General features: G+C 56.4%; 13 protein-coding genes across 23 annotated transcripts; 7 read left to right on the plus strand and 6 right to left on the minus strand.

Annotated features, from left to right (window-relative positions):
* The first annotated feature begins 3431 nt into the window (after positions 1-3431).
* On the plus strand, positions 3432-9830 carry BST2 (bone marrow stromal cell antigen 2). Its single transcript, XM_045778823.2, has 5 exons — positions 3432-3785; positions 4560-4635; positions 4933-4993; positions 5422-5550; positions 9589-9830. Exons 1-4 carry the CDS (start codon positions 3483-3485, stop codon positions 5540-5542), a joined length of 561 nt encoding a protein of 186 aa, XP_045634779.2. The 5' UTR covers positions 3432-3482; the 3' UTR covers positions 5543-5550; positions 9589-9830.
* A 4908-nt stretch (positions 9831-14738) lies between these two features.
* On the plus strand, positions 14739-19800 carry CCDC194 (coiled-coil domain containing 194). The gene is made up of 4 exons (XM_045778683.2): positions 14739-15068; positions 16178-16274; positions 16675-16807; positions 17391-19800. The coding sequence occupies exons 1-4, from the start codon at positions 14745-14747 to the stop codon at positions 17539-17541; spliced, it is 705 nt and encodes a 234-aa protein (XP_045634639.2). The 5' UTR covers positions 14739-14744; the 3' UTR covers positions 17542-19800.
* A 6884-nt stretch (positions 19801-26684) lies between these two features.
* Positions 26685-39752, plus strand: PLVAP (plasmalemma vesicle associated protein). Of its 2 annotated transcripts, XM_087867170.1 has the most exons (7): positions 26685-27178; positions 31646-31742; positions 31842-32554; positions 34367-34424; positions 34576-34657; positions 34994-35071; positions 38969-39752. In XM_087867170.1, exons 1-7 carry the CDS (start codon positions 26810-26812, stop codon positions 38973-38975), a joined length of 1404 nt encoding a protein of 467 aa, XP_087723296.1. In that variant the 5' UTR covers positions 26685-26809; the 3' UTR covers positions 38976-39752. The 2 variants fall into 2 exon arrangements, with proteins under 2 accessions (XP_087723296.1, XP_045634618.2); XM_045778662.2 differs by lacking the exon at positions 34994-35071 and having other exon boundaries at positions 26687-27178.
* Positions 39753-43437: 3685 nt separating this feature from the next.
* Positions 43438-49061, minus strand: GTPBP3 (GTP binding protein 3, mitochondrial). 2 transcript variants are annotated; one of them, XM_045778783.2, is made up of 9 exons: positions 48231-49061; positions 47540-47793; positions 47341-47427; positions 47049-47137; positions 46801-46873; positions 46569-46712; positions 46204-46369; positions 45636-45914; positions 43438-45428 (listed from the first exon to the last, which is right to left on the minus strand). In XM_045778783.2, exons 1-9 carry the CDS (start codon positions 48281-48283, stop codon positions 45206-45208), a joined length of 1368 nt encoding a protein of 455 aa, XP_045634739.1. In that variant the 5' UTR covers positions 48284-49061; the 3' UTR covers positions 43438-45205. The 2 variants fall into 2 exon arrangements, with proteins under 2 accessions (XP_045634739.1, XP_045634738.1); XM_045778782.2 differs by having other exon boundaries at positions 47049-47251.
* Positions 49062-50025: 964 nt separating this feature from the next.
* Positions 50026-62532, plus strand: ANO8 (anoctamin 8). 2 transcript variants are annotated; one of them, XM_087867171.1, is made up of 19 exons: positions 50026-50353; positions 51125-51235; positions 51355-51487; positions 51668-51806; positions 51892-51988; positions 52885-53001; positions 53081-53208; positions 53302-53463; positions 53784-53936; positions 54050-54176; positions 54296-54351; positions 54457-54531; positions 54727-54858; positions 55345-56148; positions 56398-56589; positions 56727-56858; positions 56941-57051; positions 57943-58609; positions 59443-62532. In XM_087867171.1, the coding sequence occupies exons 1-19, from the start codon at positions 50248-50250 to the stop codon at positions 59811-59813; spliced, it is 3813 nt and encodes a 1270-aa protein (XP_087723297.1). In that variant the 5' UTR covers positions 50026-50247; the 3' UTR covers positions 59814-62532. The 2 variants fall into 2 exon arrangements, with proteins under 2 accessions (XP_087723297.1, XP_045634563.1); XM_045778607.2 differs by lacking the exon at positions 54727-54858 and having other exon boundaries at positions 50027-50353; positions 59443-60114.
* DDA1 (DET1 and DDB1 associated 1) lies at positions 62110-69900 on the minus strand. The gene is given in 6 exon segments (XM_045778608.2): positions 62110-62801; positions 64105-64166; positions 65010-65061; positions 65298-65378; positions 69707-69873; positions 69876-69900. Coding segments are annotated over 6 exon segments (498 nt in total). The 3' UTR covers positions 62110-62690.
* A 950-nt stretch (positions 69901-70850) lies between these two features.
* MRPL34 (mitochondrial ribosomal protein L34) lies at positions 70851-71907 on the minus strand. Its single transcript, XM_045778591.2, has 2 exons — positions 71768-71907; positions 70851-71530 (listed from the first exon to the last, which is right to left on the minus strand). Exons 1-2 carry the CDS (start codon positions 71812-71814, stop codon positions 71317-71319), a joined length of 261 nt encoding a protein of 86 aa, XP_045634547.1. The 5' UTR covers positions 71815-71907; the 3' UTR covers positions 70851-71316.
* Positions 71908-73785: 1878 nt separating this feature from the next.
* Positions 73786-79989, plus strand: ABHD8 (abhydrolase domain containing 8). Its single transcript, XM_045778737.2, has 5 exons — positions 73786-73989; positions 75202-75949; positions 77733-77903; positions 78048-78264; positions 79308-79989. The coding sequence occupies exons 2-5, from the start codon at positions 75210-75212 to the stop codon at positions 79476-79478; spliced, it is 1299 nt and encodes a 432-aa protein (XP_045634693.1). The 5' UTR covers positions 73786-73989; positions 75202-75209; the 3' UTR covers positions 79479-79989.
* A 1800-nt stretch (positions 79990-81789) lies between these two features.
* ANKLE1 (ankyrin repeat and LEM domain containing 1) lies at positions 81790-86453 on the minus strand. Of its 2 annotated transcripts, none has more exons than XM_045778797.2 (9): positions 86200-86453; positions 85766-85918; positions 85228-85333; positions 84972-85116; positions 83964-84737; positions 83632-83803; positions 83176-83335; positions 82940-83069; positions 81790-82702 (listed from the first exon to the last, which is right to left on the minus strand). In XM_045778797.2, the coding sequence occupies exons 1-9, from the start codon at positions 86220-86222 to the stop codon at positions 82530-82532; spliced, it is 1836 nt and encodes a 611-aa protein (XP_045634753.2). In that variant the 5' UTR covers positions 86223-86453; the 3' UTR covers positions 81790-82529. The 2 variants fall into 2 exon arrangements, with proteins under 2 accessions (XP_045634753.2, XP_045634752.2); XM_045778796.2 differs by lacking the exon at positions 86200-86453 and adding an exon at positions 85991-86120.
* Positions 86454-87275: 822 nt separating this feature from the next.
* On the minus strand, positions 87276-95099 carry BABAM1 (BRISC and BRCA1 A complex member 1). Of its 6 annotated transcripts, none has more exons than XM_045778704.2 (10): positions 94970-95099; positions 93818-93873; positions 93066-93384; positions 92008-92066; positions 91177-91297; positions 91016-91097; positions 90188-90212; positions 88631-88760; positions 88363-88449; positions 87276-87710 (listed from the first exon to the last, which is right to left on the minus strand). In XM_045778704.2, the coding sequence occupies exons 3-10, from the start codon at positions 93369-93371 to the stop codon at positions 87507-87509; spliced, it is 1014 nt and encodes a 337-aa protein (XP_045634660.1). In that variant the 5' UTR covers positions 93372-93384; positions 93818-93873; positions 94970-95099; the 3' UTR covers positions 87276-87506. The 6 variants fall into 6 exon arrangements, with proteins under 6 accessions (XP_045634660.1, XP_045634662.1, XP_045634658.1 ...); XM_045778706.2 differs by having other exon boundaries at positions 91016-91094; positions 93066-93422; XM_045778702.1 differs by having other exon boundaries at positions 93066-93422.
* A 1718-nt stretch (positions 95100-96817) lies between these two features.
* Positions 96818-104962, plus strand: USHBP1 (USH1 protein network component harmonin binding protein 1). 2 transcript variants are annotated; one of them, XM_087867175.1, is made up of 12 exons: positions 96818-97359; positions 97451-97599; positions 97815-98253; positions 100413-100538; positions 100710-100846; positions 100981-101125; positions 101353-101570; positions 102261-102510; positions 103068-103286; positions 104015-104121; positions 104328-104450; positions 104697-104962. In XM_087867175.1, exons 1-12 carry the CDS (start codon positions 97306-97308, stop codon positions 104884-104886), a joined length of 2157 nt encoding a protein of 718 aa, XP_087723301.1. In that variant the 5' UTR covers positions 96818-97305; the 3' UTR covers positions 104887-104962. The 2 variants fall into 2 exon arrangements, with proteins under 2 accessions (XP_087723301.1, XP_045634646.2); XM_045778690.2 differs by having other exon boundaries at positions 100981-101121; positions 101397-101570.
* A 3335-nt stretch (positions 104963-108297) lies between these two features.
* Positions 108298-118909, plus strand: NR2F6 (nuclear receptor subfamily 2 group F member 6). Its single transcript, XM_045778605.2, has 4 exons — positions 108298-109296; positions 112922-113016; positions 116238-116822; positions 118173-118909. The coding sequence occupies exons 1-4, from the start codon at positions 109010-109012 to the stop codon at positions 118445-118447; spliced, it is 1242 nt and encodes a 413-aa protein (XP_045634561.1). The 5' UTR covers positions 108298-109009; the 3' UTR covers positions 118448-118909.
* Positions 118910-121446: 2537 nt separating this feature from the next.
* OCEL1 (occludin/ELL domain containing 1) lies at positions 121447-123702 on the minus strand. The gene is made up of 6 exons (XM_045778755.1): positions 123566-123702; positions 123032-123208; positions 122703-122902; positions 122320-122485; positions 122029-122082; positions 121447-121846 (listed from the first exon to the last, which is right to left on the minus strand). The coding sequence occupies exons 1-6, from the start codon at positions 123632-123634 to the stop codon at positions 121724-121726; spliced, it is 789 nt and encodes a 262-aa protein (XP_045634711.1). The 5' UTR covers positions 123635-123702; the 3' UTR covers positions 121447-121723.
* Positions 123703-125465: the final 1763 nt, after the last annotated feature.

Below are 125465 nucleotides of genomic sequence, written 5' to 3' on the forward strand. Positions count from 1 at the left end.
CTAAGCACAGAGTCTACTTGAGATTCTCTCTCCCTCTGCCCCTCCTGTTCATGCTCTCTCTCTCTCTCTCAAATAAATAAATAAATCTTTAAAAAGAAGGGAAGGGGAGGGGAGGGGCGGAGAGGGGAGAGAAAGGGAAAGGGAAAGGGAAAGGGAGCTGTCTCCAGATATCCCCTGGGGACAGAATCGCCCCTGAGTAAGAACCCCTGGGCCAGCGCCTTCCTACAAACCTAGAGATGACCTTTGTCACCCACCCAGGACCATGCACAAGTGAAAACATCTCAAGAGTAAGGCATGACACAACAAGGTAAGGCGTTTGGTCGACACAATGACATATGTGTGTAGTTTAACGGACAGAAAGAGATAGAAGAGCTGAGTGAAAGGAGCAGGATTGTGGATGACCTTTTTGTCCTTTAAGAAGTTTGTTTTTTTGATGTCTCTACATTATCCTCTCAAGACGAACCACAAAAAAAAAAAAAAAAAAAAAAAGCCCTGCGCCTGTGCTCTTCCGTCCTGCCCCAGATGTGGGCTTAGGTGTGGGCTGCGCTTGGTAACTTCCTTCCGCAGGGCACAGCACCGACCGGGGGAGGAGAGTAACTTCACAGCAGAGACACCCGACAGAGGCCACCTCAGACAGCCGATCCAGGTCACCATCACCATGAAAAGTCAGGCTGGTGGCATGTGCCCTGGACATGGTGTGACGAGCAGGGCACTTCACCTCTGTGGTCCTCCCCCAAAACCTGTCACCCCCAGGCCAACCTCGAAAAAACACCAGACAAATCACAACTGGGTGACTTCCCACAACACACCTGACCGGTTCTTCTCAACACTGCCCGGTCATCAAATGCAAGAAAGTCCGAGAAACTGTCTCAGCCCAGGAGGGCCTAAGGAGATGTGACAACTAAGTGTAATGCAGGGTCCTGGGTCATAAAAAGGACATGAAGAAAAACTGACGGGGTCGTCTGGGTGGCTCTGTCGGTTAAGCGTCCACTCAGGTTGTTGGCTCTGGTCACGACCTCAGGGTTGTGAGATTGAGCTGCACGTCGGGCTCCACACTCAGTGTGGAATCTGCTTGAGAATCTTCCTCCCGCTCCCTCTGCCCCTCCCCCATGCACTCGCTTGCTCTCACTCTCGCTCTCTCAAAAAATAAAAGAAAGAAAAAAAAAAAAAACGGAATGAATCAGAGTAGTGTATGGCCTTTAGTTACTAGTAAGGTTTCAGTATTGGTTTGTTAATTAAAACAGAGGCACCATACCAATGTAAGATGTAAGAAGCAGAGAAACTAGGGGCACCTGGGTGGCTCAGTCGGTTAAGCGTCTGCCTTTGGTTCAGGTCATGATCCCAAGGTCCTGGGATCGAGCCCCACATGGGGCTCCCTGCTCAGCAGGAAGCCTGCTTCTCCCTCTCCCTCTGCTCCCTCCCTGCTCGTGCTCCCTCTCACTCTCTCTCAAATAAATAAATAAAATCTTTAAATAAATAAATAAATAAATAAAAGAAGTCAGAGAAACTGGAAGTGGGGGCCTATGGAACATTTTTGTACCTCTTCACTATTTTTCCACAAATCCAAAACTATCCTAAGACAAAACGATCCTTAACAAAAAGTAACAAAGCTAAAATCAGAAAAATGGCAGCCTGTTTCCATTGGAATTTTAGAGGGAAAAACTCTTTGCGTGCAGGGCTGGAACTAGAGTGAGGTGAGTCAAGCACTCTCCTCAGTTGCAAAATTTAGGGGCGCTCCGAAAGGTTTCATTTTTATCATCCCCATTTTACAGCTACAGAAACCGAGGCTGAGAGGAAATTGCTTGTCCAGGTCCTACAAGAGGCGGGGCTATTCACACGCAGCCTTGGCCTCTGACCTGCAGGTGTGGTCCCAAACCGACCCCAAGGTTTGAAGGCCGGGACAGTGCGAAGTCAGCTTTGCCCACGGTCTTATGTTTGCCCCTGGGGTCCTGGCAAGGGAGGGGGGCTCTTCTCAAGGGACACACAAGCTCCCGTGGGCCTCTTCAGCAACACCATCCCTTAGCCCTTGTTATTTGGCTGCTGAGTGGCTTTCATGGGGACTTCCAGGCAGAGCACGTCCCACTGGGGGCCTAGAGATGCTTCTCCAGGCCTTCTGGGAGGCCTGGGTCCCTCCCTGTGGCCTTGCCCACCCTCTCGCCCAGCTCACCACAAACCCGAGAAATGGCCGACCCAACAGAACCTGGGTTGGAGTCTGGGCTGTGGGCAGGCTGTAGCTGAAGGAGCCACAGGAAAAGCACACGACGACCTTCCAGCTGCCACAGGCAACAGGTGGGAGCCTCCCATCAGGCTGATGTCCAGCAGGAAGCTCTGGTTCCCTTCGCCACATGGAGAGGAGGCCAGGGCGGTCTGAGTCCTCTCAGGCCTCCCTCCAGGGTCCAGCCCCCTTCCAAGGCCTCTCCCTGGACAGTCCCCAGGCACTTTGGGGCCAGCGTATCCCAAATGGACTGGATTGTCTTTCCTCAAAATGTGCTCCTCGCTCCATGGCCATATTTCCGTGTTTTTCACCTTTCCTCCTGCCCTGGCCCACACATCCATTGAGCGCCTACTGGATGCCAAAGCACTTTACTAGAAACTCCTCACTGCTCTCCCCCCGGATGCTCCTGTTATTGCCCCACTTTACAGATGGGAAAACTGAGGTTGAGAGGGTTGATGTGGTGTCCTGGGATGGCAGAGGCAGATTCTAGAAGTAGGAGCCTATTCCCTGAGGGAGCCAGGACCAGCTCTGGGAGACCTTATTTGTGGGCTGGGGCGGCCCTAGTGGCCAAACGGGGAACTGCAGCCTGCGTCCTGGGAGCACATCGAGAGCTTCTCTCCGCATAGGCTTCCACTTCCCCAGCTTTCAGTCCCTCCTCAGACACTCTCCATGGTTCCCTGTGGTCCCCCCGGTGGGCGCAGGGACGCTAAGTGAACCCCTGATGGGTCACCACCGTGGAGAACCCTAAACACAAAACCTGGCCTCTGGGGTCAGAGCCAGGCCCCGCCCCTAGTCTACTACACACCTCTCAGCCTCAGTTTTCCCAGCTTGGAGCTGAGCCAATGACAGCTGCCATCTCTTCGGGTCCTGAGACACATGAACACGAGGCTGACATGCATGAGACGCTCAGTAAAAGCAGTTGTCACCCTCGGTTCCATGCGGGAGAGGGGCAGGAACTCGAGATGGGGTGTCCCAGGCAGCCACAGATCCCCTCCCACCGCCCCCCCCCACCAAACCCTAAAAGCTCAAGGTTTCAATTCAGCACAAACAACCCACCTTTTCCGTGGGAAATCGAAACTGAAAGCCTAACCCTTTCCTGAGTGCACTGCCAATACCCCATTCAAAAGCCTCCAGGTCAGAGGATTCCGCCAGACGTTGTCATTGGTCAGGACGGCTCCTATGCTAATAAGGGGGTAGCCCCAGCCAGTGGAAGGTTCCAGCGTCCTGACTCCCCGCCCAAACTCACTACATCCAGGGGCAGAGCTAGATGGCACCTACTTTTTACCATTATTGGCCTGTGCCCGTGACTGATAAATCAGAGTCAATGCTGGAAAGTCAGAGGCTGGGGAGGCTGGGGTGGCTGTGTATCTTGCTGATCCTAATGGTGGTGGCTCTGTTAGTGGCCGTGATCACCCTTGGGATCAGAGTCAACAGCAAAGCCTGCAAGGATGGCCTTCTGACAGAGCAGGAGTGTTGCAATGCCACCCGCCTCCTGGAGCTCCGGCTGACCCAAACCCAGCAAGACTTACTGGAGACCATGGACCAGGCTGCCACCTGTAACCAGACTGCGGTAAGCGACTGCAACTCCCCAAGAGGGCCCTGTGCTTGCATGGCCGCCACAGGTCTAGACAGAGATGGTGGTAGACCCTGAAACTGTCCCTGGACCCCCACATCGGGAGTTGAATTTCTCTGCTAGGCTTTGGGGGACCTCTAAACTTTCTCAGTGGTGCTGGTGTGGGGCAGGGCCTTAAAATGCCCCCAGGTCCCCACTAGGATGTGGGAAGTATCTCCAGCCTGGTATGGGAGAGCTAGAAGCTCCTCTCTCTGTGCCAGTCTTGGGCAGCAGAAAACCCATCTAGGGCTTGGGCTGCGGGCTTCACCACATCTAAAGAAGGGTGGGGCTCTTGATACAGCCACTGCATCCCTGAGACACTATGAAACTTTCACGTGAGTCCTGAGATGGGGGACCTTGAAACTCCCACCAACATCTAACTTGGGCTTGGAAATCCCCGTGTTCCGGGTTTGGGGGGGAACCTCTAAATCTTGGGCAATAGCCCACGAGGTCTAAGAGTTTGGGCATGGGGAGCCTCCAAATTCCCATGTGGGGAGCCTCAAATCCCCTGTTTCGAGGATCGCATCCTTAGGTGGCCTGGGAGAGTGGGAGGTTGTGGCCATTCTTGGAGGTGGGAGAGTGGGGTGCAAGGAGGGTTGGAGGGAAACCTGAAAGGGGTTTGGACCCGGGCCTCTGACCATAGGGCCTGGGGAAGAGGTGCGGGACTCAGGGCAGCAGCTACCCTCCTCTGCAGGCCAGAACGCCAGTCTCTGACCCTCCCCTCTGTCCCAGATGAACCTGTCTGCTTCCCTGGAAAAGGAGAATGCCCGGGGTCAGAAGCAGCTCATTCGAGAAAAGGAGCTTCAGGGTGAGAAAGCACAAAGCCAGGGTTCCTTGAAGGGGGATCGGGAGGGGTGGGTCAAGCACTGAAGCCGGGGTGGTGGGGGAGTGTCCCAGGGTCGGGGTCACCAGGGAGTGGTCAGAATCCAGCGGAGGGTGGGAAAGGAGTACTCCAGGTTTCCAAGGTGGGGTGGCATGAGGGCAGGGCTGAAGGCGGTGTCAGGTCCTGGGTAGAGCCAGGCGAAGGATGGGGCCGCTTGTCACTCTGTGTCCGGGCCACCGTGCCACTGTGCTGACACGGCCCCCTGATTCTCTCCCACCTTAGGAGAGATCGAGAGATTGAAGCAGGAGCTGCAGGACGCTTTGGAGAAGGTGGAGCGACTAAGGTCCGAGCCATAGCCCCTGACCACGCCCCTTTCACCGCACCCCCCCCAGCCCCCCCCACCCCTGTCCTACCCCAAGATCCAAGACTCCCTTTGCTTGGAAAATTCCCATTGCTCAAGGAGCAAAGTTTTGTTTTGTTTCGTTTTGTTTCTTTTGTTTCGTTTTGTTTCGTGGTGGGCAGGTTTATTGACCAATAGCAAAGTGTTAGTACAAAGCTCCCACGGAGGGAAGGGACCCAAGAGTGTTGCCTGGGGCGCCAAGTTTGAATCCCACCCTTGTCGCTCTGGTCACCCAAGCCTTGAGTGGCCGCTGCCCACTCTCCTCCCCACTGACTTGGCGGGGGAGGAGGGGAGATTCTGAGGGGTGACAAGGCCAGACCTGGTGGAACCAGGCCCGGCAACTGCCTCAGTGGTCCCCACATCTTCCCCAGAAAAGAGAAAGAGGTCTCGAGCAAAGAAGGGGAAACCAGCTTTGGCAGCTCCTTGCAAGCCTTCAGCCCCCTGACGGTCCCGGTGTACCTGCTCCTGGGCCTCCTTGCTCTGCTGGCCTGACACCTCCGGTAAGAGGGGAGTGGCCTGGGGTAGAAGAAAACGGGGGGGGGGGGGATGGGAGAGAGTCCAGGATAGGCCAGGGCCTGGGGAGGTGGCCCGTCTACAGGGTAGTGGGCAGGGCACAGAGAAAGGTCTTATGGAGGGATAGAGGGCTCCCTGAGTGGGGAGCTGGCCTGGGGCGGGGCAGGACCGCCTTCCACTCCCCACCAGGCCACCCTGAGTCCCTCTTATGATATCTCCTTAGCCCACAGCCTGGACTTTTCCCTTCAAGGCTTCCCTGACCAGACCAGTTCTGAGGGAGCCACATGGCTGCACAGTTGGGGGCGGGGGGTGAGATAGCAGTGGGGTGGGGACAAGGAGCAGCCTCGGGATAGACCAGTAGGGGGGTTGGCCCAGGGCTGCCTGCCCCCCCTCCCGCCCACGGACTCTGCCTCCCCCCAGAGCTGGGCAGGGCATGGGGTGGGGAGTACCTATTTCTTGGTTTTGTGGTTTCTGGAAGCTCACCGACTTCTGAAGTCTTTAAACTCCAAAAAGTAGATGCCCCTTTTGGAGGGGAAAGACCTTACTCTGAAGTTCCTGGAGCGAGTGTCATTATGTCGCCCCCAGGCATCTGGGGCCTGTCCTGCAGCTAAGGGTGGACCCCCATTGACATCCACGCCCAAGCTTCCCTGCTCCAGAATGTTCCCAGGAACCCTCAGGGTTTGGGCAGGTACCATCCCACCGCTTCCCTGGCCCTCTTCCCTGGGCTCATCGTATAGGACTCTGTACCCTCATCAGCGCTCACCGTGTGCCGAGCATTCTACCCATCTACTCCCACCTACCGCATCTTCTCCTGGTGCCTGGCCCAATGGGGGGAACCCAGGCTGTGGCAGGAGACATCCTGTCCAAGTTCCCGATCCCATCCCACAGACAGTTCGGGGCTGGGATTCAGACCTGGATCTGCAGACACACACAGGCCAGGCCCTTGTCACAATGCTTCTCCCCGCCATCCTGGCCCAAACTCTTACTCCTCCTGCGGTACCCAGCTCTGGGAACCCCTCCTCCAGAGAGTCTCTCTGCTGCTTCCAAATTCAGAGCTTCTGTCTCCATAGACTCTTGGTCAGCTTTCACGGATCCCCCCAGGCTCTGTCAACCCTTCCCCACCTGTTATCTCCCTTTCTCCACGGAGAAAGTCTCTCTCTTTCTGGAATCTCCCAACTGTTGTCCTTGCCACTTCCTGCCCTGTGCACTGGAGCCCCTCCCATTGTGACAATAAAAAATGCCTTCAGACATGACCAAGTCTCTCATGGCAGCGGGCGGGGAGGGGGGTGTCGGGGTTCAGCGGGCGGGGAGGGGGGTGTCGGGGTTCACTTCCTGTGAGAACTTCTGCTCTAGAGGCAGAGGTTCTGGTTTTCCTCGCTCCTGTGTCCCCCGCTTGCAGGAGGGCTCAGGAGTTCATGGGGGTGCTCTAGGATGACTGAGTCATTTCACCCCCGGGAACAGTGTTGTGTTGTCGTTGCCCCCCCCACCCCGGGGCTCAAATGGGGAAACTGAAATCCGGAAAATTTCCTGGACCTCCTCAGGACTTCTGAGCTGCTCAGGGAATTGGAACTTCTGATTCCCAGAAGCAAACCCTTCTCACGTGACCTCCCTTGGGCCTCCCCCAACCTGGAAAGGCAGATACTCTAGAGATGGGTTCCAGCTGGAAAGGAATATGAGCTTGATTCAGGAGGCTGGCCAGCTGGGGAGAAGGCGGACGATCTCTCCAGGAGCCAACTCCAGGGGTTTCTGCCTGGCCCAGAGATTTTTCAAGGGATTTAGGGCAGTTAATCAGTTAAGGGAGTGCGATGGCCTGTGCTAATTCTTAATGATGTGCAGTCTTCCAGGTGCCAGCTACAGATATTGTGGTGCTCACTGTTGGGCAAGGGATTCTGGGTCCTTGGCTCCCAGGGTGGTGCAGAAGTGCTTTGTTCCTTCTAGGAAAGAATGCATGATCTATAAATACACAAAGAAAGGTTTAGTTAATCAATCACTCGGGCTAAGGGCGCTTGCTAAAGCTTAGTGACTACTAGACTGGTCGGAGGGGCTGAGCTGGCTTCACCTCCACCATCATCCTCAACTCCCACTCCCAGCTTGGGCTCCCATGATGTCCCACACAGTGCTGCCCCTCCCCCCCAGGGGGAGCCTGGGCTGTGTTTCCATGGTGACTGGGGACAGGTTGGCCCAATATGATGGATTCAACCTGTTCAGTTTCTCCTCCCAAGCCCCTATGCAGGGCTGAGTAGAAACTTCTCTCCTTCTTAAAAATGCCCCTGTTCGGGGCCAAGGGCAGACCGCCCCAAGATGGGCTGCTTTGGCATGAAGACTATATTGAGTGAAAAAGCAATCAGGCGGCATCTGGCTGTCTCAGTCTGTAGAGCATGTGACTCTTGATCTCAGGGTCGTGAGTTCGAGCCCCATGTTAGGCGTAGAGCCTACTTAAAAAAAATCAAATATTCTGATTTAAAAAATGAAATAAGGGGTGTCTGGGTGGGTCAGTCTGTTAAAGGTCCACCTTCGGCTCAGATCATGATCCTGGGGTCCTGGGATCCAGCCCTGCATCGGGCTCCCTGCTCAGCAGGGAGTCTGCTTCTCCCTCTCCTTCTGCCCCTCCGCACCACTCACGTGCCCTCTCTCTCAAATAAATAAATAAAATCTTAAAAATTAATTAATTAATTAATTAAGCAATCAAAACCCAGCAGATTCAGGAAAAGCTCTTCCTCCCCCACAACTGCCTAAAAATATTTCTTTAAACATTTTTTTTAATTTATTTGATGAGAGAGAGACAGCAAAAGAGGGAACACAAGCAGGGGGAGTGGGAGAGGGAGAAGCAGGCTCCCTACTGAGAGGACCCTGGGATCATGACCTGAGCCGAAGGCAGACCAGAGGGTTAACCACTGAGCCACGCAGGCGCCCCACCTAAAAAGAATTTGAACAGAGGACCTGCCCCAGGAAGAGAGCTCTCACCAATAGATTACTACGTCATATCGTGAACTTGCTATGGTAGACAGGGAGAAACCTAGGAAGGCCTCCTATTTTATCCTCTGTGTCCCATTCTTTCTGAGCAGCTGAGCATGTAATTGTTTACTAAACATTTACTCCTTTTCTTCTTCCTATGAATTGTATTTCTTCCCTTAGAAGTCCCAGGCCCCTACCCCCCTCCCGTCTTTAGTTTAGAATGACATATATACCTGATTTTGCCTGTCTTTGGAAGTTCCACGTCTATGTGGATTCCCCACATGTATGAAACTAAACTTGATTTTCTCCTGTTAATCTGTCTCATGTCAATTTGATTCTTAGTCTGCCCAGAAGGATCTAGAAGGGGATAGGAAATTCTTACTCCCTAACGCCCCTTTTCCCTCACCATCTGTGACCCCGTGGAGGGTTGAGAAGTCAGGTCAGAGGGGCCCTGCAGGTCTGTGGGGTTCCCGCTCTAGCAGGAATCCAGTAGTGACCAGAGGCTGCTGGGTGACCCTGCGCTGTGACTTGGTCTCTCTGGGCTCTGGTTTCTTCCTGTGGAATGGGGGCACAGGGAAGGGGAGGACACCACTCACATTTACTGCACAACTACTGCGTCCATGCGGTGGCAGTGGGAAAGTGGCAGATGCGGGCTTTTTAGGAGCTCCCCTAGTCTGATGGTGGAGGCAACCGGGACTCAAACACATAAAAGGTAAAATTACAGAAGAGCTCAGAGTTAGTCAGAAGGGGCCTGAGTCAGTGGGGGAGGGTAAGCGTTCTGGAGGAGGAGATACTCGAGTCAGGGGTAGGGGTGGGAGGAGCTTGTAAGGAACAGTTCGCTGGACAAAGAGAGAGGAAAGGGTGGTCAGGTAGGGCAAAAAGCCAACGCAGAAGCCCCGGGATGCCAATGTGCTTGCTGGAAGAGGAGGTCAGAAGGGGTCAACGAGGAGAAAATCAAGACATAGGGGATTCGCAAGGTGAAGGGGTTCTATTCGAAGCCCCCTCCCCAGCCAAGCTTGCAGACAAAACTCACAGGTGTCTGACTTGGCCCCGACTCTCTCTTTTTCCAGGTCATGGTGCCCCTCATTCTCAGTTAATAGACCACCACGGGATGCCTGGGTGGCTCAGTCGGTGAAGCGTCTGCCTTCGGCTCAGGTCATGGTCTCCAGGTCCTGGAATGGAGTCCCGCATCAGGCTCCTTGTTCAGCGGGGAACCTGCTTCTCCCTCTCCCTCCAACTGCCGCTCCCCCTTCTTGTGCTCTCTCTCTGATAAATAAATAAATAAAATATTTTAAAAAGAAAAAAGAAAAAATAGACCACCACAACAAAGCATATTCTTTCCTAGCGAGACTGCAACCCACATCTCAGATGAGCCCCAGAAATTTGTCACCTCCTGCTCTATGGGACCTGGCAAGTGTTGACCCCCTTCTCACACACCCTCCCCCAGGGGCACAGCTGCAACCCTCCCACATGCTTTAAAGCCCCTAAAAGGCCCAGCCTAACAGAAACAAGCCCGACCTCTCTCTCAAAGTCTCAGTGTTGGGCCCCTCTCCTCCCTTGGAGACTGAGCAAACTTTGTCCTGCTTATGGCTCTAATCTTCGTGTGATTCTTTGCCGCCCAGCTCACCAGCCACCCTAACATCATTTCAAAGCTTTCTTTGAACTTGTTCATTATCCTGAGCTTCCCACTGTTTGCCCCATACTCCTTCTATCTCCCCAAAGACCCCGCTCCCTCTCCCCAGTTCTCCCCACTCAGACTTCAACTCTGCTGGACCGATCTCCGCCTTTCCACCCACCCGCAGCGCAGGTGACCCTTGGCACCTCCACAGACCCCCCTCCTTCCCCTCTTGCCCCTCAAGACCTTTCGTCTTCATCACCCCCTCCCACCCCCCCACCCCCCGGCCTTCAGGCCTTGCCTCCACGTCCAGATCCTTCTCCAGCCCACACTGGTTCTGGCCACCCTTACCAACCCCCCCGATGCTCCCGCCACCCAATTCCCTCTTGGCAAAGTGGCTGAAACAGAGGGCATGGCTCAGGTCCACATTCCCTTCTTCCCGCCAGATCTTTCTCTTATCAGATCTAAGCTTGGCTCTTTTTCAACCAATCCCTCCAGGTTCACTAAGGTATCTGAGTATCTCACCCTTTCCTCTGATTTATCGTGGGGGGGACCTATATGTTATTCTCTCCACCGTACCATCCCAGAGGAAAAAAACAGAATTTGGCTCAAGGCTACTGAATATGCTGATGATCTGAGCCACAGACAGCCTGCACCACGTGCTTCCAGCAATGCAGCCGTCCACGTGGCCAAGCCCAGTTGGAATTATCACCCCTCCTCTGGAGACGAGGTCAAACTTGACCACATGGTCCCCACCTTCTAGAAGGCGTGAAATGGGCAGCTTCTAAACAGGTCAATTAGATAGATAAAAACCCTGCCCTTTTCCTCACTCACCTCACTGAGACTCCAAAAACTCACCGACCTTGATCCTAACTTTCACACAGGAAAATCGACCCTGGCTATTCATTTCATCTCCCAGTCGGCCCCAGACATTAGAAACAAACAAAACTTCAAAAACTGGATAAAGCCCACAAACCCCTCAATCCGAAGTACTAGACCCGGGCTTCAAGGTTTTTAACAGCAGAGAGGAGGAAATCAAAGAGGAAAAGAGAAAGAGATCAAGAAAGGATCTCAGGCTTATCAGCTCCTGGCCACTGCCCTTACTGGAGCTATTCTAGAAGTCTTCCGGTGCCGGCTTGACCCAAACTTTCAACAAACCCCCTCCAGGAGCTTGTTACACTTGCGGTAAGCCTGGCCACTCGTCCAAAACCGTGTCCCAGTAAAAAAACAAAAATAAAAAAGGGCCACCCAAAACCTCTTGCCCCACCTGTAACCAAGCTGACCACTCTGGAAGAGTGACTACCCCATTCTCAAAGTAGGGGGAGGGCACCTCCTAAAACCTGCCTTCAGGGCCCAAACATGGGGGGAGATCAGCCATATCCCTGGTGGCAGATCTCTTGGGACTTCTTCAGGATACGGACTGACACACCCCAGGATTTCCCTGAATTTCCAGGACCCTGTTTTCCCTCCCCCATCTCTGTTGTTGGGGGTGATGGCGTTCTTCCTCACCCTTCAGCTACCCGACTCTTGTCATGTGCCCTGGGGGATCACATGTTTGGCCATCTCTTTCTTGTTCTGACACGCTGTCCTCTCCCCCTCCGAGGATGAGACATCGGGACCAAACCGGGTCATGGTGCTTTCATCTGCACCCCGTACACCCCCAATCCCAGTTCCTGGGACTCCTTACTGAATCCCCCACTTCCACTTCACTCTCTCCAGTTATGACTCCAGTTCCCTCGTCCGTGCGGGACACCTCCAAACCAGTTAAGGCTACTCACCTCACCCCCAACACCATATACCTCAAGCATCCTTTTCCCCCTTCCAAACCCCAATAGCCTTTCAAACCTGAGGGCTTGATAGGCTTGCAGCCCCTCATTTCCAAATTCCTTTCCTCAAATGTATTAAATCCTACTAACTCTCCTTACAATACTCCAATATTGCCTTCCGGGCCAAAAACCAGACGGTTCGTATAGACTAGTTCAGGATCTCAGAATTATCAGTGAGGCAGTCCTCCCCAAGCCAGACACCCCTCTCTCCACCATTCCACCCACCACCATGTACTTCACTGTCTTAGATCTTAAAGACACGTTTTTCAATATTTCCATCTCCCCAGAATCCCAAGACCTTTTCGCCTTAACCCGACACAGTTCACTTGGACACTTCGGCCCCAGGGTCTTAGGGATAGCCCCTACCTCTCTGGACCAGCTCTGGTATCAGATCTCTCCAACCCCTCCCTTCCAAATAGTACCCCTCTCCAACCCGTGGATGACCGCCTCTGCAGCCTTGCTGGGCCTACTTCTGCTTCTCACACCATCACCGTCCTCACCTTCCAAAACAACAAAGATTATAGTCTCCCTCTCCAAAGCCCATCTCCATCAACAATCTGTCCCATACCTAGGATTTTTGCTTACACCGGGCAACTCACCATGTCGCCCTGCATGGAGCCCAGCTCTCAAACCTACTTCCTCTGTGGCTTACCCCCCACTTGGAAGGGGCACTGCGCCCTCATGTACCTGTTTCCTGACCAACACTTTCCCAACTCACCAGCCCTCGCACCCTTAACATAGGCTGTAACAGGCCCTCAGGTAGAAATCCAAATCTTTTTGTATCCCGCCCTCGTAGAACTGAGCCAATGTCCACCCTCATCCTCTTTGCCATCCTTATGGGAACTGGGTTAGGCACGGGAGGAAGAGCTCATCCCATCTAAACATTGGAACCCTCTCTTTCCTTGAGTCAAAAGTAGCGGATTCGGCTTCCACACTCCAAGCAACGCAGAGACAGACCGATTCCCTGGGAGGAGGAGTTCTTCTAAATCATCTGGCTTTAGACCTACTGACTGCTAACCAGGGGGGTACTCCTGCCTTACTGTGGAGGAATGCTGCTTCTATGTAAATGAGTCAGGTCAGGACTTAGACGGCCCTGAGAAAATGATCAACTCAGCTAGGGACGATGAGGAACAATATATAAACTGGGGGATGGCAGATTGGTTCCCCTGGGAACTAGATATCTGGTCTTGGTTCTCATGGCTCATTCCACTCCTGGGACCTTTGGCGGTTATTGGACTAGCCCTTACTTTGAAACTATGTATTTTAAAATATCGAATCTCCTTCATCCTTTCGGCCAAGGGCCGAATCTCAGCCCTTGGTAAGTCTCTAAGGTCTCTCAGCAAGCTCACACTCAGGCCCCCTTGCTCTGAGAGCAAGAAGCCACCAACATCTCCCTCACCCTTGTCCCTCTGGCCGCTGGGTAAGGACAGCTCTGTGCCCCTGCTCAGCAGGAAGTAGTTGCAGAAGAATGACCTCCCATTTTCCCGAATCAAGAATAATTTCAAATAAAGACAGGAGGGAATGAAAGGGTTCTATTCAAAGCCCCCTCCCCAGCCAAGCTTACAGACAAAACCATGGGTGTCTGTACTTGGCCCTGACTCTTTGTTTTTCCAGGTCACTGTGCCCCTTATTCCCAGGAAATAGACCTCCACTACAAAACATATTCTTCTCTGGCGAGAGGAGAACGCAACCCATATGCCAGACAAGCCCGGACAGAGCCCTCTCCACCCCGCCACCCCCCAAAAAAACTTGTCACCTCCTGCTTTACAGGGCCAAGTGTCGACCCCCTCCCCCACGGGCGCAGCTGCAACCCTCTCACATCCTTAAAACCCCTTAAAAGGCCCAGCCTAACAGAAACTCGCTCCATGCCTGCCCCTCTCCCCCCTTGGAGAGTGAATAAACTCTATCCTGTTTGTGGCTCTACTCTGTGCAATTCTTTGCGGGCAGCCCTAACACGAGGGAAAGAGGAAGAGGCGGGAGACGGATGGCGGAGAGGGAGACAGGGGGAAGGAGAAGAAAAGGGGAGAAGTAGGGAGAAGGAAGAGGTGGAGGAAGGGGAGAAGGAAATGGAGGAGGGCCTGGAGGAGATGAAAAGAGGAGGAGGAGGAAGGGAACGGGGAGAAGGAGGGAGAGGAAAGGGAGAACCAGGGGAGGAAGAAGAGGGGAAGGAGGAGGGGGAGAGGAGGAAGGGGAGCTTCGCTTCTGAGAGGAACGTAAACCGCGAGTCGGAGACTAACCTGTATCTGATTTGCGATGTAAGTTCGCCCCCTGGCGGCCTAGTGGAGAACGGGCAGGGAGAGGGGACCGATCCCCTCTGGCGTCGGCCCCCTGACCCTCACAGCCAGTCACAGAAAGCTCGGCAGCCTGAGCCAGGCCAACCTCGGTCGGTCGGGTAGCCTCCCATCTTTTAGCCTCACTTTTTCCTTGAACAGAATGGGGAGATTTGCTGAGTACCCCCAATGCAGACGGGTGCTTTGCAAGGATGTGCTCACATGGTTCCCCCTCGCCCTGTGGGACAGGAGCTAAGGCCATCCTCACTTCTGAGTGGGGGAGACTCTGAGGCTCAGAGGACAGCACATGGGGTGCAGAGGCGGGACTAGAACCCAGGACCCCCAATCCTGTCCTGGGCTCCGGTAGCCTAGGCTGGCCCTTGGCGGGGGTCCAGCCCCTCCCAAAGGACTCGGGAAGCCATGGCCGGGCGGGGCGGAACCGTGGGTGTCCCTGGCGCCCCAAGGTGCCAATTAAATGCTCGTGGCTGTCTGGGTCCAGAGCTGTGGACGGCGGCATGGCCGAGCTGGGGCCAGAGCCGGGACGCGCGTGGCGGGTGCTAGCCCTGTGCGGGGCTGCGGTGTTCCTGGCGGCCGCAGCAGCCGGGGCGGCCCTGCTGGCCTGGAATCTGGCCTCTTCGACCTCCCGGGGACCTCGCTGCCCAGAGCCAGGGGCCAACGCCACGGCGCCCCCCAGGGACCTGGCACCTGAGGTCGAGGAACTGCGGAGAAAGCTGGCAGAGGCTACCCAGCACGAGGAGGCTCTGGCCAGACAGCTGGACCAAGCCAACCGAGTCCGTCTGGAGCTGGAGGAGGCACTAAGGGCCTGTCAGGGCCGCCAGGTAGGTGGGCAAGGTGGTGGGCTAGGGAATCCAGAATTGGGAGAGGCCGTGCACACACATCCCCACAGCTGCCCCCCTGGGCACTGGTTTCCCTAATTCTTCAACTGAGGGGGGCAAATGAGAATAGCACCGTAGTCCCTTCCAAATCCTACAGTACCAGGTCCCCCTGAGGTCTACCTACTGACCAAGAAGGCCCCCACGATTCTCTGCTATCAGCCTACTAGCTGGTGATGGCTAGGGAAGCCCCAGACCCCTGGGCCCACCTGGGGAGACCCTGTGCTAACCCTCCCCTTGGGTGCCCACTCAACGTCCTCCAGCTAGTGTCCAGCAGCCCTATTTCGAGAGAGGGATATTCATGTCACCTGTAATTAGGAGGCTAAAGTTGGCCTCTTGGGGGAGGTACTGGCCAGGTCCTCCCTTTTCCTCTGGCCACCCCTTCAAACTCTTTCTTAACCCTTCCCAGCCCTGGGCCTTGCAAAAGAAACATCCTTAAGGTCCCAATCTTTCATTTACTAACTACTCTATATCTCTGTGTACCGGGCCCAGCAGGGGTTGAGAGCTGTGTGAATTTTAGAAATCAAAACAGACCACTACCCTTTACCTGCCTGCCCAAGAGAAGGGCCTGAGGCCACTGAGGGTAAGAGCAGCCGGCTCTGGGTTCAAATTCTGCCCCCGCCCCTCAGTGGGAGATGTTCTGAGGCCAGGCCAGTTGTTTTGAAGAATGTCTCCCATAGCTGAGGGAGCATACTCCAGAAACCCAATCATTGTCAACCACCAAACTGGCCTGTATTGGTTTGAAACCCCAGTCAGTGAGTCTAGAAGTAGCTGGAATTGGAACCGGAGTCTGACCGCAGAGCTAAACCGTTTCCACATCCGGTGGCTTGGGGTGGGGGGAGGTGGACCTGGACAGAGCAGCTGTCACCGCTCCTACCGCAGGCCACTTCTGTGTTTTACCACCACAGGACTCCCAAAGGACATTCCAAATAAAGCTCAGGGAACTCGGTGACCAGCGTCAGTTCAGTCTCCCCCAGAAAGAGGGGAGACTTCACTTCTTCTCTCCCCGCCCCCACCCGCCCCTCTAACCTTCTCACTTCCCCTCCACTCCTCAGAGCCGGCTTCAGACTCAACTGATGACGCTGAAGACTGAGATTGAAGAGGCCAAGGCACAGGGGACCCAGATGGGGGCTGAGAACGGGGCGCTCACAGGTGTGTTGGGGCGCAAGGCGCGTGGCCACGGCTAGGGGTGGGAAGAGCCTAAAAGTTTCCTGGTTACGCAAATGACACACACAGGTGCAAATGTACTGTAAACGACACGCAAATAAACGCGAAAAGTTATGAAGGAAATGCACATAACACTCAAAGGCCACGCAAATGGCACAAAACAACGCAAATACAACAAAATAAGCAAAGGCCGTGTCCACGACTCCCAAAAGCAATACAAACCCACGAAAAACTCTGCAAATGACACGTAAGGTAATGCAAACAGCACACAGATTTAATCCAAATATGGCACGGCTGCAAATAGTATGCAGACTGTAAACTCGAACGCCGCGTTAGCGGGGCGGGAGCTAGGTACCCGAGCTGACCCCGCTCCCTGCGCCCGCAGAAGCCCTGGCGCGCTGGGAGGCGGCGGCCATGGAGTCTGCGCGGAGGTTGGACGAGGCACAGCAGCGCGCACGCGCGGCCGAGGCCGAAGCCGAAGCTTGCGCAGCCCGGGAGGCGGCGCTGCGCGAACGCGCGTGAGTGAAGGGCGGGGCCCGGGGTGGTGGACGAGAGCGGTGCGTGGCCAATAGCGCGCAAGACTTCGTTCTTTCGGCCACTCATCACAGGCAGGGGGGAAGAAGAGGAAGGGTCCCTGGGGATGGAGAAGGGGTGTGGTCATGTGGGCGGGGCCTTAGGGAGTTGAGTGTTGGGCGAATCAAAGAGGGGACCCTGGAGTTGGAACCTAGGGGTGGTGAAGGATGTAGGCTCTCTGGGGGCGAGAATCTCCACGTTGGGACCGGCACTCTGGAGGCATTTGTCCCTGGAGTAGGGCTTACACGGAGGGCCCTAGGGAGGGGCGAGGAGCGGAAGAGAAGGATGTAAGGAAAAGGAAGTACTGAGACAGAGGACCCGGGGATCTGCAGGTGGAGCTCCAGGAAAAGGAGCTGGGAGTCCCTGAGGAGAGGTCCCAGGAATGGCTACGGGTGGTAAAGGATAGGGGATCCTGGGGAGTAGGGTTCTCAGGAGTGGGGTTCTCAGGAAAGATGGAAGAGTACTGAGGGGAGGGGGGAGGAGGACCGGGGTCCAGGTGCTGATGGGCTTCTCCCCACTTCCTGTCAGTAAAGCCCTGGAAGCCGAGATGCGCCCCCAGCGCAGAGTGCCGCAACCCCGGTCCCGCTCCGTGTCCCGACCCCGACCCAGCCCCCGTTCGCGCTCTCGCCCAGGACCCTCTGGGGGCTGCCGGAGGCCGGCACGGCGCGCACGAGGGTGAGTCAGCTCCCAGCAGGATGAGGGCTCTGAGGGCAGGATGGCACACACTGTGGCTGGAACAAGTATAGAGGTGCCCACGCTGGATGAGATGCCCCGTCAACACCCATCAACGCTCAGCTTTAGATCCAGGAGCCACTCTGAACGGAAACTACAGAAAGGAGACTCGATGTCTAGTGCTTATTTTACAGACGGGGAAACTGAGGCCCATTTTAACACAATGAGATAGTGTTTTGGGACTTAAGTGCCTTCTAACGACAATGTTGCTTCATCCCACAGACTGAAGACTTAGGGTCCAGCCCTGGCTCAAGAGTGACCTGGAGGGGTCACTTCTCTCTGGGCCTCGGTTTACCTTGTCTGTAAATTGAGTGTTTGGAAACATGTTTAGCAAGCCACCCTATCCTTGACAATTGACCGAGATGGCAGAATGGGAAAACTACAGACCCCTCTTCCTATGAGGAGGATATGAAACTCCCAAATGGAATGTTAACAAAAAAAAATTAAGCAACACATTTTGAAAATACATCACAACAAAGGGGACTTATGCCTGAGACGCAGAGATGGCTCAATATTCACAAGTCTGCTAATAAAATTCACCGTACTAATGGATCAAATGAGAAAAGTTCTGAAAAGGCCATCAAAATGAGGGCCAAGGTGAGGATGACTACTGTCAAGTATTTAATATTGTTCTAGAGGTACTAGCCCATGCACTTAGACAAGGAAAAGAAAGGGGAGGTATGAATATTAGAAAAGCAGTAGGGAATTTATAGTTTGGATCGTATGTAAGCACTGTTTATATAGGTAAAAAATAATAGCAATACCAACATTTCAGATGGCTCGATTTCACATGAATTTTGTCTTTCACCTTATTTTTGACATAACTTCAGACTTACAGAAAAGTTGGAAGATTAGTACAAAGAATTCCTGGATTCTTCCCCCAGATTCCACAAATGTTATCACCTTTGTTTTATTCTTCTTTCTTTCTCTTTCTCTCTCTCTCTCTTTGAGCCTTTTATGAAAAACTTGCAGAGATGATGTCTTGTTACCCATAACACTTGAGGATGCACTTCCTAAAAACAAGGACATTGTCCCACATAATCACAGTATGGTTATGGACATCAGAAAGTGGACATTGATAAAACACTATTATCTAATCTAGACTTTAATCAGACTTTGCCAACCGTTCTCATAATGTCTTTTATAACAAAAGAATATCCTGGCTCACACGTTGTACTTGTCAAGTCTTTCATCTCTTCTAATCTGGAACATTTCTCAGTCTCTTTGCCTTTCATAACATTGGCATTTTTTAGAGGCCTGGGGCAGTCATTTTTTGGAGTCTGAGTCTGGGTTTGTGTATTATTTCTGTAAGATTAGTTTCAGGTTGGCATTTTGGGCAGGAAAACCTCAGAAGCAATTCAACCTAATATTATTATCTCTTGGCAGTATGATTTTATATATAGAAAACCCAAGAGAATTAACCAAAACTTTCCTAGATCTATTTCATATAGTTATTTATACCCAGGAATAAATTAATTTCCTTATTATGTAAAGAGCTCTTATAAATTAATTTTTCAAAAAAACAGCTCAGTAGAAGAAATGGGCAAAGAATATAGACAGTCAATTCATAGAAATATAAGGGAAAAAAAGTGCCCAACCTCACTCCTTGAAAAGGAATGCAAATTAAAAACAATGTGGTACCACTTTGTACCCATGAGTCTGGCAAAGATAAAAACAAAAACAAATTACAAAGTACTCTGTGCTGGCACTGCTGTGGAGAAACAAGGAATTCCACAGGGTGCTGGTGAGACTGCTCATTGGTACAACCACTTGGAAGGGCAATTTTCTAGAACCTCTCAAAATTAAAAGTGCACATATCCTTTGATCCATCAATTCCCCTTCTAGAAATTTTTCTACAACCATATTTACATGTGTACAAAATGATGGACCAGGGGCACCTGGCTGGCTCAGTCCATAGAGCCCGCAACTCTTGATCTCAAGGTTGCAAGTTCAAGACCCACATAGGGGGTGGAGCCTACTGAAAACTAAATAAATAAGGGCGTGTGGGTAGCTCAGCCAGTTAAGGGTCCAACTCTTGGTTTCAACTCAGGTCATGATCTCAGAGTCCTGAGATCCAGCCCCACATGGAACTCTGTGCCCAGTGCAGAGTCTGCTTGTCCCTCTCCCTCTTCTCCTCCCCCTGCTCTCTCTCTAAAATAAATAAATACTATTGTAAAAAAAAAAGAGAGAGAGAGAGAGAGAGAGAGGCGCCTGGGTGGCTCAGTTGGTGAAACATCTACCTTCGGCTCAGGTCATGATCCCAGGGTCCTGGGATCAAGCCCCACATCAGACTCCCTGCTCAGTGGGGAGCCTGCTTCTCCCTCTGCCTCTGCCCCTCCCCCAGCTCGTGCTCTCTCTCTCTCTCTCTCTCTCTCTCTCAAATAAATAAAAATCTTTAAACATTTAAAAAATTTAAAAAAGAAACCAACAAAACAAAATAATGGACCAAATGCAATGCAGCCCTGTTGGATCCTGGAACAGAAAAACACGTAGTGAGAAGATCACATGAAGTCCAGAGTGTAATTAATTTAATGTACTACAGTTCGTTTCTTAGTTTTGACGAGTGAGCCACGGTGTAAAAGAGCTTAACCACGGAAAAAGTTGGATGAGGGCTATTCAGGGACTCTACTATCTCTGCAACTTTTCTGTAAATCTACAATTATTCCAAAATAAAAAGTTTACTCCTAAAAAAGAGGCAAAGGGTAAGGGGAGGGGAGAGAATGAGGAAATCTATCATCACATCTTCATAGTTACAAAAAATTGGAAACCACCTCCGTGTCCCGCGCTTGGGAACTGTTTCACTGAGTGTCCACCTGTCCACACAGTGGAAATTCCATACGACTGTTAAAGGAGCCAAGGCAAATCTCCTCTGAGAATATTAATGTAAAAAGCAGGAAATTGATAATTTGTGTGCATTTTCCAAAATTCAGGGACGGAAAGACTTTTACCCAAATGTGTCTGAAGGAAACAGTCGTCACAGCTGTGGCCTCCGGAGCAGGAACTAGGGAGCTGGGGGGAGGGGTGCATTCTCATGTTCGTATACCTTTTTGTAAAGTTTTCATTTAAAATCATGCACGTGTATTACCTTTAAAATAAAATTTGTTTCTAAAAATTCCTAAGAAGCTGGTATTTGAGGGAGGTCGAAGCCCTTGGAACTCTTTCCCCCACCTCACCCAGTCCTGTTCAACATCCCCACTACCACCCCCAGGGCTTGGAGGTACCACATCCGGGCCTTTACCTGGGAGGGGCCCACCTGGAGGGGGAACTAGCAGGCCAACTCCCAAGGAGGAAGTGAGGCTGAGGGGAGGAAGGTCTAACCGCTTAGTTCTGCTGACAGCCACCAGGGGTCGCCCCAACTTGCCCACCCGGTTGCCACCGGTTAAGGGCTCTGAGCTGGAGAGGTTAAGGGTGCGTCTGAAACCTCCCCCTACCCCCACCCCCAACTCCGACGTCAATCCAGAAGTGAGCAGGAAGTGGCTTCTCCTTCTGCGGTCAACCAGAGCTGGAGACCAGGAGACTGACCTTGCTTTGTCTGACTTAAGACCCCTTCACTGTGCTGCTGTGAGATCCAAGGGTACAAGGGCTGGGCTCCGGGTTGTAAATGGGACCTAAAACATTATCATTATTATCCATTGTCTCTGGTGGCTTCATCTTAGCCAAATCACCCGACCCCTGAAAATCAGTTTCCGGGCTGGAGGGAAATAGGGAGCCAAGGCAGGTGTGTAAGCAGAAAGGGCACAGTTAGATCTGGTGTCAGAAAGAGTTGGGAAGAAAGAGAGGGTGCAGACAGAGGGCTTTGATCCCCCAGGAAGGCCATAGGACAGGGAGTAGGTGAGGATTGACAGAGAACAAGCCCAGGTGCCCCACCCCCTTCACCTCCCCACCCTCCCACCCCATGTGCTCTGAGGCTCCCTCAGCTGCTCAGGGAAGTAAATAGCACTGCTTGGTGGCACCTGCCTTCTGGACCCCACCTGCTCCCACCTCACAGGGCCAGCCTTTGGCCTGTCCTTTCTCTGTTCTGCCTCCCACTCTTCAATTATTACTCAAAGTCTCTGTCTCTCTCTCTCCAAGTCTCTCTGTGTCTCTATCTGTCTCCACCCCTATCCCCAGCACACCCTCCTAGGTCCCTGCCCTGGTTTCCCCTATCCTTGTCACCCTGGAGTCCCCTTCCCATGGCTGCAATGACAGTAAGGGGACAGAAATGGGAAGTGTGGGCAGCTGTAGGCAGAGAGCACCTGGGACAGAGGCAGCCTGACCCTGCTAGCGCCCCCAATCCCAAGTAAGAAAGTGGGTTGCCTTTTATCAGCCAGTAATACGGAGGCCCAGGGAGGACAGACTGTTCCTCTCGGGTGGGTTCTCTTTGCTTCCTCTGTCACCTCCCAAAACGCAAAACGTGATTTCATTTGAATTTAACCAAAGTGGAGGGTTTTTTGGACTTCACTGAAATTTTTTTTCACCACAAATATCACTTCCTTAAGGACATTCCTAAAGTTCTGTGAGAGTTTTTATTTTTTGTTTGTTTGTTTTCTTTTTAAGATTTTATTTATCTGGGGTGCCTGGGTGGCTCAGTGGGTTAAGCGTCTGCCTTCGGCTAAGGTGGTGATTCCAAGCTTCTCTCTGGGCTCCCTGCTCAGCAGGGAGTCTGCTTCTCCCTCTCCTTCTCCCTCTGCCCCTCCCTCCCTGCCCTGCTTGTGCTCTCTCTTTCTCTTTCTCACTCAAATGGATAAATAAAATCTTTAAAAATTAAAAAAAAATGTTTAGGGGTGCCTGGGTGGCTCAGTCGTTAAGCGTCTGCCTTTGGCTCAGGGCGTGATCCCGGAGTTCTGGGATCGAGCCCCACATCAGGCTCCTCTGCTGGGAGCCTGCTTCTTCCTCTCCCACTCCCCCTGCTGTGTTCCCTCTCTCGCTGGCTGTCTCTCTCTCTGTCAAATAAATAAATAAAAATCTTTTTTAAAAAATAAAATAAAATAATTTTTAAAAAGTTTAAAGATTTTATTTATTTATTTTAGATAGAGAGCACAAGGGGGGGGGCAGGCAGAGAGAGAAGGAGGCTCCCTGTTGAGCAGGGAACCCAATGCAGGGCTGGATTCCAGGACCCTGAGATCATGACCTGAGCCAAAGGCAGCCGCTTAACCAGACTGAGCCACCCAGGCGCCCCTCTGTGAAAGTTTTTTAAAATCTTGTGTCTCCTTGAGAATTTCAATATCAGTTTTAGGGAGTGACACAAAGTTGACTTCCTCATAACACTTTTCCCTTCTCGGCACAAACACACAAAACCAAATTGATCGTGTTTAATTTAGAAAACAAACAAACAAAGAAAAGTTTAAAATCAAAGCCTGATTTTGTGATGACCCTCCAAGGGAATCCAGAAGGGTTCAAGTGCAAAATTTCCTGTGACCATGACAAATTGTTTTCAGGAAAAAACCAAATGCTCACATCAGGACCAATGCATTTGACCCCATGCGAATCCAAAGACCTGTCATTCGCTTCCTCCCTCGGGGATTTTCTAGCCAGAGACACAGGCAAAATGTGTTCAGAAAGTCTGTTTTTAGAGATTTTGGACACTGCTGGCAGGGGTATCAATGGAAACCACCTCTGGAGGACAGATTGGTGACTAGCTGTCAAAATATAAGATGGGACTGCTTTGGGACCCAGCAGGGATTTGTGGGGATTTGATATCTTATTTTGTTCACTGAAACAAAAAATTTAGAATCAGTCTAAATGCCCATTGATAATTATTATGGTAATGTATGTGGTGAAAACCTAAGCACCAGGCAAAAGAAATCAACAAATTTAAAGATATAATGTTGGGGTGCCTGGGTGGCTCAGTTGGTGAAGCGTCTGTCTGCCCTCAGCTCGGGTCATGGTCCCGGGGTCCCGGAATTAAGCCGCATGTCAGGCTGCCTGCTCAGCGGGGAGTCTGCTTCTCCCTCTCCCTCTGCCCCTCTCCCCTGCTCATGCTCTCTCTCAAGTAAATAAATAAAATCTTTTAAAGTTAAAAAAATAATTTAAAAAACTATTTAAAAAAATAAAATAAAGACATAATATTGAGCAAAAAGACTAAGTTTCATCGTTACTTTTTCCATTTAAAAATATCTAGCTAATAAAACAAACTATTTGAAAAAAGAAACATTTCAAATCAAAGATGTGAGATCAGATTACCAAAAAGAGATAGAATGTTGCTTTTGAGCTTGATACAAACGACATTAGTGTGTATCTTTAAAACTCTGCTTCTAGGACACATGGATGGCTCAGTCGTTTAAGTGTCCCACTCGATTACAGCTCAGGGCATGATCTCAGGGTCATGAGATTGAGCCCCACATGTGGAGTCTGCTCAAGATTCTCTCTCTCCTTCTTCCTCTGCCCCTCCACCCCACAAGCCCCACTCACGCAAATGAGCTCTCTCTCTCTAATTAATTAATTAAAAAATAAGGGGCACCTGGGTGGCTCAGTTGGTTAAGCTTCTGCCTTCCACTCAGGTCATGATCCCAGGGTCCTGGGATCGAGTCCCACGTTGGGCTCCCTTCTCAGCGGGAAGTCTGCTTATCCTTCTGCCCCTTCCCCCGCTCCTTGTCTCTTTCTCAAATAAATAAATAAATAAAATCTTTTAAAAATTAATTAAAAAATAAAAAACTAGGGGCACCCAGGTGGCTCAATCAGTTGAGCGTCTGCCTTTCAGCTCAGGCCATGATCTCAGCAGGGAGTCTGCTTCTCCCTCTCCCTCTCCCTCTCCCTCTCCCTCTCCCTCTCCCTCTCCCTCTGTGTGCTGGCTCTCTCTCTCTCTCTCTCTCTCAAATAAAGAAATCTTTTAAAAATAAATAAATAATTAAAAAAAAAAAAAACTGTAGGGGAGCCTGGGTGGCTCAGTCGTTAAGTGTCTGCCTTCGGCTCAGGGCGTGATCCTGGTGTTCTGGGATCGAGCCCCGCATCAGGCTCCTCTGCTGGGAGCCTGCTTCTTCTTTTCTCAATCCCCCTGCTTGTGTTCCCTCTCTCGCTGGCTGTCTCTCTCTGTCAAATAAATAAATAAAATCTTTAAAAAAAAAAAACCTGTTTTTCACACTGTGACAATTACTCAAAATTGTACTATTGGATCTATGGTGGCTTTTTAATTTTCTGGGAATTTATGGTTGCCTTTCTTTTTCCTTGACAACAGATGTCATGTTCATATACACATATATACAACACCTTCAAGATATCATGAAGAGTAGACAGGATCTTAAGTGCATACCAAGACTGTCACACCTACTGGTGTTGGCCCAGTCACTGCCCCCATGTCTGTTCATCTCTGCTGGACCCATCTTACCTAGGCTGTACCCCCATCATGCTCTTTTCCACCCAGTGCTCCCACAGTACCCAAGCACACTACTTGGAGGCAGTGTCCCTCCCCTGTATATCAATTTCTCAGCCTAGCGTCAGAGGCTGCACATGATCCAGCCTCTCTTGCCTTAAAAAAAGTACCCTTATTTATTAAGGCTGGGTGTGTGCCAGACAGTGTGACAAGTGTTTCACTACTGGCTATGTTGCTGCCACTTTAGACAGAAGAAAACCGAGGCTTAAGGAAGGAAAATCACTTGTCTGAGGTCACACAGTGGTAGGTGGCACAGCCAGAACTTAACTCCAGAGCGTAAATTGAAACCATGTATTCTCTTCGCCTGCATGGCCCCCATTAACAAAGATGGAAGATATCCTCCTCCCACCCTGCTCAGGGGACTCTGGGTGGGCGTGGCCAACCTAGAGAAATAGCTGGTTGGGCACCACTTGCAGCCCCCAACCCTCCTCCCCCCAACAAGCCTCTGGGAAGGGTCCGGAATCAGGAATCACCGGGTAGCTGCAAAGGCCAAAGGTCAGACAGGGGTTTCCTGCCTACCCCTGGGAACTTCCTCCTTCCCAACCCAACTCCTACCCCTGTGATGAGCACCACCCTGAAGGACCCCCTCCCCGCTGTCAACTACCCCCATCCCCATTAACCTCGTTGTTGGGGGGATGGATCCCCATGCAGCAGCCTTCATGCTGCTGTGCCCCCCTCCCCAAGCAGTGTACAATAATGGTGTTCTTGTCCAGCAGCCTTTCCATCCGCTGGTCCCTTTCCCCTCAGCCCCCATCCCTCCCTCCTACCAGCCTTGACCCCATGGAGGTAGGGGCTGTGTCCCACTCTGTCTCCCCAAGACGAAGGGTCCCTTATGGCCGGGTCTGAGGCTGACACCTCATCCAGAATGGAGGGTTTTCCTAGAGCTCCTCGTTTTGGGGGGATGGGCAAGAGGGCACACCCAGAGTCCTTGGCTCCTTGGTCCCCAAATCCCCTTCATGCCCACCCAGGGGTGACCCACAGTGAAGTTCAACCCCCACCTACCTGGCACTTTCCATTCACCATCGCACAGCGAGCGCCCCAAATAACACTTCCAGCAGGAAATGATAGTAATCACAAAACAGCAAACCCTCCCTTACAGCCCCCGTCCCTGGCCCTGTCACTGAAACACCACAGGGATACCCAGCTCACAGAAGGGCAAACTGAGAACAGACAGGAGAAGCCCCTCCCTTGAGTCGAGCCTGCTCGACCAGCTCCCAGCTCACTTGCGCACTTACACAGCACCTCTGTGAGCAGGGCATCGGGTGGCCTGACAGCTGGGGGAGCCTGGGCCACTGCCATCCATGTGTCAGCCCTCTGTAAAGCCCTGATGAGCACCTACTGTGTGCCTGGCTCTGGGCCAAGCACTCTGCCCAACTTAGCCCACGAGGTGGACACACATCCGTAGCCAGTCCAGCAGGAGGGAATTCCAGCTCTAAGAACTCACAGCGTGAGACCCAGGACAGTCCCTTGGCCTCCCTGTGCCTCAGTTTCTTCCTCCGCACGACAGGGGCGATGACAGGAGATAGTATGCAGCCAGTGCTGAGAACAGCGCTGGGCACGGAGCAAGGGCAGGTGGGGAAACTGAGGCTCCGAGGGGCCGAGGAAGCCTCCCCCCCCACCAGCTGGTGCCCCACCCAATGACTATCAGAAGCCCAGCAGCGCCGCGGCCCCTCCCTTCACAGCCAGGGTGGGAGTGTTGTGATAACCCACAGCCCCCATTTCCTCCCGGTCAGGAAGGAGCCAGGCAGAGGAAGTATTAAGAGGAGTAATATAAACACTCCCCCCGGCCCGTGGCAGGGTGCAGAAGGGGCAGCCGCCGTCCCCCGAGCAGGCCAACCAGCCTAGCAGCGCCGCGGGCCGGGCAGAGATGGGCCTGGCCATGGAGCACGGAGGAGCATACTCGCGGGCGGGGGGCAGCCCGAGGGGCTGCTGGTACTACCTGCGCTACTTTTTCCTCTTCGTGTCTCTCATCCAGTTCCTCATCATCCTGGGCCTCGTCCTCTTCATGGTCTACGGCAACGTGCATGTGAGCACGGAATCCAACCTGCAGGCCACCGAGCGCCGGGCCGAGGGCCTGTACAGCCAAGTCGTGGGGCTCACGGCCTCCCAGGCCAACCTGTCCAAGGAGCTCAACCTCACCTCCCGCGCCAAGGACACCATCATGCAGTTGCTGCTGAACGCCCGCCGCGACCTGGACCGGATCAATGCCAGCTTCCGCCAGTGCCAAGCTGACCGGGTAAGGCCTCAGGCCAGACGCTCACCCTGGGCACTCTGAGCAGCGCCCCTCACCAATCTGAGCTCTGGTTCCCTTGTCTGTGAGCCAGAGGCAGTCGTAGAGTCTCTATTTCATGCGAGGAGCCCATGGGGATAAGCAATGCAGAGTTGGTTAGTACAAGTATATCCCATGCGATACTGGGGATACACTTATCCTAAAACAATGTATTCATTATCTATCTGGAACTTCAGTGTAACTGGGCATCCTGGCTGTGGATCGGCAGCACCCCTGGGCCCATGACTTAATAGGCGTAAAGCCCACAGAATGTGCCAGCACATACCAGCTACGAATAAGAACTAGCTAAAAACTCAGAGCCTTTGGTTCTTACTCAGTAAGAAGTATGAACAGTTCCCATTTGCCTCATGCTGGGTGCCTGCTTTAGAAATATCTCATTGCTGAATCCCTTGGGGTCAGGAGAAGCTCCAAACCCTTTTGCGCATGGGGAAATGAAAGCCTGAGGTGGGGGGAGGTGGTTTTCTCCGGGGTGGGGGTGGGGCAGAGACAGGCAGCCCCAGGGAAGGGTCCTGGCGCACACATGGGCGTCTAGTGGAGACTGCCACCCGTTTGCACCCCCAGCTCATGTCATAGACACTCAACAAGACAATCGCCCGCATTCTCACAGGTGCGCTTCCTCTGGGGGAGGCCTTGCTGCTGGGACCTCATTCCTCGGGCCTCAGCAGAATCGGGGTGAGAGAAGGGAGGACCAGAGGAGGGAAGGCTGGATGGGGGCAGCCTCAGTTTCCCCCACAGCCTGGCTGAGGTGGAGGGTAGGGGGTAGTGGAAAAAAAGGCCTCTGCTGGGGCCTCAGACCACCCAGCCCTCCCTACCCAACAGGAAAGATGTGCTCGGGCCCCCTCACACCTACCCAGGGAAGGTCTATGTCTCCATGTCTCAGATCCCAGGGCAAGGTGGGTCCCGCCTCAGATTTCCCAGTTCCCGGGGAACAGCCATCGGGTCCAGGAGCTACCAGGAATTCCAGGATCATAAAGTTTTAGACGCTCACACGCATCCCGGAACCCTGAACTTCCCCCGTTGCAGAATATTAGAAACCTAAGATTCTGTGTTTTTACAACTATAACATTTGAAGATCACAGGTTTTTTTTGGGGGGGGGGGTTGGGTTTTTTTTTTTTTTTTTTTTTTTTCTCCTTCGTGTTGACAAATTTCTCTGGGCTGGAACCTCTTAGGATTTTCTCCAAGGCCCCTGGGGTTTCTCTAGTTTCAGGCCGCATGCACCCCACCCTGGAGGGGGGCCCCTGATGCTGGGGAGTATCCTCTGCCCCTGCCCACACCATGGAAGCCCCAAGTGTCTGATTGTAGCAGGTGAATCTTGGTCTTCCCCGGTCCTGGCCATGCTAAGAAACGTGATTTTTCTTAAATTCTCTGTGGGGGCAACTGCACTTTTGGCCCCAAGGTCCTGGAAGTGAAAAGAGGATTTAATTCAGTGATATTTTTAGGGTCCCCTCCACCCTGCCTGGGTCAGGGTGCTGGGACCCTCATTGGCACTTGGGGTCCGGAAGCAGCACTCTGAAACCTCCTCTTTTCACTTCCTCCAACTGGAAGAAAGCCTCTTTCTCATTTCATGTTTGGATCCAACTCATTTGGTTGCCATCTCCAGATCTTCCTCTTCTGTGGCTTTTTGAAAAGCCAGTAGAACGTCCAGAACCGTTTTCTGTCTCTCCCTAACCCCAGGGCATCAGCACAGGGCCGGCTTCCAAAGGAATAAGGACAAGGAGTGACAGAAAGACAAACCCTCCACATTCTTCATTGCTTTACCTGTTGTATTTCTGCAGAGGGTTCTGTTCCAAAGTTTGGAAAGCACCTGGTTGAATTGTAAGAACTTCCTTAAAAAACAATTTATTGAGGGGCACCTGGGTGTCTGAGTCGGTGAAGCAGCGGCCTTCGGCTCAGGTCATGATCCCAGGGTCCTGGGATCGAGCTCCACATCGGTTTTCCTGCTCATCGGAGAGCCTGCTTCTCCCTCTCCCTCTTCTGCTCCCCGTTTGTGCTCTCTCGCTCTCTGCCTCTGTCTGGCTCTCTCGCTCTCTCTCTCTGTTTAAAAGAAAAACAGCTTTATGGAGATATAATTCATATGCTCTACAGCGCTTCCAATTAAAAGTGTATAATTCAATACTTTTTAACACCTTCACAGAGTTGTGCAATCATCACAGTTGATTTTAGAATATTTCATCGCTCCAGAAAAGAAACCCTGTCCCCACGAGCCATCACTCCCTATCCTCCCCCTCCCCCAGCCCCTGGCAATCACTGCTTTCTGTCTCTATGAATTTGTCTGTTCTGGACGTTTTGTATAAATGGGATCCTACAACAGGTGTCCTTTTGTGTCTTGGCTTCTATCATTTACCATGACTTTTTGAAGATTCACCCCTGTGTGTCAGGGTTTTGTTCCTTTTTTTTTTAAATAAAGATTTTTATTTATTTATTTGACAGAGACAGACAGTGAGAGAGGGAACACAAGCAGGAGGAGTGGGAGAGGAAGAAACAGGCTTCCCACTGAGCAGGGAGCCAGATGCAGGACCCTGGGATCTCGACCCAAGCTGAAGGCCAATTTATCTGTTTTTCTCTTTGTGCTTTTGGTGTCACATCTAAGAAACCATTGCCAGGGGGCACCTGCTCAGTGGGGAGTCTCCTTCCCCCTCTCCCTCTGCCCCTTCCCACTGCTCTATGCTCTCTCTTTCTCTCACTCCCAAGGAAATGAATAAAGTCTTGAAAGAGAAAGAAAGAAAGAAAGAAAGAAAGAAAGAAAGAAAGAAAGAAAGAAAGAAAGAAAGAAAGAAAGAAAGAGAAAAGGGAAGAAAGAAAGAAAGAAAGAAAGAAAGAAAGAAAGAAAGAAGAAAGAAAGAAAGAAAAAGAAAAGAAAGGGAGAGAAAGAAAGAAACCATTGCCAAGGCCATGGTCATGCAGAGTTAACACCTAGGCTTTCTTCTAAAGAGTTTTATAGTTTTAGTTCTTACATTTGGGTCATTGAGCCATTCTGAGTTAATTTTTGTATATGGCTTGAGGTAGGGGTGCAAATTCATTCCTTAACATGTGGCGATACAGCTGTGCCAGCACTGTTTGTTGAAAAGACTCTTTCTCCCCCCCATGGAATGATTTTGCCACCTCTATTAATTTTCCAGGGCTGCTTTATTAACAAAATACCACAAATTGGGTGGCTTAAAGAATAGAAATTTAGGGGCGCCTTGGGGGCTCAGTCGTGAAGTGTCTGCCTTTGGCTCAGGTTGTGGTCCCAGGGTCCTGGGATTGAGTCCGCATCAGGCTCCCTGCTTAGCAGGAGCCTGCTTCTCTCTCTCCTTCTGCCTGCTGCTCCCCCTACTTGTGCTCATTCTCTGTCTGTCAAATAAACAAATAAATTATTTAAAAAACCAAAAGAATAGAAATTTATTTTTGTACATACAGGAGGTCAAGATGCGAGTTCCTTTGGAGAGTTAGGAGGGAAGAATCTGTTCTAGGCGTCTCTCCTTGGCTTGTAGATGACCACCCTCCTCTGTGTCTTCACATCGTCTTCCCTCTGTGCATTTCTGGGTGTCCGAATTTCCTTTTACAAGGACACCAGTCATTTGGATTAGGGCCCACCCTCATGACCTCATGTTAACTTAATCACATCTTTAAAGACACTATCTCCAAATACAGTCACATTCTGAGGTACTGGGGTTAGGATTTCCATATATGATGGGGTGGGGGACAATTCAGTTCTTAACAGCATCCTTGTCAAAAAGTAGTTGGCCAGAGGCACCTGGGTGGCTCGGTCGGTTAAGCGTCTGCCTTCAGCTCAGGTCATAATCCCAGGGTCTTGGGATCGAACCCCGCATTGGACTCCCTGCTCAGCGGAGAGCCTGCTTCTCCCTTTCCCTCTGCCAGCTGCTCCCCCGCTTGTGCTCTCTCTCTCTCTTTCAAATAAATAAATAAAATCTTAAAAAAATAAAAAAGTAGGGGCGCCTGGGTGGCACAGCGGTTAAGCGTCTGCCTTCGGCTCAGGGCGTGATCCCGCCGTTGTGGGATCGAGCCCCACATCAGGCTCCTCCGCTATGAGCCTGCTTCTTCCTCTCCCACTCCCCCTGCTTGTGTTCCCTCTCTCGCTGGCTGTCTCTATCTCTGTCGAATAAATAAATAAAATCTTTAATAAATAAATAAATAAATAAATAAATAAATAAATAAATAAATTAGTTGGCCATAAATGTGAATTAATGTTTTCAAGCCTCATGCAAGTTGTAGCTTGTATCCATGCTTTATCCCTTTTTATTGCCAAGTAGCGTTAACTGTAACAACTTTCAAAGATCTAACCAGCATCCCCTATATAGGAGCCATGCCCTTGTGAACTGGGCCAACCCAGGCCACCCAGGTGTGGGATCTGGAGCAAGAGGACCCACGGGGGTTGGACTGTGAGCTCTGTCCTGTGTCCCATCTGTTAGGTGAGCTACATGAACAACCAGCGGTACATGGCGGCCATCATCTTGAGCGAGAAGCAATGTCAAGAACAACTCAAGGAGACTAACAAGAGCTGCAATGGTGAGTGGTCTGGATAGTAGGGAGCCAGGGGGGTAGACTCCCTGCCCAGCCTCTTGGCAACCCCCAACCTTCCCGAGATGTATTATCATGTCCCTGTAGCCTTGCTCCTCATGCTGAACCAGAAGGCCAAGACACTGGAGGTGGAGGTGGCAAAGGAGAAGGAAGTGTGCACCAAAGACAAGGAGGGGCTGGGGCTGAACAAGCGAGTGGTGGAGGAACAGCTGACCGAGTGTGGCAAGGCCCGGGAGCAGCAGCGGCAGGAGCGACAGCTGGCCGAGGATCGCCTGCAGAAGGTGCAGGCCCTCTGCCTCCCGCTGGACAGGGACAAGTTTGAGACTCAACTGCGTAACCTCTGGAGGGACTCCATTATCCCACGCACGCTGGACACCATGGGCTATAATCTGTACCATCCTCTCAGCTCCGAAATCACCTCCATCCGGAGAAGCTGCGACCACATGCCCACCCTCATGGCCACCAAGGTGGAGGAGCTGTCCCGGAGCCTGCGGGCCGACATAGAGCGCGTGGCCCGCGAGAACTCGGACATCCAGCGCCAGAAGCTGGAGGTCGAGCAGGGCTTGCGGGCCAGTCAGGAGGCCAAGGAGAAGGTGGAGAAGGAGGCCCAGGCCCGGGAGGCCAAACTCCAGTCCGAATGCACCCGGCAGACACAGCTGGCGCTGGAGGAGAAGGCGGCCCTGCGGAAGGAGCGAGACAGCCTGGCAAAGGAGCTGGAGGAGAAGAAGCGGGAGGCAGAGCAGCTCAAAATGCAGCTGGCCGTCAGCAACTCCGCCCTGGACACCTGCATCAAGGCCAAGGTGGGCTAGAGGGCCCTGGATTCAGGTTGCATTGGGGTCAGGTCTGGGGGCCATGTTGGTGGTGATGTCTACCATGTTTGAGGTGAGCTTCTCAGTCTAGGTCCGGTTAGTTAACTCACTTGAGAGTGTCACTGACATAAGATTGGGGTGGAGTTTGGAAGGACATGGAGAAAGGACTAAGGATTGGGATTGAGTTTAGAGTGGCTGGTGGGCCTCCAAATTGGTTCAGGGTGAGAATGGGGGATTCACGGAGGGTTGGTGTCAGGGTTGGGATGTGTCTGAGTTGAAGGATCAGGGGCCATGGGTGGGGTTGGCAGTTAGACTGAAGTTTAAGGCTGGGCTATAGGAAGGCTTGATTGGGGGCAAAGTTCGGGTTTGGGTTAAGGGGAGTTCTTAGTGACTGCTGTGTTTGAGTCGGTTTGAGTTGAAGTTAGGGTTCCATTGAAGATTACATTAGTCTTACAATTGGGGTTGTGCTGAGTTTGGATTGTGGGGAAAGGTTGAAAGTTAGGTCAGGGGTCACATGCAGGGTGGCCGGTGAGTCTAGCATTGGGTGTAGGATGTCAGTGGCTTGGGTTGGGTTGAGTGGAGACACCAAAGCTGGAGTCGAAGCTCAGGTGGTGTAGGTGGCTGGTGGGTCTAGAGATGATTAGAGGTTTGGGGCCAAGGGTGGATTTAGGATTTCATGGGCATTAGGATTGGGATTGGTGTTGACCATGGGTTAGGAGTTGAAGTTGGTTTGGATTTAGGGTGGCTGACTGAGGGTTGAATTGGGCTGGCGTCAGGATATATTTGAAATGAAGGATTGGTTGACCCTGAGTTAGGGTAGGGAGAGCAGGGGAGGGGTGAGGGTCAGGGCTGGGTGTAGAGTAGAAACTAGACAGGTGCTAATCTTGGGGTGGGGCTGGGTTGAGGTTCCATCTGAGGTAGAGGCGAGGGTCTAAGGTTGAGTTGGGGTGAGTGTGGTATTGGGAAGCTGTTTATGGGTGGCCGTGGTGGAGCCCGGGGCTGGGCTGGGGGAAGGGGGTTGGGGGTGGATTTTTGTTTGTAATATTTTATTTATTTATTTGAGAGAGAGAGACAGAGAGAGAGAATGAGCAGGGGAAGGAGCAGAGGCAGAGGGAGAAGCAGACTCCCCGCTGAGCAGGGAGCCCGATGCCAGACTCCAGGATCATGACCAGAGCCAAAGACAGATGCCCAACCGACTGAGCCACCCAGGTGCCCCGGGGGGGGGGCGGATTTTTCATAGCAGCAAGGTCGCAGCAATGTGCTGGGGTCAGAATTAGATAAAAAGTTATGGTCAGATGAGGTTTGTCATTAGGATTGGGTTTAGGTCAGGGTTTGATTCTAAGGAAAGTGCTGTTTTCATGTCGGATTGGATTTTAGGTGATTATGTTTAGAGCTGGCTTTGGATTTCAGGCTCAGGGTTGTTGCAGGGAAGGCAGTGGGTTTAAGGAGTGGGTCGGCTTCAGCCCAGAGTGGGGCTGGGCTGGGTGGATGGACTCAGCTGGCGTCATGCATTGGGATCAGGTTGGAACTGGGACTGTGGGGGAGACCGAGGCAGGCCACAGCAGGGTCTCTGGGGGGCTTCCCAGGAAAGCCAGTCCCTGGAGTCCCCAGTCCTTTGAGGGCAAGTGGGTATAGGGGATTATCCATCAACTAATGTGGGTGTCTTTCTCCGGTATCTGTTTCCCCACCCTGGAAGGAACTCAGCCCCAGGTATCCAAGAGCATGGAGGAGCGGGAGCCTCTCTGGGACCCTGGTTCAGGGGCCCTGGCTTCTGCCAACCTCCTTCCATCTTTCTTCCCACAGTCGCAGCCGATGTCTATACCAAGACCTGTGGGCCCTGCCCCAATCCCTCAGCCCATCGGTGAGTGACAGAAAGCAGGGCCAGGAAGGGGTTCAGGGATGGTCCTTTCTACTTTTTATCCCATCTCAGCCCTGCTATTGGGGCTGCCAGCCCACCCCTAACCCAGGGTTGGGGCAGTTGGTTGGAGCTGACCCTTCTTCTCTCACCATAGACCCAGCTGGCCTGGAGGAGTTCAAGAAAAGAATCCTGGAGTCCCAGAGGCCCCCTGCAGGCATTGTTGTAGCCCCATCTAGGTAAGGCACTGGGCCGACTGAGATGGTTCAGTCTCAGGGCTTCAGAGGAGGCTGGGAACAGGACTCAGGGTGGAGGGAGGCTCATCTCACACACTGCTTCCTTAATTGAGTGCCTGCTGTATACCAGGCCCTATGCTGGGTCATGGGGACGCAGCAGTGACCAAGACCCACACAGGTCCATTCATGAAACTGCCTGAGTGGGGGGTGAGAGAAACAATGAAGGAGCCATGAAAAGAGAGACCAAGAGCCCGCAGTTATTAGGAGCTTGCTCTGAGTTCAGCACAGCTGAAAGCGCTTTGCAAGATTAGCTCACTGACTCTTCACAACCCTAATCAGCGGGCGAGCCGCCGTCATCACCCACCACTTTCCAGACGAGGAAAATGAGGCACAGAGAAGGTGTGCATCGTGCCCCAGGTAACACAGCCAGGGAGTGGCAGAGCTGGGGACACGAACCCAGGCTCTTGGACTCCAGGCAGGCGAAAGAGGGCCGCGGTGAGGAGGAGGCCTTTGAGCTGGAGGGTGGGGCTGAGCTGTCTGGGAAAGGGCAGAAGGTACAGAGCTCCGGGTGACAAGGAGAGCCAGGGTAAAGGCTCAGAGGCCAGACTGGGGGGTAAGGGGTGGCTGGAGCTGAGGAAGGGAGGAGGGAGAGCAGCAGCGGAGACCCCGGGCCTCTCACCCCAGCCCTCTGAGCCTCTCTTTCTAACCTCTACAAAAACGGAGGTCTCCGAAATCAAGGGCATGGAAACTCTTTGCTAACTGTTAAGTGCTGTCCACAGGTGCCTAAAGCGAGGGGCTGGGGGTTGCGGCAGGGCGCATCAAGGCACCGCGGCGCACACTCGGCTCAGGGCTCCGAGTCGGCACCCCGACCCCTCGCCAGCTCCCAGAGTGCAGCCTGTGTATCCCAGGGAAGGTGACTCAGGCCACCGCCCCGAGAACATCCTGTTCTCCCTCCCAGGTGGTGGCCACGCTCCCCATGTTCAGGATCACATCACTGACCGAGGAGTCTGGGCTGGGCAGTGCCATTCACAGTTTAGGACCCGGGGCTCCGGGACACACCTGGAATTTTAAACCAGATTCCTCTGACCCCAAGCCTGTGCCCCCGTGGCTCTGCCAGCAAGGCTGTGGTCAGCCTGGTCTATTTCAGCCTGGGGACAAATAGGCTTCCAGACAATTGTCTTCAAATCCTGGGCGGAGGAGGGGGGGTCCTCCACATCCAGCTCCATTTCCTCTATGGCTCCTCTTACATAGTGCCTCTAACGGGGAGCTCACCTTCTCGCAGAACTTGTCCCTTCCGCTCTGGATGGCTGTGTCTGGGAGAAATCCCTTAGCCTCAGGAAGCCCGCCGAGAGGGAAGCAGGAGGGTGGAGAGGAGACCCTGCTCCAAACAAACAGTGCTCCTCTCTCCATCTTGGCCCAAAGCCATCATGGCAAGGAAGGAGGTTCTATTATTATCCCCACTTTTCAGAGGAGGAAACTGAGGCCCCAGGGAAGTGACCAGCCTGGGGTCATGCGTCAGTGAGTCAGGGCCAGAGCCAGACTCCCAGCCCAGACCGTCCCAGCTGAGAAAGGGGAAGCTCTTGACGTTGTTTACCCCCAGAGAGGGCCCTCCACAGAGAAAACAATGAGTACTTAAAGCAGGGCCCCTCCCGCTTCTCTCTGCCAGGTCTCAGGAAGGGGCCTTGCTCTCTGGGCTCCAGCCTTGATTCAGCTTCCCCTGAGAAAGGGGCCTTCAGCTCTGGCTTGGAGTGCCAGCGAGGCCAGCCCGTCGGTGGGCTAGCCTAGGCTATCCACAGGTTGTGAAATCACCACATAGGAACTTTAGATGCCTCCGATCGGGGGCCAGGGCTGAGGTCCAGCATCAAATCACCCAGCCCCTGGTCGGGAGTCACTTTTTCTCAACTCTTATTCCTTCTGGGCCTTGACAAAGTCTCCGAGGCGGTGAAACGCTCCCACTTGCAGCTCTCCCTGCGATCCCAAAGCCAGGGCCAACCTACAGCCCAGCATCGGCTGGACGCGAACACTTTCCATGGACCTTTTTAGGTCATTTTCTCTTGATGGCAAGTGCACTAGTTTTCCTTCTTCCCTGGTAAGACTGTGTCCTTTGGGCATCCGTTTATTTACGTTAAACACACACACACATACACACACACACACACACACACACACACACACACACACACAATTGATGTAAAGACAAAAAAGTAAATATTGGTTTTGGGGCCAGGTGGCTGGATAAGGCATAAGTTGGGACGCAGTTGTGGAATATAGGTGAGGTTCGGTGGGGTGAGGTCCGGAGCCGAGGGCCGAGAAAGAATTCTTGAGATGTCTCTAGGGCAAAGCGGTGGTTTTATTAAAACAAAGGGACAGGATCCCCGAGCAGAAAGAGCTGCTGCCCTGGGGTGGTGAGGGGTGGCTGATTATACACTTGGGAGTTGGGGGGGGTCAGGAAAAGGGACGTTTCAAAAGGATTTTCATCTGCTAAAGAGGACCCTCAGGATCCTGCAGGCCTGGAAGGGCATTCCAGCTATGATCAAGCTAAGGCTGCTTTTCCCTCTGGCGAAGCACTAACATTAAGACACTTGGGAGCTTCCTGGAAGAGGGTCACACGGATCCCATCCCAGAGCTGGGGCGCGGGGGGAGCTTGCAGGGTGTCTGCTGCGGCTTCGTCCTCAGCTAGCCTTCTGCTCCCTCAGCTGTTGCAACGCGGAAGGTTGAAGATGGGGAGTCCGGCCCAGGCTCTGAACGCGGCGCACGACGAGTGTTGCTCAGGTTCATTGCCGGCACCGTTGTGATCCGGTTCGTTCATTGAACCCGTGTGTCTTGAGCAGCGGCTGGGTGCTAAGGACACCAGGAGGAATAGGCAGAGAAGCCGCCACCCTTTGGGGCTCCCAGTCTAGTGGGGCTGTTGTTATAGGGCCCCTTGGGGGGCGAAGCAGAGAAGGGATGAGGCAGTGTGAGGAGGTTAGAATTTTCCACAGGAGGCCAGGCGGGCTCCTCTGCCCTGCATGAGGCTGACGTTGGGGCAGAGAACCAGAGGAGCTGAGGGAGGAGCCATGGGGATGGGGTGTCCCTGGAAGGGTGTACAGCCCATGCCGAGACCCTGAGACAGGGCCGGGCCTGGGGAGGAGGCTGGTGTGGCTCAGGGAGAGTGATCCAGGGGGTGAGTAGGAAGTGAGGGGGGCGTGGGGGGTGCAGGCCAGGCAGGGCCTGTGGCTGCGGTGAGAACTTGGGGAGCTTCAGGACAGCCTGAGCAGAGAAGGACATGACTGGATTCAGGTGTTCATAGGGACGAAGGCGGCCGCCGGAGACCAGGGCCAAGGCAACCTGCTGGTCCAGGCCTGTGATGATGGGGGCTCAGGAGCCTCGGTCTCTGAGAAATGGCCTGGGACCACCGTCCCTTGCAGGCTGGTGGGCAGGAGTGGATGAGGAATTTATGTCAGGGCTGGCCCGGAGCGGGTGAATCCTGGTCAGGCTGGAGCCAGGGATGGGGGGGGGGGGGGGGGCAGAGCCAGCCAAGGAACGTGAGGCCACTCGGCCCCAGGGAAGAGCCAGGGAAGGAAGGGAGGGGGCCAGCGGAAGCAGGACTTGGCTGAGGCCCCCTCCTCCCCACCAGGAAACAGCCTCTGAGCCAACCCCTGACCCCTCACGAGAACCTTTGCGAGGCCAAGGAGGGGGAAGGGCATTCCAGACAGCAGGATGGCTCCTGCAAAGCCAGGGGGATGGGGTGAAGTGAAGCGATGCCTCTTGAAAGTTTGGAGGACTTTGGCAGGGTTTGAGTTTCTGACGGGGAGGACTGGTAGGGACAGAGTGGGTGGAGCCTTGAATGCCGGGGTAGAAAGGGTCTGGCTTTGTCTCCAGGGCACTGGGGAGCCAGAGAGAGTGTGTGAGGAGGGGCGGGCTCCTTGGAAAAACCCTCCTGGGAGTCAGTGAGGGGCTAGCCCTGGGGCAGTTCTGTGGAGACAAAGGAGGGAGACTGAGGCCCTGTTTGAGGGGTGGGGGGGTTTGGACAGGGGCTTTGGGAAAAGTCCCAGGTGTAAAAGTCAGACAGGCTGCAGCAGAGGCCTGGAGCACAGAAGGTGGCCTCTCTGACCACTGTCTCTTCATCTGTATATTGAGGAGGCCCACATCTCAGTCCCACCCTCCCAGAGATGTTCGACAAGTAGGAGTCTAATGGGAAGGCTGAACCCCAAAAGAGTCAAAGAGTCCTTGGTGGCAAGAAGGGGCCTGGGGTGGGAGGAAGCCGACCCAGGCAAGGTTTGTCCTTCCGTCTGTCTGACTGACTATTGTATTACCATCTCCTTCCTGCCCTAGTGGCTGAGGCGGCTCCAGGCCCTGAGGACCGAGGTGTGGCCCGGACTCGCCAGTCTGTGGACACGGCGCAGCGAGGCGCCCATGGCGCGGGCAGGCAGCCAGGGCCACGGCCGGCCGAACTCCTGCAGACACGCCAAAGTGGGTGCCCTTGGCCTCCACCCCACGCTCGTGCTTCCCCACACCCCACCACACTGTCTGATACTCTCTCACAGGCCCACACCTGCACCATGCAATCCCTCGCCCATAGACACCGCAGTGTCTCATACGGACACAATGACGTCACACAGACGTAGCAGTGATGTCACACCAGCCGAGGCGATGGCATCCCACCAAAACATGGCAGTGATGCCACACAGACACAGTGAGAACGTCGCCCACAGATACAGCACCGACATCACACACACACCCCTTCTGCCCAGCCCTTGCCGATGTCACACCCCTCCTGTGCACACGGACCCAGGCGCTCCCAGCACCCCACCCGTCTGCACACCCTCGTGCCCCCGCCACACCGCCCTCCAATTTTCTCGTCTCCTGACTCCTCGCCCCCAGTATGTCGGGCCTAGGGAAGTGGGAACGGGACAACATGAGCCTCCGAGCCCCCCAGGAGAGTCTCCAGGCTCCCCTGCCAGCCCGCACCTGAACCCAGGGCAAATGTAACCCACTGGCCCCATCATAGCCCGTGAGGGCGGCTGCCCCCCTCGTCCCTCTGCCCCCACACCCAGCCCTACCTGTGGCCCGCATTAATGTTAGTGGCACTAAATAAATGTTATTGAATCCTTTTAAAGATTCCAGAGTGGTGATTTCTGCTTTGGAAAGGCACCACCTAGCTATGCGTGAGAAAAGACCGCAAGCTAGGACCCCCACTCCCCCTCCAGCCTCCCACCCTCCCGCCAACCTGTCCCCGGGCCAGAAAAGCCTGCAACCTGGACTGAGGCTGGGGCGCCACCAGGCCACCAGCTTCCCTCAAAGCCCTGAAACTGCTTTTTAAATACCTGCTATTTGGGGCGCCTGGGTGGCTCAGTCAGTTAAGCATCTGCCTTCAGCCCAGGTCATGATCCCAGGGTCCTGGGATCAAGCCTGCTGAGCCTGCTTCTCCCTCCCCCTCTGCCTGCCACTACCCCTGCTTGTGCTCTCTCTCTGTCAAATAAATAAGTAAAATCTTGGGGGGAAAAAAAAGCCATTTCTTAGAAAACAGATTATCCATCTGTGGCTTTCATCTTCCTAAGATTTGCGAAGATTTCCCCCAGACACTGACAGCAGTTGCTGAGGCAGGATAGCCTGTCCTGAACTGGAGGAATTTCTCTCCAGAACAGCTGCAGGAACAGTGTCACTGAAGTCTCAGGCCATTTGTTTGGTCTTGTTTTGTTTTGTGGCGAGATGGGATGTCAGAAAGGGCACCAGGGTCCAGTTGGGGAGTACGTCAACACACTGATCCCTAAATTCGTGGGGAAAACAGGAAAAAGTGCATTAGAGGAATACAGGGAAATCCCATTGTACCCAGTAGACCGGGGGGGGGGACGTTTAAAAAGCCATAATACCTACTGCTGGTGAAGATGTAGAGAAAGGGCATTTTCCTACAGGACTGGTAGAAATGCAAATCTCATCATGGCTTTTCTGGAAATTAGTTTGGTGATATTTCATTAAAGTAAAGATGCACAAACCCTTTGACTCAGCAACCCCATTTCTGGGATTTTATCCCTGAGAAGTAAAAACTCCAGGAAACAAAGCAAATGGCCATAGAAAAATGGCCTAAAAATTGTGGTCTAGAATCTCAGCTTGTCATTTGCTGCCTCCACCCCCCATTTTCCCCTCCCCCCCAGCTTTGATTCCCTCCCAGTCCATCCTCCCTGGACACTAGACAGGGAGGGGATGAGTCACAAGGAGCCAGGGCTGGCAAAGCCACGCTTAAGGCAGGCTAGTCAGGAGGGACAAAGGAGCGATATTTCCTGGATACGGAAACTCGGGTGAGAGACGCCTGCTGCAGGAAACACTCGGCTGGAGCCCTGCCAAGCCAGGGCAGGGGGTCAGCCAGGCCGGGCCTCCCAGACGGGCCAGTCTGGAGGCCCCAAGGAAATGAGGACGTCCCTGACCCTAAGCCTACTGCCTGGGCAGTTGGAGACTTGGAGAGGATGATGACACCAGCCAGTCCCAGCAACCACAGGATGTCTGAGTTTTGGGTTCTGGAGCCAGACATCCCTGAATCTGAATCTTGACTCAGTTGGTCTCAGCCTCCATTTTTTTTTTTTTTAAGATTTTATTTATTTGACACAGAGAGAGATAGCGGGAGAGGGAACACAAGCAGGGGGAGTGGGAGAGGGAGAAGCAGGCTTCCCACTAAGCAGGGAGCCCGACCTGGGGCTCCATCCCAGGGCCCTGGGATCATGACCCGAGCTGAAGGCAGATGCCTAACGACTGAGCCACCTAGGCGCCCCTCAGCCTCCATTTTCTCATCTGAGAAATAATCATTCTAAACTTTCTGGGCACATGGGCACCGGTCTGACTTTTGGTTGGCCTCTCCCATCCAGAGCATTCCAGGATATCAACCCTCCAGCTGGCCCCCACGCCCGGCCCTGCTGGTCCAGAGAGACCACCTTACCATCATGGGATCTGACCGTGTCCTCTCTGGCTCACACACCCTCCACGGCTCCCGAATACCCTGGGAACAAAGTCCAGTTCCTCAGCTCTCTTGTGTCTCCCTGCCCCCCGCCATCCCCACCTCTAGTGCAGTTCTTGCCTCCAGCGGCCCAGGACCTTTAATTCTCTGGCTAAAGACTGTCTATTAATTTGTGCTCTCAGACTAGAATCCCTTTTTCTTCTTCCTCCAAGGCCCTTCCCCAGAGATCCCTCCTCCAGGCAGCCCTCTTGATTGCCTGAGGTATTGTCCTTGTTCCCACTGGGGGAACCCCCAACTCCGTCCCTCCCTTTCTGCAGACCACACCATGTAGCTCTGACTTCCCCAAGTTGGTGGCTCCCCCAGGGACAAGGCAGGGACTGAGTACCCGTAGGAGAGCAATTGGCAGACCACCTCCCTGACCTTGTGGCCCAGCCACTGGGGGAGGTTCTGACTCTTTAGGGATTTCCTGTGACCTCTATAAATAACCCCTATGGCTGCTTCCCACAAACCACCTCACCCTTCTGGGAAAAAAGGGACTGTAGCCAAGGACCTCCGTCCAGCTGTGTGCCAGGGCCCAGGGCAGGCAGGTGGGGCCCAGGCGTCCTCTCTCCAGGAGCTTCTCTCTCCCCACCCACACCCTGCTCACCTCTCCTGGGAGCCCTCTGGATCCTCCTGGTGGGGAGGACATCTGGACACCCAGCCCCCCTAACCTGTGGTATTGCTTCTCTCCTCTGGGCCTGTTTGTAGTCCTGAAAAATAGGTATAATAGCACTATTTGTGGATTCAGCTCACCGAGTGACCCTTTTCCCCCAGGAGCCCCCCATGCTGGGCCAGCCCTAGCTGCAGAACAAGCAAACTAATGGATAGTGACACATTGCAACGAAGTCCGTGAAGACACAGGCGCGGGGGCTGTCTTTGGTTGGGCGGTGGGGGAATTCTAGATGCCTCCTGAAAACTCTCCTCATACACTTTGTTGGCTCTGGGTACCTCCCAGCCTCTGCTCACGGGTGCCCTAAAACCTGAGAGCTTGTATCTTCAATCCCTGGAGGTAGGACTCTTTTTCTGATTCTGGAAGGAATCCTGACCCTATTTAAGACTGTTTCTTTCTTTCTTTTTTTTTTTAATAATAATTTCTTATTATGTTATGTTAGTCACCATACAGTACATCATAGTTTTTCACGTAATGTTCCATGATTCATTATTTGCGTATAACACCCAGTGCACCATGCAATATGTGCCCTCCTTACTACCCATCACCAGCCTATCCCATTCCCCCACCCCCCCTCCCAAGACTGTGTCTGCCTCTGGCAAGAGAAGCTAACCATTCCCCTGCAGCCAGGTGGGCGTGGAAGCCTGGATCCCAGGGTCTTAAGAGGACCAGGGCTTTGAAGGGGGCGGCCAGGACCGCTTTTTGTTAGGGGACGGCGCCCTCTGCTGGTTCTTCACCAACATATCAGACCCCTATGAGTCTTAGAATCCAAGGCCTCAACACTACTTCAAAGGGATACGTGCACCCCTATGTTCACAGCAGTATTATCTACAATAGCCAAATCATGGAAGCTGCCCAAGTATCCGTCAACAGATGGCTGAAGAAGATGTGGTACGCGTGCGCGCGTGTATATATATATATATATATATATATATATATATATATATGGAATATTATTCAGCCAAGAAAAAGAATGAAATCTTGCCATTTGCAACAACATGGATGGAGCTAGAGTGTATAATGCTAAGCAAAATAAGTCCGTCAGAGAAAGACAAATACCATATGATGTCACTCATATGTGGAATTTAAGAAACAGAACAAATGAGCCAAGGAAAGAGAGAGAAAAACCAAGAAACAGACTCTCTCTCTTTTTTTAAAAAGATTTTATTTATTTATTTGTCAGAGAGAGGAAGAGTACAAGCAGGGGGAGCAGGAGGCAGAGGGAGAAGCAGACTCCCCGCCGAGCAGGGAGCCTGATGCAGGGCTCGATCCCAGGACCCTGAGATCATGACCTGAGCTGAAGGCAGTTGCTTAACCAACTGAGCACCCAGGCATCGCCAAGAAAAAGACTCCACTATAGAGAACAAACTGCTGGTTGCCAGAGGGGAGGTGGGTGGGGGGATGGGTGAAATAGGTGATGGGGATTAATGGGTGCACTTGTCATGATGAGCATTGAATCATGTATAGAAGTGCTGAATCACTATATTGTACGTTTGAAACTAAGATAACACTGTATGTTAACTATACTGGAATTAAAATAAAAAACTTAATACAAGAAAGGATAAAAAAAGAATCAAAGTCCTATCAATCAGATCCTCCCTCTCTTCCTCCACCCATCTCCCTCCTCTCTCCCCCTTCCTCACTGCTTCAGCCCTACCAGCCACCTCGATGTTCCTTGAACACACCATGATGCTCCCACCTCAGGACCTTTGCACATGCTGTGCCCTCTGCCTGGGACACTTTCACCAACCTCCTCCATCTGGTTTCCTTCTCACCATTTGGCTGTCAGTAGCAATGTCACCTCTGGAAGGCAGCCTGCCCTCATGTCCCTGAGCGGGCAGGTCTCCTCCTCCTCATAAGCTCACAGGGCAGCCATCAGACCTCACTATAAGGAATGAGGTCTCTAACACAGCCAGGGGCAGCACCTGTGACAACTGGTCCCCTCTGTATCCCTAGCCTCCTGCACTCAGCCTGTTGCACAGAAGGCCTGCAGCAAACTCAAACTGGAAGTCCGAACGAACCTATGTGCCAATCCCAAAGCTGGGGACGTCTAGCAACTAACTAGTTCTCTGAGCCTTAGTTTCTGGATCTGTAAAACTGTAACAAAATACTCACCGCCTTGTGCTGTTACGAAAACCCAATAAGATGATGTGTGCAATTCTAGCACATAGCAGGTGCCTGATAGTTACTGAGGGAATGGATGCATAAGCTTGGAGGGCATAGGGACCTGGGATCTTGCAGGCCTCTTTTAAAATATAAGAGGTAAGTAAATTAATTAATTAATTAATTAATCAATTAAAAAAATACAAAAGGCAAGTCTTCAAGATTAATACTAAAAAAGAGAATGACAACTTGCAGAGCAATAAACACACACTTGATGTTCAAACTACAAGACAAAACATATTTTATAGGTGTATTTACAAGTATGCAAAAGAGCAGAGAGAATTCTGGAAAGATACAAGTTAAGCTGTGACCCCAAGGGATGGGGTGGGGTGGCGGGGGGAGGGAGATTTCCATGTTCAAGCATTTCTGAATCACATGAATTTTTTATATTCCTTTAGTATTTGCAAAATAAATTAAAAGCCGCAAAACAAAGATCCCTGAGGCCCTCCCACCCCCATCCCAACCGTCCACTCCTACTCCCCCAGCATGGGAACCCAAAGGGACCTCTGCTCAGCTCCACTCCAGCGCTGGAGCCCCTAGCATGTCCCTGCAAGGGAATCTGGCTGGCTGCAGCTTAATGACTGCCAGCAACAGGGAGCTCACCACGTCTGAAGGCAGCCCCTTCACTTCATCGTCCTGGGGTCAAGTTCTTTCTCCAGGGGATGAGATTCTCACTTGGCCTAAGCTATTCCCACATGCCTCAGGGCTCCTGGGCACCCACCCAGCCTGGCTGGGAGCCTCAGTGGTCCCCTCACTTGCCCACGCAGAAGTCCCGGAAGATGATGTCCAGGATCTCGTCAGTGCCCCCTCCGCCGGTGATGCGGCCCAGGTGGCCGCGGGCGAGTCGCAGTGCCTCTGCAGCCAAGGCTAGGTCTTTTGTCTGCTTGTAGTGGCCGAGGGCATCCAGGCAGCCCTGGAGATGGTGCTGGTGCCTTGCACGCGTCAGAAGTGGGCCTGTGGACGGGTCCCCACACCTGGAAGGGACAAAGGATGTGGTGGTCTTTCTCAACTTTCACAACTACCATTGGAAGGGGGATCATCACTTGAACTTTGTAGATCCAGAAAATGAGCCTGGGGGGCGGGTAGGGGTCCAAAGCCAGTGGCTCAGCCCTGACTTGAACTTGGGCTGAGGCAAGCTGTGGGAGAGGGACGCGCGGAGGCGGGGCGGGGGAGCCGCTCACACTTCAGCCAGCTCCTTCCTCAGAGCCTCCAGGAGGCCATCCAAACCCTCTCCGGTCAAGCAGGACAGCAGCAGGTGCGGGGGCAGGTTGGGACTGGGGTCTGGGTCCCCTCGAGGCAGTAAATCCGATTTGTTCAGCACCAGCAGGAGGCGCTGGCTGTTCTCTTTGAGGTTCCCAGTGCCTGCGGGGGTGACAACCGTATCCAGGAAGTTGCAGCTGGAGGGAGAGGCCAGGTCAGAAGCATCCAGCACCGCCAGAATGAGGTCAGCCTGCTCCAGCCTGGGGGAACAGGGAAAACCAACCAAGAAGTGACCCCAGAGTTGAGTAATTAAGGGCACGGGGGGGGGGTGCAAGAGGGGCAGAGCTTTGTATGTGGGGGCGGGGCAGGGCAAGAGGGGCGGGGGTGCGAACAGAGGCTGAATTTAAGCCGCGGCTCTCCCCACATCAGAGCCCCCACTCAAGAGACCTTAGCAGCCTTTCCTGATTCGGAAGGGACACAAAATAAATGCAGCAAGGAGAAATGTAAGTGGAAGGTCTGTTTCCCCATCCCACCACTCTACCAGCCTACCTCTCGCGGGCGCGCCGCACGCCCTCCTGCTCCACCGGCCCCACGCCCTCGCGCAACCCCGCCGTGTCGCTCAGCAGCGCCGGGAAACCGGCCAGGTCCACGGGGGTCTCCAGCACGTCGCGGGTGGTCCCCGGCTCCGGGGACACTATGGACACAGGCTTCCGGCCTGGGATGCAGTGAGGGGTGGGGTTATCTCGAAGTGGGCGGGGTGGAGGCCGTGGAGCCCCTCCCCCAGGCTCCACCTCCTGGCTAGACTGCGTTTTCATCCTCCTGGCTCCTCCTCCACACCTGAACTGCTCCCCAGGTCCCGGCCCCGCCCTCGACACGGGCCCCGCCCCCGACACTAGGCAACGCCTCCCACGCACTGAGTAGGTTCACCAGGCTGCTCTTGCCGGCGTTGGGGGGTCCTGCGACCACTACATGCGCTCCTGAGCGAAGCCTCTGCCCGCGCCTGGCATCTCGAAGATGTGCGCTCAGTGCCAGCTCCAGCTCCCGCACTTGACTGTCAACTGCGGATGGAAGAAAGCAGAGGGGAGGGAGTCAGGGGGCCTCCGGGGCCTACGATGCGAGGTGTCCCCAACCCCTAGGAGGACCCACCTCGCTCCAGGACGCCCTCCTCCAGGTTGTCATCCTCACCAAAGTCGATATAGGCCTCCACATGAGCCAGAGCCTGGTGGAGCAGAGGTGGTGATGTGGTAACCCAGGAACACCCCCCCGCCCCACAAGGTGCCCAGGTTGAGCTTGACTCAAGGGACCAGATTGGAGGCTCATGCACAGGAAGATCTCATGCACAGAATGGGCAGGTGGGGTCTCTATGGCAGGGAAGGGGCGAAGAGGGGGCTTGCCTTAGTGAGAGTCTTGGCCCAGGCACGGCAGAGGTGGCCCAGTTCCCCGTCCAGCTGCCTCAGCGCCTGCCGCCGCTGCGCCTCGGTTTCTGCATGAATTAGATCCGCCAGCCCCTCCACCTCGGTCAGGCTCAGCTTCCCATTAGCGAATGCCCGCCTGGTGAACTCACCAGCCTCAGCTGGCCGCAGCCCTGGCACACTGCCTGCGAGAAGGTACTGGGTCTTGAGCTCCCTGGCCCCCATCCAGGTTCACTGGCAGAGCCAGATTTCGAACCCAAGGCTGCAGACTCACCCAGGGCCTGTAGGACGCCACTCACCACCGCCGGGCCTCCATGCACGTGGAACTCCGCGCAGTCCTCACCCGTGAAACTTTGGGGACCTAGTGTGGCGAGATGGGAGTCGAGGAGAATACGGCTAGGCAAACGCCGGGGGGGGGGGGCGGAAACTGGGTCATGAAAGCTACAGCAAGTTCGGGATCTGGAACCCCTCACCTGGGAACCAGAGCACCAGCGCGCGGTCCAACGGCTCTCCGGAACGGGGATGGCTGAGCAGGCGCAGGCAGGCGCTGCGAGCCGGGGGAAAGTCCCGGGGCGCCGTGAGGCTCCGGAGGGCGTGGCCGCTGGCGGGACCGCTGGTCCGAATCACTGCGATGCCGCAGCGGCCTTGGCCGGAGCTCAGCGCGAAGATAGTGGCCCCGGAACCGGGGACCGGAGCGCCGCTGCCCTGGCGCGTGCACGATCTGGGACTGGAGAGGAGGAGAATCAGTGTCTCTGGGAGGCTCTGTGGCAGAGTGGCAGGTGGATAGAGCGCTCGATGTTCGGAAGATGCCCCAGGTGGAGGCTCTGAGGCTAGGGGATGGGCAGAATGGAACGTCTGAGGCCAGAGGGTGACCCGATTGAGGTCTCTGAGAGCAGAAGTTGACCCAGATGTGGGTCTGCGGCAGGGGGGGGGGGTGGATATATTATGAGGGTGAGGGCGCTGATGTCACAGTGTGACCCAAATGGGAACTTTGAAGCCAACAGGTGACACAGATGTGGGCTCTGCGGGGGATGAACGGACTAAGGCTTGTGAAAACGAGAAAGGTGGTTCTGCCCCAGGGAACTGGGGCCCACATCCCAGGGAGAGGGTTTGGAGCCCAACCAGCGCCCCACGCTGTCACACCCGTTTCCCGTATTGCCCCACCTGCGAGGCCCACGTGCGGCCCGGGCTACTAGGGTCCAAAACCCCCGCCACATGGATTCACAACCAGCGACCCGCCTACCCGCTCTGCTTGGGCGGCTTCTAGTCCTGACAGAAGGCTCCACCCACTCCGCGGCGTGACTGGTAAAGTGTTTAACGACTCTCGATCGTCATTGGGCCCCTTAGGAGACATATGGCCCACTCACTGAAGATCTTCGTTTCTATTGGCTAGTAACGGGGAAAGAGGCGGGGAAGGGGCAGGATGCGAGGGTGCAGCGAAATGGCGTTCCCCCGGCAACATAAGACCGAATTTTTAGGATCCTAGAATCGCGGGTATCCCAGACACCGGAAATGAAGGGTGGGAGGAAGAACCGGACTTGGCCCAGGGCCGTCGGAATTACAACGAGGCGAGGGTTCCAGCCCCGTATTTTCCATCTGGCCACTCCATAGCCTTAGGCGAAGCAAGAGCATCCCGGGGCCGGAGAGGGATGACTTCCGGGAATCCACGCCCTGGACCTAATAAAATCTTGTCCAAATTTCTGGAAAGATTCCTACCTGTGTTCCCAGAACTCTCCAAGTTTCTCGCCCCTCCCCCAGCTCTCCCTCCCGCCGTTCTCTCCTCCTCGGGTACCCTTCTTCATTTGATAAACTCATCCTCAGGACCTAGCTCCGACAGGACACCTTTCTGGAATCCCCTGCACAGCCCTCTCTGCCCTCTGGGCTTTCCTGGCCCAGGCCTGCTCCTGCAGAGCTGAGTGTCCGGTCTGTCTCTGGCTCCCCGAAAGCCAGAAAGGGGAGTCTCAGGGATTACTTTCAGGTTAACTCAGGACAGCGCAAAATAGCGGAATAAAGCGCTGATGGTGGAATTCCACGCACTGGCTGGGCGGGGTCTCCGCGGGCGCTTTCGCACGGACAATTCTCTGGTTCCTGGACGGAGCGGGCGGGCGACACACTTGCACTTGGGGAAGAATCTGTCAAACCCGCTAGAGTTGTAATCCCTGCCGCGACCCGCTCAACTTTTTCATTTGTAAAAGAATGACAAACGCGGACACCCGCCTTCTCCGAGTTGTTCCATCTGTCATAAGTATGCATCAGGTGCCTACTGTGTGCGCTAAAAACCAGAAGGGGCCCCTGCCCTCTCTGGGCTCTCATTCTAACAGAAAAGGCTACTCAGGACGGTCAGGGATCTGTGTGCAGATAAAATACAGGACGCCCAGTTAAATGTGAATTTCAGATAAACAATAAGGCTTTGGTATAACTATGTCCCATGTAATATCTGGGACATACTAAAAATGTATTCGTTTGAAATTCATTCATGTTTAAATGGGAGGACTGTACTTTTATTTGCTAAACTTGGCAGCTCTATCGGGTGCCCTCTGAGGTTACGTCCTGAGGGGCGCAGGGGTTAACAGGATGGGGAGGGCGTGAGGAGTGCCTTAAGTAGTTGAAAGGCACATGCTAAGGCCCTGAGGCAGGACTTGGTGTAACTATTAATTCGTATTCTAGCTGTGAAGTTATTGCTACCTGGAATCTCCCCCGACCCGGCCCTCCCCCGCCCACCGCCTGCCGTAGTCAAATCACGCCCAACTCGAGATTCCAAACCGCGCCCTTGCAGATGGGGAAACTAAGGCTCGGAGGCGGAGAATCCAGGCCCGGGACGGGCGGAGACGAGACCCAGAATTCGACGCGGGCGGGGACACATCCTCGGTGAATGCATCTTCGGTGCGGGCGGAGACGAGCACCAGAAAGCGAAGTGGGCGGGCGAGAACAAAATCCAGAAAACAACACGGGCGGAGTCGAGAACCCAAAAGCGACGTGCGCGGGGACGAGAAGGAGAATCGAGGTTCCGCGCGGGCGGAGACGAGAAGCAGCGCTCGGGCACGCGGGGACGGCGGCCGGCGCGGGCGGGCGCGGCCTTTGTCTCCACCTCCAGAGCGCTCCGCGGCTGCACCCGCCCGATGAGCCCGCGGCCCCCCGGCGCTCGGGCCGCCCGCAGCCCCTGACCTGACCTGGCCTCGCCATGGCCGAAAGCACCTCCAGCGCCGGGGGCACGTCCCTGGAGGGCGAGCGTGGCAAGAGGCCCCCGCCTGAGGGCGAGCCTGCAGCCCCGGCGTCTGGAGTTCTGGGTATGTGTGAGGTGGCTGTATCTGACAGGGTTGCAGGTGCCTGTGGTGCGCGCGGCGGCTGGACGGGGAGTGGGATTGGGGTCAGCCGTCCCGGGCCTGGAGTCCAGTTGAGGGGACGGCTTCTCCCGGCACTGCGGCTGCGGCGGGGCCAGCGCGGCTGGGACGGTACAAGAAGCGGGGGTCTCAGAGCAGAGACTCGGACACGCCCCTCCGACAGCCCCGGCCTGGGGCTGAGCTCTGTCACCCCTTTGGGTTACCGGATCGCAGCCCGACAGGGATGCGCTTGAGATAGCCTCTCCGCAGAGGATAAAGAATAATACGGTCCTGGGTTCGAATCCCAGCTCGCCTGTGTGACCTTGGGTGCGTGACTTAAACGCCCTGGTCCTCAGTTTCCTCACCTGTGAAATGGGGGTAAGAACCGCGCCCAGCTATGAGGACGCGCTGGCATGATGTGGTGAAGCGCTCGGGGCTGCTAGTGAGCGCCCTATCGATTGTGGTTTTGGAGGCGGAGCTGGGCCTCAAGAATGAGTAAGATTTGTAAGGGAGGACCTGGGGGAAGGGCATTCCTGGAGGAGGGCCGGGCTGGTGCAAGGACGTGGAGGGAAGGAAACTAGCCAAGGCCAAAGCTTGCAGGTCCCCGAATGGCGGACTGAGAGCAGAGGAGCCGTGGCGAGTGTGCGAGCAGGCGCTAGGGCTGGAAGGACGAAACTGGAGGCTGGGGTCCCGGTCTGGGAGTGGCCTGACCTGAGCCCTGCCCCGCCTGCCCCCTAGATAAGCTTTTTGGGAAGCGACTCCTGCAGGCTGGTCGCTACCTGGTGTCTCACAAGGCGTGGATGAAGACAGTGCCCACGGAGAACTGCGACGTGCTGATGACCTTTCCAGGTACCCATGCCCGCCGCCTGCCTGGTGCCCAGATGGGCTCCCCTGAGCTGGGCTCCCCTGAGTAGGAGTCTGTAAGAGGCCTTGTGGCAGGAGCCATCAGTGTCTGTGCCCCTTGGCAGACACGACTGATGACCACACGCTGCTATGGCTGCTGAACCACATCCGCGTGGGCATCCCCGAGCTCATCGTGCAAGTCCGCCACCACCGCCACACGCGTGCCTATGCCTTCTTCGTCACCGCCACGTATGAGAGGCGAGTCTCTGTCCCTGGCCTCTCGCTGACCCTGCTACCCAGTTCCCCGCCCTTTCAAGCACCAGCTGTGAGGTCTAGCGCCCTGCATTCGTCCCAGGTGGCCGCCAGGTACACCAACCCGAGCTCCAGGATGGTGAGCGAGGGTCTCCCCATGACCTCACCTCCGTGTCTTCCTGGCAGCCTACTTCGAGGAGCCGACGAGCTGGGTTTGCGCAAAGCGGTGAAGGCCGAGTTTGGCGGGGGCACCCGTGGCTTCTCTTGCGAGGAGGACTTCATCTACGAGAATGTGGAAAGTGAGCTGCGCTTCTTCACCTCCCAGGTGCGGCCAGCTCTGGCTCCCAGTGCGCAGCCCTAGCCCGTGGGCCGCTGCTCCCTGTGCTCAAGCCCTGCCCTGTCCACTGCAGGAACGCCAGAGCATCATCCGCTTCTGGTTGCAGAACCTACGCGCTAAGCAGGGCGAGGCGCTGCACAACGTGCGCTTCCTGGAGGACCAGCCAATCAGTAAGCAGGCGGGACTAACCTCCAATCACATGTGGGGAGTTGGGTGGGGCTCTTAGAATACAGCCTATCAATGCAAGAGGGCGGGGCCTAGAAAACGGACCTAAAAGCTGGTGAAGAATTGGGTGGGGCCTGGAGACATAAAATAAGGTGAAGAGGTGTGGCCTTAGCATAGGGGTGGGGCTTACTCCCCGGGAGGCCTGCCCAAGAGAAACTGTTCTCTGGGTCTGGGATAGGGTAGGGGCAGGACCATGGACAGCACTCCATGCACTGTGTGGTGGGGCCCTGGCCTCAGTTTCCTCTCCAAGAGACCAGGTGCTGAGAGTTCACCCCTTCTGACGCCGGCTCTGCACCATTCCTCAGACGTTCGGAGCAGTGAACTGAGGCCAAATGGCTTTATTTATTTATTTATTTATTTATTTATTTATTTATTTTTAAAGATTTTATTTATTTATTCGACAGAGATAGAAACAACCAGCGAGAGAGGGAACACAAGCAGGGGGAGTGGGAGAGGAAGAAGCAGGCTCATAGCAGAAGAGCCCAATGTGGGGCTCGATCCCAGATCTTCAGGATCACGCCCTGAGCCGAAGGCAGACGCTTAACCGCTGTGCCACCCAGGCGCCCCTCAAATGGCTTTATTTAAAAATAGGGTTCCACACTGTGACCCCACCCTCCCACGTGGATTCCTGCACCCACCCCCCACCCCGCCTGCCTCTGCACCTCCCAAATTCTGAAGGAGAACCAGATATTCTGCCCACTCAGAACTCCTCCCCTGGGAAGAGCCTCTGAAGATTTAAAAGAAGGGAAAAACTGTGACTTGGGTTTCGGCCAGGGGAGAGGGCTGGCCAGGCCAGGCACAGGCAGAAGGATGGGGCTCACCTGCTCTTGTCCCCCAACAGTCCCTGAGTTGGCGGCCCGCGGCATCATCCAGCAGGTGTTCCCGGTCCATGAGCAGCGCATCCTGAATCGCCTCATGAAGTCGTGGGTGCAAGCTGTGTGTGAAAACCAGCCTCTAGGTGCGGCCCCAGGTGGGGGGTGTGCGGGAGTCTCTAGAAGCGGGCAGGGCTGACGGGGCCCCCACTGTGCTCCTGGCAGATGAGATCTGTGACTACTTTGGAGTGAAGATTGCCATGTACTTCGCCTGGTTGGGCTTCTACACATCAGCGATGGTATACCCAGCTGTCTTTGGCTCTGTCCTGTACACATTTACAGAGGCTGATCAGGTGCTGGAAGTGGGCTGGGCAGGGGCTGGGGTGCCTGAGACACCCTCCTCCCTGGCCAACCTGGCCAACAGCTCAGCCTTCCGCCATCCCCAGACAAGCCGGGATGTATCGTGTGTGGTTTTTGCCCTCTTCAACGTCGTCTGGTCAACCCTGTTCTTGGAGGAGTGGAAACGGAGGGGGGCAGAGCTGGCCTACAAATGGGGGACACTGGACTCACCTGGGGAAGCTGTGGAGGAACCACGACCCCAGTTCAGGGTCAGTCGGGGGTGTCTGAGTCCAAGGACTCCAAGAATGAGAGGGGGAGGTGGGGGGCACTGCAGGGGCAAAGACAAGGTGTGAAATAGGGCTGCAGCATCAGAAAGGGTATGCCGGGTGGGGGGCTCTGCATGCTCCGAAGGAGAGGTGTGGGAAATTGCATTTGAGGGACTGGGAGAGGGGGACTAGGTGGGGGTACCACAAAAGCAAAGGCATGGTGTGGTGGAGGGAAATTGAATTCAGAGGCCTTGGGAAGGGTGTGTGGGGGCAGGGGCAGCCCCTCCGGCTCCATGCTGAGCCCCACCCCCACCCTCTGCCAGGGTATCCGGCGCATCAGCCCTGTCACGCGGGCTGAGGAGTTCTACTACCCACCCTGGAAGCGGCTGCTCTTCCAGCTGCTTGTGAGTCTCCCCTTGTGCCTCACCTGCCTGGCCTGCGTGTTTCTGCTCATGCTCGGCTGCTTCCAGCTGCAGGTGACCTCCGGCCCCCAGCCCCGGCCTTGGCCCTGACCTGGCCACCCCCGGCCCAGGTCCACTCTGGGCTGAGCCAGATGCCTGGGTGACCCGTGAACCCCCTGCCCCTGCAGGAGCTGGTGCTGAGTGTGAAAGGGCTGCCCCGTCTTGCCCGCTTCCTGCCCAAGGTTGTGCTGGCCCTGCTGGTCAGTGCCAGTGCCGAGGGCTATAAGAAGCTCGCCATCTGGCTCAACGACATGGGTACGCCCTGCAAGGGGAGGTCCTGCTGCCCTGGGGAGGAAGGTCCCTACTGCCCTTCAGGGCCCCCGCTGCCTTCAGGGGGCCTGGGCCACCTCCTTACTCATCCCCTCGGCCCCCAGAGAATTACCGGCTGGAGAGCGCCTACGAGAAGCACCTCATCATCAAAGTCGTCCTGGTGAGTGGCGGCCAGCAGGCGGGCAGCGAGGGCTCTGTGTAGGGCGCAGGAGTGGCTCCTGGGGGCAGGGCAGCCGAGGGATTGCCCACTGCTTCCTTCCCGCAGTTCCAATTCGTCAACTCCTACCTGAGCCTCTTCTACATCGGCTTCTACCTCAAGGACATGGAGCGCTTGAAAGAGGTGAGACCCCAGCCCAAGGCAGTGCCCCCCAGTGGCGGCCAGTGGGGGGCCGGACTTGGCCCAAGGGGTCCACGGGCTCTCCAGCCCCTCCCCCCCCTCCTCCATCCTTCTCTCTCTGTCCGTCTGTCCGTGTGTCCTCTCTCTGCCTGTCGCCCCCCCATCTGTCCGTCCACCTGTCCGTCGGTCCCTCCACAGCTCCTGCTCGTCCTGTCCCTGTCCCAGAGCCTCGAGCGGCAGCTTCGGGCGGTGCTGGTCCCGCTCGCGGCCCTGCGGTTCCGCCTGCTCCTCCTCTCCCTCCGGGGCCGCCTGCTCATGGCCCGGGCCAAAGTATGGGCAGATGGCGAGCCCGCAGGGCCTCGCCAGGGCGGGCAGTGTGGCTGTGCTTGGGGCCTCATGCTGCCTGAGCCAAGGGTGCATGTTCCAAGGGGCTGGGCTCTGCTGATGGGATGCAGATGGCAGGGCCTCTCGAGGCCCTGGGCACCAACGGAGCTCCTGGGCAGTGCCGCAAGCAGGGGGCCCTGAACCACAGCAGGGGGGAAGCACACGTTGCAACCCCAGGCGGTCGGCTAGGAGCGCTGTGGCCTGCTGGGCTATGTTTTGGCAGAGGACTGGTGGGAGAGGCTGCAGAGGTTGACGGCTGGGGCCTCCGTGTCCGGGGACATCTAAATGGGGTGGAGTCAGCAATTGGGTTCAGGGCATGTGTCTGGAAACTTGCTCCTGGAGGGCGGGTACCCCGCCCCAGCAGCCTGCCCTGGTGCCCCGGGCCCCGCCTGCGCCCCACGTGGCCTCTCTCCTCCCCCTTCCTGCCCCCAGATGCTGGCCACTCTGCTGATCACCCGCCAGTTCCTCCAGAACGTGCGCGAGGTCCTGCAGCCGCACCTGTACCGGCGGCTGGGCCGCGGCGAGCTCGGCCTGCAGGCAGCCTGGGAGCTGGCCCGTGCCCTGCTCGGCCTGCTGAGCCTCCAGCGCCCTGCACCCCGTCGCCTTGAACCCCAGGCCGAAGAGGGTGGCGGTGGAGGTGGCAGCGGGGGCCGCAGGTGTCTCAGCGGGGGCTGTGGGGCACCAGAGGAGGAGGAGGAGGCCACTGTGGAGCGGCGGCCGGCAGGGGAAGGTGGGGAGGTGGGGGACGGGCCTCGGGGGGCCAAGGAGGAAGAGGAGGAGGATGAAGAGGAGGAGGAGGAGGAGGAAGATGACGAGGAGGAGGGCGAGGACAGCAGCCTCCTGGACTGCGGGCTCCGGCTGAAGAAGGTCAGCTTTGCTGAACGAGGGGCTGGGCGGCGGCGGCCTGGCCCGGAGGCCCTCCTGGAGGAGGGGAGCCCCACTATGGTGGAGAAGGGGCTGGAGCCGGGAGTCTTCACGCTGGCCGAAGAAGACGATGAGGCCGAAGGGGCTCCCGGCAGTCCTGAGCGGGAGCCTCCGGCCGTCTTGCTCCGCCGGGCTGGGGGTGAGGGCCGTGACCAGGGGCCAGATGGGGGCCCAGACCCAGAGCCAGGCTCAGGTGACTCGGGCCGGAGGCAGCGGCGGCAGAACCGGTCGTCTTGGATTGACCCACCCGAGGAGGGGCCCTCACCCCAGCTCACCCAGGCCGAGCTTGAGAGCTGTATGAAGAAGTACGAGGTGAGGAGGGCGTCTGAGGCCCAAGACCAGGCCCTCAAAGGGGCAGGGCATGTGGCCTGAGGGTGGAGGTAGGGGGCGTGACGAAATGGGGCCCTGGATGTGGTTGGGAACTTCTGGAGGGGGAGCTCTGGGTCCATTCAGGATAATCTGAGGGCGGGAGGCAGGCTTGAGAGAAGAAGGGAGTCAAAGGAAGGAGGCATCGGGTCTGAGGGAGGGGGACCAAGGCCACACCCAGGCACCCGCCTGCAGGACACGTTCCAGGACTACCAGGAGATGTTCGTGCAGTTCGGCTACGTTGTCCTCTTCTCGTCCGCCTTCCCTCTGGCTGCTCTGTGCGCCCTGGTCAACAACCTCATTGAGATCCGGAGTGACGCCCTCAAGCTGTGCACAGGGCTGCAGCGGCCCTTCGGGCAGCGGGTGGAGAGCATCGGCCAGTGGCAGGTGTGGGGAGCGGCCGAGGACTCAGAGCCAAGGCCCGGAGGGAGTCGGGGGGCACTGGGGAGGGGCAGGAGGCCCGGGAAGGGTGGCCGGACCCCATCTGAGCCCCCCCCGCCCCCGCTCCCCACGTTCCCCTGCAGAAGGTGATGGAGGCCATGGGAGTCCTGGCCATCGTGGTCAACTGCTACCTAATCGGCCAGTGCGGGCAGCTGCAGCGTCTCTTCCCCTGGCTCAGCCCTGAGGCGGCCATCGTGTCTGTGGTGGTGCTCGAGGTGGGGCCGGTGGCTGGGTGGAGGAGCTGGGGGGGGCGGCAGGGCATCCCCAAGCCTGCAGCCTCCTCCTCTGTTGCCTCAGCACTTCGCCCTGCTTCTCAAGTACCTCATCCATGTGGCCATCCCTGACATCCCAGGCTGGGTGGCCGAGGAGATGGCCAAGCTTGAGTACCAGCGCCGGGAGGCCTTCAAGGTACGCGGGTGGGCGGCCAGGCTCGGTGGACGCCTTCCCCCAGCGGGCCTTCTCCACCTGGCCTGGCTGGCAGCCAGCTTCTTAGCAGGAGGGAAGAGGTACAGAGTCCGGTGTCATAATTAGCACGCCGCCCGGGCCGGTCCCTCCTGGAATCCCCGGTGGCATCCAGCAGCAGGCTGGCACTTGTGAACCTTTAGTCATCGCCAGCGCACCAGCAGTGTCCTGGTTGGGGCCAGGGACACAGCTGATGCTTCCTAGAAGCCCAGCTCCTGCCACATTCCTCAGAAAGCTGCACAGTGGGCCAAAGAGCTCGCCAGCGCCAGGCGGCGCTCTCCGTGATGGCGGAAATGTTCCGTGTCTGCGCCGTGTGGCCCCTCACTACTGGTGGCTGTCGGGCACTTGAAATGGGGCTGGTACAACCGAGGGACAGAATTCTTATTTTATTTTATTTTAGTTGTTTAAATTGACATTGATAAAGCCACATGTGGCTGCCGGACTGGCCAGCGTGGACTCCGGTCTGTGCCAGTCGGGACTCTGTCTGTCAGGGGTTCTGAGGGCCCAGTATGTGTTTACATTCTCCCAGTTCTTAAGGCAGTGTCTAGCACATGGCTGGGGACAGAGTTGGTAGCTGGTAATGTTCGTTCTCATCTCAATTCTCAGAAAGCGCTGGCATGGATCCAGGAATGCAGTTGGTGCCTAATAAGTGGTTAGATCTCTGCCTACTTCCTCAGAGAGCCTCAGGGTGGGTCCAGGGAAGCAGCTGGTGCCCAATAAATGTTTGGAACTCTTGCCACTTCTGCAAAGAGCAGCCGCATGGGCCTGGGGCCTCGGCTGGCCCCTGCTCACACACCCTTCCGCCCAGTGCCTGTAATGGCTCTGTTCCGCCCCCAGAGACATGAACGCCAGGCCCAGCACCGCTACCAGCAGCAGCAGCGGCGGCGGCGGGAGGAGGAGGAGCGCCAGCGCCACGCGGAGCACCATGCCCGGCGAGAGCGCGATGCCGGTGGCCGGGAGGAGGCTCGGGCCGAAGGCTCGGGGCTGGACCCCGCTGCCCCTGAGAAGGCCTCTGCCAAGGCCAAGGGCAGCGGGGCAGGTGGCCACGGGCAAGAGCGGCCCAAGCGCCCGGGGTCCTTGCTGGCACCCAACAACGTCATGAAGCTGAAGCAGATCATCCCGCTGCAGGGCAAGTTCCTGTCGTCTGGGGCTACATCCTCACTGGCCAGTGCGGGGGCCGGCCCTGCCGCCCGGCCACCCCCTGCCCAGTCACCCACGGGGAGCGACACCCGCCTGCCAGCCTTCCTCAGCTTCAAGTTCCTTAAGTCGCCTGAGACCCGGCGGGACCCAGAGCGCAGCCACTCACCGCCCAAGGCCTTCCACGCCGGCAAGCTCTTCCCTTTCGGCGGGGCCCGGGCTGACACCGGGTCCAATGGGGCAGGTGGGCAGGCCCGGCTGGACGGGACCCCCGGCGGTGGAGGAGGCCGAGCCCAGCGGAGTGGGCCGGTGGACGAGGCTGCGGCTGAGGAGCCGGACGCCCCCCGGCCTGAAGAGGAAGGCTCAGGTCACAAGCTTTAACTCGGGGGTGGGGACTCTGGGCCGGGCTTTGCGGGAAGGGATGGGGTGGCCAGGCCTGGGGAGAGGGGCTAAAGGGGACAGAGGAGGCCCGGTCTCTGGTACCGGTTGGGAACCTGGGTATGTGGTACGTGGAGCCTCTCAGTCAAAGCCTGCTCAGTGTCTCCAGGACCCCGACAGCCAAAGCCCCCCCATCCCAGTGCCCCTCCCAGGGCACCCTGCCCACCACGCTCGGGGGCCAGGAAAGATGAAGGAGGCTTCTTCACCACCCGGCCCAGGCTCTCCTGCCCCTATGAGACCCCACACCCAGCTCACTGGGGGGACTGCCCCCCCCAGGCCTCTATGCAAGTCCCCACCCTGCAGCCCAGCTGTTCAAGGAGGCCTTCCTTGGAGGTGGGGGCTGGAGCTGCCCCCCTGGGGAGCTCGGGGTGCTCGGCCACAGGCTGCACCCACATCCGTGCCGAGCAGAGGTGCCAGCCTCATGCCCGCCACGCCCACCTTGCCGGCCCCAACCCCAGCCCAACCCAGCCCTGGGCTCCAACAGCTCATCCCCCAGGGAGCCCAAGAGGTGGCAGCTGCAGCACCAGGGACGCAGGTCAGAAATCAGAGGGACTTCCTCAGACTGTCCTCTCCCCATGATGGGGAGGGGCCCAGTGCCCAGAGGCAGGGGATGCACCAGAAGACGCCCACCCCTTGTCACTGATCAGAAGCAATAAGGCCCTCGATGTGCCTGGAAGCCCGGGAGTTAGCGCAGGCAGGGTCTGAGCGGGGTCCGGCGGCGGGGGCGGCACCCCCCCGGAACGGCCCCTCTCGCCTCCGCAGGGACAGCGCTGGCCCCGGTGGGCGCCCCTGCCCTCCGCACCCGCCGCAGCCGGAGCCCCGCGCCGCCGCCAACGCCGCTGCCCCGGCCCCCGACGCCGCCCGCAGGCTGCTGGCAGTGGGACGGGCCGTGGGGCTGCGGGGGCGAGGGCGCCGCCCCCCGCCAGGCCCCCGCCCCCGCCGCCGCCGAGTGCCCGCCCTGCGCCCTCGCGGGGCCCCCGCCCGCCCCGCAGCCCCTGCCGGGGGACGCCAGCTTCTACAGCCTCCCGCCCCCGCCGCTGCCGCCCACCTCAGAGCCCTCAGAGCCCCCGGCGCCCTCGCCCAGCCCCAGCCCCAGCCCCCAGGCCGTGTGCTGGCCCAGCGGCTGGCATTAGCTCCGCCCGCCCTGCCTTCCTGTTCTCATATGCAATACCAGTCCGTGAACCGGGGCGGCGGCCGCCACCGAGAAAACGCGCTTCGGCCCGACGGCCCCCAGTATTGGCTGCCCTCCCTGGGGCAGGGCCGGGGGCCGGGCCCCCCCTATCTGCCGTTTTCCTTTCGACCGGGATGGGGGAAACGAAAGGAAACCCCAAAAAACCAACAGAAAACACAGAATAGGCGATTATTTATTTGTTTTTATTTTGTCATATTTTTGTAAAACGGCAGAAATGCAATAAAAAGTATATTTCAACAGTGCCCGAGGACAGAGCAGTGGAAGGGGGATCAGGGGGCCCAGTGACTTGTAGTTGGTGCTGGCTTTGGGGGGACCTAGCAGGCCTAGGGTGGGTGCCCCTCCCATCCTGTGACCCTTGGGGGCCTCCTCCTAAGAACTGGGTCTTGAGGCCACAGATGGAAAACTCCAGACTGCACCAACTCTGAGTCGGCCCAGATTTGGGGGCCAACTCCAGGCCTGGGGCCCCTGGGAGGAGCTGCAGAGCTTCAGGCCCTGGCTTCAGCCTCCTAGACAAAGTAAGAAATCTCAAAGTGTTGAAAAGACTCAGCAGTTTGGGTGCCAGACCTGGGTCCTGAGTTGGCCTTGGCCCTGCAGGGTGATGGATGTGACACAGTCCTCTTGGCCTCACTTTCTGGCATAACTGCCCCCCCAGGCTGCCACCTGAAGAGCCACATGTGGTAGAAAGAACTTGGGGTATGAAAATCAGAAGGCACCTGGCACCAGAGTCTGGATGTTGAGGGGATGGCACTTTCGGGGATGGCATTGGGGAGTGGCCAGGACACCCCGCTGTGGGACCGCTGTCAGACCCGAGTTGTTGGGACTCTTCGCTGTGTGGTCAGGAATGGGACACGGCCCCTCCCACTCTCAAGCGTGTCCACAGCCAAAGGCTCAGAGCCTGATGGGCCCTGCCCCATGGCTGGGGGAGCCCAGCGGAGCCAGTGTAAGGAAGGGGCACTTTGGAGGGCTGTGAAAGAGAAACCAGGGTTCACTGGAGGCAGGAGAGCAGCCTGTGCAAAGGCACAGAGGTGTGGGAAGGCCGTTTGGTGTCTGAAGGAGCAGAGGAGTAAGGGGGTGGTCCCAAAGGCAGGAGAGGTGGGCAAAGGCTGGCTGAGGAGCCTGCACTTGGAGACCTTGGTGGGCCCTGGCCATGGATGACACTGACAGATGAACCCAGTCCCTCAAGGGGAAACCAGAGCCAGAGAGGTGAGGGCAGGGGTGCCACCTGCTCCCCGTTCCCACTGTCCTGTGGCCTTTGAAGCTGAAGGGTGCTTACTAATAATTGACACCACGTGCCTGCCTAGGGTCAGACCAAGCCCTGGGACTAGGGATTCCAAGGTGTCTGAGAGCCTCTGGGGACTCAGGCCACCACAGCACCACTGAAGTCAGCTTGTATTTTGTGAGCACCTGCCTTGTGACCACAGGGACTCAAACAGGTGTAAATGCCACTGACAGCTGGGAGGAAAAGCCCCTTGGCCCCACGGCACAGTTAGGTGGTGAACCCCAGAACCTTCTATCCTAGGAAGCGCTGGGTGGCCCAGGCTGGAGTGATCTGGCTCAGGCAGGGAGCTCCACAGTGATAATCTGGGGTTGGCACCCCTGAAGGCCTGGCTCAACACCCCCACTTCCCCCAAAGCCACAGCACTCAGCTCCCAGACCATGGCCCCCCACTTGGGGCTGGGTGCAGGGGGAGAAGCAGTGTTCCCCCTGGCTCCAGGCCCAGTGTCTGAAGCCTCAAACCTTCTGCCTGGAGCCTGAATGACCCCCACGTTTCCAAGCTCAGGCCCAAACCCAGCCACGCTGACAGCCCACGATTGGCTGTGTAACCTGCTGACCAACAGCCCCTGGGCTGGGTGTTTCTCGCAGCTCCATGTGCCTCGTTTTTGAACCAGGGGCACTTGAGGCCGGGCCACCTGGGCTGTCTCCACGATGGCTGGCGGGCATGCCACCCTGACCCAAGGCATCCAGGGCGTGGGGCTGACCAGTTATGTCCTTGGTGACATGGACCATCTCTCAGGGGTGTGCTGGTCCTCCGGGACACCTTGACAGGTGAGGCATGGGAGTGGGTCCGGGTAGGTCTTGGCTCTGAGCGAGGTGGCCACAGCAGGCCCATGAGAGAATCCAGTGGGTCCCGGGGCCCTGGCACGTAGGGGCCCTTCTTGGCTCCTCTTGGTGATGACGAGACGATTCTCAGTGGCTCCGTCCTCTGGGGCTGAGGCACACGGAGCAAAGACGCGAGGTCGAGTAGGAAAGATCCTTTTATTGGGGTGGACACGGAGCACGCACTAGTCCATGATAAAATGACTTAAGAGAAAGATCCGGAAATGCCGACTTCTCCCCCTGGCACACATTCAGGGCAAAGCCTGGGCACGGAATAGGTCCCAGCCAAGTCTTTAAGGCCCGGACTGGAGAGTAGGAGCAGGGAGAAGGGCTCCCACCCATTCTGTCGGGCTACAGCAGGGCCCCGGCTCTAGACCCTTGCAGACACGCTCTGTTTTTTCCGGAGGAGAACTGGGGTGGAGGGGGTGGAGGGCAAAAGGGGGGCCTGGGGGGGGGTTGTGAATAACAATGTTGTTTTTTAAAAAGCATCTACCAACATCACACTACTGGGTCTGACGTCCCCTTTAACCATCGCTTGGTACATTTTACAGCATAAATAAAAACTCAAGGAAAATAAATACATCGGCTTCTATGAGGTTGGAAGTGGTATGGATGGTCAGGTGTGGGTGGGCCAGTGGGGGGCAGGGCGGGGGGCGCTTACACAAGGCGGGGTGGGCGAGGAGCAGACAAGACAGGAGGCGCCTGTTGGGGAGTGAGAGTCTTAAGTGTCCTCGTGCATGTCCGGGCTGTCGGTCCGTGCGACCTTGCGGGGGGGTGCCGAGCTCTCACCCTCAAGGTCCACTTGCTCCTGGTCTCTCTTCTTGGCAGCATTCTGTGAGGAAAAGGAAGGAGGCGGGGTGTAAATCTTCACTTAGGTGAGCCCCTGAAATCCTGCTGCTGGTCCTGGAGCGGGGCACTCAAGCCAGCACCCCCCCCGACCAGACCTTCCTGGCTCAGCCAGTCTTCAGGGCCGCTGGCCTGGGACTGCCAGGCATTTCCTGGGCACTGTGAGGAGTCCCCACCGCTGGCCAACAACCCATACACCGTCCAGAATGGGTGGAGAAGCAGGCTGACCAGCCTGGGGGGTGGGGTGGGGGGCAAAAAGCACTCAGGAGCCACCCAGGGGAGACATGCATTGCCACAAAAGAGGAAAGTGGGCCTGTGCGGGAAACTCTCCTTTCCCCCCTGGTGGGAAGCAAGGTGTGTGGGGTGGGCAGGAGGACACAGTGGGCTCAGCAGCTTTAGATTTTCTAAGCAGTCACTTCATCATGGGGTCCCCCTCCAGCCTGGCCCATAGCAGATCACTGTCTGATGTTCAGTGTGAGGCAACCCCCCCCCCCAAACTAACTATGATACAGAACACATGCACATCTGCATTCAAGAAAAAGAAAAAACGCGGGCGCCTGGGTGGCTCAGTCAGTGAAGCATCTGCCTTCAGCTCAGGTCATGATCCTAGGGTCCTGGGATCAAGTCCTACATCAGGCTCCCTGCTCAGCGGGGAGTCTGCTTCTCTCTCTCCCTCTGCCCTGCCCCCCACTTGTGCTCTCTCTCTCAAATAAAATCTAGAAAGAAGAAAGAAGAAAGAAAGAAAGAAAGAAAGAAAGAAAGAAAGAAAGAAAGAAAGAAAGAAAGAAAGAAAGAAAGAAAAAGAAAGAAAAAGAAAGAAAAAGAAAGAAAAAGAAAGAAAAAGAAAGAAAGAAGGAAATGAAAAAATGTCCTCTGTCAGAAAGGCAGCCTCGGAGGGGGGATGGGGGGCGGCTTTTCACTGCAACTATACCCATCTGTATCCCCTAGAATTGTCACCATGTATACATTTCAACATCGAACAAAGACTCTAGGTAATAACATGAGGTCTATCTGCCGCCGGAGGCTGTGGGGAGCCAGGCCTCTGTGCTATCCGGGCCTTGGTGCCGCCTGACAAGCCCTGGCCCATCCCTGAGCACCAGAACCCTATGGCCTCCACACTGCCGTGCACTCCTCTGAAATCCTCTTCCCCCGCCTCCGTGGCCTGGCAAACTCGGATTCAGCCGTCAAACACCTGGTCTCCCAGCCACCTGTGTCCTCCACACTTGGCGCCCCCCTGCTGGCCACCACAGTCCCCACGAGTTCTAGCACCTCAGCCGTACGTGCCTTACCTTTTTGTCCCATTGCTGATGTAGGTAGCGCAAAAGGATGTTTGTCTTTTCTGTCACAATGACTGAGGAGAAAAAGCAGAGAAAGTTGCAGGCAGAGGTGACCCAGCCCCCACCTCGACCTGCAGTGCCCCTCCCAGGACAGGCGCTCACCCCTCCCTGGTTTCCCGCCCATCTCTGCCCTGCGTGGCCTAGCCGGGGCTGCCAGTCTGCACTCCGAGCACAGGGGATTTCGGGAAGCCTAGTGTTTTTGCTCCCAAATACACAGCTACTACCAGGGCCCAAGCTTGCTGCTCCACCTGGGCCCCCGCTTTCTTGGGAGAGACCGAACCTTCTGCCACATGTGGGAGTCCCCCCTGGGGCAGGGGAATGAGCCCCAGCACACAGGTCCAGGCAGACCAGGAACACAGATCTACACAGCTGTGCCCCAGGGACCACAGAACCCACCATGCAAGGTCCAGGTAGCTTCTTCGTCACAATTAAAATAAAACACCGCAACTGCAGTAACGCCGGGGTCCTCCTGCTCCGCAGGCTCTGTGCTCTTCTCTGCAGGCCCCTCTTCCTGGTGGCCCCCCCTCCCTGAGCTGCCTCCCCGAGGCTGGGCCAGATCCCCTCCCACAGAACAGTCATCTCGGGGTCTGTGACACGGTGCTGGCCGGGGTCACCCAAACTTATGGGAGCTGAAGGGGAGAGGGCTGGGGAGCAGCAAATGAGGGCTAATGAGGACCCCCTTGAAGCTGGATGTGGATGCCAGCATGTGGAGATTAGGAGGGCCCCACAGCAAGCCAGGCTTCCCTCTACTCCTACGGGCTGGCAGCTGACTGGCATCCCACGGGTCACTACCTACACTGGCCTGTGGCCCTTCCCTTCAGCAGCCAGGTTGAGACAGACTGACAGAGGCCACTCACTCTGTTCGGATGGGTACTCCCGCGTGGGCAGGTAGACTGAGGGACGTCGGTTCTGTAGGAGAGGTGGGAAGACATGGGTTAGGAGAGCTGGTAGGCTGACAGGGGCCCCCTCACCCCTCAATTGGGCACCCACCCTCCAACGAAGATAGAACAACGTGTGAAGATGTCGGGTGGGGCCGGGCTTAAAGACCAGCCTCTGTTCCTGGCGAGACCCCGAGGAATGTACACATCACCCCCTTCCCACTGGCAGCTCCCCGACCACGTCCAGGGCCCAGAGCACGCACTCACCGAAGCTTTGCACACAGAGTCAGCATGAAATCGACTAAAATTGCTTTTGTTGTAGACAGGCAGTCCTTTCAAAAAATCTGCCTAGAAGACAGGGAAGATGGTAAGTGAGACCAGGCAGCAGGCCGGGTCGCCCCTGGAGTTCCCGTAAGACTGGGCTTCTGGGTGACTTCCAGTTTCCGTCTTTTGTGTTCTTCTGTTAAGTTTTCCAGAACGCACCCATAAGCTGGCTACCTGATGTGCACACTGGGATGGCCAGGAAAAAGTAACTAGCCCTGGGAGAAGTGAGCGTTCTCTTTTGGAGTCCTCCCAACAGCCCTGTAACCAGGCAAAAAGTGGGACAACTGAGGCTCAATGAGGACAGGCCGTTTGGTTAAAGTCAGGAGGAAGCAGCAGGGTGGGAAGTCAGACCCGGGCCCAGACCTGACTTCTACGCTTGCTGAATATTAAACTCCTGGTCTCATTTCCATTTATCTACCTTGATAGAGACCTGGCATGGGGAAGGACTCATCTACCCCAAAAACCCTGTGGACCACAGTGACAATAAACAGGGGTGAGGGAGCAGGGGCCTGGGTGAAGGGGAGAGGGTGGCCGGGACACAGGCTGCCGCTCTACAAAAACCGGAGCCCATGGGCAACTGAGCTCCCAAGTTCTAAGAAAACTCAGAAATCCAAGTTTTAATGTGCCATTGCCAGGTTTTTCAAGTTGGCTGAGCTTTTTAGAAAATGCTGTGTGGGCGAAAGCAAACGGGTCTGTAAACGGGGGTCAGCTCAGGGGCTGCTCTTGGGGCCCACTGATGCGGAGGCTGCTCTGCGAGGGAGAATGCCCTGTCCACAGTACAGAGCCTTGCCCCTCACAGGGAGGGCCGGATTTTGCAGGCCCATGCCGCTGCCAGGAGCCAGCAACAGAATTCATTCACAGCCCTGACTCGTGAAAAGTCCTTTTTTCCTGACACTCGAGCATGAGCTGGACAAGAAAGGGCAAGGTTTCTGGAGGGGTAAGGCCCTGACTCTGGGAAGAAGGTGACTCTCAGTCATAAGATGGGGGCAAGAAAGGCCAGTGAGAGCTATGTCCACCTCTGGAAACTGAGGCACGAGAGCCTGAGGGATGCTCAGGGAGGGATGATGGCTGAGAGCTTGGGGTAGGGAGTGACTTCTCAGCAGAACAGGAGGGCAATGCTGTCATCAGGCCTGGAATGGGGCAGCTGGGGAGGGGTTCCCCACATGGCCCACCAGTAGCTGGAGTCACCTCATAATAAAGATGAGAAAATTGAGGCAGAAAGGTCACATGGTACTTGTCTGAGATCATCCAGCCCCAACAAGAAAACTAGGAAGCAGATTGAACCCAGGTTCACCCAACCTCAGAGGCCAAGCTCTTTGTGTTACATGCCATGCCAGTGCCTCAGTTTCCCTGCCTGAAAACCCAGGGCCCAGAGGCCCTGCAGGCTACATTAACCCTGCTTTGGGACACCCACCCCATACCTGAGCCCAAGCTAAGCAACCTCAGAAAGTGGCCCTTCAGGTATCCTTCACCACCCTCTAGGGCAGGTGGGAACAGATGTCCTCACCTCTATGGGGCCCAGCCCTTCTTTTACAGGGCCCTACCAAGACCTTGGCAGTATGGACCAGCAACGGAATCTGGAATGTGGATAGGCCTCCCACTTCCACCCAGGAAGTGGCCCTCACATCTGGGTGACCTACTACCCTAGAGCCAGCTCCAAGCCCCTCAAACTTGCCTCCTCTATCCCAGGACCCCTGCCCCAACTCCACCCCAGACTACGGGCCCAGCTTCATCCATCCAGCGAGGCTTTCTTCAGGCTCCTACTATGTGACAGGCCCGGCACCAGGGCACTGCGGTAAGCCACAACGGAGCTGCTCTTGGTGCCGGGAAGCACCCCGTACGCAAGGACACAGGTGTGATTCAAGAGCTGTGCAGTGAATGCAGAGTGACCATGAAGACAGGGTGCTGTGAGGTGACGTGTGAGACCCAGGACAGCACTGGGGAAAGATGTGGCTGATTTGGAGGATCAGGAAGGGCTGCCCAGAGGCAACGATGCAGGCACGGAGACCTGAAGGGCGAGGAGGGGCTCCTATCCCTGCTCAAACCCCTCCACAGGCCTGGCTTGACTTGGCCCATGCTGTCCTCCTGCCACAAACCCCCTCCGTCTCTGCTGCTGCTGTGCCATCCTCCCAGAATGCCCCTCCTTTCTCCCTACCAACACCTACCAACCTCTCCACCCAGCTCAAAATCCCCCTCTGCCTCTTTCCTCTCTCCACACCTTGGAAGCCTCTGCCAGAGCCAAGATCACACCCCAGCGAGGTCATCTGTTTACACATCCACCCCCCTTGCTAGACTGGCTCCTCCCTGAGAGCAGAGGGCAGGGCAGGGCTGTGTCAATCCTGGACCCCTGGCAGGGCTCACATGGAGCCAGGTGGCAGAGAGGTGAGAGGTGCGGGAGCCCCACAGCTACACTCAATCCTGGCTGGGCCCCTCACTGGCTGTGTGACCTAGGGAAAGGGACCTCCCAGCCTAGAATGAGCTTCTCACAGAGCTCCCTTGAAGGCCAGCTGTTAACATCAATGTGTTTGTGCTGAATAAATGAATGAAGACGGTATGACCAGTATTTCCTGTCAGCTAAGCAGAAAAACAAGGCCTCAGACACAGGGGAGAAATCCTCACTCCAGCCAGACAAATCCTAGCCACAGTTCGGCCCAGATGCTGTCCACTGCCTCAGCAAACACTCATTGAACATGTGTGTGCCATCCCTGTGCAGGGAGCGCACAAGTGACCCATGCAAAGGGAGATGAAAAGAAAAGGTGTGCCAAGAGAGGTGAGACAAAGGGCCTCCTGAAGTCAGGAAGGGCTGCTCTGAGGAGGTGACGTTCACAGGAAGAACATTCCAGGCAGAAGGAGCAGCAGGTGCAAAGGCCCTGGGGTGGAAGGGACTTACGAGTGTGAGGACATGAAAACAAGGCCAGTATGGCTGGAGCTTGCAGAGGGAGGAATGAAGCGGGTAGAGATGAGGTCACAGAGGTGGACAGGGGCCTTGGGGGCCTTGGGGAAGCTGGGGTTTCATCTGGGTTACAAAAAGCCCCTGGAGTATCTTATATGCTAGAAAGTGGTATAATGAGATTTATATTTTAAATTACAAGCTCCCTCTGGTTCTGGGTGAATTACAGACCACCAATAGGGCAGGATGGAGGTAAGGAGACCAGGGAGGTGGCTGAGAAAAGCATCCAGGCAGGAGGCAGCAGTGCCTGGACCAGGGTAGGTAACTGTGGATGAATTCACGATGCATTCTAGAGGCAAAGCCATAAGAACTTCTTATGGATGGGACATTGGGGATGATGTTGCAGCAATGAATCAAGGACAACACCCAGGTTTAGGAACCCACATGCTAAGAACCCACTTTCCCATCTCCTCCTCTTTTTGCCTATCCCCGACCAAATTCCATGAGCTATGCATTGTGAGCTGGGAACCTGGGCCCAGCGACAATGGGGTTTTGACTTGCCCTGACAAAAGCTTGCATCACCCGCGTCAGTCCTGGGGATGCCAAATAGTGGGGGATGGGGGGGCCTTGAGCACAACTCTGATGCCAAGTCACCATCCCACTTTACAGGGTCGGGAACAGAACCCCAAAGAACCATTACAGCCAAATCCCAGGACAAGTGGCCCAACCAGCTGGCATTATTCCCACTTAAAGATGAGAAGCCAGCGGGAAAAGATGCCACCAGCCCCAAGTCCCCCAGCTCATCTGTTGAACGTTCACTGTCCTAAGCCCTTCATGACATCAGTTCTCTGAATTGCTACAACCCATCAGGTCTGGACTACTGCTACCTCCATTTAACAAGGAAGAGGGCTGGGGATCGGAGAGATGAAGTTGCTCCGTCCTAGGGGCAGGTCCGGGCCCAAAATGCTGGGGATGGGATCAGGTCTCTGGGGGACCTGGGCATTCTGTGATGTCGCACTTCCTTTGGCGACAAAGCCCCACATGTCACGATGTCAAGCCCCCTCCCCCGCCCCAATCCCCAGGCCGGGCTCCCAAACCCTCCTAAACTGGCGAGACCCAGGCCGGGCAAGCCGAGGACGAGGCCTGAAATGGGGGTCTCGGGGGACCCCACCCCCACCCCCACCCATTTCCGGGGGAGCAGCGACCCGGAAATGAATGAGTTGTCAGGGCCTGGAAGCCTAGATGGGGTCAGGGGTCGGAGAGAAGGAGCCGGGGCGGGGTCAGCAGGAAGCTCACAGCAGGGTCCCGAGGTTGAAGGTTATGGGGCAGAACGAGGGGCGGGGCGGGGCCTGAGGGGGCCGGGCAGGGAGGTGAGGGGCTTCAGGGATTACTAGAGGTGGGTGGGCCCGCGGCGCCATTTTGTTGAACGGAGGGGGAGTAGGGGCCCGGCAGCCTCTCTCACCATCTTCTGTTTCCTCCGTCGCTGCCTCAGCCACCGCCTCAGCCGCCGCCGCCGCCACCACAGCCGCCTTCTTAGCCGCCGCCGCACAGTAACTTCCAGCCACGGCACAGCCCACACTGATGGCGCCGCCGCCCTTCGCTCATTGGCCTATCCTCTAGCCCCGCCCCAGAATAGCAGCCTCTGTGCGCTCCCATTGGCCAGACCCCGCTAAATTACGCGTCCATTGGCCACCACACCTCCTCCCTTCGTGGTCAAGTTCGGTTGAAGAAGCAAAACCCCGCCCGGGAATTGGAAGCGAAGGCAGCAAAATCCGGAAGTGGGTGGAGGCCGTAACCTCGAAGCCTCTTGGGACTTGTAGTCCACAACTCCGGGAGGTTTTTCAGGTCTCTCCTTTTTCTAGTGTTTACTTCACTTTTTAATATGGTGTCTCATGGAGTGTCCACAGCAACCCCGGAAGAGAGGGACCTACCGTAACACCTCCAGCATCCCCGCCAGGGTCCTAACCTTAGGTTTCGGCATATCTAAACTGCTCTGCTCTTGCTGCTTCCTATCTTGGAAATGACAGCTCAGATTCTCTTGTTCAGATAGATGCCCCGTGGCTCCCCAGTCCCCCAAGGATCCAGTCTCATCCGCTTGGCCCCGAATTTTGAGAACCTCTGGCTTCTTTCACCTACCTTTTATCCTGACCCCTGGGTCTAATCCTTTTCCCCTTTGGGCCCTCTCAGGCCCTGCTACGTCTTTTAGGAAGACTTCTTGGACTACATTCTTCCCAAGTCCAAGCCAGGCGAAATTTCCTCCGGGCTCCCACAGCCCTTATGATCCTCCTCTCAGACCTGACTCCGCTCTCTCCAAACTGCCTGGGTACAAACCAAGTGCCCCTCCCTTGCCCACCAGACAAGGACCCGGCACCCAGTACATAGAAAGTACCCCATAGTACTAAGTGGAAGCTACTGAGTAGTAGTACTCCAACAACGCAGCAAAGGAGAAAGAAGCACCTCATTTTGTGGGAGCCAAATGAGCCTCAGAAAGTTAAGGCCTTGCTCAAGGTCACACAACCCATCCCCAAGGAGCGGGAGGATTCAAACCCTTAACTCCCCACCAGCCTTCCCAGACCTGTGAAAAATGATGACATATATAAGACAAATGGAAATTTGAACATTTATTAGACAATATTAAGGAATTGTTAACCACTTTTTAGATGTGAAAGTTTTGTGATTATGTTTTAAAGAGCCCTTTTCTTGGAGAGATGCATTCTGAAATACAAAAAAAATAACCCAATGCCTGAGATTTGCTGCCATATAACACAGGGGGAAGGTGGGTTGTGGGTAATTGGTGGTCAGAGCTGTGTACCGAGTACACAGGGTTCACTGTAGACTACTGCCGTATGTTCGAAATTCTTCCCAATTCAATAGCGTGGAAAGGGACTAGGCAAGGTCTGACTTCCTACTCCCACTCTCAGTCCAACCCCAGACTCCTCCCCCGGGGGCGATTCCACAACTTGAGGGGCGCTCATGTCTGAGTTGTCCCGGCTCCCCACAAAAACAACGGCAGGAGAGGTCCCAGGACAGAGAGATGCTCTAATTGGGGTCCTGCCGGCCGCTTCGCGATCCTCAGTGGCTCAGCGACTTGCGGCCTTTGTGCATGCGGCGAAGGATGACCTGGATGCCGGACGGTGTGCTCAGGCGCCGGATCCAGCCGTGTTTGTGTTTGCGTTTGATGTTGCTCGGCTGATACTCATTTCCACGCGCCTTTCCCCGGTTCTGCTGTGTGGCGAGGAGTCCCCAAGCGTCGGGGAGCCCAAGCCAGGCGCGGGGCTGGAGCCACCTGCGGGGGTAAGAGAGATGGCGAGGAAGGTCAGAGGGGGCGCTCTGTGACTTGGGCGTGACGCTCAACCACTCTGAGCCTCGGCTCCCTTATCCGTGCCAGGACGGAGCCCCGTTGCAAGAAGCACTCCATCAAGGCTCAAGGCGTTGGCAAGTCCTGTTGTCAGTAAACAGCTGACACCAGCCCCGACACCGCCCTTCTTTCCAGATTTGGGGAAGGGTCCCCGTGAGGACTCACCTGACGCGACCCAACTGGCGACCTACGGATCCGATCAAGAAAGCCATGTCCAGCCGCCGGTCGCGACGTCCCCACGCCGGCTGTTCCAAAGCGAATAGGCTCTGCCCGGGCGGTACAAAACCTTCTGGGAAATGTAGTTTCTCCTAGCGCAGAGGCCACATGGCCTCCGGGTCCTCCTGGAGTGGTAGTTCTGCGCTTGCGTCTCATCTGCGGGAGCGTCCCGTCCTTACTGGCAAGGGAGTGTAGTTCCTCATGTGGACCAGAAGGCGGCAGGCGAACGGCACCTCTCTGGCACGCGCGTGCGTACAAGACGTTGTGTCCCGGGGTCCGCTGGGAGCTGTGGTTCCTTCGCTTGTCGACGGGCAGAGGGTGCCCGGAGGTGACCGTGGCGCAGCTGGTGGCAGCCTCAGGAAACGGCTGGTTGGTCCTCCTTCCCCCAGCAGGAGGCAGGCAGATGGCACACAGCTGGCTGGCAGCTTTTCTCTGGACCCAGCCAAGTCTCTGTTCCTTGGCGGGGAGCCCAGGAGACCTAAGTTGGAGTTGCCTGGATGTCCTTGGGGTGGTCCCTGCTCCTTTCGGGGATTCAGTTTCTCAATCTAAAACTCACGTGTTTCAAGCTTGCCCTTGGTGGTACCTCCATTCTGGCCCTAGAAAAATCTTTCTAATGCTCAGATCTGGGCCTCACAGTCTCTGTGGTGCTCGTTGCGCCAGGGAAAATATTCAGCTCCCCTGGCAAGCATATGACGCCCTCCATACACACACACACACACACACACCCTCTAAATTTCAGCCACATCCGCCTATGCCTGATGCTCTCCTATTCATCCCCCCCACCCCGCAATTCACTTTTAAAATCCTCGGATATTGTCCTCTCCCCCAGCCCCATCCCTCCCTTCGGCCCAACCATGTCTCCATATGACTCTCCCCAGACTCCCCCAAAAGCCCAGGGGCTCCACAAGGGCGAGGCTTGTGGCTGAGTCCCTGCAGGCACCCCAGATCTCCCAGCTTGGCGCGGGGGGGGGGGGGAGAGAAGGGGAGTTTTTACTGCATGAATCAACTGTAGTCTCCCAGGAGCTCTCTGAGTGGGCAAGAGTGGGAGGTGGGACCTAATCCAGCTCTGGCAGCAAATTCCAGGAGATGGGAGTGGGCAAGGAATGGTTAACCCCTTGTCCTCTGAAGCCCATCCTACCTGCACCATCACTTAGCAAAACTGTACAGTATTATACTACTAAACCAGTACAATAATAATGTCAATAATGTATTGAACACATCATTCTGGGTGTTTTTACCTGCATAGCAAACTCATGAGGGGATTAATTTCATGGAGAAATAAGTGGAGTCTCAAGAGAAGTGGCTTGCCCAAAGTCACACATCAACAAAGGGCAGAGGCTGGATGTGAACCTTGGGATCTCTGACTCCAGCTGGGACCATCGAGTCACCGGTTAGGTTGGCCAACGGTTAAACTGGCCTGTCTGTGAAACTCCAGTTCCCTAATTACTCATAGCTTCAAGTTGTCCGCTTAAAGGTTTAACGAATAACAATTTCCAGGACTTGATATCACACAGCCGTGGTTTTAAGTCCCACCTCTGCCCCGCAGCCCCCCAGCTTGCCTTGTGACTTTGTGCCCTTTATGAGCCTCAGTTTCCCCACCCAGAATTGGAAAGATCTGGGAGTCCCTAGAACGGAAAGGTCAGCACAGATAGAGGACCACGGGGGCCCCATTTGGAGGGTACAGGGCTGTTCGGAGGCAGGGGCTAGACGAGGGGATCCTATTCACAGTAAAGGGCTCCCGCTGCTGCCTCCTCGGAGCTCCACAGACCCCAGTTTGTGACCCCTTCTCGGCCCTGGGCCAGGCCTAATTCCTCCCTCCTCCTAGATAAACCCCTGAAGGGGGTGGGGCTGCTGCTTCCTGAGCCCGCCTTCATCCCGGAGATACCACCTATGATTGGTAGTCTAACTAGGCCAGGTCATTTCTTAGCTCTGATTGGTCTAGACACCTGTCCGTCGGCATACAGCCCCTCCCCCCGGGGAGAGACTTAAAGGGCCGGCTCTCTCGGCGGCCGCGGGATGCCCCCGCGCTGACCGCCGTGGGCCCGAGCCCGCCCGCGTAGACGCGCCTGGGCCGACCCCGTGCCACCATGTAAAACGGCGCCGCAGGCGGACGCTGGCTTCTCCGCCTGGGACCCCTCCGCCCAGCCCCGGGCTACAGGGCCCTCGATGAGGTGAGCGGGGAGTGGGCTCTGGAAAGGGGACATCGAGGTCCCCGGGGCTTCCACTTCGGAAGGGGGTGTGAACAAAGCCAGTGCTCGGGCTCTTAGGAAACCGCGGAGCCCCAGTGGCTTCGACCCCGCCGCAGGGCTTACTAACACCTGAGAGGCAGGGATCTGGCTCTGGGGAGGGGACCTGGCGTGGCGCATCTGCGTCCCCCTCCGCAATCCGGGGTTGGGATTCCACTGGAGGGGGGGCGCGACCTGCTTCCCCTCTATCAGCAAGTACGGGCCATCGGAGGCCGTGCCTTCCGCTAGTCTTATCCCCGTGGCGCGCAGGACGGGGACGGGGGAGGGGTTGGTCCCATCTCCAGGCCCTAGACAATGGGGGTGCACTGCACGGGTATCCCCCTTGAGTTATGTAACTGCCTGTGGTTGCCATGGACACGGGGGGGGTGGCCCAGAGAGCAGGCTAGAGGACCGGAGGCCCCCAGGGAGGGCTTTACCTTTTCCATCCTCTTCTCCACCTTTGGGGATTGTGTGTCAGACCCCCGGAAGCCGGGGTACTGACGAGGGAACAGACTGTCTGGGCTTCAGCTTTTCCGTCTGTGATATAGACCCAGTGTGGGTCTTGCGGAGCTGGACAAGGCCTTCTGGAGCTCAGTCCCTAACCCACTCCCTCAGGGCCTCACCTTTCAGGAGCCAGGTTCAGAGGCCTGGATGGAGGCTCGTTGGAATCTGCACCTTTTTAGATGCCTTCAGAGGCAGTCAGAATGTGCCCAGTTGGTGAAAGTAAGTTAATGAGAATGTGTGCATGGATGGATGGATGGATGGATGGATGGATGAATGAATGAATGGGTTCTAGAAGCCATAGCTGCTATAACCCTGAGCTGGGGGGGTCCTCATTTGCCGCAATATCCCCTCCTCCAAGAAGCAGCCCTGGACTATACCACCTTCCCTATGGACACCTCTTGGGGTCAGCCATAGCCAGGTCCCTATCACTAGGATAGACTAGGATAGCCCAGGAGGGTGGCCGACCACCATGCAGGCACTGACTAGGTAGACAAAACATCTTGGTGCTTGGCTAGCTCTGGCCCTCCAAACACTGAAGCCCAGAAGGGGCCTCCTGGTACAGCTTACCTGACCCAGGTGCAGGGATTGGGTGCTGTGGGGGTGGAGGGCTCCTCATGTAGATGGCCCCTGAGATGGCTGTGCCCCCACTTGCAGGACACACCATGCTGACCGGGGTGACCGATGGGATCTTCTGCTGCCTGCTAGGCGCGCCGCCCAACGCTGTGGGGCCTCTGGAGAGCGTGGAGTCCAGTGATGGCTACACCTTTGTGGAGGTCAAGCCTGGCCGGGTGCTGCGGGTGAAGCATGCTGGGCCTGCTCCAGCCCCCAACCCACCTCCACCACCGCCAGATGCTGCCCAGGGGGACCGGTCTGGCTTGGTCCGCTGTCAGCGCCGAATTACCGTGTACCGCAATGGGCGGTTACTGGTGGAGAACCTGGGCCGGGCACCTCGAGCTGACCTCCTACATGGGCAGAATGGCTCCGGGGAGCCGCCGGCCGCCCTAGAGGTGGAGCTGGCCGACCCAGCGGGCAGCGATGGCCGCTCGGGCTCAGGCAGTGCCGGGAGTGGCAGTGGTGGTCGCCGGCGGCGGGCCCGGCGCCCCAAGCGCACCATCCACATTGACTGTGAGAAGCGCATCACAAGCTGCAAAGGTGCCCAGGCCGACGTGGTGCTCTTTTTCATCCACGGTGTTGGCGGCTCCCTGGCCATCTGGAAGGAGCAGCTGGACTTCTTTGTGCGCCTGGGCTATGAGGTGGTGGCACCCGATCTGGCCGGTCACGGGGCCAGCTCGGCACCCCAGGTGGCCGCAGCCTACACCTTCTATGCGCTGGCGGAGGACATGCGTGCCATCTTCAAGCGTTATGCCAAGAAGCGAAACGTGCTCATCGGGCATTCCTACGGGTGAGCCAATGCCGGGGTGGGGATGGGAGTGAGAGGTGGGGGTCACAGGGACTGGACACCCGCTTGCCAAACGCTGACTTCTCTCCTTGAAAACTCTCATTAACGTCTATAACAAGATAGGGGTTCCCGCCACCACTGCTGTTGTTTCATACTCCTTTAAAGCAGTGTTTCTCAGTCCTAGCACTACTGACGTTTTGGATTAGGTCATTCCTCTCTTGGAGGGGCTTTCATGCTCACGGTAGGATGTTCAGCAGCATCTCTGGCCTCTCCCCACTGGTTGCCACCGGCACAATGGCCTGGTGATGGTCATGACAATCAAAAGTGTCTTAAAAAAAAAAAAAAGTGTCTTCAAATATTGCCACAGGTTCCCTGGCAGTCAGAATCATCCCAGACTGAGAACCACTATCTTTAAGTTCAAAAATCAGTTGCTCTGGAGATCCCAAGGCCTCTAAGGAAGGGCTAACTAGAATCCTGTAAAGTCTTTTTACAAGGCCACAGGTTGCTGTAATTCACTCCCACTTAAAGGGGCGATACATGATACCATCTAGCATTTAGGTGAGTGCCCACTGCATTGAAGACTGGGCCTGGGTGCCTGATTACTGCCAAGTGGTACTGCTCTCCTTTACCCAGGAGGAAAGGCAGGATCCGATCAGCTGGCGAGTTTGAGAACCACTGTTTTAGCGGTGTGGCCCATGCAATGAGACAAGAGAAAGAAATGTTACATATGTTTCTGAAAGAAAGGAAGCCAGGCTGGGAAGTAACATAGCTCCTATTTGTTTATATGATAACACCCCCCAAAAGTGGATGCTTATGCTAAATGTTTCCATCAATTAAATGAGCACCCATCTGTGGTAGTTCCTGTGACCTCATAACAATGCTATGAGGACAGCCCAGTTACTATTTCACAGATGTGGAGACGGAAGTTCAGCGAGGTTAGGCAATCTGCCCAAGGGCACACAGGGAGTCACTGGTACTGTTAAGTCCAACTGACTCTTGCTTGTATCGTGTTCCTCTTCACAGCTCGGGTTGGCAAATTTTTTCTTAATGGGCCTAGAAACTCTTAGGTTTATAGGACATATGGTCGTCTCTGTTGGAGCTTCACAACTCTACTGTCATAGCAAAAAAGTAGCCATAATTGTAAACAAATGGGTGTGACTGTGTTCCAATAAAACTTTATTTACTAAATAACTTACAAATCTACCAAATGGTAAATTTTCTTTGCAAAAACAAATGGCTGGCCCACAGGCCATCGTTTGCCAAATGAACCCAGCTTTAGAGGGAATGAGGAGCTGGACTGTAGGGGCTCCTCAGACTGCACCTTTCCGCCCTGCATAAGGCAGGCTAATGTGCCATGCCCAGAGGCCGGAGACAGAGGATCCGTACAGGAAAGGGATGCACAGGAAACAGGGACCTTCTCTGGGAAACCAAAAAGTAGCAGTCTAATTGGATTGCTTTCTTAACACTTGGCAATAAGTAATTCTTACCCCTTTGGGGGTCATGGCGGCTTTGAGGATCTAATGAAAGTTCTGGGTTTGGATCTTCTCTCCAAAAAGAAGGGGAAAAAATCACTCTTAACACACACATAGTCTTATAGTTTGGGGGCGCTCAAGATGCCCCCCCACCCATCCCTCACTCCCATCCAGTGCCCGTGCGCCCCAGGGGAAGAATGTTGGCCTTCAAGGACCTGTCTCTGGGTGAGGGGAGGGCATTAACTCCCTCGCTGCCTGGATCCTGCTGACCGCCCCCCTCCAACCCTCCCCGCCCCCCACCTACCCACCGGCAGCGTCTCCTTCTGCACGTTCCTGGCACACGAGTACCCAGACCTGGTGCACAAGGTGATCATGATCAACGGCGGGGGCCCCACGGCACTGGAACCCAGCTTCTGTTCCATCTTCAACATGCCCACATGTGTCCTGCACTGCCTGTCGCCCTGCCTGGCTTGGAGCTTTCTCAAGTGAGTCACCCCGGCCCTGGGAGACCCTGGCATGTCTCCGAGTCGGGTGGGAGGGGAGGCTGTGTTGCTGCTGGGACGGGCATTGGAGGCGCCCCTGGTGGCCGAGCTGGCACGAGGCCTCCAGGAGTGCGTCCCCACCACCAGGGCTGGCTTCGCCCGCCAAGGAGCCAAAGAGAAGCAGCTACTGAAGGAGGGCAATGCGTTCAACGTGTCGTCCTTTGTCCTGAGAGCCATGATGAGCGGCCAGTACTGGCCTGAAGGTGACGAGGTCTACCACGCTGAGCTCACGGTGCCCGTCCTGCTCGTTCATGGCATGCACGACAAGTTTGTGCCAGTGGAGGAAGACCAGCGCATGGCCGAGGTAGGGCCTTGGCATCCGAGCCACCACACCCCCCTATATCCCCTGCGCACGCACCCCAGGGCGATTCTGCCTTGTGCTTCAGCCCAGAGAAGGGAGAGCTTAGATTGAAAGTGCAATCCAGAACGAGGGGCTGCCCTGGGCAGGTGTTAGGATTGGGTGCGTTCCCCACTATGCATAAAAGGTGCTCTGCACAGCTGGGATTTGTGTAAGTGACCAGGGACACAATACGTAATTCTGGGAGAGGGTGGACCAGGGGATCTTTAGATCAGAGGCTACCGAGAAGGTGTCTTGGGATCCTCAGAGCTTGGCCTAGCTCTGGACCAGCAGTTTTTAACCAGCAAGGATTCTGATTCCGGGGGACATTGGAAATGTCTGCAGACTTTTTTGGTTGTCCTGAATGGGGAGGATGGGCTTCTGATATCTGGTGGGTGGAGGCCAGGGATGCTTTTCAGCACCCTATAGTGAGCAGAATGGCCCCACAGCAAAGAGTGTTCCCACCCCAAGTGTCAGTAATGCCAAGGTTGAGAAGCCTGGCACGAGGGACCTTGTCTTGGCATGAGAGACCTTGTCTTTCTATCTCAGTGATTCTCACCCAGCGGTGAATTTGCTCCCTAGGGATATTTGGCAATGTCTGGAGACATACTAAGTTGTCACACTGTGGGGCGGGGGGAGTGGGACACTGCTGCTGGCATCTGGTGGGTCAAGGCCAGGGATGCTGCTTAACATCCTACAGTATACTGGACAGCCCCCGCTACAGAGAATGATCCCGCCCTGTATGTCAGTAGTGCTGATTGAGAAATCCTGCTCTGGACATATTGTAGGCACGTCATAAATGTTGAATGAATATTGACTTGAGCTCCACTGGGGCAGCAGGCTATCCTCCAGCTTTCCCTTGGGTGGAAGTGGAGGGTTGAAGGGGTAGACCCCAGGAGGGACTTCCTAATGCTACAAGCCTGGTGTGGATGGGCTTGGGTGTCTCAGGGCAGCCTGGCCCCACGCAGCACCATTCTGCCTTTGCCACCCTGAACCTGTGCCCCCCGCAGATCCTGCTGCTGGCCTTCCTGAAGCTCATTGATGAAGGCAGCCACATGGTGATGCTGGAGTGTCCTGAGACGGTCAACACGCTGCTCCATGAATTCCTGCTCTGGGAGCCCGAGCCCTCGCCAAAGGCCCTGCCCGAGCCCCTGCCCGCGCTCCCAGAAGAGAAGAAGTAGCCGCTGGGCCGGGCGGGCATCGCTTGGTAAGCCGAGGAGCAGCTGGAGGAAGCCAGGAGCCGCCCCACGTCCGCAGCGCGGACCACCTGGGCGGGCTGTTCGCTCCGGTGGGCGGAGTCAGGTCAGGGAGACGCCCCCAGGCCAGCTGGGTAGGACGTGGCATTCTCGGGAGCCAAGTGGATACACCGCTCTCCGTTTCCATCCTGCCGGACCCATCGGTGTTTTGGGGCCGGAGCCGGAACCCCCGTGGAGGATGACCTTGTACAGAAGCCCCTGCCCCTCAACGCCACGGCCGAGGCAGGCCCCCCACCCCGCTCTCTGTCTTCCGTGTCAGCCGTGCTTGATCCCGGGACCCTCGGGGCCCCGCCTCATTGCCCGAGACCCTCCCCACCCCCCATATCTTGGCGCTGGGAGCTACTGTTGCCCAAGTGGGGGGGAGGGATAGGGGGGCTGGCGCCACCGAACCTGCACATCTCAACTTGTAACTCAATAAAAAGAAGTGACAATCTGAGTCTCCGGACCTGTGCTGGGTGACCGCAGGGCAGGGTGGTCCTGAGCCTCAGTTTCCCCGTCTGCAGACTGGGCTGATGCGGGCGCCACCCCCTCAGGGCTAACTTGCAGAGAAGTGAGAGCGTTGGCAGTCCAGGCTTGCTTCCTGAGTTCTCCCTCCCTCCTCAGAATACTGCTTGGGCAGTATTCCCAGAGCAGAGGCAGATGGTGAGCTCCCAGTCCCTGGAAGGCAGGAGTCTGTCCCGCTGAGGTTCATACAGGGGTTAAGGTGAGGATCAGTAGACGTTGCATGGGTCGGAGCAGCCATAATTGAGTGCCACCTGTATACAAAGCTCTGTGCCAAGTGCCTGACGCCATCGGTTCATTGAGTCCCTTTTATCCCATGCCACTCAGCAAGTCTGTACCTCTTACTATCCCATTGTGTCTTTCAACCTGGTTTAAGGTTGCTTTGGCCATGAAGATACTGTTTGTTTGTTTGCTTGCTTGCTTTAAGCCAAAGAATCTGCCTTTCTTGTCTGGCAGGATTTCCTGCCTACGGCCATGCTCTTACTCCTCTATATTTTCTAATGTATGTATCTCAAGGTACACCTGTGGTTTGTGTGAACGGTGCGGGGAGAGCACTGTCCCTTTAGTTACTGCATCTTTGGTCCTTCCCCACTGGTTTGTAAGCCCACCTTTAGTTTAGAAAGGAGTTCTCCTGGGGGCACTGTTTTCCACTAGCAAATTCTTTTTTCTTTTTTAAATTTAATTGATTTATTTGAGAGAGAGCGCATGCACATGAGGCGTGGGGCAGAGGGAGAGGGAGAAGCAGACTTCCCACTGAGCAGGGAGCCTGTCGCAGGACCTGAGCAGAAGTCAGACACTTAACCGAGTGAGCCACCAGGCACCCTCCATTAGCAAATTCTGGTGACATTTTTAATTGAGGCAACTGGGGGTGGGAGGAAGTGGGTGGAGCCCACTGGCATCTAGTGGGTGGAGCCAGGAGATGCTGCTCCTACCCCAAAAAATAATTTGACCTCAAATGTCAGGGTCCACATTGGGAAATCCTGTTAGATAAATCTCATCTCTTTTAGGTCATTTTTTGGGGAGGGGAGTTTTCTCTGGATTCTTTCCCAGTGACTTCTTTGTGAATTCCTGGGCATGGGGCACACTTTTAATTGCTATCACTTTATCCAGAGAGTTGACGTCTGAGAGGAAAGGAAGTTCAGAGAAGTTTCCCCAGTTTGGTCAAAATGGTAGAAGCCAGGGGCGCCTGGGTGGGTCTGCTGGCTAAGCATCACACTCTTCATTTCAGTTCAGGTCATGATCTCAAGGTTGTGGGATCAGGCCCCCTGGGGGGCTCCCGCTCTACGAAGAGTCCACTTGAGATTCTCTCCCTCTGTCCCTCCCCCAGCTAATGCCCGCTGTCTCTCTAAATAAATAAAATCTTTTTAAAAATAAATAAATAAAATAGTAGAGCCCAGACCCACTCCCGAGGCCCGGCCCCTAATTACCATACCAGCCAGTCTCCAAAAGCGGCCAGGGGCTCAGCCTGGACGAATTGAGGCAGGGGAAACGTGCCGGGGGTTCCGTCCCGCTGCCCCCCCCCGCCCCCCTGCAGGACTTGGTTCACTAAGCCATGATGATGGGCAGATGGTCAACCCAATGAGGCGGCGGATCCACCCAAATCTCTAAATACACTAAACGCTTTGAAGAAGCAACTTCCAGAAAATAAAATGATCCCATCAACACCTCACCAGGATGGCAGCTTGGCATTTACTAAAGCTTTTCACATATGTGAAGTCTGAAATCGCACAGCATCACCAGGAAATCGCCGTTATTTATTGCATCTTATAGTGGAAGAAACAGTCTCAGAGAAGCAATCGAGAGCCCCGTTGCACAGCTATCCTGAAGAGGGCTGGTCGCTCACCCATACCCCAGTCGACCTCCTGGGTTCTGCCCACATGTCACCACACACAGTCTGCCCCTCGACGGCATCACGGCACCTCCCTTCCCCAAGAGATTTTCCACCTACAGGGCTCTGAGCCACACACTGTACTTCCTGCCTTTGTTTATTCCCGTCTCCACCATGACCCTTCCTGAGGTGGGAGTTGTCACTGTCCCCATTGCACAACTAAGGAAACTGAGCCTCAGAGACACAAGTTAGTGGTCCGAGGTCCCACAGCTGGGAAGCAGAGAAATCTGGCTCTTGCGTTTGGCCGTTTCCCCCCGGCCCATCCTACATGTGAGTCCCCTGCGTCTGGGAGATAAAAGTGGATTACACAGACAGGCCCAACCTGCCAAAGCACTAGCATGTTCTGAAGCACTGGAATGTTCCAAAGATCCTCTGGTTCCCTACTTGTTCTCCCATGTCGGGAGGCTCCGGAAGTTCCATCTGTAACAAAGTCCTCCCTCAGCTTGGGGGAAGATACACCGTATGCTGCGGGCCACCCCTCACCCCTGGCAGCCTTCTGGAGCGGGTAGGCTGCCTTCAGCAGGGGGCCGCCACCACATGCAAACACCCTGATCTCTACTCAGGCCGGAGGGCCAACTCCCCAGGACTCAGCCACGTGCCTGGATGTCCTGGGGCCGCAGCTCTCGCTCACCCTCAGCCAAGAAGACAAGGAGGGCGCGGTGCAGCAGATGCACCCCCAAGCGGCGGCGCCGGCTGGCCGGCCAGCCTGCCACGACTCCGTAGCAGTGGCCTTGTTTCTGGTTGGTCAGCATCCGGATCCCTGGAGAGAGGAAGGGTCAGGCATTATTGGAAACCGCTGGCAGATGTGACAGTGAACCCCCTGCATATTGCTCTTAATCAGGGACACACCAATAGAGCAAAATATGTACGCGTGCAGGTACATAGCTGGTGCTCAATAATTGCTCATTGGATGAATGCACAAACAGGTCTGAGAGGAAAGGGGTGAGGTAATCAGTGGGTCAAGGGTTCCTCATGTGACCCCCGAGCAGGCACCTACCTAGAGCGTCCACAAGACACGCCTCTCGAGTATAAGCCTCCACAGCTACCACGTGTTGGAAGCAATGCAGGGAGACCACACCACGACCACTGGCCCAAATGTCCAAGATCTGGCGCACTTTGGGGCAGGCCTAGGGGGCCAGGGTGGGGTCAGGGGTCTGCCCTCCAATCCCCTCCTCCCTTCACCTCCCCATAGCCCAGCAGCCCCTGCCATGACCCTGATCGTTAGCCTCGCACCTGCTTTCCTGGCTGCCGATGGAGCCTGAGGGCCTCCCAGAGGTGAACATCTGGCCGGGCCCGTGTCCCTTTCCCCACATAGAAGATGGCACGGACAAAGGTCCGAAGGCGTTCAGCCGGGGTCAGTGAGAAGGCTCGGGCTGGCAGGTCCTGAGTCTCCCTGGATGAAGGGAGTTGCTCAGAGAGGAAGAAGTGATGAGAGCTGCCCTGAAGACAGTTTCTAAGTTCACAGAGCAACCAGAATCCATGTCCAGTAAGCCCCATTTTCTAAGGCAGAGAGTGGTGGATGCTCCATGGGGACACTCAGCAGCTTTGAACTGGGTCTAACCAACCTTTTATAGTTAAAGAAGCTGATGACTGGACAGGGCCAATCCCCCTTTTAAAGCTACAAAGCAAATAAGAACCAATCCCAGAATTTTCCAGCTTCCACCTCTGAGTCATCCCTGCCCCGAGTACCTGGGGTCCAACAGTAGATACGTGAAACTGGACTTCGTGACTCCCTCCCGCCACCTTCTCTTGGGATCTGGCTGCTTGAACTGCTGGGCAAGCACATCCTCATCTGTCTGGGCATCTGGGATACAGCCTGTCCGCAGGGCTTCGGCCAGCTCTGGGCTGTGCCCTGAAAAGTCTGAGCCCCAGGTGGGGGGGGGCAGGGGAGGACTGAGTCAAGGCAGACAGAAGAGGGGCTGTTCCCAGAGACAAAGAATAAAATATGCAGGACTGAGAGACAGGGGTGTCCGGGAATTCCCGCAGGCTCGTCGGACTCTGGATGCCCCGAACAGACTAACCAGGAGCAGCACGGGCTTCTTCCAGCCGTTGGAGGTGGTAGGGCCGAGTGAAGCGTGTGATGGGGCCGGGGCTCTCACCAAGTGCTCGGAGCCCTCGCAGCAGATCCAGGTCAGACACGGCAGGGACCAGAGGGCAGAAGCAAGAGGGGACAGGGTCCCTGACACCTGTGGAGCTCGCCTCATCCTCCGTCAGCCAGAGGGCAGCCACATCACTGTCGAGGGACACCTCTTCGTCTTTGAGGAAGGGGGTGTCGGGGAGTCCAGGCGGTGGTTCCCGAGGGGGGCTTTGGGCAGGGCTCCCATCAGGGAGGGATATGGGGGAGGGGGAGGCATCTGGAGAGGTCAGACTCAGGGCCCGCAGACAGGTATTTAGTTCTGCCTCCCTGTCTGCCCTGGCAGCTCGATGTACCAGCTGTGGGGTACCTGGAGACCTTGGCATCCTCTGGGAAGGTCGAATACCAGGCAGGACTCCCTGCTTGGCCTGGGATAATGACCCAGCCCAGGAGGAGGTATGCGGGGCTGGGTCTTCAGTTCCAGAAGCTTCAATTGCAGTGACAAAGGAGGTATCTGAGCTGTAGTTCCATTGTCCTGGGGGGGACTCCAAGCCACTATCCTCGTCAGCAATCTCAGGGGGGGCAAGGAGGCTGGGGAGTCTGGGGCTGGCCTCCAGGCCCATGTCCCTGCCAGCACTGCTGCCCAGTGCTATGGAGCCCGGCGTCACATTGGGAGGTCCAGAGGGCCTGGCGTCCAGCCCCTTTTCCCTGGGATCTGGGCCTAAAGTAAGGGATGGGAGTGAGTCAGAAAGGAGGAGTGAAAAGAGCCAGAGACAGAGATGGGGGTTGGATCAGGCAGAAATGGCAGCTGGAGGCGCAGGGAGGAGGGAAAGAGTCGGAGGCAGACAGCTACTGGAGACACTGCACTTGAGCCAGAGCCAGAGAGTAGACATCAGAGGGACACGCAAAGCTAGATCAGACGTTAAGCCCCCGAGGAGGCGCAGGCCCCACTCACCGTCAGGCTCGGGCTCAGGCTCCGGCTCCTGGCTCTCTGCCCGTGTCCGGGTCGAGGTCTTGGTCTGAGTCTGGAACTCCCGAAGGACGCGGGCGCAATCCTGGTGCCCCTGCTGCTTTGCCAGGTCCAGCGGTCGCAGTCCGTCCTGCGGCGGCGCGGTCAGCAGGGGGCACCCGAGATCCTCTTCCCTCCCTTCTTCCCTCCCTCCCTTGCTCCCTCCGGGTCCGCCCTGCCACTGCAGGCGCTGGGCTCCTACCTGGTCTCGCAGCGCGGGGTCCGCTCCGTGGCCCAGCAGTAGTTCCAGGCCACGGCGACAGCCCCAGGCGGCAGCCACGTGCAGCGGCGTCAGTGCCTCGACCGAACTGGGGCCGGAGCGGAGGAGGGGTCAGCAGAAGAGGGAATGTGATCTCCGCCTCTGCACCCCGGAACCTTGGCTCTCGGGCTCCTATCGCCACCCCACCGCCTGAGACACTATCCTTGGATCCTAGACACCACGCCCTCGGCCAGCCTCAAACCTCTGCTCTCTAAGCCTAGAGCTCTCACCTCCGGATCCGAACCTTTAATCTCTACTTGGCCCCAGCGCAACCTGACATCCCACCCTGCTTCTGGGACCCCCGCCCCCGCCCCCGGATCCTCAGGAACCGCCCCGAGATCTCCAAGCCCCACCCTTGAGCACCGAGTCTCCGCCCCTAGGCTTGGGATGCCCTCTCCAAGACTCCCAGTTCTCGCCCGCGGACTCGGGAGACGCCTCCCCTGCGCGGCTCAGCCCGCCCCGGGTCCAGGCCCCGCCTCACCGAGCGTTGGCGTCCCCGCCTCGGCGCAGCAGGACTTCGAGACAGCGCAGACCGCGCGGGTGCCGGGCTCCGGCCGCCAGGTGCAGGGCTGCCGCGCCATCCGCGAGCAGCAGGTTGGGGTCGGCGCCGCGGTTCAGCAGTTCCTCCACGGCCCTACGGACTAGGAGGTCAGAGTGGACCACGACCCTCCCCCCCCCCGGCCCCCGGCCCGGTCCCCGCCCTCACCGCGGCTCCTCCTCCCGCAACGCTGCCCGAAGCTGCAGCGCCAGGTGGGCAGCCGCGTCCATGCGGGGGCTGTCCCGGAGCCCCGCTGCCCAGCCCGCCGAGTTCCAACTTCCCGCCGCGGCCTTGTGCGCACGCGCCGCCCCACCCCCCCCACCCCCGTCTCGGGTCCCAGCAGGCCCGCGCCGCGCGCTGTCCCCAGCCGAGCTGACCTACGTCGCGCCGGCGTCCACATCGGGGTTCGGGAGCTCTAGCGCCTGCGGGAGCCCGTGACACCGAGTGGCGCTCACGCAGGGCCTGGGGCCGCCGATAAGGCCCCGGGCGGGTGGAGGCCGCCGAGCGTGCCGTTATCTCATCTTAAAAGCGGGGAAACGCGAACTCACCCCGATAGAGGGGTGGAGCTGCTTCCCAGGACCACAGGTGCCCACAGGGCATCACGTCTCCTGGAACGTTTTGCCCAGGGGGCCTGCGTGGACGCGCACCGCCTCGATACCGTGTAAGGCTTCAATTAACAGCTCCCGCCTCCGTCTCTGTGTTGCCCGTTTTCACTTCCCGGGGAAACTGGAGTCCACTACTTAGGAGCGCTGGGCCGCTGAGGGCCTTAATTCTCCCATCTGCGAAATGGGAGAATAATCCCTTCCAGGCTGGTGTGAAATGGAACGAGTTTCACCACAGGGGCCTGGCACATAGGTGCCCAATAAATGCTCATAGGAAGGAAAAGCTGTTGCTCAATAAAGCTGTTTCCGTTTTATAAGAATCTAGTCGCTAAACTTTTTTCACAATCGCTCATTATCCAGGAAGATAGCTGAATGGTAGACTGTTGTATTTGTCTCTGGTCTCCCTTCCTCTGGGGAAAAGCCATTCTATTTCCTGAAAGAGCTGTAACCCCTTCCCAGAGGAGGGGCTTGATCAAGTCCTCCCGGATCAGAGCAGCCCAGAACTCTGGCCCACCGCTGGCCCAATGTAAGGTTACGTGACGTAGGCAAGGCGAGTCGTATGGAGGTGTGGGGGCCCTCTCTTCACCTGGGCTGTAGTTTGAGGAGTGGTCAAGCCCTTTCCACGATTTAGGAGAAAAGCAGGACACGGTGAACACCAATTACGTGAGATGTTTCAGCCCACCCCAACAGCATCATTGCCTGAGCAACTGAATACAGCCAAGCCTGAAGCTGCACTTCGCTTTTCATCCACAAGAACCAAACCATTCCCCTTTCTGTCCAGCCGGTAGGTTTTCTGTCACTTGCAACCCAAAGATCCCAATTAACACGAGGTAACTGTTGTGGACCTGGGCTAGGGATTCTCAGATTTTTATTTTGATGACAAAAAGCACACAGCGAAGAACAAAACTTACAGTCAACAAACCAGTAGTGGGGGGTGGGCTGGAAAACAGGGAACGGGTGCCCAGAATCCCCAGGAGCCTCCTGGAACCCTCCCCACCAGGGTGCCACAGAGCCCAGTTTGAGAACCATTCTCTAAGCCAAGGGCTTCACTGAACAAGAAGGCGGAGATGCACAGGGATGGTTCAGACAGTGGCTTCGACCTCGGTGGCTTCGTCGTCGTCCTCCAGCAGGCTGTAGGAGGCATGGCTCTGGCAGGGCCGCTGCAGCGGGTGAGCCAGCAGCTTGGCCATACAGTTGTGCAGCTCAAGGGCTGGCCCAGCCAGCGCCACCTCGTACTTGTAGCTGGTACCCTTGGTATCCAGGCTGCCCATAAAGGCAAACATGTCCTGTGGGGCCGGGAAAGGGCTGTTCAGGCAGAGGTTCCCCTGATGGACCCTCTCTGCCCCTGGAGGCCTTTCCAGAGGAGGGGGCATAAGGGATGGGTTCTGAAGGATGAAGAGGAGTTTGCCAGAAAGGAAACGTTCCCACATTCAGCAAATATTCCCTGCCACCCACACAGTGGTAGGGACCCCAAGAAATCTCAGTCCTGGAGCCCCCAGTTTGGAGAGACACAGTTAGATGCACATTACCCCCAACAACCATGCTATTCATCCCTGACGAGCAGAGCCTTTCGGTTTGGGTGCTGAGGTAGGAGTAGGAGCTGGCCTCAACTCCCCCTGTTCACAGTTGGGTAAACTGAGGCACAGAGGTAAGTGGCCTAATCAAGGTTCTATAGTGAAGTCTGGGCTGGGATGTGAAGGACCATGAGGGCCTGGGGAGGCAGGGAAGGAAGGGCTCTCGAAGCAGAGGGCACTGTGAGAGCAAAGGCAGACAGAGAGAATCCCCCGCTAGCTCACAGCAGACATGTAGAAATGGTTGTTGAATGATCTAAGGACCATGATCCAGCAGGGCCAGGGCTCCAGGGCTGCAAAACGGACGTGGGTTCCAAGACACCCCAGCTCCACCCACCTGCCACCCACACACACAGCAGCCTCTCACCTTCCAGCTCATTTCCTCTTCCTTCTCGTCAGCGCCATTGTGGATGTAAACAACATCAAAGAAGAAGTATGGGCACTGGAACATTTTCTGCAGGGGAAGAACGCCGGCCTTCGGGGCCTGAGCTACCCCATGCCCCCATGACCATAATTCCCCAGCTTCTGCCTTGGACTCTGGGTGTCCCAGCTCTCGTGATCAGGAAGTCCCTCCTGGTGTCTAACTACCATCCTGCTGGCTGCAGATTTCCCTCCCTTTCCCCGGCCTCACTCACCTTCATGGGCTCCGTTAGGGAGAACTGGGGCTGGCAGGGCGGACGGCTATAGACAAGGATGGTGCGGACCACATACGGGGGTGGAATTGTCTGCACATTCTCAGTGACTGGCAGCTCAGTCTTCTGCTGGCTGCGTAATGGAGGGTGGGGGACAGGTCAGAGCACACTCTGGGGACCTGCCCCTCTTGTCACCCTCGTAGAGCCTGGGCCTTCACTGGGCGTGCAAAGCCCCACATGATCCTTCCCAAGTTCATTGCTGCCTCTGAGCCTCCCCATATGCTGTCCGCTCTGCCCAGAGGGCCTCTCCAGCCTCACCCTTCTGCCTGACCTCTCCTGCTCTATCAGGGAGACTCTGCTGACCCCAAAGGTGGAGCCCGCTCTGACCGCCCTTACATCCCCCGTCATTGACCTGAGCTGGCCCTACCCCACCAGGCCAGAAGAGTCGAAGGCAGGGACCTGATCTTATCTGATAAGTTAGCACCCACGTCCCCAACTGGCCGTGGCTGGATCTCACACTGGCAGAGAGCATTGGGCAGACAGAGCGTTAATGTCTTTAATATGTGAAAAACAAATCTGATTATCAATAAGAACAAAGCCGACATCGCCCCAGAAACATAGGCAAAGGGGACAAATGGAGAAATCGCTGCAGGAATACCGAATGGCTTACAAATGAATGAAAAAAGGCTCAAAGAAAACCACAGTGCAAGTAACAGGTGGCCGCTAGCCTCCATCAGACAGACAGAACCTTCGGCAGCACAAACAACCCTGGTGTCGGGGGAGGGGCACAGGGTTGGTTTCCTGGGAAAGAGCTCTGGCAAACTCTAGCAGATTAAAAATACACACCCTTTTGGCCCAGCATGTCTTCCATTGGGAATTTACAGGATGGGTTCACTTGCAAAATTTGCCGGGACAGCTGTACCAGGTTAATCACGATGGAAAAGGCAAAACAAGATCTGTGTCCACCATTAGGGGGCAGGTAAAGACAGGGGTTGGACTGCTAGGGCCCATAAGCCAAGAATGGTTTTTTTTTTTTTAAAGATTTTATTTATTTATTTGACAGAGATAGAGACAGCCAGCAAGAGAGGGAACACAAGCAGGGGGAGTGGGAGAGGAAGAAGCAGGCTCATAGCGGAGGAGCCTGATGTGGGGCTCGATCCCAGAACGCCGGGATCACGCCCTGAGCCGAAGGCAGATGCTTAACCGCTGTGCTACCCAGGCGCCCCGGTTTTTACATTTTTAAAATGATTGGGGGGAAAAAATCAAAAGAAGAACATTTTGCAACACGTGGAAAGGATATGAAATTCAAATTTCCGTGTTCATCAAGAACATTCTGTTGGGACACAGCCCCGTGCATAGTTCGTGACTGCCTTCCGGTTACTCGGGCAGGACCCAGTCATTGTGACAGAGACCATATGGCCTGCAAAGCCAGAAATAGTTACTGTCCAGCCTGTTACAGAAAAACCGTGCTGCCCTGTGGGTTAAAACAATGGAGCGGGGGACCTCAGGGCCATCACAGGACTGACATGGAAGGCGAGACGTGGGGAAGGCGGTACTTACATGAGGCTGAAGAGACCTTCCAGATCTGGCAGAGATGCTAAGGAGAAGGCTGGTGGCAGAGCACGGGTAGGGAGTGGCGGGTGGCTTCCCTCATCCTGATGCCAGAGGAGCCCGGGCACCTTCACGCCTCGTGCCAGGTACCACCGTGCAGGAGATGTGCTGTGTGACCCTGGCCCAGTCGCTTGCCCTGTCTGAGCCTGTTTTCCCTCAGCATAGATCACAAAACAGGGGGCCCGCACTGGATGCCCTGAAAAGGCTTGGTGGCTCAAAGCTCCCCTTTCCATCCCAGACAGGGAAGCTGTCCTCACAATGCAAGAGCCTTGGGTGTCCCCGTCCCCTACCCTCAACACTCAGCATTGTTTTGTAAGTCACAAGGATCATTTTCTAAGTTTTGGATTGCACGTGAGCCTTTTGTGTTCAAATTACCATAAAATCTGCTGTGCCCAGGTTGCAGGAGCTGTAGCAGTGATTGTGAAATCTCAGTCACATATTGCCATTTATTGAGCACCAACGGTATACTTGGCCCTGCACAGAATGCTCTCTATGCGTGTGGTTTTGACATCGAGAGTCCAAATCAGCTGGATTTGTTTCTGTACCGTGACTCTTTATCTTAACAGAAACCCCCTGGGGAAGCAGGTTTTGTGCCTCCCCGTTTTACAGATGAAGAAACAGGTTCAAAGAGGGGACTTGCCCAAGCTTGTCACGGCAGAAGTGGGATCTGGACCTGAGCCAGTCTCAGCCAGCCCCCTCCATGGCTCAGGTGTCTGGGGTTCCAGGACAGCAGGACAGCCCAGCCCCTCCACAGGGCACCCCTGCCTGGAAGGATACTGAATGTGGAGCAAGAAGCCGTCTCCAGGTCATACAGGCAGCTGCAGAGCTCGCGGGGATCAGAGGTCAGGCCGGACAGCTGCTGGGAAGCACAAGCCTCAGCAAGGTGCCTCCCTGCCCCGAGGGAACCCCCCAGCACCCAGGCCCTGCCCCAGCCTCACCCAGGCGATGTCGTCATTCACCACCACCAGCGCAAACTCGTGGCTCTTGTCGATCTTGTGTTTTGTCCGCACAAACATCTCAATCATCTTCTGGGAGACGTTGAGGGCATTGGTTTTGGAGCTGGGGAAGGACAGAGGGTGAGGGGGTTGGTTAAGGCAAGGCCTCCCGGCCTGGAAGGTATCTCCTCACTTGTCAGTCCTGGGGAGCCCTCCACCAGCCTCAGGATTAGGCAATGGAGGCCCAGGTCAGATCCTTCGGGGAGGTGGCAGAGCCCAGCCCCTGCCTCCAGCTTTTGCCCTCTCCAAATGGGGTTCCTCTGGCCAGCCTGGGTCTCACAACTGATCCTCACGAGGTCTCCCCCAGGCCTTCACTCAGCCACAGACGGCTAGGGGTGGCAGCGAGGGGAAGGCAGGCTTGTCCTCAGCATCCCCCAGAGCTCCTTGGACCCTTTCCGGGCCCAGTTACCAACCCCACAGAGACCCAGCTGCTCAGAGCAGGGGCTTCGGGGCCATCTAGGCCTGGGTCTGAGTCCTGACTCTGCCTATTTGCTGTGAGGCCTTGGGCAAGTCACTTCACCTGTTTTTGAGTCATTGCTGTGCCGTGGACGGCACAAAGCCACTCTCACAGGTTTGGAACGGAGCCCTGGTGGGTTACAGCTTTTTCATGGTTGGTTGCCATTGTGATTCTCTGACAGCACCAGGCCCTAGGCCAGGCCAAGCTGCTGTGAGCCTCAGAGAGAGAGAGAGTCCTGAGTTTTTTGAGCTGCCTCCCCCTGCCCACCTCACCCCAAGCTGTGGCTGCATATTCAAGCCCCCAAATGTTCCTCTCACCCATTGAATGACTCCAGCTTTGACAGGGACATTTCCTCCGACAGGTCCAAGCAGATGATCTGCAAGAAGGTTCGAGGAAGGTCAGGGCACTGTGCCTGGCAGCGCCTAGCAAGTGGACGTTAACACTGGCCCACACGGCACTCTGGCGGCCCTCTCCAAGCAGCTCTGTCTGAAAAGGTGGTATGATGACCCCCGATTCCCAGCCAAGCAACCTATTTTAGAAGACGGTGGTTCAGGGAAAAGAGCACTAGATCAGGAGTCCAGGTTTATAAGAGCATAAAGGAGCTAGAGAATGTCTGACACAGAAATAAGTAAACAAAGGTAGAGTGCGTTGAATTGTGCCCCGACCCCCACACAGATATGCCCACCAGGAACCTCAGAATGTGACTTTTTTTGGAATTAGGGTATTTGCTGATGGAATTAAGAGAAAGATCTTGAGATAAGATACAGATCCTGATCCATGGACGCCTGAGTGGCTCAGTCGACAGGGGCATCCAACTCTTGATTTCAGCTCAGGTCATGATCTCAGGGTCATGAGATCCAGCCCTCCATCCGGCTCCCTGCTCAGTGGGGATTCTGCTTGATACTCTCTCTCTCTCTCTCTCCCTCTCCCTCTGCCCCTCCCCACCCCCCCCAGCTTACTCCCTCTCTCAAATAAATCAATCTTGAAAAGAAAAAGACCCTGATCCAATGACAAGTGTCTTTATAAGAGAAAGAAGATTCAGAGACACAGACGAGAAGGCCGTGTGAAGACAGAGGCAGAGACTGGGGTGATGTGGCCACAAGCCAAGGAACATGTGGAGCCCCCAAAGGCTGGAAGAGGCAAGGAAGGATCTTTCCCTACAGCCTCCAGAGGGAGCTGGCCCTGCCCATAATTTGATTTCAGACTTCTGGCCTCCAGAAGAGTGAGAAAATGAATTTCTGCTGTTTTAAGGCACCTGGCTTGTGGTAATTTGTTTGGTAGCCCTAGAAAACTCCTACGAAGCGACCAATGAATCCCAAGAAGCAAGAACGTTAAACCTAAGGTCTCACAGCCACAGGCCAAGCCCCTCACTTACCACCTTCTCTGGACAGTTGACCCTCGGTGTCCGCACCTGGACTTCCGGAGCTGTTGCGGGCACCTGCCAGGGCTTGGGGCCAGCTCCCGGAGGATTGGGGGTCCCATCGTCAGCACTGGCCGCCTCGCCCTCACCCTCGCTGCGGCTGCCCACACTGGCCTGGGCCCCCAGTGCCCGGTCCTCAGCCCCCTCAGGGTTGGAGCGTGTGCGGGGCCTGGGCTCAGCTGACTGCTCCTCTTCCTCTTCCTCTTCCTCCTCCTCCTCCTCCTCTTCCTCAGTGGGGCTGCTGGGCTCTGCCACCTCCATGGCCCCTAAGTGGCTGGATGGAGCAGGATTGGGGGAAGCCAGGATCCTCCCCTTAGGGGTTTTAAAACATTTGGTTACTGGGCAGAACAGAGCATGAACTACTTAATGACTGTAAAAATCACTTCTTTCCCGACCTTAGTTTCCTTATATGCCGAACAGGTGCCTGGCATCCGTCCTGACTTAAGATAATAGTCTCCCATTTTTTCTGTAGTGCTAACTCCACCCCTTTCCTTGGCCAATGAATGAATCTGGCCACCAGGAATGGCTCTGATATGGGGCATGACCCAGTACAGGTCAATGAGGGGCAGCTCTGGGGCTTCCAATAGTGCCACTAGGGAAGAGGGACTCGTTAGAGTTGCAGAGCTGGGAGGACAGAAGTTGAGAGCTGTCAGGAGCCTCTTTTGCCTCCAAGAGGGGAAAGAAAATCTGCTTAAAGTGACGCTCACCCAGAAAACAGCGGCTAGACCTCTGTGCACCTGGATCCAGCTATGCCTGTGGGAAACTGAATAAAGGAAGCCTTATTTAAAATGGAATTGGGAGGCCAAAAGAGGAGCTCTCACCCCCTACAGCAATGGCAGACCCCAACAGGAAGACAGACCTTGCATTCCCAACAGTAAGAAGACTATACTCACCCAGTAAGAAAATTTAAGATTTTCTCCTTGCCTGGCAACAGCCCAGCCAATGACAGAGTTTCACAACTCAGCCAGTGAAAAGCCACTAAACTTCAAATTCCCAATTTACTCCAACAGACTTTAGGTTTATAAGAGCCCCTACCAACTCCCCTTCCTCTTATAAAAGAGCACTCCTCTCCTTTGTTCTGGACTTGCCTAAGATTTTGCTATAGCTTGTGTGTCCTGAATTGTATTCTCTGCTATTCCCAAACAAACCTCTTTTTGCTGGTAAAAAATAACTGACAGTTTTAGTTTTAAGGTTAACAGAGTAATTAGCTGGGGTGCCTGGCTGGGTCAGTCGTAGGGCATGGGACTTTTGATCTTGGGGTTGTGAGTTCGAGCCCCATCTTGGGTGTAGGGATTGCCTAAACGTAAGAAAAAATGAGAGTCATTAGCTCTGGGATTCTCCCCAGCGGGCACTGGGCTGCCTAGAAAGTGCGCAAAGGAGTGGCACGAATCTAGGTGTTAAAGGGCCCTTTGAGGGGCGCCTGGGTGGCACAGCAGTTAAGCGTCGGCCTTCGGCTCAGGGCGTGATCCCGGTGTTCTGGGATCGAGCCCCACATGAGGCTCCTCCGCTAGGAGCCTGCTTCTTCCTCTCCCACTCCCCCTGCTTGTGTTCCCTCTCTCGCTGGCTGTCTCTCTCTCTGTCAAATAAATAAATAAAATCTTAAAAAAAAAAATAAAGGGCCCTTTGAAGAAAGATAGGGCATCAACAGTTTGCCTATCTGGGCTGGGGTGTGGGCTGCGAAGGATGGTCTCTCAGCGGCTTGCAACCCCCTCAACCTCTAAGGAAAACAATGCTATAGCTTCAGCAAGAGGGATGAAGGCTAGGCCGCAGGAGAAACCAGAGCTGAAAGCGGAAGCCTCAGGGAAGGCTTGGGGCTGGACCTCTAGGGACGGGACCGCAACCACCCAACCTCTTCTCACCGTAGCCTGAGCCTCCCTCCAACTCAGCCGAAAACTGACTAGGAAGCCGCCATCTTTCTCAGCCCGGATGTAGTGTGGCGCAGCCGCGACGCCTCCTGGGAAATGTAGTTCAGCAAGCCGTAAGGCAAGCGGACGGCTGAACTGGGGATGGCTGGAGAGCCTTGAAAGTTGATAGGCTAGGAGTGTGCTAAGGGGTGGGGTTTGGAATGTGATTGGTTAAAGCAAGAATAGACGGAGCTTTGATGTTTCTGGCCGAATCAGGCTACACTGGTCAGTGCTTCAACCCTGATAGGCTGGGACGAGGCCTAGTGGAGCGGACCTTTCTACGGAATAGGCTCAAAGGAATGGAGAAGGCCTCACTTGCAATGTGATAAACTGAATGCGAGGAACTTGGGCGGGATTTAGAAGAAGAGGCAGGGCTGATTGGTGATTGGTGGAGCTGACCTGGCCCTCAGCGAGGGGCGGGTTTTTGAGGCCTGAGGTGGGCGTGGCTCACGCCCCAGGCCCTGCCCAGTTATTTAATTCTGCTCCTTTATTTTACATATATTTGCAAAAGCCGAACAGACTAAGCCAAAACTATTTCAGACTACCTTTTCTTCTTCATGCGCACTTCTCCTCTTACCCCCTAACCATTTAAAACCCACTCTGAGCCACAGTTTCTTTATGTGTAATGGAGTCAATTAAACCAGCCCTCAGGAGCCAGGCTCTGGTCATTGACAGCCAGGAGGAGCTGTGTAAGCTGAGTCTTCAAGGATGGAGAACTTGCCAGAAAAACAAGAGAATGAAAGGCATTCCAGAAAGAAGGAACCGCCTTGGCAAGGGTCCGGAGCTTTGCAAGAGCCTTGGAGTGGTGGAGCCTTTAACAGGTTAATATGGCTGAAGCAGAAGCTAAGAGTGCAGATTTCAACGTGCCTGGATGCCCCCAAGTCAGAGAATTGCAACTTCTTTCCTTACCACCTTTGGGGACACAGAAGCAGGAAGATTCAGCCTCCTAGTGTCTGTCAGTGGAATGAGGAAGATTCAGGCTACTCTAGGCTGTGCACAGTTTAAATCAAGTGCAGAAACAAGGAAAGGGCGTTCCAGGCAAAGGTTACAGCATAACTGAAGGCCCTGGGTGTGAGAATTGTGAGAACCGTTCACGGAGAGGGTCATCATGGCTAAAGCAAGGAGTATACATGGGTGCAGGCAGCAGGCATAATTTGTAAGGGCCTCGAATGCCAGGTAGAAGAGCTTGAAATGTTTCCCCAGGGCAACGGGGAGTCATGGAGGGTGCGTGAGCAGAGGAAGTGAACAATGAGGTCTCTCTCTCTGGGGCCTGGGTGTAGAAGGGAGTGAAGGGGTGGCTGTAGAGTCCAGGGAGAGGGCGGGGCTGACATCCAGGTGGGAGGGGAGAGGCTTGGGCTGTTACTATGGATGGAGATGAGGAGGCCCTTTAGAGATGGATGCAGGGAAAATGGGCAGGATGTAGGGAAGATCTGAGCTCTGAGGAATCCAGCATTTACACAGGAAAAACAGCAGCTGGTAGAGGAAACCGAGATGGGAGGGTCAGAGAGGTAGGGAACAAGAAGGGCGTGTTATAATTCAGTTCTTGGATGGATTTTAGCAAATTGAAAAATGCTATAATTACCCGTCTCCCCCATTTTACAGATAAGGAAACTGAGGCTCAGAGGTGGAAGAGACATGAGATCAGAGGCTAAGGTGAGGAGGGACTGACATCTCAGGAGCTGGACACGTGTCCCCCACTGGGACTGGAGGAAGGTGATGTCCTTGAGGAGGAAACAGCACAATAACAAGTCACATGACCAGGGGAGGGGGGCTTCCTGTTTCCTGGCCCCTCCCAAGCCAGCCTTGGCCAGGCCAGGCCTAAGCAGGCAGTGGCCAGAGTTACCCCAAGAGTGTCCAGGGATTTGGGCCGCTGACCACAGTACTCCTAGAGGCACAGAGGAGTAGAAATAGAGCAGCCTGAGGGGACCCAATCCCAAGATTGGGGCCTCTGACTCAAGAGGACCCTGGGGAGGAGAGGTGACTCTTGAAGTCCTCGAGCCAGGCCCAGACCGGGGACAGAGGAGAGGACAGAAGCAGTGACAGATAAAGGAGGCAGAGGAGAAGAGGAGATCAGAACAATTTTTGGAGATAGTGAGCTGCCTGTCAAGAGGGGCTTTCAAATGTGCCAAATCGACCCTGATAACTCAAGATCCCTTCCAGAGGGAGGAGATCAATGCCCATTTCACAGGAGAAGATATTAAGGCTGTCATTTGCCCGGACAACAAAGACAAGAGCTGAGATCAGACTGTGGTTTTAGGAGGAAGATTCAGAGGACTGATTTCTGGACCGCAATGAGTGCCAGGGCCACACGCCCCCGAAGCCGCCGAGGGAGGCATGCACTGCCTGTAAGTGCCCCCCCCCACGACCACACCCAGCTCTTTGGGGCCACTCACAGCCCTGCGTGGCTCAGAGCTTGGCCCTGGGGGTCATTTTCAGGGGGAGCTTGATCCTGTGGCAGAGAGTTCAGAGGAGGCCGAGGCAGCCAGCAGGAGTTCGGAGCTGGGCCCTGTGCCATCTCAGGAGAGCTGCAAGCCGAAGCTGCCAGGGCCAGAGGCAGAGGCCAGTGGGCAGGGCCTGGTGAACAGGTAAGGCCCACTTGGTCTGTGCTCCCCACTCCAGCCCTGGTGTATCTTTCCTACCCACAGATCTACCTGTGTTCTTCCCTTGCTCACAAACATGCCACAGCTTCCCATTGCCCTCCTCAGCCCCACGTTCAAGGCCCCGGATAATGCAGCCCCTGTGAGCCAGACACCCCAGATGACCCCGTTTCCAGAACCTTCCATCTCTCACCTCACCACAGGACCAACAAAGAGGCTGAAGGGGACTCTAGCAGAGGACCGGCCCCATCTCCTGAGGGACCCTGCAAGCCTGCAGAGGAAGGCCAGCAGGCCGCAGATGTAGCCCCACCGGGTGGGGAGACTGTCCCCCCCAAGCCTGAAGCCTCTGACATGTTTCAGATTCTCCAGCATGCTCTGAGCTCACTGGAGGCAGCTGCTGCTGCCTGGCGCCACCGGCCCCCAAGCTGTCCTGGGCCCATGGAAGCAGAGGACAAAAGTGAGGTGGGACCCAGGTCCTGCTTGGAGCAGGAGGGGGCAGGAGGTTGCCAGAGGGAGGCAGCCCGCCTGGCAGAGAGGAATGACTGGCTGCGATTGGCCTTGGGCAGCCGAGAGGAAGAGCTGATTCGCATGCAGGCCTCCCTGCGGGCCATCCAGGCTGAGAAGGAGATGCTGCAGAGAGAGGTGAGTGGGGCAGCTCTCTGTCTAAGGGGGAGGAGGGCCTGGCATAGGCAGCGTTCAATCATTTGTTCATTAGGAAAACTTTCATGTAGCATTAGCATTGACTGCTGAGCCTGAACAGACAAAAATCCGTTGCCTTCTTAGTTAAGGTGGTGAGAGATGTCCTGTAAGGAGGTGACACTTGAATGTGGAGGTAAGGGAGGAGCCATGCAAGGATCTGGGGACGAGCAGGCCAGGCAGAGAAGGAACTCCCTCCCTGAGGTGCAAGTGTGATTCAAGGAACAGTGGGGAGGCCAGTGTGGGGGTGAAAGGAGGGCAGTTTAGGTGATGGGGGCAGATTTACAAGATCTTGTGGGCTGCTGGGAGTTGGACTTTTGCCCTGAGCTTGGTGGGATCCTGGAGGGTTTCCCGGAGCAGAAAGGGGCGGGACCTGATGGCGCGTTCACAGGCGCCCTCTGGCGGCCGTGGGAGGAACAGCCTGTGTTGGTGGAGGGGGGTAGGGGCGGAATCCTGCAGTTCCAGGAGGCACGGGTCCAGACACCAGATGGTGGAAATTGTGGAGGTGGCACGAAGTGGGCAGATTCTGGGTGGTGTCGAAGGTGGAGCTGGCAGGTTTGGGTGTGAAAGCCAGAGAAGGGTTGAGGACAAGTCCTGGTTTGGGGGCCTGCAGGACTGGAAGGGAGAAAGGGGGAGGCTGCAGGAGGGGCAGGTTTGGTGGGAGGAAAACCAGAAGCTGCTTGGGCCCTAATGAGCTCACGATATCCATGAGCCACCCATGTGGGACCATCAAAGAGACCTGTGTCTGAGTCCAGAGCTCGAGGGAGGTGTCAGGATAGGAGAAACACATTTGGACCTCTTTAGCCTGTGGATGGAGGAGATGATGGGGAACAGGCCCTCATCTGGGGCAGGACAAGGGCGCAAGATATGGGGCTGCCAGAGCCCAGTCTGAGGGGTGGGGCCCACTTCCCGGCTGGGAAAGAAAATCCCCCTTCCACATTCCTCTCCCCACCCCCACTGCCTCTGGCGACCACCACCCTGTTCTCTAGAAGTTAAATTTTTTTGTTTTGTTTTATTTTGTTTTAGATTCCAAATATAAGGCAATCACAATGTATTTGTCTTTCTCTGACTTATTTCCCTTAGCATGATGCCCTCAAGGCCCACCCATGTGGTGGCAAATGGCAGGATTTCCTTCCTTCCTTTTTTTTTTTTAAAGATTTTATTTTTAAGTAGTCTCTACATGGAATGTGGGACTCGAACTCACAACCCTGAGATTAAGTGTCACAGACTCCACTGACTGGGCCAGCCAGGCGCCCCTCCTTCTTTTTTTTAAGGCCCAAATAATAGTCTTCCTTAGCCACTCATCCTCCGGTGACCACTTAGATGGCTTCCGTGTCTTGGTTATTTCAAGTAATGCTGCAATGAACATAGGGGTGCGGATATCTTTTCGAGTTACCTTTTTTCATTTCCTTCACATAAATACCTAGGAGTGGAATAGCTGAATCGCGTGATGGTTCTAAATTTTTTGAGGGAGCACTGTATGGTTTTGCATAAATGGCGGCGCCCATTTATGGTCCCGCCAACGGTGCATGAGGGTTCCCTCTTCTCCACACCCTCCCCAATGCTCGTTATCGCTCTTTTTAAAAAAAGATTTATTTATTTATTTGAGAGAGAGAGAAAGCGAGCGTGCCCACGTGCCCGTGTGAGTGGGGGGAGGGGCAGAGAGAGAGAATCTTCAGACTCCCCGCTGAGCACGGGCCTTGACCCCAGGACCCATGAGATCATGCCCTGAGCCAAAACCAAGAGTCAGACACTTCACTGACTGAGCCACCCAGGCGCCCCAATGTCTTTTTGATAGTAGATATTCTAATAGGTATAAGGGGATATCTCGTGGCTTTGATTTGCATTTCCCTGATGATTAGTGATGTTGAGCACCTTTTCATGTACCAACTGGCCATTTATGTTTAAAGAAAGAAGGTTCTTGAGTGGCTAAGTGAATTGCCCATGGCTCAGTAGTGAGGAGTTTGGTGGGGTGAGTAGCTGGGTTCCTGCTTCCCCGCCGGGGCCTGGCCACTGTCCCAGGCACAGGTTTGAGGGAGGGTTGGTGGGTGGTTGGAGCTCCCAGGCCTGACCGACTCTGTCTTCCTTCCCCACCCTCACCGCAGGTCCAGGAGCTGCAGGATTCCCTGCTGAGGCTGGAACCTTTCCCACTTCCGTCCCGGGGCCCAGCAGGGGGCTCAGTCAGTGGCTCCAGCAGTTCTGGGGTAGATGAGGAGCCCTGGGGGTCTCAGGTGAGCATGGGAAGCTTAAAACCACCATCTTGACATCATTAGGATTCTGGGTGGTGAGACTCAAATCCTGGTCCTGTGATCTAGTAACTTCTAGGGTAAGAAAAGGCTTAATCCCATGATACTGGGCCCTCAGTGATAATCTGGGTGAATCAAGTCACCTCTTTCTGGCAGGACCCCTTCTCCCTGGGTCATCCCCTGCTCCGGCGCCTCCGGAGTGATTCCAGCACTCAGATGCTTGGCCCTCTTCCCACTCAACCCCTCACCCCCGAGATACACATCATGGAAGCCCAGATGGACCAGCTCCGGGGGTAAGGGCCACAAATGTTGAGCTAAGGGCACCAGTGTGGAGCTGGAGTGGAGTGGGGAGGAGGGTGGAAATCAGTTGGGTCCTGACTGCCCTGGGGGGCCTCTCATTTTCCCTCTCCCATGACTGTGGAGGCAGGAGCGTTGAGAAGCTCAAATGTTTCAACCGTCTGCTGTCAGCTGTGCTGCAGGGGTACAAGGGCCGGTGTGAAGGCCTGAGCACGCAGCTGGGCCAGCGGGAGGCGGAAGCCACCGCTCTGCGTCTGGCCTTGCAGTACAGGTCAGTGCATCCCATCCATGATACCACTAGCGTGGAAGGGAATGGCTACGCTCAGAGGATGATCCACAGGGAGAGTCAGGGCCCTCGTAGGAAAGCACTTTCCCGCCTGAAATTATTGTAAGGCAATTTTAGCCCAAGGGGTGCTGAGGGAGTTCACGTGCTCCCTGGGGTGGAAGTGGGGGATGAAGTGAAGGATCCAAGGACAAGTGGGTATGTCACCCATGTGACAAGGTGGAGCCAGGTGTCCTAAGGCACTCAAGATCAGTGTCTCACAGCGAGCACTGTGAGGAGGCGTACGGAGTCCTGCTCACTCTCCGGGAGGCCGACTCAGGAGCAAGAGAAGAGGCCCCTAAGGGGGACCTGGAGGTGGTGGAGAAGGAAGCCCAGAGGCTGCTGGCACAAGAGGGTGCTGCTGTGGATGGAGCGATACCACAGGATCCACAGCCAAGGTACCCCCGGGAACCTTGAGAGCTGGGAGGGCCGGTGAGTGGGGTCCTTAGTAGAGAATGGGGCTCCCACAGCTGGCTCCGTGTTGGGGTTTGGCATGGCCGTGCCCAGCAAGGTCAGTGTAGGATGCTCCATGGTTCATGCGCATGAGGCCTGGCTGGCGTTGTCTGGTTGCAACTCCACAAAGTTGGGATGGTGGTTGACAGCCATTGAGATGGTACAGGACCTTCAGGGTTGGCATGAAGATGGATGATGGTGCCCACTGATTAGAACTGGCATGATGGTGTTTAATGGGGTTGGCCTGATGTTGGTACACATGGGGTTAGCATGATGTTGCCAAACAGGGTTGGCAAGCTGAGCAGTGGTGCCCGTTGTGTTGCTGTGATGGCATGCACCGTGTTGGCATAAGTGCCAGCACCTGCTGAGTTGGTGTGATGGCTTCCACTGTGATGGCATGTGCAACAGTCATCGTTGACATGATGGTGTTCACTGTGTTGTCTTGATCAATGATGGTGCCCATTGGGTTTATGTTCTGGTGTCCACCATGTTGGTATGACAGCACTCACCACAGATGGCATGGAATCCATCATGGTCAGCAAGATGGAAGATGATAGAGCCCACCAGAGTTGGCATGAAGTTAGCACAACGGTGGCCACCAGTGTTGACATAGACCCCTTTTCTGTTTCCTGTAGCCCCGAGGGGAGTAGTGTGGATCGGCCCACACTGCAGGAGGTGGCTACCCAGCTCTGGGGCTACGTCCAGCGTCTCCAGGCACGCCGTGCTCTGGTGAAGATTCCCCCAGAGCCTGGCCCAACTTTGGCACCCATGCCCACTATGCCCCATGCAGAAGCCATGGTGCAGGCCATTCTGGGGACCCAGCCTGGCCCGGCCCTACCCCGGTTGGAGAAGATGCAGATCCAGCAGGACTTGGCAGCCACACGGGTATGTATGGGCAGTGGTCACTGTGTTGGTCTTTTCTGGTAGGACAGAACCCTTTGTGGAGGCTGAGAGGGATGCGAATTGGGGGATCAAGTAACAAAGGAGAGTTCTACGTGGCTCAGAGCAGACTTTCTGGAGGGAGGAGAAGTGGAACTGGGATTTTGAGGGATGAATAGGAGTTTGTCTTCTGGAATTCAGTTTCTCATAAGATTTTGAATCTGGCTTTCCAAAATTTCCTTCCTATGGAAAGGAGATGGAGGCAGGGGACACAATCTGAGGTTTATTCCCTGGCATGAAAGACCTGAGGTTATGGAGTTGGAGAAACTCCAGACACTTCCACTGAGATGCTACTCGACCTTGTCTGAGATATTTGTATTCTCTGAACTGCCATTTCTACTGTGGTCATTTTTAGGAGATGATTATTTCCCATCATACAAAGTCATGGTGAGGGTTTGAGTTCTTGCCTGACCGGTCCTCACTGCGGGGGGGGGGGCTCCTGGGGCCTCAGTTTCCCCAGATCCTAGAGGCCCCAATTCTCTGCCCGCCCCTTGGTCTCTCAGGACACTCTGGCCGACCTGATGCTGCGGCTTCAGCTGGTGCGGCGGGAGAAGCGGGGTCTGGAGCTGCGGGAGGCTGCCCTCCGAGCCCAGGGCCCAGCCCACGTGCTCCTGCTAGAGCAGCTGCGGTGGGAGCGGGCACAGCTCGGGACTGGTGGGGCCAGCAGTAGTGGTGCAGACAGCAGTGGGGGCGGGAGCAGCGGAGACGAAGAGGAGTTGCAGGTGAGTGGCTCTACCTGGCGGGGATAGCAGTATACTACTGGCCACGGGGCCCTGGGCAATCACAGCCCCCCTCTGAGCCTCCGTTGGCATTTCTGCACAAAGAGATGAGTTGCATGTCAAAGGACTATATGTGAAAGTTCATACCTGTACTTTGGGCTTTTTTTCCTTTGAGGGCATTGACCTCACTAAGCCCCAAAGAATTTGGCATCTTCCACTCAAACCTGTGCCTCCTCCTTCCCACCCCCAGGCTTATTCCTACTCAAGCATCTTCACTCCAATAACCCCAGCCCATGCTTCATCTCTCCCTAAATTTTGGCTTGAGCTTGCCCCTGAGGCCTTCCCTTTTGCCCCTTCCCGCCTAATCCTATCCATCCTCTGCTTAAAGGTTTTAGCAGCTTCTGGAACCCTCCTTTGAACCATCTCTCCTACCTCCAAGCCTTTGTAGATGCTGTGCCCCTGCCCGGAACACTGGTCCCTTACCTCTTTGTCTGATTAAACCCACGATCTCTTGCAAGCCTGAGTTCAGACCTCACCTTCCTCCAGATGAGATCCCCTGTTATTTATTTCTCTTGTTAGGGAGGAATTTTACCCTTATTGGGATATCTCACCAGACTGGGGGCTCTGTGAGGACAGGGGCTGTGGCTGCCACAGTCTGGGTGACTTCAATGTCGAGCTTGGGCTGAGTATGCCTAGGCCAATGTAACTTCCCTCCCTTCTGCCTCCCACAGGGCCCTCCTGCTATCCTTGGTGGCAGCAAGGGCATTGATGGAGGCCAGGTTGGCAGAGTGCAGGGCCCTGAGACTCTAGCCCAGGAATTGGCAGCATCACTTAACCGGTGTGTGTCTCGGTCCTGGGCTGGGGGGTGGATGGGCTGGGCGGGGATGCACAAGAATCCATGGGGGCACTGTGTGCAGCAGAGGGCTGGGTGTGCATCTGTGTACAGGTGTGTTCACATGGAAATACCATGGACGGGTGGGGTGGGAGGAGGGAAGGAAGGATTGGCTATGGCTATGAGCTCCTCTCTCCCCATCCCTGCACCAGGGCCCTGGGCCTGCGGGAGCAGCTGCAGTCTCTGCGGGAGGAACTGGAACGGGTGGCTCAGAAGGGGCGAGCCAGACGTGCTCAGAGTGCTGAGCTGAACAGCGATTTATGCAAGGCTCACAGGTGGGTTCCCTTTCCCTGTGTCTCCCCGGGTGACCTCAGAAGTGTCCCTGGCTCTCTCTGGGCCTCAGGTTTCCCTCGTAAGGTAGGTGGCAAGTTACATCCATCCCATACCTCCCCTTTCTGAGTGGAACCCTAGGAAGATTCAATCTCAAAGAGCTCCTGTCTGGGGCTGGGAATACGTGGCTCCTGACTTGGGGGTAGTGGGGGTTGTTTCCTGGCTCAGCCCCCTACCCCTACGCCCTCCAGTGCCCTGGTCCTGGCCTTCCGAGGTGCCCACCGGAAGCAGGAAGAGCAACTCAGGAAGCTGGAGCAGCAGGTGGTACTAATGGAAGCTCGACAGGCAGAGGAGCTGGAGGCATTAGAAGCCACCGCGAGGGCACTGGGGAAGCCCAGCCCACCCTGCCGGCCTCCCCGGCTGGGAGAGACCTTCCTGTAGGTCCCATTCTGGCCGTGTCTGGACATGCCAGACAGTTATGGTGGGCCCCATCATAAACTGTCCTGGAGTGATGTTATGTCATGTGTGACTGAATGTTGGGACCTGTTGGGGGGGATGCGGGCTGATGCATCAGGTCTGGGACCTGATGGATGGGTGGCTGGGCATTTGAGAAAGGCTGCCTGTCTTTGACCTGGCACCAGGTGGCATGTGAATGTGACGTCAGTGGGATCATGCTAGAGGTCATGCCGAATCTAGGACTGGCTGAAGTATTCGGGGTCAGTGAGGTTAAATGGCCGGAAATTGAAATTCCAACACTCATCTGTCTCCAGAAGCCCTGGGAGAGGTCCAAAGGGACAGGGCACACCTTCCCTTGTCCATCCCCTTGCCAGGGAGATTCGAGGTTTGGCCTGGTAGATGTTCCCAAGAGGAAAATTTCCATAGCCCAGAAGGAAGACTGAGGGCCTAAGGATTCAGGGTATGGAAAATTAGCTGGAAAATCAATTTGCTCTCAAGGTGGAGGTGGGGGAGAGGAGAAATCCGAGGGCTTTGGAACTTGCATTCGAAGAACATACGGGCTTCTGGATGGAGGGCACAGCAAAGGTAGGAAATGTGCAAGTGTTTACTCGGGGGCAATGAGCAACGAGGAGAACGCTCAGGGTGGTCAGGGAGGCACGTTCCCGCCTGAGGGTCTGGACAGCCCCTGGCCGGGCTAAATTCCAGCTTTTAGAGGCAGGGCCTGGGAGCTGTTAGTGTCAAGTTAAAAGCAGGCATCTAATTAGCATCTCATTTACATAAGCCACACCTCCCGGAGGGGGGACCAGGTGGGACCCGGCCAGCCGGATTATTGGCCCGCTCTCCCCGCCTCGGTGATGGCTGAAATCCAAGAAGGGGATTAGAGAGGTTTTCCTCCCCAGCCTGGTGGTGGTGATGGTGCGGGTGATTTCCAGCCCACACCTGTTCAGGTGTGTGCGGTGGCTGCCTGCTGCAAGGTGGGCCTGAGGTCAAGCCCGTCTGGGGCCCGGGCTCAACCTGCTCCTCTTGACGAACCACTCCTCGGAGATCGCTGGGGCTGGTGACCTTCGGACGGTGCAATCTTTCAGGACAAAAGCCAGCTTTGAGGAAAGCAGAGAAACTGAGGAGGGCAAGGTCCTGAGGAGGGTGAGAGGGGCCGACCTTATCCCCTCTTGCTAGGAGTACAAAGACTGCTTCAAGCCCCCCCCCCCAGTCCCCTCAGTTTGCCCAGTGGGATGGGGGCGCAAAAGGAGACAAGGTCACCTGTTGAAGGGTGGGGAATGAGTTCGCGCTGTTGGAGGGGGCAGGGGCCGGTTCCCAGGCCGCCGGGAGCGGGGTCTGGCCGTTCCCACGGGTGCCCTCTCGGCAGATGGGCCCGGGGCTCTTTGTCCCCGGTCCGCAGCCGCCGCAAGGTCAAATGTCACCGCGGGGCCGCGGGCAGGGGTCAAGGGGGCGGGGCCGGACCTCGACCCACTCCCATCCCCCCCCCAGGGCCCCAGGGGTTTCGCGGGGCTGCGGCGCTACGGGAAGGGGGCGGGGCGGCCGCCGAGGGGGTGGACCTACCGGAGGTTCTAGGACCTGCGGCCGATATTTCCCTAGTCTCCAAACCGGCCCCAGACTGCCACTTCTGAGCCTCTCCTCCCCCGAACTTGTATCCCTCAAGCCCCAGGTCCCTGCCCCCTCCCCTCTCCAGTCCCCCTCTGACGTCCTTCCCTGAACCTTGTCTCCCTTCCGAGATGCCCTCTGCCCAAGAATGCTGGAAAGCCCAGTCCAGGGACCTGGGACCCCTGTCCTCACCCCCAAATAACTAGCCAGCACTTCCACATTCCCAGGCAGCCCCAGAACAAAATGGTCTCTAACCATCCAGACCCCCTTCTCCAGCAGGGCTTACAGGGGAGGGAATTCCACTCAGTCCCACGGAAAGTCCTTGCTCATGTCTAACCCCAGTTCTTGCTTCCTGTACTTGCTAAAACCTCCAGCTCGCACCCAGCCAGATGCTCCCTGGGAGGCCCACAGGCCCAGGGCTGGGTGTGTGGTGCCTGGCTTTTACAGAACCTTGGTATCCTCTAAAATGTTGCAAAATCTCCAAGATCTCCAAGATCTCCCAGCACCCCTGCCCCCCAGCCAAGGTGTCCCCTCAGATGTAATCTGGAGAAGGGGATGCCTTTTCCCAAGACCCCTTCCTGCAGGGGGAGGGCCAGTGCGGGCAGAGGGCACTATTTTTCCTGCCGGCAGCTCTCAGAGGCCCAGCCATGTGCCCCGGTGTCCAGCTCTGGGCCCAGGGCCCAGGGCAGGGCAGGAGATAAGGCCGGCAACTGGACCTGGGGGACTCCAAGGTGAAAGGTCACGGTAGGAAGGGCTTTTGCAGCTGGTTAAAGGTTAACAGGCCCAGAGCAAGAGGCTCAGGCTTGCCCAGCCCAGAGCTGCCTGGGCAGGGCAGGGGGGTGTGGGGGGGGTGACAAACAAAGGGTGCTTAATAAATGCTGGTCGTCCCCACCGGGGTCCAGGAGGGCAGGGGAAGCTGTAAGCCAGCAGCAACTGAGAGGCTTCAGGGAGCCTGGAAGAGACATCTGCAGTCCAGCCGGTGGCCTGGCCAAGCCCTTTATGTGAAGCACAGAAAGAAAAGGAAATTAAAGAGGAAAAGGGGCAGGCCCCAGTAGGGATGGTGGGCATTCCTGCTGACACTAGCCTAGCTGGGCGTGTGGGTGCCCTGCCCCCGGAGGCCTAAAATTCTGGCGAGGGGGCCCCTGACCTCGCGCCCCCGCCGGCCACAGACCACAACATCCCTTGGCCCTGGAGATTCCCAGCACCAGGTGTTAGCCCAAGCTGAGAAAGGGGGGGGGGGAGTCGGACGCGGCGACTTTCTGGAAGAGGAAGCAAACACAATCCATCATGCAACTGTGCAAAGAAATGCCCCAGGGTGTGTGTGTGTGTGTGTGTGTGTGTGTATACTGCGCAGGGGCGTGCCCCCCGGGTGCAACTGGCCCCCCATTATTGCTTCTGCGGGGAATGCTGGGGTAGAGTTCCGAGGTGCGCCTCGAGGGCGGTGGAGCAAGGCATCGTCCAAGGCCGGAGGTGGAGGGGAGGGCCTTGGAGAGACATCTTGGCGAGGCTGCGGAAGGGCAGAGGGCAGCAGCGGCGAAGGCTCCCATCGCGGCCCGGCAGGGGTTAAGGCTGGAGTCGGGCGAGGGCGGGGGCAGGGGGGGAAGGAGGGGGGGGAGGGTCAGGCCGAGCGGCCCCGTGCTCCGCCTTCGCCCCTCCCGCCGGCCCGGGCGCCGGGCGCCGAGCGAGGCCACCCATGCCCTTATAAGGGTGGCCGTCGCCGGGGCAACGAGCGCCCGCCCCCAGCCCGCGGCGCGCGCCCCTGCCCCCGCCCCCGCCCCCCGCCCGCCCCGCGAATGGAACGTTGTGTGTCAAACCGGCCGCAGCGCGAGGCCGGCGCGCGGGGTCGGCGGCGGCGGCGAGAGCGAGGCTCGGGCCCAGGCGCAGGCCCAGGCCGGGCAGGCGCGGCCGCAGAGGGGGCGGCAGCTCGGGAAGCGCCGGCCCGCAGCCTTGCAGGCCCCGAGCGACCGCCTGGGGGCCCGGGGGAGCCAGGGGGCGCGGCGACCGGCCCCAGCGCGCGCCTGCCGCCCCTCCCCCGCGCCGCGGGCGGCCGCGTAACTTGCGGCCAAACTTTCCCCCCGGCCTCCCGCGCTCGGATGGCGGCCCGCTAAGTTGGCCGCAGCCCCCGGCCAAGCGGCGGCCAGGCCAGAGGGCGCCCCCTGCGCAGCCTGGGCCGGGCCATGGCCCGCGCGCCCCCGCCGGGGCCCCAGGGCGGCGGGGCGCGAGTCCCCGGGGCCCCCGGCTCGCGCCTCTAGCGCCCCCCCCCCCCCCGCCCCCAGGCCCGGCCCCGCGCACGCGTGGGAAAGTTGGCCTGGAACCGGCCCGACCAGTTCTGCCCGGGCGCGCGGACCGGCCGCAGGAAGTTGCTGCAAAACTTTTTTGGGGGGTGCAGCCGGTGCCCCCCGCGCGCCGGGCCCGGATGCGTGCCGGGTAGGGCCCCCCCGGGCCGAGAGGGGTGCCCGGAGGGAGGAGCACGGAGGGGGCGCCCCGGCCCCGCTGCCCTGGGGCTATGGCCATGGTGACCGGCGGCTGGGGCGGCCCCGGCAGCGGCGGCGGCGACACGAACGGCGTGGACAAGGCGGGCGGCTACCCGCGCGCGGCCGAGGAAGACTCGGCCTCACCCCCGGGCGCCGCCAGCGACGCTGAGCCGGGCGACGAAGAGCGGCCGGGGCTGCAGGTGGACTGCGTGGTGTGCGGGGACAAGTCGAGCGGCAAGCACTACGGCGTCTTCACCTGCGAGGGCTGCAAGAGCTTCTTCAAGCGGAGCATCCGCCGCAACCTCAGCTACACCTGCCGGTGAGCCCCCTATCAGCGCACGGCCGCTGTGCACCCGGCCCCGGGTTGGGCCGGGCCTCTGACCTGCTCGGTCACCTTGGGCCTGGCGCTGACCTTCCCCGGGCCTCCACTCCCCCCTCTGAGATAGGGGCACAGCCCCCTCTCCCCCCCTCCATAACATTCCTGGGATTGTGTATACAGTCGGCGCTGTATCGATGCAGGTCCCCCCGTCAGGTGGTCCCTTGCGGCTTCCGCCCCAGTTCCTTGCTCCTTCTCTCTCCCTCCCTTTTCTCCGAAGAGGGGTCATCCCCGCACGGGGAGGGGTCGGGGGGTGCTGTCAGGGGTGGGGTCCTAACCCCAGGGCATCCCTTCTCTTGGGGATCTCGGCGCGCAGGGGATCCTGCGGGAATCGAACGTGGAACTTGGACTGTGGAGCTCGCAGCGTCCAGGGGCCATTGTCTGCGGCCGCGCGGATCGATACGGCGCGCCCTTGGGGTCAAATATCACTTCCAAAGTCGCCCTGGCCACCGAGGCGGCGGCGGCGGCGGCGGGAGCGAGGCAGGGGTGGCACCGGGCGGCCTCCGGCCTCTTTCGCATGGGTAGCCCTGCTGTGGGGGGAGCTGGGCTTGCCCATCAGGGGGGAACTCCCCCCACCCTGTGCTCACCCTGGGCCTTGGGTCACTGGAAACCGCCGCTGGAGGGCTGGGAGGGCGGCTGGATTTGACCACACCTCGGCTGCTCCAACCCTCCCCCCACCAGGAGTGGGTGCGGACATGGGGCTCCTGGAAAATCCCTGAAACTTCGGTCATCTCTGACAGGGTGGGGGTGAATGTTTCCAAGAAGGAGCCCTGGGCCCTCCGAGGTTGGAGTCCCCGCTGACAGGGTGTGGCCTTGCTAGTTTCTCTGGCTGGTGCTGGGGTTGGGTGTCTAGCCCAGGGCCCCCTTTCCCACCACTCTTCCTTGAGTGTCCTTTCGCTCCACTGACAAGCTCCTATCCTGCACCCCAACAGGAACATGTGTAGGCTCTGCAGAGCCAGTATGGAGAGTCCCATTTTCCAGATAGGCAAAACTGAGGCCCAGAGTGGTCCTGGCGCTGCCCTGGGGCACCCAGGGAGAGACCCTGCCCCAGCTGGGGCTTAGCAAGGGGAACTGGGGTTGGGAAGAGGGGAGCAGCTGAGTCCTGGTCAGGGTGTCCTCAGGGAGAGGGCAGCTGATGGAGGGCTTGTTGGTGAGGCCATAGGGCGGGGCCCCAGGCACCAGAGGCTGGAGTTTGGCCCCAGGTCTGCGGTCAGGGCCTTGTCTGGGGTAGCTGTGTGTGTGTGTGTGTGTGTGTGTGTGTGTGTGTGTGTGTGAGCTGCCTTACTCCCTCCAGTGCTAACTGGGCCACCAGACTTTGGCCTCATTCTTGTTGCTGGAGTGACTGCCTGCTCTCTGGCCCAGTCTTTGGGGAGGGCAAGGGAGGAGCTTAGGTGGCTCTGGGGTCCCAGGGGCTCTCGGAAGGTGGGAGCAGGGAGCTATAAGACAGGGGAGGGGGGCGTTGTTCGGGGCTTGCAGGTTCTCCAGAAGCTCTGTACTGTGTGACCTGGTGAAGTCGCTGCCCCTCTCTGAGCCTCAGATTGGTTTAGCAAGGTCCCCTCAGGGCCTAGCCTGAGAGGTTCGATGCCTGCCCCTCAGAGAGACCCCAGCTCTGATCCCAGCTCTCTCTGTCTGGAAGAGGCACAGTGAGACAGATTCTTCCTGCCTGTGGAGTCTAGGCTGGGCCAGAGGGAGGGATGGGTCTGGAGTCCCAGGAGAGAGCAAGGGGCTGTGCCTGAGGTTCAGGGAGGGCTGCCTGGAGGAGGCCCATGGGAGGTAGGCCTTAAAGCAGGAGGGGTTTGGCAGGTAGAGGAAGTGAAGGGCACTCCTGAAGAGAGCGTGGCCCAGGCAAACACTTAGTGGCAGGTTAGGGGAGCAGTGTTGTAAGATGAGACCACCCAGGCATGGGAGAACTTAGAGCCTATTGGATCAGAAGTGCTGGACTGAGGATGACAGGGAGCCAAGGAGGGTATGTGAGCAAGGGAGGGGAGGGATCAAATTGGACCAGAGGCCAGAAGCCTCGGAAGGAGGCTGAGTTGGGCCACGGGTTTGGGCAAAGCATGTGCTCTTTAGGTGGGATAACAGGTGGAACTTACTGTTTCTCCATCTGGAGGGACAGGAGATCTGTCCCAACTCCACAGCTGGGGAAGTTGAGGCAGAAGGTTCAGGACCTCCCCCGGGGTCAGGGGCCCTGAGCTGGGTCCCTGCCTGCCTGCCTGCCCGCCCCAGGCCTGGCTGTTTCCACCCGGCTGCCCAGGACCCTCCCCCTGCCTGCCTGCTGGGCTTTGTTCTGGTTCTGCCTGAGCTCCCTCCACCCTAGCAGGGCCTCTTCCTGGGGGCTCAGGCCAGGCAGGGGACAGAGGCCTGGGCTTAAAGGCTGGTGCCATGGGACCTGGGCACTTGGAGAGCCCCCCAGGACCTCAGCTCCCCTGAACCTGCCATTGAGTACCCCCCAGCTTGGGCTTGGGTCCTGATGCCCTCCCCAAAGCCCCCCAGATTCCTCCAGACCCGGTGCATCCCATATAGAGCTGGCATCTGGCCTCCTATTTCCAGATGAGGAAACTGAGTCTCGGTGGAGAAGTGGCCACCCCAGAGCTGGGGCTGAGTGCGTCTGAGATGTGTTTGATTTTTAACTTCATCGAGCGTTCGTTTTACTCTGTGACTGTCTCTGGGCACCAAGAGGGTACCCCAGGGGTGTCTGCCCCAGATCTGGGACTTGGAGAGCCTGGAGCCCAGGGTAGAGAGACACCGAGGGAGCACAGGGATAGGGGCCAAGGCGAAGAAGTACTGGAGAAATTTGAAGGACAAGGGCCTGAACCTTCCTGCTTGGGACTGACCCTGGATGGGGAGCTCACTCTCTTGCCGGGCAGGGCCCCCTGTCCCATCCCTGGAAGAGGCCATGATCCCTGAGGGCCACCCAGAGGAAGCTTCTTAGGTTCAGTTAGGAGTTGGAAGGTCTTCCCCAGAGGAGGGGACCTGGGTATGGGGTCTTAAAGGGAGCAACAGGGTTCATTCATTCATTCATTCATTGGTGGTAGTCTTGTGCAGGGTGATAATACTGGGGTCCTACTGTGCCCATAGAGGACTGGCCCTAGCCTGGCCCCTAGTGTCTTTGTTAATCCCCAAAGCCCAGTGACCTGACCATGGACCTTTGCTGTTCTCACATTGCCCTTGGGACGAAGACCCCACCCGTTTGCCCCTCAGTAGCCAAATAAAATGAAACTGTTGAGGCTTTCGTATTTTCACGTTTCCAACCTTAAAAGCTCTCCTCGCGCTCTCTGCCTGGAATTGCCTCTCTGCTCTGGGGGAACTTCTATTCATCCTTCAAAACCCAGTTCCAACATACCCTCCCAGGCGTGCTAATCTACTTCGCTGTAGACTCCCTTCGTCACCACCCACTCCAATTGCCCTTTGCCTCCTTGCAGACTTAGCCCCTGTGCCCCTCGGGGATACCTGCCCAGCCCGGGGTGGGGGGCACTGACGTTTCTCAGGTGCAGCCTTCAGAGGTGGTGTATAGGGTGGCACCGGGAGCAGGACGTGGGTGTCATGGCGACCCCCTGCCTGCCTCTAGGTCCAACCGTGACTGCCAGATCGACCAGCATCACCGGAACCAGTGCCAGTACTGCCGCCTGAAGAAGTGCTTCCGGGTGGGCATGAGGAAGGAGGGTGAGTACCCGCCGGGGGTTGGGGGGGTGGCCCGAGGGTGAAAACGCAGCCCTGGCCTTTGCCTTCACCGCCCAGCTCGGGGGTCTGGGAGCCGTGGACAGTGGGGTCTGGCGCCTGCTAACCTTGTTACCACCGATCCCACGATCTCGTGGGCCTCAGTCTGGCCATGGGCTGGAGGAATCCAATTAGCACAGTCACCTGGTGGCTGCGGCAGAGCCGGGGACGCAGGCGACACCCTGATTCAGGCCCCCGGTGGGGCTGTTGTGCTCCCCAGCCCCTCTTCTCCAGGCCCCTTGGCTTCAGAGTCAGGTTCCTTGGCCCTGACACCTCGGTGACCCCCGTGCCCCTAGTCTGGCCAACGCTGTCTGAACAAGGATGTATTTTTGTTTTGTTTTGTTTTGTTTTGATTGCTTTCTTCCATCCTCCACCCCCTGCTTTATGTTTGTCCAAGGCAGGAACTTGCCCGATTAAGTCAAAGGGCAGCTTACCCTTCCGCCTGCCCCTGGGCACCGGGAGCCAGAGGGAGGCCCAGCCCCTTGTCTCTGCCCTGGGGACTTGTGTGCACTCATGCCGGGTGGCTGGGCCCAGAACTGGGCCAAGCACTCTTAGAATTGCGTTGGAACCCAGAGGCTTCCACATGGAGCCTGGTGGGCTTGGGAACAGGATCTGGCTCACTGGATGAGAACCCCAGGCTGGGCTTCCTGTCTCCGACAGGACTGTCATGGGGCAGGTTGGCAGCTCTTCCCTGCCTCTCGAGTCTCCCCTGCTCTAAAGGTGGTGTTTTCTCTGCTGGCCTCTGTGAAAGAAGCTGGCAGTCGCTGCTCAGTCTTTCCCTTAAGACTGTCTGATTACTCTCTTTGGTCCTTTTAAGTTTGGGGATGACTTACTTGCCCAACCTGGATTTTGCCTCTACTTGTCCATTTGACCTGAAGTTCTGATGTACATCAAATCAGGGCTTCAGATCAGGGCTTTAGATCTCCAGAGTCTTCAGAGTGGGAAGAAAATCGTAATCACAGCTCATGCCCCAAGCACAGTCCTACCTCAGGGCCTTTGCACAGGCTGTTCCCACTGCTTGGAGTACTCTTACCCCAGATACCAGCATGGCTTCCCTACCTCTTTTTTTTTTTTTTTTTTTTAAGAGGTGAGGGGAAGGGCAGCAGGAGAGGGAGAGAGAATCTTAAGCAGGTTCCACGCCCAGCGCAGAGCCTGATGGAGGGCTCCATCTCACAACCCTGAGATCATGACCTGAGCCGAAATCAAGAGTTGGATGCTTAACCAACTGAGCCACCCAGGTGCCCCTTACCTCCTCTAAGATTTGCACAAAGAACACCTCCTCAGAGAGGTCCTCCTGATTATTCTCCACCATTCCCCTTTATTTTGCACTATCTACCGTGCTCTGTAATTTACTTGCTCCCCCACCAGAATGTCCACTCCCTGGGGCAGGGACTTGTGCTTGTCTTGTTTTCTGACCTAGCCTCAGTGCCTGTCCAGGGCATAGAACATTGAAGGTGCTTAGTACATGTTTCTTGGCTTGAATTACTACCCGTTTAGCCCTTGCTATATGCCTAGTGCTGTTCTATGCAAGTTAGATTCTCATAAATTTAGTGATTGGTATCGTCACTGTCATTACCCTGTGCATCTTACAGATGGGGAAACTGAGCACAGAGAGCAGGGAGGTGAAGCGTTTGCCAGGGTCGGAGAGCGGTAGAGTTGGGTTGGGACTTGAACCCACACAGTTTGGGCTGAATAAAGAGGAAGAGCTGGGGAAGGGGTACTCAGGAAGCAGGAACAGTGAGTGCAAAGGCTCTGAGATAGGAACAGGACTGGGTGATGGATGAATGGTGGGGATGAGGTTTAGAACTGAGTGAGCAAAGGGCCTGAAGGAAGAGGTCCCTCCCCTCTGGGGGCCAGGGGGTTGAGCTGGGATCCACTTTCTGGCCTTATCCAGCTACACCCATTTGACAGTTGATCCTGAGACATAGAAATTCTGTGGAGCCTCGAACCCAAGCTCCCACTTCCCTGCTCAGCTCTACTAGCCCCTGGCTCCCACACACATTCTGTTCGCCATTCATTCCCTGGCCGGTTGACCAGGAGTTCACGGAGATGAGACAGGGAGATGAGGCAGGGCATGCCGACTCATTAAAGATCATTAGGTAGTTTCTGTCTGGCTCTCAGCCCAGTCTGCCCCTCCGCCCCCCCACCGTGGCACAGGTCAGGTGAGCATGTGGCTACCGCTCCTTCTCTTTGTGCCTCAGTTTCCTTCTTCCCATTCACCTGAATCCTGGGGACACTGGCTGAAGCCAGCCGTGGGCGCTCCCCTCTCCCCTTAACAGCAAGGCTACTGATGGCAGTTAATGTTTATTGAGCACCTACTATTGGCTGGGACTCCACTCCTAGCACCGGTCACTGCAGACAGAGGAGACCGGCCCTTGGGAGCCATGACCTGGGGGTGGGGTGAGGCTGGGAGCTGGAGGAAAGATCCCTTCTCTGTAGGAGAGATCATTTGCTTTAAGGATACGCTGGCCAGGGGTCCCAAGTAGTATGAAGGTGGCCCCTCCCTGGCTGCGTTGTCAGTTCTGGGACCCCCATGATTGACAGATGGGGGCATGATTGACAGGTCAAGCCTCCACGGAGGCTGAGTGGAGCTCACAGGCAGCTGAGTGGAGCTCACATCGTCCAGAGGGAGGGGGCCAGGCGTCCCACCACCCATGCTCCTCTGCAAGCAGTGGGGGTGGCAGTGGTGGCTGGACATGGCCTTAGGCCGAGGGCACAGGGCAGAGAAGGGTGGGGCCGGCAGGCCCCCCTGGCCCCTGGCCTCCCATTCAAGCTGTGCACCTATGGGCTGGGGTGGGAGGTCCAGGGAAAGGCTGGGTGTGGGGAGCCTTTGAGGGGAGGGGCTGAGTGACCCTCTGATGACTTTATCTTTCCCCCTTTCTTCCTCTCCACCTGCCCCCCATGACCCTGGTTACCCACTTTTCCCCTCGTTCCTTCCCTCCCTGTCCTTTCTCTTCCTGCCACCTCCCTCTCCCCTGTCTGGTCTCCCTGTGTCCCGCAATCCCTTTCCCGTACCCATATTCGTCACGCCGCCTTCCCCATCCCCCGGCCCCCTCCCCGCTCCCCGCCGGATTCCCGGCGGCGGCGGGGTGGGGGGCCCTCTCTCCCCTCCCTCCGCTCCTGCCCCCTTCCTTTCCCTCCTTCCCATCCCCATTCAATCCCCGCAGCGGTGCAGCGCGGCCGCATCCCGCACTCGCTGCCAGGCGCCGTGGCCGCCTCCTCGGGTAGTCCCCCGGGCTCGGCGCTGGCGGCCGCGGGCGGAGACCTCTTCCCGGGGCAGCCGGTGTCGGAGCTGATCGCGCAGCTGCTACGCGCCGAGCCCTACCCCGCGGCGGCCGGGCGCTTCGGCGCGGGCGCGGCGGGCGCGTTCGGCGCGGGGGGCGGCGCGGCGGGCGCCGTGCTGGGCATCGACAACGTGTGCGAGCTGGCGGCGCGGCTGCTCTTCAGCACCGTGGAGTGGGCGCGCCACGCGCCCTTCTTCCCCGAGCTGCCCGTGGCCGACCAGGTGGCGCTACTGCGCCTCAGCTGGAGCGAGCTCTTCGTGCTGAATGCGGCGCAGGCGGCGCTGCCCCTGCACACGGCGCCGCTGCTGGCCGCCGCCGGCCTGCATGCCGCGCCCATGGCCGCCGAGCGCGCCGTGGCCTTCATGGACCAGGTGCGCGCCTTCCAGGAGCAGGTGGACAAGCTGGGCCGCCTGCAGGTCGACTCGGCCGAGTACGGCTGCCTCAAGGCTATCGCGCTCTTCACGCCTGGTGAGATGCTGAGATGCGCTCGGGTTTGGGGGTGGGGGGGGGTGCGCGGTGGGGGGCGACCTGGACCCTGACCCCGGCCCCCACAGTCTTCCACTCCCTGACCCTCAGCCGGGCGGACCTGGGGCCCTGCACGTGCCTGAGCACTGATGGGGGGACAGTGGAGGAGATACAGGCGTGTGACACCCTGATGCCCCCACCTCCTGATCCCAGGTGTCCCTAAGAACCCTGACCCCGGCTCTCCAGACCTGGAGCTGGGCCTGGACCTGTGACTCGGCCCCTAACAGCCTCTCTGCCTGATTCCCAGGCTCCCTGAGACCCCCCCCCCCTCCACCCCCTCATCAAGTTGCTCTTCGTCCCCATGAGCAGATTGAGGGTGGGGGGATGAGGGAGGGAGGTCCCGGACGCCTGGTCCTCAGTCCCTGATCTTTGTCCTCCCCAGCACCTCTGACCCTCATCTGCCGAATCAGGTGGTTCTTCCTGCGTACGGTGCAGATACGGAGGGCTGCCAAGCCGGGATACCCTGACACCTGGCTCTGGCCTGCCCTGCGCTTTCCACTCCCTGATTCCTGGGCCCTCAGACGTCTGACCCGGGGCGCCCAAACTGCCCCCCAAGGCGGCCTCCTGGCAGCCAGGGCCGCGTGGGATTAGGCGTGGGATTGGGCAGGGGCGTGTCTTGGAGTCCTTCCCGTTGTGGGCGGGGCTAGGGCGGGGCTGTCCCAGTACCTTCCTTGTCATTAGTTAACCATCTAGCCACCGAAAGCCCTACCTTACTCCAGAGACTGGTGGCCCAACTGGTTCTACACGCTGAAAGGTTCTGGATCCCACTAGGTGTTTTCGTGGGGTCAGGGATGCACGAACCAGACCCAGGCCACTCTGAGAGGTGGCTTTCATTTGATAAATATGGCTTTGCCCTTTCTTCCCCCAGAAGATTCTTTCTCTACCTTACCCTTCATGGGTCCCCAATTTAGATGCTGTCACATTCACTGACACCCTAGGCCACGCTGTCTGAATACTCCCTCTGGGCCTGGCCTTCCCAAGTCCCCTCCCTAGCTCCTCTTCCCCTTGAGCTTGATTAGAACTTGTCACCCTGCCAAAGGCCTCAGTCGGGGCTCCTCTGTCCTTGAGACGCCACTGTCCACACTCCTGTGTCACGGGCCTCAGTTGAGGCCACCTGAGCCTCTCTTATGGTCTGGCACTGCCTGAGATGCCCCATTTGTGCCTCAGGCCTCCATTTCCCATCTGAATGCCCCCCCATTACCCCCAACCCCAAGTGGTGCCCTCCAGTCACCCCTGGGGCCTCGTGGCCTCCTGCCACTTCCCACTTGATTGACCTTGCCCTTATCTCCCCAGATGCCTGTGGCCTCTCAGACCCAGCACACGTGGAAAGCCTGCAGGAGAAGGCGCAGGTGGCCCTCACAGAGTACGTGCGGGCTCAGTACCCGTCCCAGCCCCAGCGCTTTGGGCGGCTGCTGCTGCGGCTTCCCGCCCTGCGCGCCGTCCCAGCCTCCCTCATCTCCCAGCTGTTCTTCATGCGCCTGGTGGGCAAGACACCCATCGAGACGCTGATCCGAGACATGCTGCTGTCAGGAAGTACCTTCAACTGGCCCTACGGCTCAGGCCAGTGACTTCGCAGGGTTGGCTGCGCTGTGGCTGGGCCTGCAGACCTTAAGGGACACGGATGCTTCGGCCCCACGCGGGGCCCCCAAGTGGAGGACCTTGGCTTCTCTCCTCAGACTCCTATTTTTTAAAGACTGTGAAATGTTTGTCTCCTCTGTTTTTTAAATGATCACGAAACCAAAAAGAGAGTGCTTGTCCAAGCTCCGGCCTCGGCCTCCCCAGAACTCCTGGCCAGAATAGAGGGGGGAGGGACCGAGGGTCCGTTCCTGGGACAGCCGGAAGCTCAGCACCCCAAGCATGAACTTTTAAGCCGGTGGGGTTGGCTTCCCTTGTGTGATGGACAGAGGCCTGGTGTTTGGACTCAAGAGGCAGGGGTCGTATGTGCCAGGCAGATCCTCTGGACACGTAATCCACGTTGGACACTACATGATGAATGAATCAAGGCCAATAATAAAGATGTTTCCTACCTGTGTGGCCTCCATCATCTTTGTGAGAGGAGGGCAGAATGGGGGGCACCCCACCACGGCTACCCACTCCCAGCCATCTGGAAAACCCACAACCTAACAACAGCCCTACTTGCTGTTTTTGTGGGACAGTTTTGTGGGGAAGCAGCTGGGGGCAGGGAGGCGATCCTACGGTCAGCTAGTGAGTCCGTAGGAACTGAGTCCTACTGATGGCTCAGTTTCAAGCTCTGGCCTGTGAGGGTGGGCCTCATAGATTCACACAGGCCCTGGACCAAATACCTTATTGTTTCCTTTGATCAGCCCTTAATCACGGTGTCTGGGCCCCTGTGTCCTCAGGAGAAACATTCGCGGTAGTTCCACCACGTCATCGCAACCCAGACGGAGCCCTCCATTCCCCTGGCCACAGCAATCGGTTCAGGGAGGGTGTGTGGCCCAGAGCTGGCCACTGAGACTCAATGGCAGGGAGTGGAAACAGGATGTAATTGAAAGCAGAGCCAAAAGAGGAAGACCAACTTCCCAGGATGCCTTTGGAGCCCCTGGATCAAGCCACATCTGAAACCATTAGGAGCTTCAGTTCCATGATCCCAGATTTACCCTTTTGTGCCTGAGCCTGAGCCTGAGTTTGGTTTCTTCCCACATGTAACTAAAAAAACCTCTCGTTTCGGAGATTGGCATCTGGAAGGCGGGCTATCGAAGGACAAACCACACTGGGGACTTAATTAAGTTGATGTGGGGTAATGCACGGGACCTTGCCATCCTGGCCTCAGAGGCTTGTGGCCCAGCTCTGTGGCGGGAAAGGTGCCCGTAGGACTGATTGTCAGGACTGTGGCTCTAGAGGGCGGGTAGAAAGAGCCTGGATGCTGGGGGCAGGCCAGCAAGACAAGCCGTCCACCGAAGATGCCCCTGTGATAACCGGGAAGAACTCAGGTCTCGCTCTGCAGGCTGGGCCTGTGCTCAGCCCTTAAACCTCCTCCAAAACGCTCCCCATGAGTACCCAGCCTCCTTCACGTCCCATCTTGGAAGAGACCTGAGTGGGAAGACGGGGTGTTTGAATCCATTTCCTGGGGAATGAACGGGGGTCTCGTGGGTATACTCTGTCCCCAAAGGGACTGAAGTAGGAATGGGATGGAGAGGATACTGGGCTGGAGAGCGATGACCTATTAGATTCACAGGACATCTGAGAACTGAGTGAGACCATTCTGTCTGTCCTGCTGTCCAGACCCCAGGCCAGACGTAACTGTCTGTTGAAGCCTGACTACACAACTCCTAGACAACCCGACCCAGATGGCTCTTCTGGCAAAAAGCCTTTTAAGGTTCTGTGGTTGAGACTGCCATCCGGCCCTCTGTTGCTGTTCCATCACACTAGGCCCAGGTCCATCTTCCCTGAGGACAGAGGCCCCAGGAGGACCGATCCTGGGACTGAGGACTCTATGATTTGGTGGCTGACACTGCCTTCCCTCCCATCCCCTAGAGCTCCCCTGGGAGGCTAAAAGTAAAGGGGGGGGGGCGCCTCAGTGGCTCAGTTGGTTAAGCTTAAGGCTCTGCCTTCAGCTCAGGTCATGATCTCAGCGTCCTGAGATCGAGCCCCGAGTCAGGCTCTGCGCTCAGCAAGGAGTCTGTTCTCTCTCTCTCTGCCCCTCCCTCCCACTCATGTTTTCTCTCTCACACTCTCTCTCTGATAAAATCTTTAAAAAATAATAAAAATAAAAGTCAAAGAGAGCAGCTGCTGGTCCACTGTCACACGGCCCCCCACAGGCAGCCTGGCCCTACCACTGCCCCACCCACCCTACCTAGGGCCTGGCATGGGGCGGGCGCCACGGGATTCTCCCCCAGGGCCAGGCACAAGAGCTGTGCTCCCATGGTGCCTGGTGTCAATCACCGTTCAGCCTGCAGGGCCTGGGGAGAAGAGGGGCTTTTTAAGGGCTCACGTCTCTGGGTTGGCATCAGGGATTCCAGCAGGGCTCCTGGGCTGAGTGTGCCCCCTTCAGGAGGTCCCCAGCATTCTGCCCCATGAATTTTGTAGGATGCCTACAACCAAGACTAGGGAGGGTCCTCTGCCAGTCCTGCCTCTGTTACTGGAAACTTTTTAAAAAAAGATTTATTTAATTATTTCAGAGAAAGAGATGGGGGTGGGGGGAGAGCAGGGGGAGAGGCAGATGGAGAGGAAGAGGGAGAAGCTGACTCCACTGAGCCTGGTGCCTGAGGCAAGACTTGATCACATGACCCCTGAGACCATGACCTGAGCCGAAATTGGACGGACGCTCAACCAACTGAGCCACCCAGGCGCCCCAGTTACTGGAAATTTTTGGCTCCTGGAGCTCCCCCAGCCCAAGCCTGGCTGAGCAAGTAATGCTGGATGTTGGCCCCTCAGCTTCCCACCAGAAGGCCACGTGAGGCTCTGGGTGGAGAGTCAGACAAGAGTTCACACCCAGCTTGGGTAAGTCCCTTTCCTGGAATTTCGATTTTTAACTCTGGAAAATGGAAGAACAATTTTTTGGTGACAGTTGAGTGAACTCAGGAGTGTGAAGCAGCTGTACACAGTAGGCATTTCATAAGTGTTTATTACACTGAGATGGAGGCAAGACCTGCTTCCAGGGGATGGGCTGAGATCTGGGCTCAGAGCCGCTGGTCCCTGAGGAGGTTCTGGGGCGGCTTCCTGGAGGAGGCGCCATCAGAGCTGGGTCTCAAAGGCCGAGGCATCTGCCAAGGCTACCCCGATAGGGGGTAAAAGCAGGAGCTAAAGCCGGGAGGTAGGAAGAGGAGCGAGGGCAGGGTGGGACCGCCACCTCGGGGTGTCCCTCTGCCCGTCTGCCAGGGCACTCAGAAGTACACAGAGCCCTCGCAGTCTCCTTGCTCATTGAACTTCTGGATCTGCATCTTGAGGTGCCTCAGTTTGCCCTTCAGGTAGTGGCAGCGAGCCTGCTTGTCCAGGAAGCTGGGGTCCTAGGCAGGGCAAGACCCAGGGAAGTCCTTGTGGTACTTTGGCCTTTGGCCCTCCGCGGCTCCACCCTTTGCCTCTTTCTCTCTGGGCCTCAGTTTTCTTTCCTTGAAACTGGGCACACTGAGCCTCATGGGAGGGTCGGGGTGCAAAGGCCAGCCTGTGGGGCTCAGGGAACATGACTCACCATCTGCTTCTTCTCAAATTCCCTCCAGACACGGGCGGCAAACTGGGCTTCCTTCTGCAAGTGGAGAAGGGGGTGGGGGGCTCAGAGAATGCTGAACCCAAGGAGGGATGGGGAAACTGAGGCTCAGATAGACAAAGTGACCCGTCTAGTGAGGACTTCAAGGGCTGACCTTGGTCCTATGCTGTGGTGCCCACCCAGCCTAGAGGCGGATGGGGCCCAGAGACTTGGACCCAGAGGCCAGAATCCACTCCAGGGAAGGTCTGTGGGGCAAGGGTTTCTGCTGGGGCTGACCTGGCTTCGGGGCCTGGGCAGTGAGTTCAGCAAGGCCTCCAGCTGCTGGAGCTTTGCCAGTGCAGAGCCCACCTCCTGCTGGAGCTCCAAGAACTCTGTGTACTGGTCCTGGAACACCGCAGCATAGCGGCTCCGTTCCCTCTCACTGCTCACTTGTGGGTACTTACTGCGGGGTTAAAGTGGGGCAGAGTGTGAGTGGAAAGAACCCATCCCTTTCCCCCAATCAGTTTAATTTGTTCTTCTTTGCCCATGTTGGACTCCCTGCCCCAAACGCCCCTTTTCTCTTTCTACTATTTAGTAAACTCTTACTCATTTGTCAAAGCCCCAGCCTCAGTGCCCCTTCCCTGTTCTCAGGCATCAGGAACAACGCGGGGGACACTCACAGCTCATAGTCGGGCACTGGGTGAGGCCTTGGCATATGCCCCGTGGGGATGGCTTCAATAGGCTTCTTGGTGCTCAAAAGGGCCCGGGAGGGCAGCTCATCCTCAAATACAATCTTCTTGGGCCTTGGCCTGTGCGCTCCTGCTTGACGCTCGCACAGGGCGCGGGGGGCGCTGTTTTTCGGGCCTGGAGGCACCAATCGCTGCGGGTGCCGCAGGAATCATGGTTTGGAGTTAACCAGGGGATGGGGAAGCCAGAATCCTTCAAACTGGGGGGGAATGAATCTTTTGCCTAGGCTCGGCCTGGGGACCCTCCTCCCGTTCAGACTCACCGGGGGCCCAGGGCCAGGCGGGCGGGTCTGTAGGTCCCCCCGGTAGCCGCGGGTCTGGGGGGACTCCCGGGTGGGCATCGGCTTCAGGGAGGCACGGCTCGGGCGTCCCCGGGGCGGCGGGCGGGTCCTGCGGGGGGCGCCATGGCCCCCGCGCGGGGGGGGTGGTCGGCGAGCGGCCTGCGGGCACCAGAGAAGGGCGCGCCTGGAGGCGGAGAAGGCTGCAGGACGTACCGGGAGGCGGACCCCCTAGGGGCCAGCTCTCCACCGACGGGCGGGAGCGCGAGCTCCGTCACTATTTGCATAGATGCACTCGATTGGCTCACCGAGCAGCCCGCCCCTGGCTGCGTAACCCGGAAAGGCGCGACGCCCCTGACGCCACCGCGTATCCTGGGTAGGCCCGCCTCTAGTTAACCCCCGCGCTGCTGCAGCCTCGCCCGCTAGGGCGCGTGAAGCCCACGGACACCGTCCCCGAGAAGTCCCCCGGGACCTCCGCCCCAGCCGCGGGCCGCAGGGACCGCTCCCGTCCGGGGTTACCTGTCCCAGCGTCCGGGTCTCCGAGCCTGGGTCCGCTGCGGGAGAAGTGCCCGAGTCTAGGTTGTGCATTAACTTCAAAGGCTGAACCCAACTGGTGGGGTCGTTCCACAGGGCGAGGCGGGGCCTAGGGAGATCGGGCGGGGTTGGCGGTGAGGGGGCGGGACCCAGCCTTAAGGGAAGTGGATCCACTTTTGTGTTTTTTGTTTTTTTAAAGATTTTATTTATTTGACACAGAGAGAGACAGAGACAGCGAGAGAGGGAACACACGCAGGGGGAGAGGGAGAGGGAGCGGGAGAAGCAGGCTTCCTGCTGAGCAGGCAGCCCAATGCGGGGCTCCATCCCACGACCCTGGGATCCCGACCTGAGCCCAAGGTAGAGGCTTGACTGAGCCACCCAGGCGCCCCTGGATCCAGTTTTGAAGCGCAGGTTCGAGTCCAACAAGACCAGACCTGTTTGTTGTGTGTTTGGAGCCGGTGATTCACCTTCTCTGACCCGCAGGTTTTTTTGGCCTGAAAAACAGTGCTTTTGGCAAACTTGTACTTATTTATTTACTCAACAATTAAATTTTAAAAAACATTTCTTGAATCACTAGATCATTATACCCTGGCCAGCTGTGAGAGAAACACTGGTTTCCCCACAACTTTTGTTACTCCAGGTCTATTCCGGTTTCTCACAAGTCTATCTTCAAAGTTTTAAGTCTTGATTAATCTGGTGAGAGAAAAAGTTCAGAAACTATTTGTCTTTCTTTTCCTGCACCTTTTTTTTTTCTTGTTGATTTTTGGGAGCTCTTTGTATGCCAAGGATGTAGTTTAACCAAGCAGTGAAACAGTGTATTTTCTTTTACTGTTATAGGTGAGATGGTCCAATACATTTTGCAGGCTTTTTTCCCCTCCATGTAGGAAACTAAATATATATTAAATCCCTTGCTGTTTTACTGAATTCTCTTGTTGAAAGAGCTTTTTTTAGTTAGTTTGGGTTTTTCATATAGGTAGTCGTATCATCTGCAAATAACTTTGCCTTTTTTCTCATTTCTTAATCTAATCTCTTCTTTCTTGTCTGTTGTATTGACCAGCACTTCCAGACAATGTTCAGTCTTTGAGGGAGTTGGGTCAACTGTGGGCACCCCTCCACCTTCCTCTCTTTGATGGCGGGATTGCCAGTATTTGTTCATTAAATTCAATGCTGTCTTTGGCTTGAGATTTTGCAGTTAAATGAGGAAAATATCTATCTTGGCTTATTGTTTATTGAGAGATGTTGAGTAATGGATACTGAACCGTACAAAGTACCATTTCACCCTATGATTTTGTTTCCTGATGCATTAATGTGGCTATTAACAAACTTCCTATTGAACCATCTCTCCATCTTAAGTGTGAGCCTTCTGAAGATCTACTTTTTTTTTTTCTTCAAAGATTTTAAGTAATCTCTATACCCAAAGTAGGGCTCGAATTTACAACCCAGAGATCAAGAGTTGCATGCTCTACTGACTGAGCCAGCCAGGTGCCCCTTAAGATCTATGTTTTAAAAGTTGCCATTAGAGCTTATGAAAAGTTTTACTTGGTGTTTTTGCACCTATGTTGACGGGGGTCCACGTGGGCACTTCCATGCCTGTCCCCATAGTGCCCACTCACACTCCCACGGGTCTGGGACAAACACCCTTGTGCACCTGTCACCTGCCCAGCCTCCCTCACTGAGCTCCCTTGGTCACCCCCCTTCATAGGCTTCGCCTTTGACATCTGATGTGAGGGCGAGCAGAGCCCAAGACCAATGGTTCTCCTGGGACTCTCACTCTACAACCTCTTCCAGGGTCCCAGTTCTGGAGTAGTGCCCACGCAGTTCTCATCTGAAATGATCAGGCTATGACCTTGGCAGGGCAGTTTCCACAGACCCTCATGTGTTTGTT

This window comes from Ursus americanus, chromosome 14 (genome assembly GCF_024610735.1).
Source record: "Ursus americanus isolate L20-20 chromosome 14, mUrsAme1.1.p, whole genome shotgun sequence".
Lineage (NCBI taxonomy): Eukaryota > Metazoa > Chordata > Mammalia > Carnivora > Ursidae > Ursus > Ursus americanus.

Excerpts from the sequence above, each read along its gene's own strand:
- BST2 (XM_045778823.2), top strand. The coding sequence starts at position 3,483 with ATGGCACCTACTTTTTACCATTATTGGCCTGTGCCCGTGACTGATAAA. Across the intron at positions 4,636-4,932 it reads TCGAGAAAAGGAGCTTCAGG|GAGAGATCGAGAGATTGAAG; the intron begins GTGAGAAAGCAC and ends CTCCCACCTTAG. Across the intron at positions 4,994-5,421 it reads GAGAAGGTGGAGCGACTAAG|AAAAGAGAAAGAGGTCTCGA; the intron begins GTCCGAGCCATA and ends CATCTTCCCCAG.
- CCDC194 (XM_045778683.2), top strand. The coding sequence starts at position 14,745 with ATGGCCGAGCTGGGGCCAGAGCCGGGACGCGCGTGGCGGGTGCTAGCC. Across the intron at positions 16,275-16,674 it reads TGAGAACGGGGCGCTCACAG|AAGCCCTGGCGCGCTGGGAG; the intron begins GTGTGTTGGGGC and ends CTGCGCCCGCAG. Across the intron at positions 16,808-17,390 it reads GCGGCGCTGCGCGAACGCGC|TAAAGCCCTGGAAGCCGAGA; the intron begins GTGAGTGAAGGG and ends ACTTCCTGTCAG.
- PLVAP (XM_087867170.1), top strand. The coding sequence starts at position 26,810 with ATGGGCCTGGCCATGGAGCACGGAGGAGCATACTCGCGGGCGGGGGGC. Across the intron at positions 32,555-34,366 it reads ACACCTGCATCAAGGCCAAG|TCGCAGCCGATGTCTATACC; the intron begins GTGGGCTAGAGG and ends TTCTTCCCACAG. Across the intron at positions 34,425-34,575 it reads CCCAATCCCTCAGCCCATCG|ACCCAGCTGGCCTGGAGGAG; the intron begins GTGAGTGACAGA and ends CTCTCACCATAG.
- GTPBP3 (XM_045778782.2), bottom strand. The coding sequence starts at position 48,283 with ATGTGGCGGGGGTTTTGGACCCTAGTAGCCCGGGCCGCACGTGGGCCT. Across the intron at positions 47,428-47,539 it reads GCTGGTGCTCTGGTTCCCAG|GTCCCCAAAGTTTCACGGGT; the intron begins GTGAGGGGTTCC and ends TCGCCACACTAG. Across the intron at positions 46,874-47,048 it reads GGGCCAAGACTCTCACTAAG|GCTCTGGCTCATGTGGAGGC; the intron begins GCAAGCCCCCTC and ends CTGCTCCACCAG.
- ANO8 (XM_087867171.1), top strand. The coding sequence starts at position 50,248 with ATGGCCGAAAGCACCTCCAGCGCCGGGGGCACGTCCCTGGAGGGCGAG. Across the intron at positions 51,807-51,891 it reads TGCGCTTCTTCACCTCCCAG|GAACGCCAGAGCATCATCCG; the intron begins GTGCGGCCAGCT and ends TGTCCACTGCAG. Across the intron at positions 56,590-56,726 it reads AGAGCATCGGCCAGTGGCAG|AAGGTGATGGAGGCCATGGG; the intron begins GTGTGGGGAGCG and ends GTTCCCCTGCAG.
- MRPL34 (XM_045778591.2), bottom strand. The coding sequence starts at position 71,814 with ATGGCTTTCTTGATCGGATCCGTAGGTCGCCAGTTGGGTCGCGTCAG. Across the intron at positions 71,531-71,767 it reads CGCCAGTTGGGTCGCGTCAG|GTGGCTCCAGCCCCGCGCCT; the intron begins GTGAGTCCTCAC and ends TTACCCCCGCAG.
- ABHD8 (XM_045778737.2), top strand. The coding sequence starts at position 75,210 with ATGCTGACCGGGGTGACCGATGGGATCTTCTGCTGCCTGCTAGGCGCG. Across the intron at positions 75,950-77,732 it reads CTCATCGGGCATTCCTACGG|CGTCTCCTTCTGCACGTTCC; the intron begins GTGAGCCAATGC and ends ACCCACCGGCAG. Across the intron at positions 78,265-79,307 it reads AAGACCAGCGCATGGCCGAG|ATCCTGCTGCTGGCCTTCCT; the intron begins GTAGGGCCTTGG and ends TGCCCCCCGCAG.
- ANKLE1 (XM_045778796.2), bottom strand. The coding sequence starts at position 86,052 with ATGGACGCGGCTGCCCACCTGGCGCTGCAGCTTCGGGCAGCGTTGCGG. Across the intron at positions 85,334-85,765 it reads GGCGGGGACGCCAACGCTCG|TTCGGTCGAGGCACTGACGC; the intron begins GTGAGGCGGGGC and ends CTCCGGCCCCAG. Across the intron at positions 83,804-83,963 it reads AGAAGCCCGTGCTGCTCCTG|ACTTTTCAGGGCACAGCCCA; the intron begins GTTAGTCTGTTC and ends CCTGGGGCTCAG.
- BABAM1 (XM_045778704.2), bottom strand. The coding sequence starts at position 93,371 with ATGGAGGTGGCAGAGCCCAGCAGCCCCACTGAGGAAGAGGAGGAGGAG. Across the intron at positions 92,067-93,065 it reads TCAACTGTCCAGAGAAGGTG|ATCATCTGCTTGGACCTGTC; the intron begins GTAAGTGAGGGG and ends ACCTTCTTGCAG. Across the intron at positions 88,761-90,187 it reads GAAGGTCTCTTCAGCCTCAT|CCAGCAGAAGACTGAGCTGC; the intron begins GTAAGTACCGCC and ends TCCATTACGCAG.
- USHBP1 (XM_087867175.1), top strand. The coding sequence starts at position 97,306 with ATGAGTGCCAGGGCCACACGCCCCCGAAGCCGCCGAGGGAGGCATGCA. Across the intron at positions 97,360-97,450 it reads GAGGGAGGCATGCACTGCCT|GGGGAGCTTGATCCTGTGGC; the intron begins GTAAGTGCCCCC and ends GGTCATTTTCAG. Across the intron at positions 103,287-104,014 it reads GAGACGAAGAGGAGTTGCAG|GGCCCTCCTGCTATCCTTGG; the intron begins GTGAGTGGCTCT and ends TGCCTCCCACAG.
- NR2F6 (XM_045778605.2), top strand. The coding sequence starts at position 109,010 with ATGGCCATGGTGACCGGCGGCTGGGGCGGCCCCGGCAGCGGCGGCGGC. Across the intron at positions 113,017-116,237 it reads GGTGGGCATGAGGAAGGAGG|CGGTGCAGCGCGGCCGCATC; the intron begins GTGAGTACCCGC and ends CAATCCCCGCAG. Across the intron at positions 116,823-118,172 it reads TATCGCGCTCTTCACGCCTG|ATGCCTGTGGCCTCTCAGAC; the intron begins GTGAGATGCTGA and ends TTATCTCCCCAG.
- OCEL1 (XM_045778755.1), bottom strand. The coding sequence starts at position 123,634 with ATGCACAACCTAGACTCGGGCACTTCTCCCGCAGCGGACCCAGGCTCG. Across the intron at positions 122,903-123,031 it reads CGCCTGGCCCTGGGCCCCCG|CGATTGGTGCCTCCAGGCCC; the intron begins GTGAGTCTGAAC and ends CGGCACCCGCAG. Across the intron at positions 122,083-122,319 it reads TGCCCAGGCCCCGAAGCCAG|AAGGAAGCCCAGTTTGCCGC; the intron begins GTCAGCCCCAGC and ends CTCCACTTGCAG.